Source organism: Oratosquilla oratoria, chromosome 1 (genome assembly GCF_046742065.1).
Source record: "Oratosquilla oratoria isolate Oo_2021 chromosome 1, ASM4674206v1, whole genome shotgun sequence".
NCBI classification, from domain to species: Eukaryota; Metazoa; Arthropoda; class Malacostraca; order Stomatopoda; family Squillidae; genus Oratosquilla; species Oratosquilla oratoria.
The window spans coordinates 77,892,938-78,037,116 of NC_134777.1; the positions used below are offsets into that span (position 1 = coordinate 77,892,938).

Here is a 144,179-nt window from a genome sequence, read left to right on the forward strand (position 1 = left end):
TTGGGGGTCTGCACAGATAATGCCTCTAATATGAAAAAGGCTTGGGAACTACTTCAGTTGGAGTATCCCCACATAAAACCATATGGTTGCATGGCTCACACTCTGCAGTTAATATTCACAGACCTAAAAGAGATCAAGTATGCAGAAAATATCCAGTCTGACTACATAAAAGTTAGCAAAGCAGTCAAACAGTCCCAAAAGCTCACTGCTCTACTTAAACAACATCAACAGCCGTCAGCACAGGGGCAACAGCAGACACTAAAACTTCCTGTTAAAACAAGGTGAGAATTATTAGTATATTACTCATTGCTAAAGATCACAACTTGCAAAATAAAATTTGAAATCTCATTCTTATGCCAGTAAACTTGCTCTGAATTCTTTATTAATAGTACATTTTAGTGTTTCTCATGGCTATGCTGTTTTGAATTGAGAATTCATACTGGTACTAATATTGTCGTCCTCATTTGTTTCAGATGGATCCATTATCCAGTGTCTGAAGAGTGCATGCATTAACAAACATGCACTTCTGGCTCTTGCAATCAATGATGGTGCCAAGCCATCTTTGGATTTGTCCATTAGGAAGCTCCTACTTTCAGAAGTATTTTGTGATCAGACTGAGGGTATTCTCAAGCTCCTGAAGCCAGTGCCAGATGCCATCACTGCCATAGATGGAGACAATAAAAACCTCTCTCTGGTAATGAAAGTGTTCAGTGATTTAAAGCTGCCCTTTGAAGAGAATCTCTCCTCATCCCAAATCCTCAAAAATGAAGAAGATGCCTCCAGGGGAATAATTTATGAAAGGAAGAAATTCCTGGTGAAAAGTAATCACCTTGCAGCCAACTTGGTGAATCCTTGCTACTGTGGATGTTACCTTTCGGGTGAAGAAGCGGTAAGTAGTTTTTATTTTTATTTTGTAATAATATATTCTTATTACCCCCAAAATCCAGTCTTGCCCATATGCCACTGCATATGCCTCCAAGTCTTACTTGACCTGAATTCACCTGACCTAGATTACTAGTAGTATCTCTTAAAAATTATACAAGTTGCGGTATCATATACTTATACTAAAAATATTGTTGATTTTCGGGTGGATGCAATGCAGGCCATTTATGAAATTGATGCACAACTGCCAAATGTCGATGAGACCCAAGTAATTGCCGAGTTGGTAGATTACAGGTCCAAATAATTCCCCCCCCCCAAAGCCATTTGTTTGGAGTGCTGTTGATAAGACATCAGCATCTAGTTGGTGGAACAGGATCTGTTGCTCAACTCAGCTGTCTTGTGTTGCCTCAAATATCCTGTAACTGGCCCCATCCAGTGCATCTTTCGAGCGATCCTTTAGCAGACATGCATTGATACATTCTGCGAGAAGGAATTGTTTGACCACCGACAGAGCTGCCAATTTGATGTTTATTGGGCAAAACTTGGCACTAGGCAATATGGACGATGCCCATGAATATCCTCGCCATGCAGCTCATGCCAGTAATCCACCACAGCCATCAACCAGCAGGGATTCTACAGCTTCAAGCGGCATCCCAATTTTCCAGCATGGGTCGGACGACTCGGACCATTCTGAAGCAGATTCTGAGGATTCAATTGATGATCTGCCCAGCCCCGACCCAAGAGTCATGATTTCATCTGATATAGAGGAGCCTGAGGAGGAGCGGCAGGAGCCCCATGACATGGAATGATGTAGTAAGGAAAATATGTATTGTTCAATCCCTGAAGATTGTGCGAAGACTAGAGTGGATTTTAGAGGATTATGATGGATATACATGGAGGAAACCATTTATAGCAGTCCATCAAACACATGTACAGCACATAGCTATATTGTATAAAGGCACATAGACTGATCAATGCTTGTTTGTTTTCAGGTTGATGATATTGCTGGTGTATGTAGACACAATATGTTGGCAAATAGCTTCATGCTTATTTAGATTTTGTAAGGTTGCCATATTGGTCCATATACAGCATCTACATTTGTTGCAGCATCTGACAAAAAAGTCAATTACTTATGCTTATTTCAATAGTGTCTGAAGATATGTGGAAGGATGAATCAAGTACTTACACCTGTTATTATATACTCAATATATCTGAGCAACTTTGGCAGTGTAAAAAATGTAATATATATATCAGGTCAACCGGACGCAGGTCCTGATCCCGTATATATACCCTTACATAGATAACTTTCCTCACTATTCTCCTAACCTCCAGTGAATTAACAACCCGCAGTCTACACCCTGAAGAAGCCTCAGATCGAGGCAAAAAACTCTGAGTTTCGGTGAAAGATAGTCAACAGTTACCTCTGTTACTAGAAGATAAATAATCAAGTCCGCATACAACAGCACTATAAGTGAGCTATGGTACTCATAAAAGAGAAATGAATAATTTCATCCAGTCCCTCTCTACAAGTACCGTAATAAGATCTTTCAAAAGATCAAGAATTCCTACCTTAAGATCATCAAAGCATCCAGTGCAGTTGATTTTAATCAGAATTGTCTGAGAGAAAACCTGTGCCTCAGCTCAGTCTGCTCATGACCTCAGCTTGAGAGCTCGTTTTTCTGCACAGACACCAGCTAGCGAATACCTGTGAAATTTATATCTCCGAAAGTGTTAAGTGATTGTGTTGTGTTTTTTGTAATTGTATACGTATAGTGCTATTCAGTTTAAGATATAAGATAAAGTGTAGTGTTCTATTTAAATTCAAAACAGTTTTCTGTTACTGTACTCCAAAGGTAGGAGAAATAGTATAAGGTAAGCAGAGTAAGCTTCGTGTATTTAGTTTATTAGAGACCGCTTTGTTGTTTTTGTTGTCGTTGATTTGTATTTTCTCTTTGCCATTTTTATTGCTAAAGGAGGAGCGAAATGGCTTGTGAAGGTTGCGTGAACCTAGAGGTCCGTCTCAGGATGTGTGAGGAGGAAATTCATCTTCTCAGGAGTGCGCTCCATGAGAAGAGTGAACCCTCCCCAAAACCCAAAGAGCGTTCCACTTCTTCACCTACTGTCACTGCCGTGAGCGAGTGGCGCTCCGTGGGGTCCCGTTTGTCGAGCCCGCGTTCGGTGGACGTGTGCCCTGGGGAGCAACCGCTGGCTCTAGCTAATCGTTTTGCTCTACTGGAGGATGAAGTGGCTGAAAACCAGTTCTTGGTGGTGGGGGACTCCATGGTGCGAGGCTATGACGACATCCTGCAGCGGAAGACGAAGCGACGTTGCAAGCTTGTATGTCAACCGGGCCGTGGGATTGCCGACTGCACCCAGTCCATCAGGGAGCAAGAACGGAAGAAAACGGTTACGATTGTTCATACGGGTAGTAACGATGTAGGTAGGGTGAGATCAGAGGAACTTGTTCGGAATTACAAGGTCCTCCTTCAGGAGATGAAGGAACGTGGGAGCCGTCACGTAGTCTGTGGGATCCTCCCGAGGATCTACGCAGGCTCGTGCTGGAACAGTATAGCCATAGGGATCAATGATAGGATATCGCAGTTGTGCACACAATTGGGATACCACTTTCTTGATCCTTGGTATCTCTTTTCTAGGTGCCATGACCTTTACGCTTCTGATGGGATCCACCTTACCCGCAGAGGCAAAGATGTTCTTACAAACCTCATTGTGGGAGTTTGTAATGAGCTAGCTCCTTTTTTAGGGTAGAGGCCCAAAGGGAAGGGGAAATAGAATGGGCATGGGAAAACAGTGTAGAGTATAGCATTAATGTAGAACAATGTGCCAGTATAGGACAAAATATAATTTTAGGACATAATGTCGGTAGAGGACGAAATGTTACATTAGGATGTAATGTCATAGGACAAAATGTTGCAATGGGATGTAATGACAGTGGAGGACAAAAGATCACGATGGGATGTAATGATAGTGGAGGACAAAATATCATGATAGGATGTAATGATAATGGAGGAGAAAATGTCACAGTAGGATATAATGTCAGTGGAGGACAAAATATAATTTCAGGAAGGGATACCGGACAGAATGTCAATAAAGGCCAAAATATCAGTGTAGAGTATAGCATTAATGTAGAACAATGTGCCAGTATAGGACAAAATATAGTCTTAGGATATAATGTCGGTAAAGGACGAAATGTTACATTAGGATGTAATGTCATGGGACAAAATGTCGCAATGGGATGTAATGACAGTGGAGGACAAAAGATCATGATGGGAAGCAATGATAGTGGACAAAATATCACGATAGGATGTAATGATAATGGAGGAGAAAATGTCACGGTAGGATATAATGTCACTGGAGGACAAAATATAATTTTAGGAAGAGATTCCGGACATGTCATTGAACAACGGGAGGCCAGCGTGAATCACGGTGACGTAGGGGGACAAAATGTACAAAAGAGATCGGATGACCATGATCGACCAGATGACCGTGATGGGGGAAATGTTAATTTTGATGGGAGAAACGTTAATGAGGCATTGAATGTCAATGAAGGACCAAATAATAATATAGAGCAAGGAATAAATAAAACACAAAATGATAATGTAAGACATGATATTGAAACTCAAAATGTGTCAAAAAGAAATAATCACGAGTTTCTTAAAGCCGTGTACTTTAATGCTCGTAGTATTAGGAACAAATTTCAAGAAATACAGGCGTATGTCAAAAGCGAAAATCTCGATATGATAGGAATAACTGAGACATGGTTAAATGGTACAGAGTTCGATGCTGAATTTAATATTGCGGGATTTAAGCACTTTCATCAGGATAGAAACCACAAGAAAGGTGGGGGTGTTCTGTTGTACGTTAAAAACAATGTTCACGCTTGTATTTTAGAGAAAGTGAAACAGGATGCATATGATAGTTTGTGGGTTGAGTTAACCCAAACAAAAAAAATGAATATAGGTGTAATATATAGGCCAAAGACATTATCATCAGCAGACGACAAACTGTTATTTCAAGAACTGTCTAGTTTCTGCAACCGGGATTTATTGATAATGGGTGATTTCAATTTTACTGACATTGATTGCATGACCCTTGAACATGCCCATATAGGTAGTCGCTTGATTGATTTTCTTGGTGACAATTACTTAATTCAGCATGTAAAAGAGCCCACAAGATATGGAAACTTACTTGATCTATTGATCACTAGCCGCGAAAGCATGGTAACTGATGTAGAAGTCGGTGAATCTGTTGCAAATAGCGATCACAACTTAGTTAGATTCAAACTCCTAAATAATTTTAGAATAGATACTTGTGTTTCTAAAATACCCGATTTCAGTAAAGCTCAGTTCATAGGACTAAGTCAGGAGCTTCAGCTTACAGATTGGGAGGCAAAATTAAACGAAAGACCTGTAGATCAGATGTGGGAAATATTTCAAAATACGCTCACTAAGATGATTCAAACTTACATTCCTTTTAAGGACAGACGTCCCCCAAATCAGTCTCACCCAAAGTGGCTCGACAAAGAAACTGAAAAAAGTATTGCTAAAAAGAGACAGGCTTATAAGAAATATAAGTGCTCGGGTGCATCTAATGACTATGAAAGTTATGTATCAATACAGAGAGATTTAAAAAAGACAATAAGAAAAAGAAAACGACAATACAAAATGAACATCGCTGAAAAATCCAAAGAGAATCCCAAAGAATTCTATAGTTACATTAGAGATAAAAAGGTTGTTAGGAATCATATTGGTCCACTATTATCTGCTGACGGTCAACTTGAATATTCAAATGTAGGAATGTGTAATATCTTAAACAATTATTTTAGCTCAGTATTCATAGACGAAACACCTCAAAGTGAACTCCAAACTGAAACCTGTGAAAAGTCTAGGGTAAACTTACTCACTACGGTAAATATAACAAAAGAAAAAATTAAACGGTGTATAGATAAACTCAAAGTTAATAAAACACCAGGGCCTGACGGTTGACATCCAAGAATCTTAAAGGAAATTAAAAATGAGATTGTTGTTCCATTAGAAATTATTTTCAAGAAATCCATAATATCCGGAGATGTCCCAAGAGAATGGAAGCTAGCTAACGTTACTCCCATATTCAAAAAAGGTGACAAAAAGAAACCAAATAACTATAGGCCTATAAGTTTGACTTCAATCGTAGGAAAATTAATGGAAACTATCATCAGAGATGCTATTGAACATCATTTAGAAAGTAACCATTTGATAAATGATAGCCAGCATGGTTTCAGACGGAAACGTTCTTGGGTGACTAACTTACTCGAATTCTACAACACAGTTATATCGAATTATGACAAAAGAAACAATATAGATTTAATATATCTAGACTTTCCAAAAGCTTTTGATACTGTCCCACACGAAAGACTACTTACTTTACACGGAATAAGTGGTAGCCTATTAAGTTGGACTAGTAATTGGTTGAATGGTCGAAAACAAAGAGTTGTTTTAAATGGAAAAACTTCTAGATGGAAAAATGTTACAAGTGGAGTTCCTCAGGGTTCCGTTCTTGGGCCACTTCTATTCATAGTATATATAAATGATATAGACCATGGACTAAGATCTACTATTTCCAAATTTGCTGATGATACAAAACTGTGCAGAATGGCAAATGATCACTTAAACCAATTAGATATTCAAGAAGATTTAGATAAATTACAGCAATGGTCTGAAAAGTGGCTAATGAAATTTAACACGAGTAAATGCAAGGTAATGCACATAGGTAAAAACAACAGTAAGTACGATTACAAGTTATTTGGAAATTCGTTAATAAAAAGTGGATAGTGAAAAAGATCTCAGCGTAATTATCAGTAACGACCTCAAATCATCCAAGCAGTGTATTTCAGCCTCTGAGAAAGCAAATAAGATTCTAGGACTGATTGCGCGAACTTTTGATTTCAAAAGTCCATCGCTCATTAACAAGCTATATAAATCGTTAGTTCGTCCACATTTGGAATATGCTGTTTCTGTATGGTCACCGAATCTCATTAAAGACATTGACAGACTGGAAAAAGTACAACGGCGAGCCACAAAACTGATTCCAAATATAAAAAATAAATCATATGAAAATCGACTAAACCATATGAATCTCTTTTCCCTAATTAAAGCGTAGACTCAGAGGTGACTTGATACAGGTCTTTAAGATTCTAAAGGGAATTGACAACATCAAAAGTGACCAAATTTTCACATTGAATGAGAATCAGACAAGAAACAATGGTCTCAAACTATCCGGAAATAGATTCAATTTGGAAGTACCGTATTTTCCGGCGTATAGTGCGCGACTTTTTTCCGTTGGAAGGGCCTAAAAATGGGGGGTGCGCGTTATCCGGTGGTGCGCATTATCTACGGCCTACGATAAAAATTCTGCGGCTGTGTGTGTAATTTTTTTCACAACAACGTGACGATGTTGGCCGTCACAAAGTCGGGACAGCACACTTCTCCGTGACGTTCTGTGAGAACAAGAAGAACAGCCATGGTGACATGAAAGAATACGCCAGCATGGGCTATATAAATATTTGGTATAGGTAGGTATCTATCGAATCTTATTTTTCATGTTTAAATAGGCCTAAACACCATGAAACATGATCAATATTCATGATATTTGCCCATGTTCACAGCATCCTAGTTTGAATTTTTATGTTGGCTTTGTTGCTTCACTTTAGGTACGGTACAAATTCCGTTGCGGCCGTTCATAAACTCGTGTCAAACACCTGACTACTACACCATCTTTCGGGAGTTACATTAACTAAACGTCACCTCGATGAGAGACTGTCCTATTTCACCACTGTCATTGTAGGTTCAAAGCTAAAACGAAACAGTCTGTAGTTTGTTTCAGTATTAAATAAAAAAAAAAAAAAATGGTAAAGACGAATTATTTCCTCAAGATATAACATAAAAAAATTCTGTAAAAATCCCGAAATTTTTCTGTATATTTTACTTCCAATAAACTTTTTTAGATCGCATTTCCTACAAACTATTTAAGCTACAAAGTAATAAGGGACCAACGCACAACATGAGTCATATACCGGTACATGTAGTTCCGACTTTTTCTTAGTTGTGTGCTGATTGATGCCTAAACTGACACTTAATTTAGTGACAAATCAACGGATTTCCCAGCGGTGGCTCTAGCCAATGAAAAATACTTCTCCATGTAACCTCGTTCACGTGATACTAAATAATTAATCGCCGTTATTTCATTGGTTTATTTTTACTACCATTAATTATCGTAGTCTATGCAAATATTTGGGATCCGTAAAACAGCACTGGTACCAACATCATGAACGTTGGCCATTTTAGCTCACCCGGAATATGCGAGATCAGGGCCGAGATTGACAGTTATATTGCCAATCTAGCCTACACTAAACACCCTCTTGCGAGAGTTTGTTAAACTAAACGTCACTTCAGTAAAGACACTTATGAACCGAAACATAGTTGCTGCATGGCGATAAAAACTTGTACACGGTGATAAAAACTTGAACACGGTGATAAAAACTTGTAAGAAGAATTATTCCCTCAGGATAGTAAATTACAATTTTTCTGTAAATATCCGAAATTTTTCATGTACATTTTGTATTCAATAAACTTTTCATGGCTCAAATTTCCCACAAAACAATGGACCAACGCAAGCAGGAGTCGCATACATGCAGTTCACGAGCTTTAGCCACCAGTGACTTTTCCTGACATGCGCGTTATACGTCGGTGCGCGCTGTGTACTGAGATAACGAAGTGCATGGGTGCGCATTATAACCCGATGCGCATTTTAAGCCGGAAAATACGGTAGGTAGAAACAACTTTGCCGACCGTGTAGTTAATGAATGGAATAAACTTCCTGCACAGGTAGTGCAATGTAGTTCAGTTCGAAGCTTTAAGACTCATTTAGATAAACACCTAAGCAAGATGCTGTAATGATTATAATATATTTTATATTATTTGTTTTTGCTTTGTTATCTTGTCTGTTTGATTTTCATTTATTATTACTTATCTGTCAATTCATTATTATTTACTGTTTACCTGTTTGTTTGTTATTCAGCTATACCTATGCATTTATTTATGTATTTTGTTTGTTGCATACATTATTATATATATTTTTTTTATAATTGTTATTTTATTATCATTATGATTTTTTTTTTTGCATCCGACCTAGATATGGACCAAAAGGTCTCCTGCCAGCATGCTCCGCCTTTGTAATCCTTTGTATGTATATATATATATGTATATATATATATGTATATATATATATATATACAGGTAGTCGTCGACTTACAACCTATGCGACTTACGACTGATCGACTTTACGACCACGAAATGGTGCAATAATATCTAACATTTAATAGAGTAATAGAATTGCAATGTTATGCCTGGCAGTGCAGTACATTACTCCGCACGCTGCGAGACGTGAGTACAATTGTTTTGGCAGGCTGCCGGCAGCGTCAGCATCCCAGCCAGCTAGATATTCTTTCATTTTGTTTGTTTGAAGTAAAATGTTTCCTAATTTTGCATTGCATTTTGTATATTTGTATGTTTTGCACATAATAAAATATAACAAACTTTTTATGCCTAGGCTAGTTTGTTGTCGATTACAATATGTTCGGTACAGTACTTAAACGATAAGAATGTGTTTTGTTGAAATAAAAAGAATCCTAATTTTGCCTTACATTTTGTATTTTTATGTTTTGCAATTAATAAAATGTAACAGTAATTTTTTATGCCTAGTCTGTTGTCGATGACAAAATGTTCGTTACAGCATTTTGTATTTTGATGTTTTGCGATTAAATAAAATGTAACAGTAAACTTTGTTTATGTCTAGTCTGTTGTCGATAACAATATTTTCGGTACAGTACGTAAACGAAAAGAATGTGTTTCAAAATTTTTTTTTTTCCTAATTTTGCTTTACAATTATTTTAATGTAACCAACAAAAAAGGATTTGTAGGTCAAAGATGACAGGACTTTATTAAGTATGCGTAGGCCTAGGCTATGTTTCCTAACGAAAATGATAAAAAGTTAATGAATACTAAACAACGTAGCTCAAAGATCAGATTTTATTCAGTATGCATACGTTTCCTAAAGAAAGTCTGATGGTAAAATAATACAAAGGTTAACAAATACAGTATTAAATATCATAGGTCAATGATGATAGGATTTTATTCAATATGCTTAGGCCTAGGCTACGTTTCCCAAAGAAAATCAGATGAAATTATAAAAAGGTTAAAAATACTATACAAGATTATTTCAATATGCAAAACATACAATATATATATATATATATATATATATATATATATATATATATATATATATATATATATATAGAGTAATTCGCTAGTGGCAGCGACATCAAACCGATAATTTTTTTTTTGTGACAGTTGCATGCGGGATTCGAACCCGCTGTACTCGGCCATCCGTAAATTACCTTCCCAGTGCCCTAACCACTAGACCACAGAGGCTAAAAACCTTGAAACCTGGAACCGAACTGATTCCCGAGGGAAGGAAGATCACTTAATACGGCGATCCGAAATTCCTGTTTTACTCAAGGACCAGCCCACCAGTGGTATGAGGTAAGGACCGGGTCGAACCCCTTTCACGCTTATCGCCATTGTAACTATGAGAGTAATTCGCTAATAGCAGCGACATCAAACCGATAATTTTTATTTTGTGACAGTTGCATGCAGGATTCGAACCCGCTGTACTCGGCCATCCGTAAATTACCTTCCCAGTGCCCTAACCACTAGACCCGATCCTTACCCCATACCACTGGTGGGCTGGTCCTTGAGTAAAACAGGAATTTCGGATCGCCGTATTAAGTGATCTTCCTTCCCTCGGGAATCAGTTCGGTTCCAGGTTTCAAGGATTTTATAGCCTCTGTGGTCTAGTGGTTAGGGCACTGGGAAGGTAATTTACGGATGGCCGAGTACAGCGGGTTCGAATCCTGCATGCAACTGTCACAAAAAAAAAATTATCGGTTTGATGTCGCTGCTATTAGCGAATTACTCTCATAGTTACAATGGCGATAAGCGTGAAAGGGGTTCGACCCGGCCCTTACCCCATACCACTGGTGGGCTGGTCCTTGAGTAAAACAGGAATTTCGGATCGCCGTATTAAGTGATCTTCCTTCCCTCGGGAATCAGTTCGGTTCCAGGTTTCAAGGATTTTATAGCCTCTGTGGTCTAGTGGTTAGGGCACTGGGAAGGTAATTTACGGATGGCCGAGTACAGCGGGTTCGAATCCTGCATGCAACTGTCACAAAAAAAATTATCGGTTTGATGTCGCTGCTATTAGCGAATTACTCTCATAGTTACAATGGCGATAAGCGTGAAAGGGGTTCGACCCGGCCCTTACCCCATACCACTGGTGGGCTGGTCCTTGAGTAAAACAGGAATTTCGGATCGCCGTATTAAGTGATCTTCCTTCCCTCGGGAATCAGTTCGGTTCCAGGTTTCAAGGATTTTATAGCCTCTGTGGTCTAGTGGTTAGGGCACTGGGAAGGTAATTTACGGATGGCCGAGTACAGCGGGTTCGAATCCTGCATGCAACTGTCACAAAAAAAATTATCGGTTTGATGTCGCTGCTATTAGCGAATTACTCTCATAGTTACAATGGCGATAAGCGTGAAAGGGGTTCGACCCGGCCCTTACCCCATACCACTGGTGGGCTGGTCCTTGAGTAAAACAGGAATTTCGGATCGCCGTATTAAGTGATCTTCCTTCCCTCGGGAATCAGTTCGGTTCCAGGTTTCAAGGATTTTATAGCCTCTGTGGTCTAGTGGTTAGGGCACTGGGAAGGTAATTTACGGATGGCCGAGTACAGCGGGTTCGAATCCTGCATGCAACTGTCACAAAAAAAATTATCGGTTTGATGTCGCTGCTATTAGCGAATTACTCTCATAGTTACAATGGCGATAAGCGTGAAAGGGGTTCGACCCGGCCCTTACCCCATACCACTGGTGGGCTGGTCCTTGAGTAAAACAGGAATTTCGGATCGCCGTATTAAGTGATCTTCCTTCCCTCGGGAATCAGTTCGGTTCCAGGTTTCAAGGATTTTATAGCCTCTGTGGTCTAGTGGTTAGGGCACTGGGAAGGTAATTTACGGATGGCCGAGTACAGCGGGTTCGAATCCTGCATGCAACTGTCACAAAAAAAATTATCGGTTTGATGTCGCTGCTATTAGCGAATTACTCTCATAGTTACAATGGCGATAAGCGTGAAAGGGGTTCGACCCGGCCCTTACCCCATACCACTGGTGGGCTGGTCCTTGAGTAAAACAGGAATTTCGGATCGCCGTATTAAGTGATCTTCCTTCCCTCGGGAATCAGTTCGGTTCCAGGTTTCAAGGATTTTATAGCCTCTGTGGTCTAGTGGTTAGGGCACTGGGAAGGTAATTTACGGATGGCCGAGTACAGCGGGTTCGAATCCTGCATGCAACTGTCACAAAAAAAATTATCGGTTTGATGTCGCTGCTATTAGCGAATTACTCTCATAGTTACAATGGCGATAAGCGTGAAAGGGGTTCGACCCGGCCCTTACCCCATACCACTGGTGGGCTGGTCCTTGAGTAAAACAGGAATTTCGGATCGCCGTATTAAGTGATCTTCCTTCCCTCGGGAATCAGTTCGGTTCCAGGTTTCAAGGATTTTATAGCCTCTGTGGTCTAGTGGTTAGGGCACTGGGAAGGTAATTTACGGATGGCCGAGTACAGCGGGTTCGAATCCTGCATGCAACTGTCACAAAAAAAATTATATATATATATATATATATATATATGTTTTATATAAAGGGTAATATATACTGTATATATATATAGACTGACTTGCGTCCAGATCGACTTACGACCTGTCTGTCGGAACCGAACTCGGTCGTAAGTCGACGACTACCTGTATATACATATATATATATATGTGTGTGTTTATTTACCTAGTTGTATTTTACGGGAAGGGGAGCTATGCTCGTGGGGTCCCGTCTTCATATCTCATTTTATCTAAACTATATTTAAATTCATGTATTGTTTTTGCACTCACCACTTTCTCATCTAACTTGTTCCAACTGTCTATTACTCTGTGAGGAAAGCTGTTCTTTTTCACATCTCTTCTATAGCTGTCTTTTTTATTTTCTTTCCGTGTCCTCTAGTATTTCTATCATCCCATTTTATCAGATTCTCTCTATCAATAATTTCTATGCCTTTCATGATTCTGTAAATAGCTATCAAATCTCCTCTCTCTCTTCTTTGCTCTAGTGTCTGTAGTTCAAGTTTTGCTAGTCTCTCTTCATATGATAGTTTTGAGAGCGTTGGTGCCAATTTTGTAATTGCTCTTTGTATTCTTTCAAGTTTTTTTATACATTTTTTTGTACTTGGTGACCATATCGTTGCTGCAATTCCAATCTTGGTCTTATCAGTGATTAGAATTTTCTTCACCATTTCTTTATCCAGGTATGTAAATGCCATTTTGATTGTTCTTATTAAATTATAAGTTTCTCCAAAAATCTTATTTATATGTTTCTCAGGTGACATATTATTCATAACAATGACTCCCAGGTCCTTCTCATTTTCTACTTATTTTATTCCTTCTTCTCCCAATTTATATGATCCTGTTATTCTGTTTTTGCTTTTTCCTGTGTGTGTGTGTATTTACCTAGTTGTATTTTACGGGAAGGGGAGCTATACTCGTGGTGTCCCGTCTTCATATCTCATTTTATCTAAACTATTTTTAAATTCATGTATTGTTTTTGCACACACCACTTTCTCATCTAACTTGTTCCAATTGTCTATTACTCTGTGAGGAAAGCTGTTCTTTTTCACATCTCTTCTATAGCTGTCTTTTTTTATTTTCTTTCCATGTCCTCTTGTATTTCTATCATCCCATTTTATCAGATTCTATCAGTAATTTCTATGCCTTTCATGATTCTGTAAATAGCTATCAAATCTCCTCTCTCTCTTCTTTGCTCTAGTGTCTGTAGTTCAAGTTTTGCTAGTCTCTCTTCATATGATAGTTTTGAGTGTTGGTGCCAATTTTGTAATTGCTCTTTGTATGTATTTACCTAGTTGTATTTTACGGGAAGGGGAGCTATGCTCGTGGTGTCCTGTCTTCATATCTCATTTTATCCAAACTATTTTTAAATACGAAGAAAATGAGAGTGATGAGTGAGGAGAATGGAGGAGAAATAAGGAAGGATGAGGTGAAGGCAGTTGTAAAGATGATGAAAGCAGGTAAGGCACCTGGTCTGGATGGATGTCATGCAGAATGTCTGAAAAAGGGAGGTTCAGTGATGGTGGACTGGTTGGCAAGATTATTTAATGTTTGCTGGAGAGAGGGTAGAGTACCGGAGGACTGGAGTAGTGCCTGTATAGTTCCTCTTTACAAGGGAAAAGGGGACAAGTGTGAATGTAGTAATTTCAGAGGGATTAGCTTGTTGAGTGTAGTAGGGAAGGCTTATGGGAGAATCTTAATTGAGAGGATTAGGAGAGGAACAGAAGGAGTAATTGGTGAGGAACAGTGTGGTTTTAGGACGGGTAGAGGTTGTGTAGATCAGATCTTTGTGGTAAGACAGATATGTGAGAAAGCTATAGGAAAGGGGAAGGATGTTTTTTGGGCTTTTATGGATCTGGAAAAGGCTTATGATAGGGTAGACAGAAAGGCACTGTGGGAGGTTATGCAGATTTATGGGATAGGAGGAAAGCTTTTGGGAGCTGTCAAGAGTTTTTATGTGAGTAGTAGAGCATGTGTTAGGATTGGAAATGGAGAGAGTGAGTGGTTTGAAGTGAAGGTGGGACTTCGTCAAGGATGCGTTATGTCGCCCTGGCTGTTCAACTTATACATGGATGGGGTGGTGCGAGAGGTGAATGCTAGGGTAGTGAGTCAGGGATTGGAGATGGTTAAAGAAAATGGAGAAAAGTGGGAGGTGAGCCAGCTGTTGTTTGCGGACGACACTGCGCTTGTGGCAGGGTCAGAGGAGGGATTGAGGAAGCTGGTGACAGAGTTTGGGAGAGTATGTGATAGAAGAAAGCTAAAGATAAATGTGGGTAAAAAGTAAGGTGATGAGATGTACAAGGGGTGAAAGTGGCAGTAGACTGGAAGTGAACATTAAGGGAGAGCGACTGGAGGAAGTGGATAGTTTTAGATACTTGGGTGCAAGTGTAGCAGGAAAAGGTGGAGTGAAGGTGGAGGTAGAATGTAGATTGAGAGAAACGAGTAAATGCCTTGGTGGTTTAAAGAGTGTAATGAGAAATAGACATTTGGGAATGGATGCGAAGAGGAGACTGTATGAAGGAGTGATTGTGCCAACAGCACTGTATGGGGCAGAAACGTGGAACATAAGAGAAGAAGAGAGAAGGAGTTTGAATGTGTTTGAGATGAGGTGTCTGAGAAGTATGGCGGGGGTTACTAGGCTAGATAGAGTGAGAAATGAGGAGGTGAGGAGGAGAACAGGGGTGAAAAAGGATTTGGGAGAGAGGGTTGATGAAAGAATATTAGGATGGTTTGGACACATGGAAAGAATGAGTGAAGAAAGACTAGTAAAAGAGGTATGAAAGGCAGATGTGGAGGGAGTGAACATGAGGGGACGTCCTAGGATGAGGTGGATGGATGGGGTGAAGGGGGCTTTGGGGAAGAGGGGAATGTCTGTTGAGGAAGGAAGGGAGAGGACGGAAGACAGAGGTGAGTGGAGAATGGTTGTATATGGATGATGTTGTGACTGCATGAGGAGGAATGGGCGGGGGGTGGGGGGTGGGGTAGTATGTGTGAGTAAATTTTGACGCAGCCCGAAGGGATTTCTCCCCGTCCTCTCCTTATATGCAAAGGGGGACGGAGAGGGGGGGTCGCCGATTAAATGAAGCGGCCTTGCTGTGGATGTACTGTGTCTTGCGACACTGCTTCTGACCCAGGGTGGTGGGCGGGGTGCAGGGATGACCCGTCATCCAGGAGGTGCTCAGATGAGAGGAAGGGTGGGAGGGGTGTGGAGTGTATTTGGGGATGAAATGGGTGGGAGTGTTTTTATGCCTTTCCCTTTTTGGCTACCTCCCTTGGAAGGGGGAAAAAGCCTTGGTATATGTATGTATGTATGTTTTAAATTCATGTATTGTTTTTGCACACACTACTTTCTCATCAAATCTCCTCTCTCTCTTCTTTGCTTTAGTGTCTGCAGTTCAAGTTTTGCTAGTCTCTCTTCATATGATAGATTTGAGAGTGTTAGTGCCAATTTTGTAATTGCTCTTTGTATGTGTATTTACCTAGTTGTATTTTACGGGAAGGGGAGCTATGCTCGTGGGGTCCCGTCTTCATATCTCATTTTATCTAAACTATTTTTAAATTCATGTATTGTTTTTGCACACACCACTTTCTCATCTAACTTGTTCCAACTGTTTATTACTCTGTGAGGAAAGCTGTTCTTTTTCAAGTCTCTTCTATAGCTGTCTTTTTTTATTTTCTTTCCTTGTCCTCTTGTATTTCTGTTATCCCATTTTATCAGATTCTCTCTATCAGTAATTTCTATGCCTTTCATGATTCTGTAAATAGCTATCAAATCTCCTCTCTCTCTTCTTTGCTCTAGTGTCTGTAGTTCTCTTCATATGATAGTTTTGAGAGCGTTGGTGCCAATTTTGTAATTGCTCTTTGTATTCTTTCAAGTTTTTTTATACATTTTTTTTGTACTTGGTGACCATATCATTGCTGCAATTCCAATCTTGGTCTTATCAGTGATTAGAATTTTCTTCACCATTTCTTTATCCAGGTATGTAAATGCCACTTTGATTGTTCTTATTAAATTATAAGTTTCTCCAAAAATCTTATTTATATGTTTCTCAGGTGACATATTATTCATAACAATGACTCCCAGGTCCTTCTCATTTTCTACTTATTTTATTCCTTCTTCTCCCAATTTATATGATCCTGTTATTCTGTTTTTGCTTTTTCCTGTGTGTGTGTATTTACCTAGTTGTATTTACCTAGTTGTATTTTACGGGAAGGGGAGCTATGCTCGTGGGGTCCCGTCTTCATATCTCATTTTATCTAAACTATTTTTAAATTCATGTATTGTTTTTGCACACACCACTTTCTCATCTAACTTGTTCCAACTGTCTATTACTCTGTGAGGAAAGCTGTTCTTTTTCAAATCTCTTCTATAGCTGTCTTTTTTTATTTTCTTTCCGTGTCCTCTTGTATTTCTGTCATCCCATTTTATCAGATTCTCTCTATCAGTAATTTCTATGCCTTTCATGATTCTGTAAATAGCTATCAAATCTCCTCTCTCTCTTCTTTGCTCTAGTGTCTGTAGTTCAAGTTTTGCTAGTCTCTCTTCATATGATAGTTTTGAGTGTTGGTGCCAATTTTGAAATTGCTCTTTGTATGTATTTACCTAGTTGTATTTTACGGAAAGGGGAGCTATGCTCGTGGTGTCCTGTCTTCATATCTCATTTTATCCAAACTATTTTTAAATTCATGTATTGTTTTTGCACACACTACTTTCTCATCTAACTTGTTCCAACTGTCTATTACTCTGTGAGGAAAGCTGTTCTTTTTCACATCTCTTCTATAGCTGTCTTTTTTTATTTTCTTTCCGTGTCCTCTTGTATTTCTATCATCCCATTTTATCAGATTCTATCAGTAATTTCTATGCCTTTCATGATTCTGTAAATAGCTATCAAATCTCCTCTCTCTCTTCTTTGCTTTAGTGTCTGCAGTTCAAGTTTTGCTAGTCTCTCTTCATATGATAGTTTTGAGAGTGTTGGTGCCAATTTTGTAATTGCTCTTTGTATGTGTATTTACCTAGTTGTATTTTACGGGAAGGGGAGCTATGCTCGTGGGGTCCCGTCTTCATATCTCATTTTATCTAAACTATTTTTAAATTCATGTATTGTTTTTGCACACACTACTTTCTCATCTAACTTGTTCCAACTGTTTATTACTCTGTGAGGAAAGCTGTTCTTTTTCAAGTCTCTTCTATAGCTGTCTTTTTTTATTTTCTTTCCGTGTCCTCTAGTATTTCTGTCATCCCATTTTATCAGATTCTCTCCGTCAGTAATTTCTATGCCTTTCATGATTCTGTATATAGCTATCAAATCTCCTCTCTTCTTTGCTCTAGTGTCTGTAGTTCAAGTTTTTCTAGTCTCTCTTCATATGATAGTTTTGAGAGCGTTGGTGCCAATTTTGTAATTGCTCTTTGTATTCTTTCAAGTTTTTTTATACATTTTTTTGTACTTGGTGACCATATCATTGCTGCAATTCCAATCTTGGTCTTATCAGTGATTAGAATTTTCTTCACCATTTCTTTATCCAGGTATGTAAATGCCACTTTGATTGTTCTTATTAAATTATAAGTTTCTCCAAAAATCTTATTTATATGTTTCTCAGGTGACATATTATTCATAACAATGACTCCCAGGTCCTTCTCATTTTCTACTTATTTTATTCCTCTTATTTTATTGCTCTTTGTATGTATTTACCTAGTTGTATTTTACGGGAAGGGGAGCTATGCTCGTGTCCCGTCTTCATATCTCATTTTATCTAAACTATTTTTAAATTCATGTATTGTTTTTGCACACACCACTTTCTCATCTAACTTGTTCCAATTGTCTATTACTCTGTGAGGAAAGCTGTTCTTTTTCACATCTCTTCTATAGCTGTCTTTTTTTATTTTCTTTCCATGTCCTCTTGTATTTCTATCATCCCATTTTATCAGATTCTATCAGTAATTTCTATGCCTTTCATGATTCTGTAAATAGCTATCAAATCTCCTCTCTCTCTTCTTTGCTCTAGTGTCTGTAGTTCAAGTTTTGCTAGTCTCTCTTCATATGATAGTTTTGAGTGTTGGTGCCAATTTTGAAATTGCTCTTTGTATGTATTTACCTAGTTGTATTTTACGGAAAGGGGAGCTATGCTCGTGGTGTCCTGTCTTCATATCTCATTTTATCCAAACTATTTTTAAATTCATGTATTGTTTTTGCACACACTACTTTCTCATCTAACTTGTTCCAACTGTCTATTACTCTGTGAGGAAAGCTGTTCTTTTTCACATCTCTTCTATAGCTGTCTTTTTTTATTTTCTTTCCGTGTCCTCTTGTATTTCTATCATCCCATTTTATCAGATTCTATCAGTAATTTCTATGCCTTTCATGATTCTGTAAATAGCTATCAAATCTCCTCTCTCTCTTCTTTGCTTTAGTGTCTGCAGTTCAAGTTTTGCTAGTCTCTCTTCATATGATAGTTTTGAGAGTGTTGGTGCCAATTTTGTAATTGCTCTTTGTATGTGTATTTACCTAGTTGTATTTTACGGGAAGGGGAGCTATGCTCGTGGGGTCCCGTCTTCATATCTCATTTTATCTAAACTATTTTTAAATTCATGTATTGTTTTTGCACACACTACTTTCTCATCTAACTTGTTCCAACTGTTTATTACTCTGTGAGGAAAGCTGTTCTTTTTCAAGTCTCTTCTATAGCTGTCTTTTTTTATTTTCTTTCCTTGTCCTCTTGTATTTCTGTTATCCCATTTTATCAGATTCTCTCTATCAGTAATTTCTATGCCTTTCATGATTCTGTAAATAGCTATCAAATCTCCTCTCTCTCTTCTTTGCTCTAGTGTCTGTAGTTCAAGTTTTTCTAGTCTCTCTTCATATGATAGTTTTGAGAGCATTGGTGCCAGTTTTGTAATTGCTCTTTGTATTCTTTCAAGTTTTTTTATACATTTTTTTGTACTTGGTGACCATATCATTGCTGCAATTCCAATCTTGGTCTTATCAGTGATTAGAATTTTCTTCACCATTTCTTTATCCAGGTATGTAAATGCCACTTTGATTGTTCTTATTAAATTATAAGTTTCTCCAAAAATCTTATTTATATGTTTCTCAGGTGACATATTATTCATAACAATGACTCCCAGGTCCTTCTCATTTTCTACTTATTTTATTCCTTCTTCTCCCAATTTATATGATCCTGTTATTCTGTTTTTGCTTTTTCCTGTGTGTGTGTGTATTTACCTAGTTGTATTTACCTAGTTGTATTTTACGGGAAGGGGAGCTATGCTCGTGGGGTCCCGTCTTCATATCTCATTTTATCTAAACTATTTTTAAATTCATGTATTGTTTTTGCACACACCACTTTCTCATCTAACTTGTTCCAACTGTCTATTACTCTGTGAGGAAAGCTGTTCTTTTTCAAATCTCTTCTATAGCTGTCTTTTTTTATTTTCTTTCCGTGTCCTCTTGTATTTTTGTCATCCCATTTTATCAGATTCTCTCTATCAGTAATTTCTATGCCTTTCATGATTCTGTAAATAGCTATCAAATCTCCTCTCTCTCTTCTTTGCTCTAGTGTCTGTAGTTCAAGTTTTGCTAGTCTCTCTTCATATGATAGTTTTGAGTGTTGGTGCCAATTTTGAAATTGCTCTTTGTATGTATTTACCTAGTTGTATTTTACGGAAAGGGGAGCTATGCTCGTGGTGTCCTGTCTTCATATCTCATTTTATCCAAACTATTTTTAAATTCATGTATTGTTTTTGCACACACTACTTTCTCATCTAACTTGTTCCAACTGTCTATTACTCTGTGAGGAAAGCTGTTCTTTTTCACATCTCTTCTATAGCTGTCTTTTTTTATTTTCTTTCCGTGTCCTCTTGTATTTCTATCATCCCATTTTATCAGATTCTATCAGTAATTTCTATGCCTTTCATGATTCTGTAAATAGCTATCAAATCTCCTCTCTCTCTTCTTTGCTTTAGTGTCTGCAGTTCAAGTTTTGCTAGTCTCTCTTCATATGATAGTTTTGAGAGTGTTGGTGCCAATTTTGTAATTGCTCTTTGTATGTGTATTTACCTAGTTGTATTTTACGGGAAGGGGAGCTATGCTCGTGGGGTCCCGTCTTCATATCTCATTTTATCTAAACTATTTTTAAATTCATGTATTGTTTTTGCACACACCACTTTCTCATCTAACTTGTTCCAACTGTTTATTACTCTGTGAGGAAAGCTGTTCTTTTTCAAGTCTCTTCTATAGCTGTCTTTTTTTATTTTCTTTCCTTGTCCTCTTGTATTTCTGTTATCCCATTTTATCAGATTCTCTCTATCAGTAATTTCTATGCCTTTCATGATTCTGTAAATAGCTATCAAATCTCCTCTCTCTCTTCTTTGCTCTAGTGTCTGTAGTTCAAGTTTTGCTAGTCTCTCTTCATATGATAGTTTTGAGAGCGTTGGTGCCAATTTTGTAATTGCTCTTTGTATTCTTTCAAGTTTTTTTATACATTTTTTTGTACTTGGTGACCATATCATTGCTGCAATTCCAATCTTGGTCTTATCAGTGATTAGAATTTTCTTCACCATTTCTTTATCCAGGTATGTAAATGCCACTTTGATTGTTCTTATTAAATTATAAGTTTCTCCAAAAATCTTATTTATATGTTTCTCAGGTGACATATTATTCATAACAATGACTCCCAGGTCCTTCTCATTTTCTACTTATTTTATTCCTTCTTCTCCCAATTTATATGATCCTGTTATTCTGTTTTTGCTTTTTCCTGTGTGTGTGTGTATTTACCTAGTTGTATTTTACGGGAAGGTATGTAAATGCCACTTTGATTGTTCTTATTAAATTATAAGTTTCTCCAAAAATCTTATTTATATGTTTCTCAGGTGACATATTATTCATAACAATGACTCCCAGGTCCTTCTCATTTTCTACTTATTTTATTCCTTCTTCTCCCAATTTATATAATCCTGTTATTCTGTTTTTGCGTTTTCCAAATTCCATTATACTACACTTTTTTGTATTGAACTCCATCTCCCACTTCCCACTCCATTTCTGTACTATATTTAGATCTCTCTGTAGTGATTCACAATCTTCTTCAGTTTTCACTCTTTTCAGTAGTTTTGCATCATCTGCAAAGAAACTTATATAGCTTTCAATTCCTTCATCCATATCATTAATATATATAGCAAACATTATTGGGGCCAGAACTGTTCCTTGCGGAACACCGCTTATTACTTCATCCCATTTTGAGTGCTGGTTTCTTATCACTACTCTCATTTTTCTTTCTTGCAAAAAGTCCTCCATCCAATTTAGTAGTTTTCCCTGTAGTCCTCCTTCAGTTTCTAATTTCTTAAGCAACTTCCTATGTGGTACTTTGTCAAAAGCTTTCTTTAGGTCTAGAAATGCACAGTCCGCCCATCCATCTCTTTCTTGTATTATATCTATTAGCCTTGAATAGAAACATATTGAATTGGTGATGCATGATCGTCCTTGTCTGAATCCAAATTGCCTTGGATTTAACACTTTGTTTTTTTCTAAATATTTTACCCATCTACTTTTGTTAATTCTTTCACAAATTTTTGCTATTGTACTTGTTAGAGAGACTGGTCTATAGTTTGTAGGTTCTTCTTTATTTCCTCCTTTATATATAGGTACTATATTTGCTTTTTTCCAATCTTCTGGAACTTTTCCTTCTTTCAAGGAACTGTTTAGTATGCTATGTATTTTGTCTGTCAGTTCATTCCTGCATTCTTTCAGAATCCAGTTTGCTATATCATCTGGTCCATGCGATTTTCTGACATCAAGATTACTCAAGTGTGTCAATATTTCATTCTTTGTTACTTCTATTTCTTCCATAGGGGGGACTTTCTCTTTCCATTCAATCTCTTCAGGTTGTATGTTCTCCCTTGTAAACACTGATTTAAAATGTTTGTTAATAATTTCCGCCATTTCTACTTCCTCAGTGTATTCAACTCCCTCTTGTCTTAATTTCTCCAAGTCTTGTTTGTTTTTCAGTTTATTGTTTACAAATCTGTAGAATAGTTTTGGTTGATCTTTACACTTTTCTATGACATCTTTTTCATATTTTCTCTTTTCCTCTCTGCACGTTTGTACATATTCATTTCTATAACCGGTATATATTTTCCATTTTTCAGGTCTTCTGTCTTTTTTCCATCTGGTCCAGGCTTTGTCTCTTTTGTCTTTTAACTCCCTACAACTTTTGTTGTACCAGCATTTTACATATTCTTTTTCTTGTTTTTGTCTTGGGACATACTTTTCCACTCCTTTTTTGTAAATTTTTGTCAAAATATTCCATTTCTCTTCTACTGTTGTTTCTTCTTTGTATATTTCTTCCCAGTTTTCTTGTTGAAAGAATTCTCTTATTTTATCAAAGTTTGTTTTTTCATACATCATTCTTCCTTTTCTATATTGCTCATTTCTTTTCATATATTTTTCTTCATTAAGTTCCAGTTCAATCAATATGTGGTCACTTTTACTTATTGGTGTTTTATATTCAATCTTGTCCACTATTCTAGGTTCAGATGTAATTATTAAGTCTAGTCTCGATGGTTCTTCTTCATTTCTATACCTGGTGTTCTCCTGTATCCATTGTGTCATTGTATGGTCAGTAATCATCTCAAGTAGAGCGTTTCCCCATGAGCCGTCTCCACCCTTTACTGTCATTTCTTCCCAGCAGATTTCTTTGCAATTAAAGTCGCCCATTATAACTATTCTTCCTCCATCTTCCATTATTTTATTTAATGTTATCTTTGTGTCCTCTAACATACTTTTATGTTCACTCTCCTCCCATGAGGCTGTTTTCGGAGGCACATAATTTATCACAAATTTTCTTCTCTTCTTATCTCTGTCTTCCACTTCTATCATAATCATCTCTACTGTATTCTTTCCATATATGACACCCTTCACGTTTATATCCTTCTTAGTCAGGAACATAACTCCACCCCCTTGTTTTTTCTCTCTGTTTTTAATCCAATAATTATATGCTTTATGTCCTATACTGTTGGGTGGTAGTGGACCTTTTAATTTTGTTTCTACAATTCCCATTATGTCCGGTTCTTTTTCTTTCAAATAATCATTCAGCTCATTCAATCCTGTTATTAATCCATCTATATTTGTGTAAGACACTCTTAGTTTTCTGTCACTTCCATTGTGTTCTCTGTTTCCCTTTTGTTTTTCTCTTGTATGTCGAACTGCCTTAGTTTCATATTCACTACTCTCCAATAGAATCTCTCTTTCTCTGACTCCGTTCTGTTCTCGTTTTTTTTCTTAGCTTCAAGTCTTTTCTGCTTTTCTTCCTCTCTTTCCTCTTTATTCATTTCCCTTTTTATCCATACCTTTTTATATTGTTCACTTGTTGCTAGTTTCCCTGTTTTGGATAAGATATTCTCTGCCGTCGTTTGTGACCTGAATTTAATCTTAATTGGTCTGGTCTTATCTGTACTATACTTTACGAGCCTGAATTTGTCCTCAATTTCCTTCATAATTTCTGGTTCATCTTCCTGAACTAATTTTAGTAAACTGCTTACTTTTTCATTTTCTTTATTGGTTCTTGAGGTTCTAATATAATTATACATTTCTTTTTTTCAGCTAAGTCTCTTACTATATTCTCCTTCTGTCTCATCACTTTAATAACTGAGTCTTCAGTTTGTTCTCTCATTTGCTGTTTAATTATATCAGTAAATGCAACTTAACTGTTTTCTTTTATCGACTTCCATCCCTCTCTGTTTTCTTTACTATTCCTCTTCAATTCCTCATTCTCCACCTTTACTTCTTTTAACTGTCTTTTCAGGTTTTCTATTTCATCAGTTAAGTTTTTGTTCGCCTTCTCTAGTTCTTCCAATTTTTCAACTCTTTGTAGAATGTTGTTAACATGACCGAACCTACGCTCCAAGTCCTCGATCATCTTATCGACCTTCTCTTCTAGTCTTGTCAGTCGGGGGGGGGGGGGGTTGTGTCCCCCCCCACCCTCTTTAAATCCCTGGAAAATATTCTCATCACTTTCTACTGTATTGCTCTTATCTATGCTTCTAATCTTTACATTTTTATTAGACATTTCATCGTCGTCGGGGGGCCGTTTGTTTACCTTTCGCCTGTCTGCCTGGGCCAAGTCTACTCCTTCCTCATTTCCTTCCATTTCCCTCAGTAATCCCTCCCCTTCTCCTCTTTCCCTACTACCCCACGAGCAATTTCCCCCACCCTGTAAATACAATAGGCACTTCTCTTTGCGTTGGGATCCACAATACTTCAATTTTCTTCAGAACGTCTTCTAAGCCGTCCGTTCGTTGAAGTGTGTGTGTGTGTGTGTGCATTTACCTAATATTTACCTAGTTGTATTTTACGGGAAAGGGAGCTATGCTCGTGGAGTCTCGTCTTCATAGACTTTTTAAATTCTGTTTGTGTGTATTTACCTAGTTGTATTTTACGGGAAGGGGAGCTATGCTCGTGGTGTTCCGTCTTCATATCTCGTTTTATCTAGACCAGGGTTTCTCAACCTATTTAAGTCATATCGGCCCCTTTTTCAATTGAAAAAAGGATCACCCCCCTTAATTGGAAAATACTAATAAAAATTATTGCAACAATGATAAACAACTAATTTAAAATGTTTTACTCACGTGTTTTAATGAGATCCTTGGGCCTGGTGCTTCGCTGTTAGATCTTTTATATTAGGCATAAAATTTGTCAGTTTCAGTCTGATGTCTCCTCGAATGCATATATCCATTTTGTTTCTTTCTTTAGTCAAAATTTTATTGACGGCACTGAATCCACATTCAACCAAATAATATGTTGGAAAGTATAACAGTATTTTAACCATTTGAGCCCACATTTTTGGATATAGCTGTTTTGTTGTATTTGATAGCCATAACTCGTTTATTCCATTTTTTTTCTTCAAATTTGTATTTGCATTCATCACTACATTTCAGTTCAATGAGTTCTTCTTGCTGATTTTCATCGGCACTTTCCACATCACAACCAAAAGGATCTATCATCCACGATTGAATTCGAAACGAAAACACGTCCGAGAATCGGCTGTTCAAGTTTTCTCTCAATTTTACTAAATATTTTTCGTACATTTTTTTGCTTGTTCTGTGAGTTGTTCCCTTACTTCTGTTAACTCAGGCATGTCTTAGAAATTCTTCTTCTGTATATTTATTCGGAACCAATGCAACTTTTCAGGAAAGGCTTTCAGAATACTGTTACGAAAGCGGCCCCTATTGCATCCTGTCGACATCGTGACATCGGAGATGACGCTTTCGTCGTGATCCTTGGCGCCAAAGATGGACGCCACCTGGAAGCACGTGACGTCGAGCAGCGACTGTGATTGGTCGAGGCGTGCTTGGCGGGACTGCGTGGGCACGCTATCCCGGGGAGGAGAGAGACGAGCAGGACAGGTGACGGGAGAAGGCGTCGTGGTTCTCGCTCGGATTATTATTGCGTTTGTAAGCTGTAGCGAGGCTTCAAGTAGCCTTTCGAGGGTTGGCAAGTGACCCGAGGTGCCTCCTACAGCCCAGTATTCTTTTGTAGTGGCTCTGTGTAAATAGAGGATATAAGTCTACTTTGCGTTTTCGTCGCCTTGAGAACTCACCACGGGACGAGGTGGCGAGTGTGAGCGGGCGAAGCTCGCTCGAAACATTACCGTCACGTCTCTTGAATGCAACGGACCTATGAATTGAAATCGGGTGACAAACCTCCAGTCTCCTGGGGGGGGGGTTCGTTACAGTGGTGTCAGAAGTGGGATCTGTAAGTGTAAGTGCATTTTAAGTGCGTCGCGGTGATCTATCGAGTGTGAGCGGGAAAAGCCGCGATCATTTTGTCGTGACAGGTGACAGGTCCAAAGTGTTGTGCCCAGGTAAGTGGTATTGTGGTCGTTTTCAGTGCCGTAGAGTTATTACACTAGCATGGCTAATATGGAAACCACACTAGCAGACGTTATAAGGGCTATGGCGGAGCAAGGAAGGACACAGCACGCTGAACTGCAAGCAATGGTGAACCATGCTTTATCGGAGCAAGGAAAAGCACAGCAAGCCGAAATTCAAGCTGTGGCGAACCGTGTTGACAGTGTGTTCAAACAGGTGTTTGGACTCGTTAAGGAGGAGTGCTCGCGGGTGAAAGGAGAAGTTTTAGAGGCAGTTTTCACCAAGGACGAGGTGAAGGGAGAGGTGGAAAAAGTGGCCAGTGACCTTAGGAGGTATGTGGATGAAGTTGTGGCAGCACAAGTGCCCCCTGCCCTCTTCCGGCATGAGGATACGCTGCCCCGGGAGAGTGAGCAAGCTAGCGAGGCGGAAGATAGTGACGAGGACGAAGCTAAGAGTCGGCACGAAGGACTCAAGAGCCGTTCTCCATTGGCAAAGGCGTTTCCGTCTCCCCCAGGTGCCCCGGCGAATGTTTTGTCGCCTCCGCCATCCCCGCCAGCCTCGGTAAAGTCGGGCCTCTCTGCTGCCAGCTCCACGTCACGGAGGCTAGGGAGTGGGACGAGGCGCCGCCCGCAGGAGTTCGACGGGACAGTGTCTTGGGAAGCGTACAAGACACAGTTCGAGCTCCTGGCTAGCGCCCAGCAGTGGAGTCGACCTGAGATGGCCATGCAGCTTGTGTGGGCGCTCAAAGGCCCAGCGTTGGAAGTCCTGAACCAACTACCAGCCACCCAGCGGAGCTCCTATAGTAAGGTGACGGCGGCGTTGGAGAGGAGGTACGGGCATCAGCATCAAACTGAGGTGTTCAGGACAAGGTTCCGGGCCCGGGTAAGAGGCCCGGGAGAGACCCTGACACGCTTAGCGCAGGATTTGGAGGTATTGGTGCGCCCGTGCGTACCCGGAGGCCAGTGAGGAGATGATCACCATTCTCTTGCGGGATCAGTTTGTTGACGCTATCGATAACCAGCAGCTGAGGATATACGTCCAGCAGGCGCACCCCAAGGACCTACAGGAGGCCCTGGCGAGGGGCCTGGAGATGGAGTCGTTTCTCCGGATTACGCGGGAGCGACCCAGCTGGAACAGTGACTCATACAAGGTGAGAGCAAAGAAGGGGAAAGTGGACAAATCCCCCACTAGACCAGCATCACCCACAGGTGAGTTCTGGGGTAAATGCTACTCGTGTGGGCAACAAGGGCATTCCAAAAAGTACTGCCCGCAGGGAACGCATGGCGGAAAGGCTGTCGGTGCTGGAGCAGGGCCGCATCGGTACAAACCCTGTTGCTGGAGTTGTGGTGAGGGGTATAAGACGGCAGGGTGTGCCATCGTCTCCGACAAGGATAGCAAGAAGGTAGCGGGAAACTGGGAGGGGCTGGCGGAAGGGGTCGAATACCAGCCGGAAGACGGGAGACCCCAGTCCGTTTAAGTTGCCGCGCCGAGGGCGCCCGGACCGTTCAGGTAGGCGGGCAAGTGGACGATAAGTCTTGCTGCTTCACGGTGGACTCGGGCGCAGAACGCACCTTCGTGCAGGACGGCATGGTGGCAACTGGACGACCCCCGGTGGCCCAGCAACAGCTGTGTGGGATTACGGGGCACTGCACGCAGCTGAGGGGACCAGTGCATGCCAAGGTAACGGTTGGCAACACTGAGGAGCATCTTCCTGTTTTTGTAGCTGACGTCGGGGAGAACTTGCTCGGTCTAGACTACCTCCAGCAAAGCAGGGCGGTGCTGGATTTCGGGGAGATGACCATGTCGGTCGGAGGTGACGTGGTGCCGCTTAGGGAGGGCGCCGTTGACGCAGAGGAAGCCCACACTGTACCACCACCGAAACCAGCCACCGTTGCCGTCTAAGTGAGGAGCAGGAAGGGGAAAGCCTGGGCCCGGAACGAGGGTGGTGGACAGGCGACTATGATCACGGAAGGTCACTTCGAGGACACCGCAGGGGGGTAACACTGAAGTCCCACCTCATCTGCAGGATCTATTGCAGAGGAGCACGGTATGTCTGTCTGGGGAACAGGTTGACGAGGTGAGGAAAGTGTTGACACGGTATGCAGACGTCTTCTCGAAGGGGGATACCGACCTGGGCCGGACCAGCCTGGTGAAACACCGCATACACACAGGGGATAGTCAGCCGGTCAAGCTGCCGCCCCGAAGGATCGCACCCGCCCGTCGGCTGGAAGTGGAGAAAGCCGTGGAGGAACTGCGCGCGCAAGGGGGTAATTGAAAAGTCGGCTAGTCCCTGGAGTGCGGCCGTCGTACTCGTTAAGAAGAAGGATGGGTCCACCAGGTGTTGTGTTGGACTATCGGGGCCTTAACGCGGTGACAACCAAGGACTCGTACCCTCTACCGAGGGTGGATGACACTCTTGACGCGCTCGCGGGAGCCCAGTGGTTCTCGACCTTGGACTTGAAGTCTGGTTACCATCAAGTGGAGGTAGCGGAGGAGGACAGAGAGAAGACAGCCTTCTCGTATGGGCAGGGGCTATATCAATTCAAAGTGATGAGTTTTGGCCTAGTGAATGCCCCGGCAACCTTTGAGCGCCTGATGGAGCGTGTGTTGGATGGGCTGCTCTGGAAAAGCGCCCTGGTATATTTAGACGATGTGCTAGTGTATGGGAATTCATTTGAGTGTGCTCTGGAAAGGCTTAAGGTAGTATTGGATAGGTTTAGGGCAGCAAATGTGAAACTCAGCCCGAAGAAGTGCTGCCTTTTTCAGAGGGAGGTGCCTTTTCTGGGGCACATAGTGAGTAGTGAGGGGGTGAAAACAGACCCCTGGTAAGGTAGAGTCGGGTAAGGATTGGCCGGTTAACCGCAGTGTGACGGAAGTTCGCGGGTTTAATTGTTTGTTTACGTACTACAGGCGGTTCGTCAAGGGGTTCGCACAAATCGCAGTACCACTCCACCACTTGACTCGGAAAGGGGCCTCCTTTCACTGGAGTGAAGAATGTCAACGGGCCTTTGATACATTGAAGGAGGCTCTCGCTAACTCCCCTGTGTTGCCGTACCCGGACCCCACGAGACCGTACGTGTTGGATTGTGACGCAAGTGCTGAGGGAGTAGGGGCTGTCTTGTCTCAGGAGAAAGATGGACAGGAGTGGGTCGTATCCTACTTTAGCAGGAAGTTCTCAGCACCAGAGAGGAATTATTGCGTCACCCGTAAGGAGTTGTTGGCGGTGATTCTGGCGATTGATCACTTTCCATCCTTACCTGTACGGGGCCAAGTTCAAGATTAGGACCGACCACGCCGCTCTGAGGTGGCTCAAAAACCTCAGAAATCCGGAGGGGCAGTTGGCTAGGTGGATTGGGAAGCTGGAGCAGCACGACTACCACATCGAGTATCGGCCAGGGAACATGCATAACAATGCTGACAGCCTGAGCCGCCGTCCCTTGCGATAGCGACTGTAAGCATTGTAGCCGCCGTGAAAGGAAACCTGTGAGCGTGAAGGCTGCTGCTCTTGCGGTTGACACGAAGTGGGGAGAGGACCTCAGGCAGGCCAGCGAGATGACGCTGATATTGGGCCCATAGTGACACTGAGGGAGGAGGGTGAAGAAAAACCGCCTTGGGAAAGTGTGGCACGCTAAGCCGGCAGCGAAGGCGTTTGTGGCAACAATGGTCAGTGTTGCGAGTGAGTGAGGGGTGTGCTGCAGCGGCAGTGGCACTCGTGTGACGGCAGTATCCCTTCTGGCAAACCATTGTTCCCATTAGTATGAGGGGAAGCCGTTAGTGCGCGAGGCTCACAGTGGCAGTGCGAGTGGCCACTTCGGTGTGAGAAAACCCTGGGTCGTTTAATGCAGCGGAGTGTACTGGGTGGGCATGCGGAAGGACGTGAGCGGAGTGGTGCAAATCTTGCGACGTGTGCTGTGGAAAGATGGGCCCCGGGAGGAGGTCAGTGCTCTCCTTACAAGTGTATCAGGTTGGGGCGCTATGGAGAGGGTGGCGGTGGATATCCTAGGGCCATTTCCTCAGACGGTCCGAGGTAACCGCTTCGTGTGTGTGGCCATGGATTATTTTACGAAATGGCCGGAGGCATACCCGCTGCCGAACCATGAGGCCGCCACCGTGGCAGGCGTGTTAGTGGACGAGGTTTTTCGCCGTTTGGAGCTCCGCACGAGCTACACTCCGACCAAGGAAGGGAGTTTGAGTCGGCAGTATTCCGGGAGTGCTGTCAGTTGCTGGGCATCAAGAAGACTCGCACCACGCCCCTGCGGCCGCAGTCGGACGGCATGGTGGAACGCTTCAACCGCACGCTGGGGCAGGAGTTGGCGAAGTGTTGCCAGGAGAGAGTCAGGAAGAGTGGGACTTAAAAATCCCCCTGCTTCTATGGGCCTACCGTTCAGCTGAACATGAGGCAACCGGGTACACGCCAGCCCGGTTGATGTGCGGGCGGGAGCTGCGGATGCCAGTGGACCTTGTGACTGGCAGGCCGCCGGACGAGGACATGCCCACTTCGGTCACCCAGTACGCAGCGGCCCTCCAGGACCGCCTCCGTGAGGTGCACCATCAGGTGAGATCTAACCTGAAGGTGTCGGGCGAGGCGATGAAGGATCGGTACGACCGTCGAGCTACGTCACCGCCCTTTAACGAGGGGGATCAAGTGTGGTTGCACAACCCTCGGCGTAAGAAGGGGTTGTCTCCCAAGCTCCAGAGCCCGTGGGTGGGGCCATATGTGGTGGAGAAGGTCATCTCGGACGTCACCTTCAGGATCCGCCAGGGGGCAAGGAGGAGAGCATTGGTGGTGCATGCTGATAGGCTGTGGAGGTACCACGGTCCTGGCAACTTCTCCTGGGGGGAGCGAGCTTCTCAATCGAGCAGCGACGAGGAGGACGGGGACCGAAACCTGGGGGACGACGAGCCATGGATGGTGGGAGACGACGCGTCACTGACGGTGGGGGTGGACGGAGACCCGGACCCGAGGAGGACCGCGTCACTGGTGCTGGAGGTCCAGCAGAGGAGCTGTGTCCCTTAGAGGGGGCACTCACAGACGTCGACGCTGGGTTCGTGGTAAGGAGACCCAGGCGGGAACGTCGTCTACCGGTATGGAGTGAAGATTACGTCCTTAGTTAGTTCTGTGATACCAAAAAGTAAATTTTTAGTTTCTCTTTTTTTTGTGATGTATGTATGTATGGATGAGGGAGTTGGAGGGAGCGAGGTTGCTCCATCTCTTTACAGGGGGGGGTTAGTGTTACGAAAGCGGCCCCTATTGCATCCTGTCGACATCGTGACATCGGAGATGACGCTTTCGTCGTGATCCTTGGCGCCAAAGATGGACGCCACCTGGAAGCACGTGACGTCGAGCAGCGACTGTGATTGGTCGAGGCGTGCTTGGCGGGACTGCGTGGGCACGCTATCCCGGGGAGGAGAGAGACGAGCAGGACAGGTGACGGGAGAAGGCGTCGTGGTTCTCGCTCGGATTATTATTGCGTTTGTAAGCTGTAGCGAGGCTTCAAGTAGCCTTTCGAGGGTTGGCAAGTGACCCGAGGTGCCTCCTACAGCCCAGTATTCTTTTGTAGTGGCTCTGTGTAAATAGAGGATATAAGTCTACTTTGCGTTTTCGTCGCCTTGAGAACTCACCACGGGACGAGGTGGCGAGTGTGAGCGGGCGAAGCTCGCTCGAAACATTACCGTCACGTCTCTTGAATGCAACGGACCTATGAATTGAAATCGGGTGACAAACCTCCAGTCTCCTGGGGGGGGGGGGTTCGTTACAATACGTTTACAATCCAGTAGCGTGCATAATTTGCCTCGAAGCTGCAGTGACACTTCATTGAGCTTACGAAAAATCCATGCTAGAGTCACACTTGTGGCGTCTGACTTCTTCAGCTAAATTGTTTTCTCCTAATTTTTCTAAGAAAGTAACAATTGTGTCGAATAACTCTACAAATCGTGCTAGGCAGTTTCCTTTTGAAAGCCAACGAACTTCTGCATAGAGAATGAGGCTCACGTCAGTCACGTGCTCTTGTTCAGTATCAATGCAAAACTTTTCAGCTAAGGCTTTCAGAATACGTTTACAATCCAGTAGCGTGCAATAATTTGCCTTGAAGCTGCAGTGACTTCATTGAGCTTACGAAAAATCCACGCTAGAAAGAAAATGTCACACTTGTGGCGTCTGACTTCTTCTGCAAAATTGTTTTCTCCTAAATTTTCTAAAAAATTAACAATTGTGTCGAATAACTCTACAAATCGTGCTAGGCAGTTTCCTTTTGAAACTTCTGTATGGAGAATGCGGCTTACGTGCTCTTCAGTATCAATGCAAAACTTTCGAAAAAGTCGATCGTATTTGCTGTGTGACTTTGTTTTATTGACAGTTTTAATAACTACTCTTAATGATTCATGAATATCAGGACTAAGTGTTTTGGCAACTAAATGATGATGATATACCACACAATGAACGGCAAGGATTGAAGAACATAATTCCTTCATGCGAGCTATAAAACCTTTCTGCTTACCAACCATAGATGGTGCACCATCCGTTGCGCAGGATACCAAGTTTCCTAATGGGATTTCATTATCGTCAAACCAAGATTTTGTAGCGTCAAAAATGGATAATCCAGTTGTATCAGTTTCTAATAGTTTTGCAAACAACATCCCTTCACAAAGTTTACAGCTATCATCTATAAAACGAACATACGCCATAAGAATAGCTCAGTTGTCACTTACCGTTGACTCATCAAGCTGAATCGAGAATTTGCTAGTTTTTAACTTTTCAACTAGTTGACTTTGCACATCCAATGACATTTCATCGATTCTTCGGCGGATTGAGTCATTACTCAACGGAATTGTTTTTAATGTGTTCGCTGAATCTTGCTGTAACACAGTTTTCATTACAATTTCAAATGCAGGCTTAATGACATTTTCAGCAACTGTATGTGCGTTCCCAGTTTTTGCAACTAATTGCGCTATTTCATACGATGCAGTCAAACCACCTTCATTTGTCTGTGAACTTTTTTCAAAAAAGATGACAGAGTATTTTGTTGGTTGAAGTTTTTCAAATTTTCAATATAAACTATGGGTTTACTGGCTTTCTCTGAATGTTTTCTTATCAAATGTTCTGCCTTGATGGTTTCATTGATTCATTTGAAAATGTGTTGTTGCAAATTAGACACATTGGTAATTTTTTATCATGAGTGCTTTCTACAAAGCTATAAGCCAAATAGTCCTCCATATATCGTCTACACTTCTTTTTTGTTGCTATGAGGGGAAAATAACTTCAAAATATCCCAATGACACTTAGCACCGTTGAATGAATTCATAATTAGTTATGCAATTTTCTAATTCACATCAAGCATTCAGTAGTGAATTTAATGTAAATGTTAATGTACAAACTTGATCGAGCGTATGAAATAAAGCAGTTAATAACTGATAAATTGCATGCAATCGTTATAAAATGCACTAAATTACCACTGACAACATTTGATAGCTAACACACGAAACTGAACGATGTGCTACAAGTGGTAGTAATAAATCCCTATATACGCGAGGAACACGTAATCTACGTCCCACACCCAAGCAACTGCAAAAGCAAACTAGGCAAAGGAGCATAAGCGTACCCAGCACATGTTGCGTCATGTACTAGGGTTGCCAGGTTGTACGATTTTTCGCGAATTGTGACCAACACACACATAGAAATATATATTAATATATATATGTATATATATACATATATATACATATATACATACATATATATATATATATATACATATATATATATATACATATATATGTATATATATATATATATATATATATATATATATATATATTCTGAAAGTTGTTGAGCTTAAAGCAATGTCACGAATTAATATTCCATATCAATCGTGACACATTTTGTTTAACAATTAAACAAAATGTGTCACGATTAATATGGCACTTTAACACATCCTTCGTATTGCTAGTTTTGTCACACATTCCTTGTATTCGTAGAATTGGTAGATTGCCTCCTCGAGGTGACTTTTCCCCAGGAAGGAAGTAGTATTCCGCCTGTTTCTCATAAATTGTATTTAGAAAGTATGTAACCAATAATGTAGAAATTACAAACCCCATTTCAGTACGCACTTGTTGAGAGGTTACGAATAAGCTCAAACTGCCAGTTCAAAGACGCATTTCAGTGACGCATTCTCAACGTTTATCTCCTACTGAATTTTCCATGACTCTTCAATGTAACCTTTGACTTCTTCAGTCGCTATCTATATATTTTGTTAGGATTAGGGTGAAGCCACTGCCCAAAAAAATTAATTGACAATTGAAAGATGTCTAGACCGTTAGGTAGCGACACAGAAAGGTCCATGTAATAAAGAAATAGAAGTGGTTTTTCTTTGTAATCCCTAATATCTTTATGTGATTCTATACATCAATTTTTGAGCCAGTTTGGACAACTACATTCTATCTGATGAAAGTTACTTTGTGCCAGAGGCATACCTTTTCCCACCTGTGTGGTAGATTACCCTATGGAAGTCTACTGGTCCTTCGAACAACACAAAGGTAAGAAAAAAATCTTCACAAGCAATATTGAATCGTACAATTAACTTGATATTTTTGTTATTACTTTCGCGAAAGTTAGAAGCAATACCTGTGACGTTTTTCGCCCCCCTGATATATATATTCCACAAGCAATATTGAATCGTACAATTAACTTGATATTTTTGTTATTACTTTCGCGAAAGTTAGAAGCAATACCTGTGACGTTTTTCGCCCCCCTGATATATATATATATATATATATATATATATATATATATATATATATATATATATATATATATATATGTGTGTGTGTGTGTGTGTGTGTGTGTGTGTGTGTGTGTGTGTGTTACAGCAAATCTGTAAAATCAGGGAATATATATATTCCCTGATATTTTCAGGGAATATTTATAATGTCTGATTCACTCGGGAAATATGTATATTCCCTAAAATTTTCTGGGTATATACATATTCCCTGAAATTTGGACCTTACTATTATACAGATTCCCTGAATCACATTTAGAATGATAGAAAAAAAAACGAATAAACACATGGATACAATTATCTAATTTGTTTATCACATAAAAAAATCTCCACAAGCAATATTGAATCGTAAAATTAACTTGATATTTTTGTTATTACTTTCGCGAAAGTTAGAAGCAATACCTGTGACGTTTTTCGCCCCCCTGATACATATAGATATATATATATCTATATATATATATCTATGTGTGTGTGTGTGTGTGTGTGTGTGTGTGTGTGTGTTACATTAAATCTGTAAAATCAGGTAATATATATATTCCCTGATATTTTCAGGGAATATGTATAATGTCTGATTCACTCGGGAAATATGTATATTCCCTAAAATTTTCAGGGTATATACATATTCCCTGAAATTTGGACCTTATCATTATACAGATTCCCTGAATCATATTTAGAATGATAGAAAAAAAAACGAATAAACACATGGATACAATTATCTAATTTGTTTATCACATAAATAAAACTAGTCACAAAACAGTCAATATTTAAAACATCCAAAATCAAGCTAATAAAATCAATTATGAATGGTAATACAATTATCAACTCAATAAAAAGTCAAACTTGTCAGTCACAAAATAGTTAATATTTAGAACATCGCCTTGTTTCCACAATGCAGGCTTCAATGGCATCGTGAGTTGCATTTAACCTTGAGCTTGAAAAATTTACATCGATTTGTTTGGAAACTTTTTGAACCAGCACAGTTACATTTGGCGAAACCTTGGCCACCTGACTCCGACTCTTGCTGTACAACAGATCGAAGAGAAACAATCCTACCGGTTGTCACATCGTCTTCGGAGCACAGTTCATACGTACATAAATCAAATTGATTCCTGGTATACTTCCCATTCAGTATGCCACTTTTCACTGCAATCGTGTAATTATAATTTTCCTCAATGTCCACAATCATTCCCATGATATTCCTTGGATCACCACGACCCCTATCCACCACTGGTATCGGAATCGTAACATTTTTCCCGACGTTTCCACGGTCCATAATACGACGACTTCGTTTAACCCAAGGTCTAAATATACAGGTCAGACCGTTTGAATTCTTCTGCGCAGCTTCTGACGTCATTAGGCTGGGTCCATTTTCTCTTTGTGAAACACTGAAGAAAACTGTGAAACGCCAAGGAAGACAGGAACTATAATATTTTATATATTATATATATATATATATTATATATATATATATATATATTATATATCATATATATTATATATTCATATATATAGACAGGAACTATAATATTTTATATATATTTATATAATATTTGTCAGAATATAACTAATTGCGTGGAGCGGTGCGAGCGAAGGCAACGTCTTTCCCAAACGACGCACCAGCTTCAACTGACAGCTATAGGACCCGCCAACCCCACTTTGAACAGCCAGGTGACGTTCACGGGCCCGCTGCGCCAACTCCCTCGAAATTCGGTCGGAAGTGGTTAGACCTTATATTCTTAGATCTTGGTTTAACCAGCTAGTGAAAGTTGAGCTTCGCACGGATGTTTTCGCTGAGAAATAATATTGTTTTGACGAACGGAGAGTGATGTTGGTTCGACAGAAGGTTGTTCAACAGCAGGTGGTTCTACAGCAGGTGCTTCGACAGAAGTTGGTTTGACAGAAGATGGTTCAACAGATATTGGTTCGACAGGTGGTTCTACAGCAGGTGGTTCGACAGAAGGTGGTTCTACAGCAGGTGGTTTGACAGAATGTGGTTCTACAGCAGGTGGTTCCTCCGAAGACCGGGGTATTTTTTTTTTTCAAGAACGAACACAACTTTGCGCCCTCCCCCCCCAAAAAAAAAAAAATGGAAAAACGTCGACATGTGCCAAAAAGTCCTCGAAGGTTCCTGACCACTGAAGGTGCCACTGAAGGACCCGAGGCCAAGGAACCGATGTCGACATCAGTTGAACGATAACACTGAAAAGAAGTTCTCGGGGCCTTTGGTTCCAGCTCTGGAATGCTACGACAAGACGTCCCTTATATGTTCCCTCTCCCCTCCCTACACACAGGCATCGATCGATGGGGTCGTCTGAAGATTTTATTCAGCTAGGGGGAGCCCCGTCAATGGTCCAGGAAATGTGTACAGTCTCGAAGTGCTCGAGGTATGACACGGATTTCCCCCAATCATTTGTGGGGCTCCTCCTCAGAGGAATAAAATCGCTTGTCTTCCACCAAAATAAGACCTTCATAAAGACAACCAATGGCCTTTTTTTCTTTCTTTTTTTACCTCATGGTTATGGAGACCGTCGGACGTTCTCCAAAATTAAATTTCAAAGAAGGCTCCCGTGCCTTACTCAGTGGCTCTCGCTGTGATTCTCAGTTTGTCTCTGCTGCTGCTTGTAAAAGGGAAAGGATTCAGGGTTGTACTACGTGTGCATCAATTTGTTCAGAGGGCACGATGATGACTATTCAGAGAATCGTTGACAGTCCACTGGTGTAGTGAAATCCGTGTCATACCTCAAGCACTTCGAGACTGTGCACAGACGCTTCCTGGACCATTGACGGGGCTCCCCTCAGCTGAATAAAATCTTCGGCCGATCCCCTCGATCGATGTATGGGGTATCATAGAGAGGGGGACTCTCGCTGTCAATTTTTGCTGCAGGAATTTGGTGCCAGGAAGATCCTCTTCAGCGTCGTTGCTCAACTACGGTCAAAAAGAGGATCCCTGACATGAAATCTGTGCGGACTCCCTCGGCGTCATGGAACCCTCGAGGTTCTTGGTGGGTTTGCCGAGGTCCTGCTCGTTCTTGAGGAGGAGCTTTCTTTCTGGACCTGGCGAAGTCCTTTTCTCGCCAAGTGATCCTCCAGTTCGGCGTCACGTCGTCCTGATCGCTCCTGAAGAAAGGAGACGGTTGCTGGAAGACACTACAGCGATGGGAGTCCCCAAAAACCTCGAAAAATTGTCAACTCGGATAAGTGAGCAAATCGTGATTAAGATTGAGCGAGTATTTTTTGTTTTAATAGACATGCATATTTCTTTAATGCATATCTTTTCAATAACTCTTCCCGAAAATATGCTTCTAAATCACACTCAGTTGGATTTGCCATGATGTTGACACTAGCACAGATGGTGTGTGACTGGCGATTGAAACTTTGTCTGGCCTTGGGGGTCACCGGGGGAGGGGGAGGTAATTAGCGGGAGTCCTGTGATGTTGACACAAGTAAAGATGGCGTGTGACTGGCGACTGAAATTTTGTCTGGACATGGGGATTAGGTGGGGGGAGGGGGTAATTAGCGGGAGCCCTGCGATGATTCGGTCGGGTCATGATGCCATTCAAGCCTGCATTGTGAAAACAAGGCGATGTTCTAAATATTAACTATTTTGTGACTGACAATTTTGACTTTTTATTGAGTTAATAACTATATTACCATTCATAATAAATTTTATCAGCTTGATTTTCAATGTTTAAAATGTTGACTGTTTTGTGACTAGTTTTATTTATGTGATAGATAAATTAGATAATTGTATCTATGTATTTATTCGTTTTTTCCTTTGTTCTATCATTCTAAATATGATTCAGGGAATCTGTATAATAATAAGGTCCAAATTTCAGGGAATATGTATATACCCTGAAAATTTTAGGGAATATATATATTCCCCGAGTGAATCAGACATTATACACATTCCCTGAAAAAATCAGGGAATATATATATTCCCTGATTTTACAGATTCACTGTAACATATACATATACATATATTTATATATATATAAAGTTGTATATAAGTTCACAAGAGCACGCCGGAATTAACTCGGTGGGGCGGTCACCTAGATTAAACTTATACCGTCAGCATTATGTATTAAAAGAGATGGGAAATATGTCGGAAGTCATAATATTCTCCACAAATGTAGTTTAGATTACATCTTTCCTCATGGCTCTGAAGAAAATTCCCAATGCAGGTGGTAGTGCTAAGCGTAAGGCTATATCGCTGGAAGATAAGGTCGAAATCATTATTAGGCATGAGAAACGTGAAAAGGCGGCCGCCATTCCAAGATCTTTGGGATTGAGCCGTACAAATGTATCAACAATTGTGCATGGTAAGGACAGGATTTTATCACATGTTAAAAACAAGCTCCAGGGATGAGCAACACCGTCATAAACAAGAAAAGATATAAGATTTAGGAAGAAATGAAAAAGCTTCTGCCTCTTTGGATTGACAGGTAGAATTATCAGCTTGGTTCAGTAAGTCAGAAACTGGCTCAGGAGAAAGCACTGTCTTTGAAGATCTCAAGAAAAATTATGTAGATGAGAAGGACGTAGTGTTCAAAGCAAGTCACAGTTGGTTTATAAGATTTAAACAGTGCCATAATTATAATTTCCTGAATATATATATATATATATATATATATATATATATATATATATATATATATATATATATATATATATATATATATATATATATATATATATATATATATATGTGTGTGTGTGTGTGTGTGTGTTCACTTGGTCTTTGGATCACGTGTTGGACTCGTGATCGACAGCTATTTCCCTCCTGGAAGAGAGCTCAGAGCTCGTAGGTCCGATCTATGGGTAATGCTATGACCTTGCACACACACACACACCCAACTCCCCGCCCACGAGAGTTGGAGTAACACCTCTCAGCGCTGCGATACTGATATTACTTCAGCCCCGGGCGAGGGTTGAACCCGGACCTCCGTAGTGGCAAGCCAGAGCTCTAACCACAGCGCCAGGTGTGTGTGTTTACCTAGTTGTATTTTACGGGAAGGGGATCTATGCTCGTGGTGTCCCGTCTTCATATCTCATTTTATCTAAACTATTTTTAAATTCATGTATTGTTTTTGCACACACTACTTTCTCATCTAACTTGTTCCAACTGTCTATAACTCTGTGAGGAAAGCTGTTCTTTTTCAGATCTCTTCTATAGCTGTCTTTCTTGATTTTCTTTCCGTGTCCTCTTGTATTTCTATCATCCCATTTTATTATATCCTCTCTCTATGTGTGTGTGTGTGTGTGTGTGTGTGTGTGTGTGTGTGTGTGTGTGTGTGTGTGTGTGTGTGTGTGTGTGTGTGTGTGTGTGTGTGTGTGTGTGTGTGTGTGTGTGCGTGTGAAAGGGTGTAGTGTTCTTGTATGAAGGAGAACATAGGAAGGAAAGCAACGCAGTGATCTTTATCTTTTTAGTCACCGAATCAGGCGAGAATATGGCGAGCCTGAATTCTGGAGCTGGAAGTCCTCGATCGATGCTAGGAGGGAGAAGGTCTTGGAGGTGGAGGCGATTTGTTGCTGCGGTGATTGGTGAGGCTGTTCTGCCTTCGGTTGGCAGGCCGTGCTCTTAAACCCCGTTGTGGGATCACAGACGGGTCCCGTTGGAACGTCTAGCCTTCTGATTGGCCGCCTTCCCTTTGTCTGTGATCCTCGTGAGTGAGCTGCGAGTCTTGACGAATGGAAGCCCCTCACTCGCGTTAGTGACGTCATCAGTCTGGGTTGGACTGGGCAGGGAAGCAGACATCTCCGGTGTGTCCGGCGTCAGTGGTTGAGACAACGTCCCCCCCCCCCTTCTTTGGAAGCAAGCAGCGCGGAGGGTAAGGAGTCGCACGAGCGGAGTGGGAATTGCGGGCAGGCCTTCTAACCGGACGGCCGGAGCGGGTGATTGTCCTGTCGAGCGAGATCTCTGGAGAGGATGGGCTGGATAATGAAGAAGAGGGCGGCGGCCGGCTGTAAGCGTGGTCGTGATTTTGACGAAAGGGTCCTGGTTGGGAATGGAGCTGTGGAGATAGACGGGTAGGTGAGTGGGGTAAAGGTAAAGTCGAAATTGAGACCAGGAGGAAGGTACTGTGTTGAGGCTTGGGGGAACAATTTTGGTGGAGGGAAAAGGTGGGGTGGCTTGATGTGGATTAGTGGTATGGATGTGTTGTAAGAGGGAGAGGAGGTGGTAGGAAGGGTTGGAATGGAAAGAAGGGTTGGAATGGAGAGAAGGAGGGAGGTGAGCTGGTTTGAGCCTGTCGATGGAAATGCTGTCTGGCTTAGAACCTCGGTCAATGAGGAAGTGCTTCGCTGATCTATTGATAACTTTGTAGGGTCCATCATACGATCGTTGGAGAGGGATTCGTCTGGAGTCCCGCCTGACGAAGACACGGTCCGTTGAATCAAGGGATGTAGTGGGTTTGTGTGTGTCGTCCGTGGTGGCGGGGGACGGGTGTTGGCAAAGGTCTCCCTGAGTAGTTGAAGGAGGGTGTGTCGGTTAGGGTCGCCGACAGCAGGGGTGGCTATCTCCCCGGGAAGGCGAAATCCCTCTGCATACACTAACTGGGATGGGGATACGTCGCTGTCGACCTTGGGAGTGTTGAGAATTGAAAGGTGCACCAGAGGGAGGGCATCGGCCCAACCATATGAGGGTTGCTGTGCTTTTAGTGACTCTTTCAGCTGGCGGTGGAACCTTTCCACGAGTCCATTGGCTTGTGGGTGGTACGCAGTGGTCCGGTTGCGGTTGGTGCCAAGGAACTTGAAGAGTCTGGACCTAAGGTCAGATTCAAACTGGGCGCTTCTGTCGGTGATGATAGTGTGAGGGGCACCGAATCTGGATACCCAACCTTAGAGGAAGGTACGGACGGTTGTCTCAACAGAAATATCAGGAATAAGGATCGCTTCTAGCCACCTGGTGTATCTGTCGATGCAAGTGAGCAGGTAACGCATTCCACGAAAAGGAGGTGGGGGCCCACAATGTCCACATGGACCGATTGGAAGCGTTTTGTGGGTGCGGGGAAGCGATGGAGTGGGATATGGATGTGGCGCGTTACCTTCGATGACTGGCAGGTAAGGCAGGTACAGAGCCATTCTCTGAAGTCTTTATTGATTCCAGGCTAGACGACGCGATCTGTGAGGAGACGTTGTGTTGCCCGAATTCCAGGATGACTGTGGTTGTGGAACGCCGAAAACACATCCTTGAGATGACAGGCCGGGATGTATGGTCGGGGTTTGCCTGTAGAGATGTCACACCACATTGGAGTGGGAGTATTGGGGAGCTGTCGGAGCTGCAGGGAGGATGTGTTATCCAGGCGGAGGTGATGGAGTTCTTCGTCGTTATTCTGGGAGGCTGCGATGAATGCATAGTCGATGGGTAGGTGCTCAGGGATGACGCTACAGGTAATCCTGGACAAGGCATCAGCATCATGGTTATCTTCTCCTTTGATGTATTTGATGCGAGTGTCAAATTGGGATAAGAATGACAGCTGCTGAAAGATTCTCGATGAGTGATGGTCAGATACTCTGTCCAGTGCGTTGGTGAGAAGCTTGTGTTCGGGAAGGATAGTGAAAGGACGTCCATCTAGAAGGTAGAGTAAGTGCTGAAACGGCCAAAACAATGGCCAGAAGCTCTATATCAATGCCATTGTAGCGCATTTGGGGAGTTTCCAACAGTTTGGAGAAAATGAGTTCGGCTGGAGCTGTCCGTTAACCCTCTGTTGGAGTACTGCACCTACGGCTGTAGAGGAGGCGTCAGTGGTGAGGATGGTAGGACCATTAGCCACCGGGTAGGACAGGCAGGTGAAGTTTGCCATTGCAGCCTTAATCTGCCTGAATGCTTGGGTTGATTCAGGAGACCACCTAACGGGAACGACCGATCGCTTGGAACGGTTCTTGGTGAGGTTCAGAGGTGCAAATTTGGCGGCCGCATCGGGGATAAATTGATAATAACAATTGATGATCCCTAGGAACTGGCGCAACATTTTGACTGAGGATGGCTGCGGGAAGTCGGTGATGGTGTCCACTTTTTGAAGAAGAAGAGAGAGGCCCTCTATTGGTATACAGTGTCCGAGGAAGTCGAGTGATGGCACTCCTAGAAGGCACTTTGATGGGTGTATCCTGAGGCCATAATCCTGCATTCGGCGGAAAAAGAGGAAGAGATGGTGCCAGTGCTGGTCGTGATTATCAGAGGCCATCAGTATATCATCGATGTAGACGGTGACGAAGTTGAAGTCTCTGAGAGCGTGATCCATAAACCGCTGGAATGTTTGGACAGCACTCTGGAGGTCAAATGACATCATTCTCCACTCAAAGAGGCCGAAGGGAGTGATAATGGCTGTTTTCTGAAGATCCTCTTGTGCTACAGGAATCTGGTGGAATTGCCCTGACAAGGTCGATCTTAGAGAACACTTGCTTCCCGTGGAGATTGAAGTGGAAGTCTTGGGAATGTGGAATGGGGTAGCGGTTGAGTTGACGATAATTGCCACAGACCCGCCATTGGTTGGTTGGGTGGTGGAGGTGTCTTGGGAACCATATGGGGTGGCGATGCTCAATCACTTTCAGAGGGGCGGATGATACTTTGGTCGAGTAGTTCTTGGAACTCTTGCTTGGCGGCTGCCAACCTCTCTGACATCAAGGCTTACTGTAGACCGGCGGCCCAGTCGTTTGAATATGGTCCACTATGTTGTGGGGCCGGGTAGTGGTGGCCTTGTATAGAGACGTCAGCTGAGGGAAGTCTCGCAGGGTTTGTGTGTATTCACCAACTGGCTGAAGGGAGGACTCTTTGGAAGAAGTGTCATTAGTGATGGTTCCTAGTATGCGACTTGTTGCATGGTACAGGCAGTTATCCCTGGTGCTGACTGACATTTTGTAATGCTCTAGAATGTCATAGCCTAGGATGAGTTGATGGACGTCTGCAATAACAAAGGTCCAGGGGAACTTGACATTCTGGAGATCCAGGACAACGTAGTGGCTGCCATATGTGGCGATGAGTGTAACGTTGGCTGCGAGCAGATCGTATGACAGAAGGTCTTTACCTTGACTCGGGGCTGCTGCAGGAGGCATGATGCTGACGACTGAGCCCGTGTCCACCAGGAAGGAGAGTCCAGAATGCTCATCACGCATAGAGAGGAGGGTGGAGGCATGGTTGGCGGGGGTGGCGGTGCCTATCGACCCCGGCGTCTGGCGTTTCCCGACCAGCTGCAAGGCTTGGTACATCTGAGTGTTTTCTCACCAAAGCGGGCATGGTATCAGCAGGCACTACTATCCCTCGGTGGCACAACACTTCGTGGTTGATTTTTGCAAGTTAATTAACTCAGCAATTTTCTTATTTCGGCCATTTCCTCTCGTAGCTGCTGCACACTTTGGTTCCCGATACTGTTCGACGGATGAACGATTCTGCTCACTGCACTATTGACTGCGGGAAAGCTGGTCGAGGGGTGGTAACTGGGAGGTCCGCGATCACTAGCACCTGTAGTATCACTGCACACTATGTTCACTGCACTGTTGCTCTTTTCTGAGAGCATGGTGTTTATCGGAGGCCCGCAAACCACTAGCACTTGTAATATTGTTCACTGCAGTGTTGCTTCTTTCGGAGAGCGTGGTGTTTATCGACGCTTGTAGAGACCTATGGCGTTGGTACATCCTGTCGACGGTGGAGCAGTAAGCGTGGTCGTCCTTGTCAGCAGTTAGGGCGTCCAGATTTAACTGTAGGTCAACCGACATCTTGGAGAAGTGTATTGACCGAAAAAGTTCCTTGGGAAGGTGCAACTTTGTACGAGCGTGGAGTGTTGCCATTCTCCTGAAAAGCGCTGATGGCCAGTCGTCTCCGAGTTGGGTTTGTTGTATTTCCTTGTAAAGTTTCTCGTCAAATCTGGTGTAGTAGTTCCTCAAGGGCGCTTTGAGGGCGTCACACTTGCGTTCCGCTGGTGGTGTAATGATGACGTTTTGGACGAGAGGGATAACTTCCGTCGGTGGGCGGCAATATACGCTCCAAAGGCTTGCTGATCGGTCACCCCCAGTCTAAGTGGCCAAATATCCTTGAGCGTTTACTAGCCAGTTTTCCACGTCATGGAAAAAACTGGGGAGTTTGAATTTTTATTCTGCCATCTTCCTGGTTGTCACTCCGGGGTCACCAGTTTGTAGTATTCTGGTATGAAGGACAACCAAGGAAGGAAATCAACGCAGTGATCTTTATCTTTGGCGAGAATATGGCGAGCCTGAATTCTGGAGCTGGAGGTCCTCGATCGATGCTAGGAGGGAGGAGGTCTTGGAGGTGGAGGCGAGTTGTTACTGTGGTGATTAGTGAGGCTATTCTGCCTTCGGTTGGCAAGAGGCCGTCCTTTTAAACCCCGTTGTGGGATCACAGACGGATCCCGTTGGAACGTCTAGCCTTCCGATTGGCCGCCTTCCCTTTGTCTGTGATCCTCGTGAGCAAACTGTGAGTCTTGACGAGTGGATGCGCCTCCACTCGCGTTAGTGACGTCATCAGTCTGGGTTGGACTGGGCAGGGAAGCAGACATCTCCGGCGTGTCCGGCGTCGGCGGTTGAGACAACGTCACCACATGGGCACCAGCTCATAAAGTTGTTGTAGCGGAATGTTATGGTACTGTAGCAAAGATCGTTGAAAATTGGTTTCTACCGGAACAGATATAATATGTCGATGAGACAGGATTGCAACTGAAAAAAATTACCAAATCGTTCATTCATTTCCAAGGAGGAGAAAACTATCCCAGGCTACAAGACATCTAAAGAACGTTTGACCTTATTGTTGGGCGGTAATTGTGCAGGTGACTATAAACTAAAACCGCTGTCTCATCATGTACAAAAAACCCGCTCGCGAAAGAACGTAGTCATGGCATCTCTCCCAGTTATTTGGGCTGCTGTTTCAAAGCGTGGGTAACAGTAGTTATTTTTGAAGATGGGTTTTTACATCAATTTGTACCTGAAGCAGAAAAATATTGTAAGGAGGAAAAGATTCCTCTTAAGATTTTGCTTCGCTTAGATAACGCTCCAGGCCACCTAGATACATTTGACATCTTCACCCCGAGTTACCGTCATCTACCTCCCCCTAACACTGCATCTGTTTCAACCGATGGACCAAGGGATAATTGCAATCTTCAAGCGCTACTACATGAAGCGTACCCTACGTCAAACTATTGCAGCAACTAACCTGAATGAGTCTACCAAAGTCCGTGACTTTTGAAAAGGATATAACATCTACAAAGTAGTAATGAACATATCAGCTACATGGAATAAGATTCAGAGCACGGCTATGAATGGAGTGTGGAAACAGCTATGCCTATTATTTGTGGAGGATTTCAAGGGCTTTGATGAAGCTACAAACAATAGATCCTTGGTGACGTTGAGCAGTAAGCTGCAGATGGGTTTAAACGAGGAAGATTTCGTAGAACTATTTGAGAAAGATAAGGAGCCCCTGACGAACGAAGAGGTGATGGAGCTTCATGAGCAACAAAATAAAGAATAAGAATCAGACCCCGAGCCTCGTCACTTTACCACAGTGGTTCAGATATGTTCAATTACTGAACAAAGGTACTTTTTCAAGTTAGAAATGTCAATTGGTAGGATACAATGAATGTACATTATGCTTTCTCATGGTAAATATACAGTACCATTGCACTGGCTATCATCATCTCGCACCCCCAGGATTAAGGTTTCGTACCCCTTTGGAATACAGGTACTCCAGGTTGAGAACCTCTGTTTTACCATGAAAAAAATGCAAGAGGCATTTACACTCATGGATAAGTGTCTCGCTTTTTTTGAAGAGATGGATCCGAATACTCAACGCTTTTCAAAGGTTATGGGGTTGTCTCGAAGTTTTTGCTCCTTATAGCCTTATCCTTGAGGAGAAGATGTGCAAAAGAATTCAAGGCACTCTTGATGAGATCCTGAAATGAATCCCTATACAACATAATTTGTCTGCCAACAATCTTCAGCCATCAACTTCTGTGATGTAACATCCTCCTACACCAGCACCGCCAAGGAACATCGTCATACATCAGGTAAATTTAAAAATTGGTTGTTACTTTTTTATTATTTTATTTAGAATACTGTTACAAATGTGTGTGTATCTACGTAATTCTTTTGTTAAGTTTAAGCGTTCTCGTGAGTGCTGTGTCAGCTGACACGTGTGTATGAGAGAGAGTGAGAGCCGAGCTTGGGAGAGTGTATTTGTGCGAGCGTCAAGATACGGACGTGCGCACCGGTTGTGGTCGAGTCTGCTTGTGCCCTATATTCTGTGCCATTGGTAATTATTCTGCGCCATTGCTAACTGTGCAATGTAAAGTGCCTTAGTAAAGTAAGAGAAAACTATACCGGTGCCTTTGCATGAGGCTTGCTCTTCTGACACGTGAGTCACGGTGTGTGTGTAAAGTGGCTCCCACCAGCTCCGCCCGCATTAGGGAGTGTTTGTGGTTTAAATTGTGGTTATTTTTTTTTATTAAGTCGCTTTTCGACTTAAGTCGCGACATATGGAACCAATTAACGACGTAGGGTGATGTATACCTGTATACTGTTATTAAAACAGTGTCAATGAATTACCTCAGTATTGTAAACAGATGACCTTACTGAAGCCTTTAGAGCAGCGTTTTTCTAACTTATTCTACTGTGACCCACAGCAAGAACCATTTACATCGCGACCCATAATACTTAGGTATAAGATATATATATATACAGTATATATATATATATATATATATATATATATATATATATATATATATATATACATATATATACATATATATATGTATATATATATATAAATACACACACACACACACACACACACACACATATATATATATATATATGTATATATATATATATATGTATATGTATATGAATATACATATATATATTTATATATATATATATATATATATATCAAGGACCACTATTAAACAGGACGTGCACACCCAGATTCCTGGCTCCGCTAGCGGAGGCCATTGCTTTCTTGTAACCCAACATTTTATATTGGACAAATATATCAAAACTAGAAACCTAACATTGTATATAGGACAAATATATCAACTATTGACTTATTCAATGCAGTATAAATTAATATAAACTTTATAGTGAAATAAGAAATTATTTTTAAGGCACTGTTATGCTTTGAAATACCAATTTTAGCCGGACTCAACATGTATTGTTGTATGAGGTTAGTGGACACTTTAAAGGAACCCAAGTTGCTGTTGTTTTACATTTTACAAAATGGATTAGAGTTAAACCTTTGTGATTGCAAACAAAAAAACATTCACACAAATAAACAGACATAGAAGCAAAAGCTTACCAGACTGCAGCGATTAATCAGCGAGCCGGGCCTTCTTTACAGAGGTCTGGAGAAGAACTGCATTCTTCTGCTAGTCTTTCTCTAGGTTGTGGAGTCCATTCACAAGAACATTTGCCAGACGACGGAACATCTTGGGACAGTCAATGTCAATCCCACTGAAGCTGGCCAGTGTCGACATGATCTCCATCAGTCTTTTCTGGCAGCAGGAACGGTGACGGGCTTCCTCGATGAAACACAGTCCACATCTGACAAAATCAAAAGTACACACATGTGAAGTTGTCAGGGAACCTCTGGACACTGTCTCGATAAAGTCCTTAACGTCACTGGTCACAAGAGGTTCCTCGGCGCTGAAGACCACATCGTCCGCGCACTTCGTTTCAAGTCACCCCGCCACATAGACCGCACTGCACTCTTCATTCACAGTCAGTGTCACATCTGTGGTGCACCTCTCAATAGAGGCTGCATCCTCTAGGTCAATTGCAGTCCCCAAGCAGGTATGTTCCTTCGACACAGGGTGGACATCGATGGACTGGAGGTTTACGGCAGTATATCTCGTGAGCCGCTGCTTGCATGCGGAGAACGCATCCCCAGTGGTCATGAAAGAGTTTGCACCAGTTGATTGACGGTAGACTGAGAACTCCCCCTCAAGCCGGTCACTCTGGATCTCACGCAGCAGGACATAATGGAAGTCAGCGTTTCTGAACAAGTAGCGGCAAACGGCAGTCAGTCCCTGCATAGTCTGCATTAGTTCATTCTTGGTGTCATGGGTGAAACATTTGATTCGATTTGCTCCATGTCCTGAAGAAGCCTCTTGGAAAATCAACAGGAAAGTCTGCAGGCTGGTTGACTGGGGATCCTGAACAGCTCGATATGAATCGTTCATGCGCTGATCTTGCCCCTTCCCAGATACATTCACTAAATTCCACCAGTTGAGGATGATTTGGATGAACTTAGCAGTGTCATGACATCCTCTGAGCTTCAATGAAGCCACAACCTTTTCATTGAAGACCTTCAAGACATGCTGCACATTTTGTAGTTGAAGTCGTGAGGGGTTGACAGCAAATTTAGTGAGGGGAGTAGTCTTCAGAATACTGCCTTTCTCTGACTCGTACAGTTCCTTGACGTCAGCAAATGATGCTGTTGTTTTATTGTTAAGACTGATCTTCTAGCACTTCTCACTGATCCAGTTGTTGTGGATGCACTTCAGAAGATGCACTGTGTCAAAAAGGAGAAACCAGACACGATATTTTCAAGAGGATGCTTGGCTGTGGCACGACAATCACCCGGAAAATCAAACAGCTTACAGTACTGCTGGTTTATCTTGTGGTTGTCTGTGATAGACCCGATGACACGCCCACCTGCCCTCTCAACAGCAGCTGCCGCCTCCTTCACACGCTCAAGCTGGTATGCTGCTGTGAGCTTGTGGACAGGTGTCACAGAAATCATAATACTAGGTCCTCTGTGCAGGGACTTAATCATAATACATAGCATAGATGTGGCCTTGCAGTCTAGCTTGTTCACTGCCATGTCACTCAGAACTCCACCAGAAAAATGCAACAGTTGGCTGAATCTGTACTTCATCTATCAAGAGAAATACATTCTTCTGCTGCAGTGTCTTCACTTTAGCAAATGTTTCCCTCATCACCTGATCCTTGTCAATAGTGATGTATTGCAGCTTGCGTTTGCTTGGCAGCACCAAAAGTCTCTGAGCTGTTCATAACTACACTTGGGGTATGATTCAAGAGCAAAACAATAATAATTCATGGAAAACTCACAAATGAAAAATCTGTCAGAATCAACAACAAAGTTATTACGTGGTGGTAGCACATCAAGCCACTTCTGTCTTTCATAACGGTCATTTGGAAGTCGAAACACTCGGCACTTGTTGTCCTTGTTATAATTAACCTTGCAGTTCACAACACCACACTTATTCGGCATTTTGAATACACAAAATCAGCAAGAAAGAATCTATGAAGAACCAAACAAACAAAATAAATAAGCAAGAACCTATGTAAACAAACTCTATCCACTTCTAAATGCAGCTACGCGCAAAAGACGCACCGACACAACCTTACACCTCCACTGCTTGTAGCAAACTGGACTGGCCTCCGCTAGCGACGCCAGGAATCTGGGTGTGTACGTCCTTGATATATATATATATATATATATATATATATATATATATATATATATATATATATATATATATATATATATATATATATATATAGTATGGTTTCTAAAAGTGCGGAGAGTAAGTCTGAGTTCACAAAAAAAAAAAAAATAGTTAAGACTGACAGGAATATAAAAGGTAAGCATATGAAATTAGTAAAGACGGAAAAAGAGTTTGGTAAACTGTTACTCATCAAATCAAATAAGGTTGTTCCAATATTGGAACAACCTTTATATATATATATATATATATATATATATATATATATATATATATATATATATATGTATATGTATATATATATATATATATATATATATATATATATATATGTGTGTGTGTGTGTGTGTGTGTGTGTGTGTGTGTATATATATATATATATATATATATATATATATATATATATATATATATATATATATATAGAGAGAGAGAGAGAGAGAGAGAGAGAGAGAAGGAAAAGGGAAAAGAAGGGGAAAGGGAGAGGGAAAGAGAGAAAGAAATAAGAGAGATAATTCAGTAACGTTTATTTTTCATCATCATCTCTTTCTCCTCCTATGTCTTGCTCTCACTTGTGTATTTTTTATTCCCTTTCTTTTTTGTCGCGACCCATTTTATTTTTCGCGCGATCGACTGCAGGGTCGGGACCCACAGTTTAAAAAACGTTGCTTTAGAGCAATCAGTAAGCAGCACAATAGTAATGTAGTGAATAAGTCGCCTCTGACAACTTTGTCTCCATCACCCATCTAGAGAAGTCCAGCATCTAGTCAAGTCCTGCCAGAATCACAAACTCGAGGTTCTTAGAGTGCCATGGAGAGGCGAAGAGCAAAGGCATATAATACAACACAGGACGGTGCATTACAAATAACTACACATTCGCCTCCAACCCCTTCAATCTCCAAGAACATTTCGGCAATGGTAGAGAGTGCAATAAATGTAGTTCCTCCACAGCTGCAGTTACAAGTTGAGGACTTCAAAGAAAAACGCAATTTCTAATAATGCCAAAACACCTACCAAGTAGTGCTGGTACTTTGTATTCAAACTTTCGAGATTTCAAATTCTTGGAGCATTTTCAAATATCTAAAATATTTCATAGTAATACATCTACTGTATGTATTTAGGGTAAGATTAGTTAATAAAGTTGTATATTTATATCCCCCATCTCTTGGAATGATTGTTGAAATTTGGGTTCACAGACTCTGTTACTCCCCCCTCCCACATGTTAGAGATGTAAATAGAGTTTTCCAAATAGATGCTTTTAAATACCTGAAACATCCTGTCAAGTCTTACGTTTTTTGCGGAAGTCTTACGTAATTTCTATGATTTTCAAGTCTTAACAGCGTAAGTTGAAAATCTTATGCTTTTTCTCCGCATGCGATGATTTTTTAATGTATTTTTTTTAAACAATTTGAAATAAATTCCCCTTTTCAACTGACACAATATGAACCCCACATAATGAAAAACGCCAAAGCACGTTCGAAAGGCTCGAGAGTCGCAAATTTTGAAATTTGAAGGTCTGAACGGCTTGTGTTCTATGGCGTTTTTTGGAGAGAGAAAAAAATTGGGAAGACAAGGTGGATGAGGGCACACTCACGATGATACGTGACGTCGTACGACGGGTGAGACGCGAGGATCCAGTGAGAGAATAGTGGAGAGCACCACAACAGAGCATGGGAGTAATATGGTGTGACGCTAGCAGCATAGCAACCGGAATAGTCTTGGAGGTAGGTATGGTAGTCGAAGATGGGGCTTAGCAGCGAAGAAAAAAATGTGACTACCATCACATTAACGTAATGGAGTTGGATGCGGTTGTAAAAGGAGTCAATTTGGCACTGAAGTGGAGGCTACGTGAGATTTAAATCAAGACAGACTCAGTCACAGTGGAGGGATAGATGAACTCAATGCTGACGGGTGAGAAGAGAATACGCACTAAAGGGGCAGCAGAGCTCATTGTGAAACGGCGCCTTGGGATCCTAAGGGAGTTAATAGACAAATTCAGCGTAAAGGTGAGCGTTACCCAAGTGCCGTCAGGAGTGAACAAAAGCGGACGCTCTAACCAGAGTAAAGAAAAGTTGGCTAAGAGTGCCGGAAGAGGAAGAGAAGGTTGAAGTGTGCGCCGCAGGGTCCCTATACACGAAAGAGTTGCACGGAGCACCACCTGGCTGTTGATAGGTCATTGTTCTTAGCAAGAAAAGTTGACCCGAATATAACTAGAGAAGAAATCCGGCGGGCGGTGAGAGCATGTGACCGATGTCAATCGAGAGATCCCGCTCTTACACCACATGTAACAGGGGAACTCAACATAGAAGAGAAATGCAGGAAGTTGGTGGTCGACGTAACCCACTATCGACGGGGCATGTACTTATCAATGATTGACTGTGGCCTAGGACGCTTCGCCGTCTGGCGGGAGCTGAAGATGGAGACGGGAGAGGAAATTGCACGGGTGATGAATGAGATATTTCTGGAACGGGGTGCAGTGGATGAAGTCCTGATGGATAACAACACCCCATTTCGGTCAAGAGCACTGAAAGAAATGCTGTACAAGTGGAGCATAAGACGCTTCTTCGGGCTGCGTAACGGCCGAGCGGAAACGGAATAGTAGAACGACACCATCGCTAATACCGCCCATGGAGGCAGTCTTTTGGTATGATATGTCCTCTAGGCCAGCTCAAGACGAATACTCGGTGCCACAAAAAGCTTAATTTCAATATGAATGGGGGCATCCCAGGGTAGCGGCGGTGCTACCGGCCAATGCTGAAGAAGGTGCTGTCTTAGTACAGGTGGGGGGGGGGGAGTGGGCAAAGCCGAAAGTTAGTAAATACACATCACAGTGGACGAGGAGGATCGTGACGAAGTAAATTCACGGAACAACATCTCTGTCGAGAGAGTGCAGCGACATATACTGGATCTTCGTCATGTGGGAGGAAGCGAGGAAGAGAGTCACGACGCGGTAGTGAATAGGGGAGCAACACCTCGACGAACGCAGCGTGAGAGACGTCCTCCGATATAGCTGCAGGAGTACGCAGTAGGAGACGAAGACGACGAAAAATAGGTTGAACTCGAGATCAAGGGACGGTGTGGTTTGAATGTGGTGAATGTGATACGGGTACGGGTCGGCACCCTGGCACGAATGGGGCCGTTGGCTGGTGTGCTGGGCTAGTGTGTATGTGAGTGTGATGAGGGAGGTGAGAGTGATAGAGGCGCAGTAGATGAAAAATGTAAATAGAACTTTGCTAACGTAGGATTAGGTGGCGATTCGAGTGAAAAAGAAACTAGAGACGAGTGTCGTATTAAACGAAGAAGAACCAGGAACTAAAGCGGACAAGGTAAGTGATACGTCGCTCCGTTATAACAGTAAATAATAGTAATGTAGATTGTGATAGAGGCTTAAACTGATGCCCACAACAAATAATGCAAATGCAATTGCTGAATATGCCAAATGACTTGGACCATGAGACTAGAGAGATACAAATATTACAGAACCTACCAAAAAATTACTGATGTAACAACACCTTTAGTGAGTCAAGTGCCCAACAAACGTACAATTAAATTTAGATTTGTGTGATTCACCACGGTATTGGATCACGAGTGTTGGAGTAACAACTCGAAGCGCAGCGATACTGAAATAATTACAGCTCTGGGCGGGATTCGAACCCGGAACGCCGTAGTGGCAGGCGGGAACTCGAACCACTACGTCACGAGGTTGTGTGTGTGTGAAATGTATCCTTGGAGACAAAAATGCTTCTTTCTGGTGTATTCTAAGTTGAACCAGATCAAATCTGATTAAGCTTGTGTTATGGCATTCTTTTACTCTCACCAGTCCCAACATGGCTTTTCTTTTGTTCATCAGATACAGCTTCTCATTCTAAGTAATTTAAACCCCATATACACCCACCGCAATTTACCTATAAAGCTTACAGTGATTTTTTTTAATGTGTATTTTGGGGGGAAGCAAGGTTTGATAGATTAGTTTGGTAGATTTAAATTAGGTTTTGTTAGGTTAAGTTAGGATTGGAGATTGTTAAAGAAAATTGAGAAAAATGGGAGATAAGCCAGTTGTTGTTTACTGACGACACTGCGCTTGTAGCGGGATCAGAGGAGGGATTAAGGAAGTTAGTGACGGAGTTTGGAAAGGTGTGCGGAAGAAGGAAATTGAAGATAAATGTGGGTAAAAGTAAGGTGATGAGATTTACAAAGGGAGAATAAGGTGACAATTTGGAAGTATAAAGGGAGAGAGACTGGAGAAAGTGGATAGCTTTAGATACTTGGGTGCGAATGTGGCGGGAAAGGGGGGGGACTGGAGGTGGAGGTAGAATATAGATTGAGAGAAGCAGGTAAATGTCTTGGGGGCTAAAAAATGTAATGAGAAATAAATATTTGGGAATGGATGCTGAGAAGATATTGTATGGAGTGATTATGCCGACAACACTGCATGGGGCAGGTACATGGAACATAAGAGAGGAAGATTTTAACTGTGTTTGAGATTAAATGCCTGAGAAGTATGGTAAAGTGAGAAACGAGGTGAGGAGAGCAGGGGTGGAAAGAGAATTGGGAGATAGGGTTGATGAAAGAGTATTGGGATAGTTTGGACACATGGAAAGAATGAAGAAAGATTAGTAAAAGAGGTGTGGAAGGCAGAGGTGGAAGGAATGGACATGAAGGAGCGACCAGGAATGAGATGAATGGGTGGAGTAAAAGGGGCATTGGGTAAAGAGGGGAATGTCTGTTGAGGAAGGAAGACAGAAGATAGGGGTGAGAGGATAATGGTTGTGTATGGATGATGTTGTAATCCATGGAAGGGAGTGGGTGAAGGATGAGGGAGTATGCATTAATGATATTTTGACGCAGTCTGAAGGGATTTCTCCCCGTCCTCTCTTTTTCTGCATGAGGACGCGGAGCAGGTGGGTCACCGATTAAACGAAGCGGCCTTGCTGTGAGTGAGCTGTGTCTTGCTACATTGCTTCTGACCCAGGGCAGTGGGCCAGGTGCAGGGATGACCCGTCATCCAGGAAGAGTCAAGAAAAGAGAGAGGGGTGGTGAATGGGAGTGGAGTATGTGGGGATGAAATGGGGGAGTGGGTTTATGCCTTGGACTTGGCTAACTTTCTTGTAAGGGGGGGGGGCGTTGGTATATGTATGTTAGTTTCGTTAGGTTGGGCTAGGTGATGGTACGTGGCTCGCCATGACCCTTTGGGGGAAGCAAGGTTAGTTTGGTTAGGTTAAGTAGATTAGTTTCATTAGGTTGGGTTAGTTGTGATGCGTGGGTCGCCATGTTGATTACTGTTGGTGTTTGTAAACACTAGCTAGTACGAGACCGGCCGCAAAGTGTGCTAGCGCGCGCAGGGATAAACTCCAGTATCCTGTGATCAACGAGCAGCAGGAAAAAGGTGTTAAAAAGAAAACTGAACTTGGTGCTGCAACATTGCTTGTGTGAACCCTATTTAAACAACTGGTTGCGGTGTCCATATACAATAGTGTGTCACATGCAATTGATAAAGTGTGTCAGTTCACCGATGAAAAGGCAGTTACGTAGGATTGACTGATCTTTTATTCTTTGTATTATAATAATAATTATAGGTAAACAGTGAAAAGGGTATAGTTCCTACAATTACTTGAATTGTTTACTGGCCAGTTCGGGCCATCGTCGACTCTGCCTATCGGCTGCTTGAGAATCCATCTTTTGTTTTGATAAATGCGGAGGTCATAGAAATTAAAATATGATAAATTCGTCTACTGTAACTCTATCCTAACTGTGGTAGGCGACTTGGTCGAGTAGATGGGCCAAGTTGGCGATGGGATGAATTGACCCTTGAATTGTATTTGCAATTATTATTTCGAACTGTGTGTTCTTGTCATTATGATTACCTGCACTTCATGTAATATTATTTGCCAAACAAACTTATTACTATTATTATTAATTTAAAGAGTTACTGTACTGTAAACCAACCAATACGTTGCCCCAGCCTCAGGTTTTGCAAACCGTAATTTGAGCACTAAGTAACAGGCTAGAAATATGAACAAATACAGAATGTTGGTGTAATTTTTCTAATGAAAACTCAAAGAAAATTAGCAATTTACCATAGAGAGATGGGACTTATTCTGCACTGGGGGCCAATTAAGTTAATCAAGATTTAGCAAATGTGAAAATCAGAGATGCTGCTAATTTTCTTCCCATAGAAGCGATGAACTTGATTGTTTGGGTAACTGCATTACTCCACACATCCCACTGTATCAATAAACAGGATCTTGTCATTTTCAGGCTAAGGTGTCTTGATTTTTATATTGAGAAAGCATCGCAGTAGAAGTGATCTTGCTGATCTATTCTTTGAATCTCAAAGCATTGGTTCCTCTGTATTTTGATGAAAACCACCCCTGCCATTGCCCTATTAACAGTAAAGTTTCCAAATCTTGTCCCTGATAATGACTTAAACATAATTGAATGAATGGCATTTTCTACAGAACAGAAATTAATATTCAGAGTGACACTAGTGTTTGAAAACCTTCCTAACCTACATACCCAACCTAACCATACCATAGAAAAAAATAGATCTTTTAAATGCAAAAGAGGAAATGAAAAATATGTCTATATCATAGTGGAATGGAACCAGTAGTTAAATGTGGTTGTAGTGCAATACTATATTCTTTGCTTCATGAGCCTATGATTTTATATTGGCTGCTGACATAGATATTTTTACACAAAATTTTGGTATGATTTAAACATACCTAGTTAATTTTCCTTTTTCTATGCAATGATATAGAAAATGTTGCTGGTCAGGGTTAGGCTTGTGATGGTAGTTTGGGTTTCTCTCTTTCTCATTTATGCTTCAAATAAATCTTCTAATTTTACAAGGAAACTTTATATTAACAATTCACAAGACGTGAGTAGTAATGGCACGGTTTAATTTTTAGATTAGTAAAATTGGTCTGTCATAACTGAGAATGCATGTCATTTTTGTCAGCCTTTGAGGGGTGAAAGGCAATAATTAACCTACCCACCCTAACCTAGGACATAGTGTATTGTGGAAAATGGAGAACCATATGAAAACAGTGTATTCCAACTGTGGACAGATGATGATGATGATATGGTTTAACATCACCCTCCCCCCCCCCTCACATCAGGAGGCTAGGATGGTGCCCCTCACAGAGGGCTTTGTTACTTTGTAGCGTGAAATTTAATGAACCATACCCTTGGTTCAACTTCGCCGGAGGGAGGATTTGAACCGCCCTCACCTCGACCTTCGCCACAAGTAGCGACGCCCTAACCTGCTGAGCCAGCAAGCTTCCAGACCAGTGATTTATATAATTGGTTGGCTTTCTCAGAGGATATTGCAGAATACTATAGGGCTGTATAATTCAGTGAAACTGAATACAAGAATTAATAGATCACTATGTACAATTTATGAGTTTTGTTTTAGGTGTTGTCAGACATTTATGTTTGTCTGAGGGAACACTCCCATTGTCACAGATTCAAGGTTGCTTATTCTGCTACTCATTATGGACTACAAATAGGAAAATCCATTAAGTTATGTGTATGCTGTCTTCTTTTTGAATACAATTATGCCTATATGTGTATCATGAGCCATGAATGGGGTATATAAGGATGCTGGTGTCAACTTCCTGATAATATTTATTTTGTGGCTGAATGACCCCCCGTATTGTATGCAAGTGGCAGTTGCCAACAAGTCTATTGAAATAAACACCATGTGAGGACAGAGACCTTATTAATATGACGTTTCACTTGTTACACCTTTTTCAAGTATATAGTCATAATACACATGACTGAGATTAAATAAAAACTGGGGGTATGGGGGGAGGGAGAGAGAGAAAGGGAGGTCGTGGGAGGGAGATCACTGAATATTAGGAAATGTTAAGGAGAAGGTGGACCAAATGTGGGAACAGGAAAGGTTAAAGATGAGATGGAACAATTGACTGGGTAAAGGACATCAGCTGACAACCAAGGAACAAAAGGAAGAAGAAAACAAGAAGGGTGAGGAATTGTCTATTGAGGGTGGACAATGACTTTGAGAGGAAAAAAGGGGATTTTAGAGGGCAACTAGGGATAGCTTAAGATTTTGTTGGCAATGGTTATTAAGGGAATTAGGTTAGGTGAACAAAACAGGTCATGTTCAATATCTCACCCCACCTAATTCCTTTAATACACATTGCCAACAAAATTTTAAGATAACCCTAGTTGCCCTCCAAAATCCCCTTTTTTCCTCTTAAAGTTGTTGTCCATCCTCAGTAGATAATTGCTCACCCTTCTTATTTCCTTCCTTTTGTTCCTTGGTTGTGAGCTAATGTCATCAGCCAATTGTTCCATCCTGTCCTTAACTGGATCACATGAAGAATTGTCACCCCAAAATGCCCACATGAAGAATCATCACCCCATGATATCCCATCTGAAGAATTGTCACCCCAGTATGCTGAATATCAGCAGTGGAATAAAGATTAGGTTAGGTTAGGTTGAATGAGGGTTATGCTTATTGCTATCAACTTATACAACCGAAGAATCATAAACCCAAGATGGCCCACATGAAAAATTATCATCCTGTTGAAGTCTGGGGTGACGATTCTTCATGTGATCCCCTTAACCTTTCCTGTTCCCAGATATTTAGTCTACCTTCTTAACCTTTCCTAATATTTCAACCTCCCTCCCTCATTCCCCCTGTTCTTTTTATTTAATCTCAGTCATGTGTATTATGACTAAGTACTTGAAAAAGCTGTAACAAGTGAAACATATTAATAAAGCCTCTGTCAAGACATAGTGTTTATTTTGATAGACCCTGTATTCAGTGAACAGGCTTGCTAATTTTTTCTGTGTGAAAGAGAATGAGTACAGTATAACAGTAGTAACTTTATATTTTGTAATGCACATACTGTGATTCATCATCAAACATCAGGCAACTTGATGTGTGTGTGAATATTTGACTTGTATTGAAGAGGTTAATAAGTAACCATTCAGAGGGGGACTATGTCATGACACATAGATAAGATGAAACAATCCCACTGTTGGAGAAAGTAAACGGATGAAGAATAGAATTCACTGTATATTTCAACCACTCTGTGGTCCTCTTCAGCAGATAGTTACATGGTGTACGAGTAAGAGTTATATAGTCGATACAAAGGGAACATGAGAAGGTGGCTCAAGTAACTTTGCCTTGTTAATGACTGCTGTCTTCCAGGCAATCTACATTGGGTAAATTTTTTTTTATTGTTAATATTGTTAAACAGTCTGATAACCATTGTCCTTTTGATGTATTATAATTTGGGTAATTTTTTGTTAATGATGACTCAATGATCTTCCTCTGGAAATTGCACTTAGAATTATAGATGATTTCTGCTTTCTCCCAATTTATGCGATGGTTTTTCATTGTATGTAGAAATACGGTAGAATTTTCTTGTGTATATTTCACAGAGTTCTTATGTTCTTTAATTCTTGTTTTGAGATCTTCCCGTTTGACCCTAATAAACTAGTTCACAATCTCTACAAGGTATTTTGTAGACTTCTTGGCTGTCATCTATCTTAGCTCTATACTGAAAGGCTGTTGGGATAGTTGAACACGACATTTATTTTATCATTACATACTTTTGAAATGTCTTGTATTGTGTTATTAAAAGGTAGAGTGATACATTTCTTATCCCAAACAAATTTACTATTAGTGTTAGGAGTAATTTTGTAAAAACTCATTTTAGCTTTGCTAAGCACTTTTGATAGGAAACAATTTGGATAACCTATTTTTGTAAATTGTGAATGTATTGTGGCTAATTCAGTTTCTAAAAAAGGTTGCCTGCAGATCCTGAGTGCTCTAAGAAATAGGCCAGAATCTACACTGTATTTAACCCTTTAGCGGGCACACCTAGAAATACTTGAGGTATCAAAAATTACTCTTAGGGTCATAAACTAGATGCATTTCTAAGACACTTTTACTCATGAACATTTTTTGATTTGAGGCATTGATTGCATGCAATGTTCTGTCAATAAAGTATCCCGTGCGGGCTAACCGCCCGGCTCACGGGAAACCATGTTAGTCCCGTCCGGGATATTGTGCCCGGTCTACGGAGAACCATATATATCCCGTCCGGGCTACTTCGCCCGGTATGGGGTATAAATAATTTACCATATAATTCTGTTTATAGTTTGTTAATATAATATATTATTTACAATCAATAAATTCTTCTATATTTCTTAAAAAATAATGCTTGTTTGAAATAAAACACAAGGGGAAATTCAATGTTTTTTCTTATAAAAAGTGCAAAAATATATGATTTTACATTCCAACACATGGAAAATCAAACAGAGGACATCAGTGGATGGGAGACGGGCTCAGGGAGAGGCGGCAGAAGTTGAGGGCTGCTGCTCACCTCTGGCGGGAGGGTTGTGGAACAAGATGAAGCAGTTGCGGTCTTCCGAGAGGCAGAGCGCGATCTGGCAGACATTGCACATCCACCTGGAGCGGTGGATTGTGACCTTGGTGGAGCAGTGCTTGCAAGTCTGCCGGTTACTGACGAAGATGGGCATGTGTTGCTTTGTGTTGTCATAGCGCTGCTGGTCACTGGGGAGTTGGGCCCTTTGCCCCCGACGTGGAATGGACATTGGCTGGTCAGGTGATGCCCTCGTAATCCTGGACACCGTGGTCTTCTGGCAGCGGGCAATGCGGCTGATATCAAGCCTGAACTGCTTTAGGGTCATTGGATCCTCTCCGATGGCCTGACAGTCCCGCTTGTAGAAGATCCAGGCATTGCAGACACAGAGGTCTAGGGCATACCCGAAGAGCCTCATGTACCACCTCCTGGCTCGCATGGGGGTCTTGTAGAGGTGGGTGAGCATGTCGGACTTGTCAATGCCTCCCATCTTCCCGTTGTACTGCTTGATGACGTTGGGGCAGGGCACCTCCACCTTCTTCTTGGTGTTACGGTCGTACCTCCTCACTTTGCCAACGGGCTCGACACCGACGTCAGACGACAGGACCGTGACGTTCTTGTTGTCCTTCCATCGCAGGGCAAGGATCCCGTTAATGGAGCAATAGTCATATTGGCCTCGAGGAGTCGTCTTCTTGTCCAGCTCCTTGGTAGACATCAGAGGAGCACGCCCAACACGGTTGACCCTCGCCGTCCCCACGAATCGGCAGCCCACCTTGTCCTTCAGATACTCCACGAGCTCGATGCTGGTGAAGTAGTTGTCAGCATATATAGCTGACTGAGAAGGTTTCTTCAGGGTCTTGGCCAACACAAGAACGGTCTTGGTGGAAACAAGCAGTTGTGACTCCTCCTGGGAGAGCTGAGTGTGGTGGCTGCTGAAGGTAGTCTCTCCCTGGTACATGAGGATATCATGGATGAAGCCATCATTGCTTGCCCGGCAGAACAGCTTAAATCCCCACTTGTCCGGCTTTGTCTGGATATACTGTCTCAGGGTCCCAGCTCTGGTGCCCTTGTAGGACACCATGACTTCATCGATGGACTGTGTTGGGGTTGCTTTCACCTGCAGGAACTGCCTGTTCAGGAAAGCAAAGAGGGGACGAACTTTGAAGAAGCGGTCAGTGGTGCCAGGAAGGTTCTCATTGTTGTTGAAGTGTAGAAGGGATCTGATCAGCCGGAACCGTTTAGAGGACATTCCGTCAGCCACCTGCACCACCCTTGTGTATGTTCCCCAGTAGTCCTCAATTGAAGGCAAGATGCAGACCCCCATGTACAGCAAGATGCCGATGAACACCATGAGTTCATGCATGTCTGTCTGGAAGGTGGTGTTGACGTTCTTCTGCCGGGCATAGAGGTTTGTTTGGTATACAATATCCTCCAGGAGGGCTGTGGGGAACATGTCCTGGAAATACTCAAAGGGCGACCTAAGAGCATCAGGGGCAGGGTGGGTAAAGTCAGGCAGTGGAGGGTAGCTGATGTCCGCTTTCTTCCATGTCCTTTGTGGCACATCTTTCTTGCCTCTCTTAGCCTTCTTGGGAGCCGGTCCAGTTGCTTCCTCTTCATCCTCACTGTCAGTGGTGTCCTCCTCTGGCATTGGCTGTGGCCTGACCCTGGTGACAGCGCCTGTGGACAACAAAGATGCTAAGTATCGACAATTAAGGTAGTACAAAGTTAATTAAATAGTCTGAGTGAATGCAGAGCATTGAGGAGACAAGTATGGACAACTAAGGTAAGTACAATGGTAAGTAAATAGTCTGAGTGAATGTGCAGCCTTGAGAAGATAAATATGAACAACTAAGGTAAGTACAATGGTACGTAAATAGTCTGAGTGAATGTGCAGCCTTGAGGAGGTAAGTATAAACAATTAAGGTAATTACAATGTGGTAAGTAAATAATCATAGATAAGTTATGTAAGCAGAATAAACATGGTAATAATGGAAAGAGAAAATACATGCCTATCACATTACAACACTTGTCCCTTTAAAAATGACGCAAAAAAAAAAAAAAAAAAAAACATAACAAAAACACTGGGGCCTTTTAAATCACATGGCTTGTCCCTTTAAAAATGACACCAAAATAAACACTGGGGCCCTTTAAATCACATGACTTGTCCCTTTAAAGCTTACACCAAAACAAACACTGAGGCCCTTTAAATCACATGACTTGACCCTTTAAAAATAAGAACAAAACAAACACTGAGGCCCTATAAATCAAATGACTAGACTTGTACCTTTGAAAATGGCAGCAAAACGGTCACTGCAGCCATTTAAAGGCCACCCATATGAATGACTCACAGCAAAACATGAGTCTGTTTCGTCTTTCTCTTCAAGTCTGTGGCTCACAAATTAAATGCCAATGACATCACAACACTTGGCCCTTTAAACATGGCACCAAAACAAACACTCCTGCTCTTTAAAACATTAGCTTCGTTGCTTACCTGAGGTTGAGGGAGTTAGATCATCAGGGAGGTTGAGGAGGAAGTCAGGGTCAGGGTCGCAGTCAAAGACATCATCCAGGGCATCATCCTCCACCTCCATGTCACTGTCGGAACAGTTGGGAGGAATCAGGTATTTGGAGAGGGTCTCCTTTTCCCTCTGAGCCTGCTGCCTACGAGTAAACCTCCTAGCATCAGAGTAGAATGTCGAAGGCTGAAATGAGGAAGCATGATAGGGCCATATTTAACTAAAAACACAAAATAATGCACCATAATCTTCACTATAAGTAAATATATTGCAGGTAATCACAGAAAACATCCGTATTTTCAGGCAATATGCCACATGGGTCTCACACACAAACCAGATAAATGTTCCACATCACCATAAGTTTGTTTCATCATGAATAAATCACCAAACATTTCGTTAAATAAGATACCCATAGCGGGCCGAAAGTCCCGCATGGGACTAATATGGTTCCCCGTAGACCGGGCATAGTATCCCATACGGGACTAACATGGTTTCCCGTGAACCGGTCATAAGTCCCGCGCGGGACACCCTCTTATTTCACCATCATTTTTCACCAATTTCTTTTCACATTTTACACTTGACACCCATATCACATTGGAACATATTTATCTGGCTATGTGCTATTAGATTTCTATACACCTACCTTCATTATTGCGGGTGTGGGAGGCGTGTGTGTTGAAGTAACTCGAAGTAGATTTGCCTGGTACAGCGTCTAGACAGAGACTGCATGCTTCTGTCCACGCATCTCAAGCTCCCGCATGGGTTAGCGTGATCTGATTGGTGCAGAACAATAGCCAAGGAGTTCCCTCATTAGCTGAAACCAACCCAAGCCGTCTACGTTATCAACGTATTGCAATACGTTTCGTAAAAAACGTAGTATTAAGTATCCCGGAATGGCTACTTGCCCGCTAAAGGGTTAATTTTGTCTTGGTGATGGCTGAAAAAATATAGATAGCTTCCTGTATGTGTAGGTTTTCTGTGTGTAGATGGCCTGGAAGACAGCAATCATTACCAAGGCAGTTACTTGAGCCACCTTCTCATGTTCCCTTTGTATTGACTATATAACTCTTACTTGTACACCATGTAACTATCTGCTAAAGAGGATCACAGAGAGTGGTTGAAATATACAGTTAATTCTATTCTTCGTCTGTTTACTTTCTCTGACAGTGGGATTTTTTCATCAGGTAACCATTCATAGATGCTGACCTAGTTAAACCATATTAGGAAGGAATTGTATAAGAATTTATTTCATCAGCTGTTATTGTGAGATCAATAAGTATTTGCATTTGATGATCATGCCAAATGGACAGTGAAGCTGCCCATTTTCAAAACCTACTAGCCTCCTCTTCTCCATCAGGAGGTGTAGCCCTTAGACGCTGACATTCAATCTCAGGACTGGGCTCAAGATCTCTCTGCTAGCTTCAGCTCTATTTTGTATACACTAGAGAACTGACAGTTGGTGACTGCTCCCCTTACCCAGCCCCTTTTAGGTGGTGATATGGAAACAATTCCACACTAATACAACACAGACAACAGTCTGAAGTTTCTTCTCAGAGAAATCTATGGGAGGGCCCAAGGACTGTTGCCAGCCACCATGGGGCTGTAGGTTTTCCACTCTGAAACTTAAGGCAACAATTGGTTATTTTCAGTTATCATGTATGTTTCCATTGATATAAGTTTATATTACAGGAAAGCCTGCATGCTGTACATAAAGCTGGCTGTGTTCCATGAAAAGTAGCTGTTGAGCTAATGGTTAATATGAGAACCTTTAGGAATATTTTGGCATTACTTCTGGTTTTAACAACTGGATTGTGTGTGAGTATAGAATATGCACAAAGACAATGTCTATATTAATATTACTGTCACTGGGGCAGAGATTTGGAGTTTAAGAAAGGCAGAGAGGAAAAGTTTGAATGTGTTTGAGATGAAGTGTCTGAGAACTATAGTGGGGTCACAAGGTTGGATAGAGTGAGAAACAAAGAGGAGAACTGGGGTGGAAAAAGAGATGACAGATAGGGGAGATGAAAAAGTATTGGGATGGCTTGGACACATGGAAAGAATGAGTGAAGAAATATTAGTAAAAGAGGTGTGGAAGGAGTGAACTTGAGGAGACAACTGAAGATGAGGTGGATGGATGGGGTGAAAGGGATGTTGAACAAGAAGAGAGAAGGTAGAATATAGGGTTGAGTGGAGAATGGCTGTGTATAGATGATACTGTGATGCAAGAAAGGGACAGAGTGGGGGATGGGGGGTTAGGAACTGGTTATATTCAAATTATATTTTGATACAGTCTGAAGGGATTTCTCCCCACCTATTTTTCTGATTGAGGGGATGGAGATGGGGGGTCGCTAATAAAGTGAAGCAGCCTTGCTGTGGATGTGCTGTGTCTTGCTGCATTGCTTCTGACACAGAGCAGTGGGCAGGATACAGGGATGACCCGTCGTCTATGAGGAGCTAAGATGAGAGGAGGAAAGGGATGGGAGTGGAAGGGATGGGAATGGGTAATATGCCTTTTGACTTGGCTACCTCCCTGGTTAGGGGCAGAAAGCCTTTGGTATATAGATAGACTGTCATTATCATTAGATTTGAAGTTTTTCCCTTTTTATGCGTCATTTATTATTGTACCTATATCCAATATTTTACAGTATTGATAAAGATGATTTTTCATGGTAAATATAGGTATATACATTATCTACACACCTGTATGAACTCAAATGAATAAGATCTTTACTCCTTTACAGCATAATACAGTTCATGAAGCCTTTATAAAGAGTAAAAGTCACACTAACAACTGGGCAGTGTTAGTGGATACTTCACGTTTTTGGTTCAATTATCGCCATGTTGCCAATGTGCTTTCCATGTACCGTTCTGTTAAGCGTCTCGGAATTCCAGACAGGTTAGTCTTTACTTTTGTTCAATTAAGTTTAACCCTGTTGTTTAAGTCCCTAGTGAATGTATTAATGCCTTCCATAATGAGAAGTACCATTCTTTTTCTTGTGGTTGCTGCCAGTTTAGTTTTCCCTCTTTGTGGTACCTTTTGGTAGTGAAGGGTTAATAGTTATCTAAAAAAAAAAAAAAAATCTATACCTGATGGAACATATCCTTTCATTCAGGCTGCGGCCAATCTATTTGATTAATTTTTGTGCTATTCACAATTTCTTTAGACTCGCTGCTACCTCTTACCATCTCCTCTCCTTGCCTGACAGACATTCACTTTGTGCTTAAGCCCCCCTTCATCCCCTCAATCCATCCTATTACTGGTCTTCTCCTGAAATTCACTTCATCCACCTCTGCCTTCCACATTTTTGATGATGTAAGCAAGTTTTGTTTTTCTAAATTTCATATGTCTAGGGACCATTTTCTTTTCAAGGATGAATCTGTATAAATTTATTTCACCTCCTTTGTTCTTTTGAATGTGATAATCAATGCAACATATTTTGGATTAAGGCAAAACAATTGTACATCAAAGCCTATACAGTAAAACTTTGCTGTGCTCATCATGTTGGATAATGGGGACAGTTTTGAATTACTGCTTTTTTTCAATTTTGTTGTCCCGAATTGTAAATTTGTTGTAGGATTTCTTTCAAGTTTTACAACAAAAGTCCCTTACCATCCAGTTTTAATTGGCATAAGTTGGCTTTTATGTGCAATATTATTCCTAGATATCCCAGTTTTGCTGTGGTGGGATACAGTAATTATTCATCAGTAAACTCAGAATACAGTTTCTTTTGATTAAGTAAACAAATAAACATTTTATCCATTTTTAAGTGGCAGAAATAGAATACAATTTTTTTATATTGTTTTTCAGTCAGATCATCTTGATGGTTGCAGATGATATGGCTTGCAACCCCCGCAACCCCCGCCCTGCAACTGTCTTTAACAATGCATACCAGCACATCAATGTGTATGGTGAAGATGTTGAAGTTGATTACAGAGGGTATGAGGTAAGAAAAACTGGTGGTTCTAGAATAGTTGTAGGGGAAATTATAGGAATAGCCTAAGTAAACAGACATGAGGACAATGTATATATATTATTTTTTCCTATATGTAATGTAGTAATTGTAGATTTGTATGAATTTAATGAGGTATGAAGCATTGTGGATTTAGGAGTGTTTAGAAATTGACAAAAGTAATTGATAAGATATAAACTTGTAGTAAGATATGTGAGAAGCTTTTGGCAAAGAGTAAGGATGTCTTAGGTTTTCATGGATTTGGGGAATATGACAGGATTATAAGAGGCACAATTACATATGTTGCAGATGTTTGGGATAAGAGAAAGTCTTTTGAGGGCAGTCAGAAGTAGAGCTTATTTGAGGGTTGGGAATGGAGAGAGTGAGAGGCTTGTGGTGAGGGTGAGGCAGTGCCCGAGTTGTGTAATGTCACGAGGGTTGTTCAATGCACATATAGATAGTGTGGTGAGGGATGCAAGGGTGCTAGGCAGGGTATCAATTTGGTGAATGAAAGTGGGATGTGAGCCAGTTGCTTGTGGATATGCTGTGCTAGTTGAGCAGGCATGTGTTTTGAAATCACTTCACTGGCCTAAACCATGCTAAGATAAAAAATGTGAATCTCATATTAAAGTAATCAAGCATTAAGTAAAAAATGTGTTAGTAGATTTTCTGTATGGTACAGAGACTTGGAGTTTCAAAGAGGTAGAGAGAAAGAGCCTAAAGATAAACTATTTACATAGTATGGTATTCATTACAAGAATGTAAAGTCAAAAATGTGGAGGTAGATAGACAGCTGGCAAATAAGGTTGATCAAAGAGTGATAAGATGGTTTGGACATTGAAAAAAATGAGTGAAGAAAGACGAGTAAAAAAGTGTTGAAAGGAGAAGCAGATGGAAGGAACTTAAGAGGAAGACCAAGAATGAGATGAAGGGATGGGGTGAAGGAGACATTGGATGTAAGAGGATTGTTGAACAAGGAAGAGAGAATGCAAAAGATAGGAATGGATGGAGAATGGTTTAAATGGGTGAGGAAATGATGCAGCCCATAAGGATGGCTTTCTTGTTTGCTCCATAAATTTCTTGAATGGTTGGTGAGGTGAATTGCCATATTACAAAACAGTGGCATTAAATCAGGGACAACAAATAGGTTTTGGATGGGTGTAGAATGGTTGTGTACTTTGACTTAGCCACCATCCTTATAATGGAAAAAAAGGCCTTTTAGTATACAGGTATATACTACTTGTCCTAACCATACACAGACAACAGCACAATTTTTCTTGACGAGATAAACACCATATGAGGACGGAGCCTTTATTTGTACGACGTTTCGCTTATTACAGCTTTTTCAAGTACAAGTTGAGATACAAATGCTTGAGATTAAATAAGGGGAAAGGAGGGAACGGGGAGAGAAAAGGTGGGAGAAGGAAGAGGAGGAGGAGGAGGAGGAGAAGGGGGGGGGATTGGGCACTGGGAAAGGATGAGAATGCAGGCCCAAACGTCCGTGGGCGAAATGTCCACAAAGGGTGGTTTAAATATTTAATATTTTGCTGGCCATGGGTATTAGGGGAATAATGTGAGGAGATATGTTAAACATGCCCCTGTTTTGTTCAATAGTGTTCGTTCCTTGAATGATTGCTGCTTCTAAACACTTCCTGCGGATTTTGTCTGGTTCCCGTATCAGCAGCTCTGCATTCTTCCAGTCCATAAGATGGTTTTCCTTGTTTCTATGTGTCACACATGCATTGGTGGTGACATCATGCCTGACGTCGTAACGGTGTTCACGTATTCGTGTATTCAGGTCGCGTGACGTTTCTCCGATGTAAACTTTATCACATCCTGAACACGGAATACGATAAACACCGGCTTTGGTGCACCAAAGCCGGTGTTTATCGTATTCCGTGTTCAGGATGTGATAAAGTTTACATCGGAGAAACGTCACGCGACCTGAATACACGAATACGTGAACACCGTTACGACGTCAGGCATGATGTCACCACCAATGCATGTGTGACACATAGAAACAAGGAAAACCATCTTATGGACTGGAAGAATGCAGAGCTGCTGATACGGGAACCAGACAAAATCCGCAGGAAGTGTTTAGAAGCAGCAATCATTCAAGGAACGAACACTATTGAACAAAACAGGGGCATGTTTAACATATCTCCTCACATTATTCCCCTAATACCCATGGCCAGCAAAATATTAAATATTTAAACCACCCTTTGTGGACATTTCGCCCACGGACGTTTGGGCCTGCATTCTCATCCTTTCCCAGTGCCCAATCCCCCCCCCCCTTCTCCTCCTCCTCCTCCTCCTCTTCCTTCTCCCACCTTTTCTCTCCCCGTTCCCTCCTTTCCCCTTATTTAATCTCAAGCATTTGTATCTCAACTTGTACTTGAAAAAGCTGTAATAAGCGAAACGTCATACAAATAAAGGCTCCGTCCTCATATAGTGTTTATCTCGTCAATCTTGTTGGCAAACTGCCACTTTTAAGCACAATTTTTCTTCCATGGGAGATTTAGAAATTTGTATTTTTAGCTGTCAGATGTGTCATTGTTTTTCTTTCTTTTCTCCCATTTAGAATAAAAATGGAAGTAGGCCTTGAAATTATAAATGGTAGTTGTTGTTGTTGTTGTCGTTCCCTAGACTGTCTGTCCGAGCAGTCCCATCTCCCCAAGGAATGCCACAGCCGAAACTGGGTTTTCCCACAAATCCTTTATAGAGTGTATGTTGTGTTGTTTGCATGCATGATTGTGTATAATGCTGTCTTCCATTATGTGTTGTATGGTATGGGGTGAAGTGTTACATCCTGGGCAGCTGTTCACAATGTGGTCATCCAGCCTCTTCTGGTAGCTTAGAAGTGCTGGGTGGTGGCCGCACCACAGTCTGGCCAGGTGGACCCTGTCCTTTCGTGGGAGAGAGGATTCAGAAGGGTGGATATCAGGGGGTCTGGCATGCAGCAGTGTGTTGTCTTTCAGTGTGTTAATGGAGCGGTGAGTGATATGATTATGAATATGTTTCCGGAGGCTGGTATTTGGTGGTTGTGGAGGAAGAGAAGAGAGTATCTGTGTGTGATACAGGTCTTTGGGTGTTGTTTTAATGTTTCTTGGTGTGTGTGGGTGTTCTGCTATGTAGTGTAGCGGGTGTGATGTGTTTGTGGTGGCTGCAGCAAGTGTTTGTGTGCCTCTCATTATAAATGGTAGAATTTGTTCCCTTGTTTAATCAATAACTCCATCTATTGTACTGGTACACTACATCCTTTCTGTAGCAGCGAAGGTTGCCGAACAGATGAATATATTTTTAAGAAGTTGCCACCAGTCGGTATCACTTTCCTTTCTTCTTGTATTAATTTTTATTTCTGTCCAAATTATCCTTCAATGCTTTCAAATTCATTATCACAAAAGTAGTTAGTGGAAGACAAGAATAGATAAATAATTCTTGTACTGCAGGTTACAGTGGAGAATTTTGTACGATTGCTGACTGGTCGTTTGGCACCAAGTACCCCACGGTCCAAAAGGCTCCTCACTGATGATGGCTCAAACATCCTCATTTATATGACTGGTCATGGTGGGGATGGATTTCTCAAGTTCCAGGATTCAGAGGAAATCACCAATGTGGAACTTGCTGATGCTTTTGAACAGATGTGGCAGAAGAGGAGGTAAGTTATTGTACCACTTCTTCAATAAGATATTAATTATGTAATTGCTGGAAGTTGTGTAACTGCTCTCTAGAAGATATAGATGTCCACTGCCCAAAGACAAAACTCCCACCTTTCTTTCTACTGAGTTCAGCTTTGCAGACTGGCACTCAATCCCCAGTCTGTGCTCAGGATCATGACTAAGAGATAAAGGGTCCTGCATGTAGTTGTTGCTGGCTCACTAGATGTTGTAAAGGTTTAACATAGGGGACTCTGAGGCTGCCATTTAGTTCAAGCAGGAATCTCATACAGTGACTGCTGGCTTTGATGGCCCTATCCTAGATATGCAGATTTAACAATTTATGAACCTCTATTGCCTTTGATCAGGTTCTTGCCTGCCATGACGGCAATCTCTTTGTAAGAGGTTCCTCCTGTAGTGTTTCCATTTGTGTATCATAGGTACTGGACTAATATTGGTAAATGATGAACTTGCAAGATGGTTATGGGGGAGAAATATCATACAGCTTGTCTTAAAATCCCCTAACATCCTCTTGGGGCACTTGGACAATGTCCCTGTGTCTGGGTAATGGGGGGTGGGGGTTTATGTGGCTGATTAAAAGCATACACCCATCTTACTGGAGAATCACTGCAAAATGACATGCAGTCACTACTTTAGGAACTGTTTGGGGTACCCCTGCAGACCAGAGCCACACATTCATCTATGTTAGAGTAAAATCAGAGATGCTTTTTTACACTGCAGTCCCTCCTTTATGCTGTCCCATTGAACTCATTCAACAAAGGATTAGAAAGGCAGAGCATGCCGACAGAAGACCTTTTGGTCCATATCTAGGTCGGATGCGAAAAAAAATTATAATAATAATAAAATAATAAATAAAAACTATAATAATGTAAATAACAAATAAAATACATAAATAAATGCATAGGTATAGTTGAATAATAAACAAACAGGTAAATAGTAAATAATAATAAATTGACATATAACTAATAATAAATGAAAATCAAACAGACAAATGATAACAAAACAAAATAAATTATAATCATTACAGCCTCTTGCTTAGGTGTTTATCTAAATGATTCTTAAAGCTTCGAACTGAACTGCATTGCACTACCTGTGCAGGAAGTTTATTCCATTCATTAACTACACGGTTGGCAAAGTTGTTTCTGCCTACTTCCAAATTGAATCTATTTCCGGACAGTTTGAGACCATTGTTTCTTGTCTGATTCTCATTCAATGTGAGAATTTTGTCACTTTTGATGTTGTCAATTCCCTTTAAAATCTTAAAGACCTGTATCAAGTCACCTCTGACTCTACGCTTTTTTAGGGAAAGCAGATTCGTATGTTTTAGTTGATTTTTGTATGATTTATTTTTGATATTTGGAATCAGTTTTGTGGCTCGCCGTTGCACTTTTTCTAGTCTGTCAATGTCTTTAATGAGATTCGATGACCATACGGAAACAGCATATTCCAAATGTGGACGAACTAACGATTTTTATAGCTTGTTAATGAGTGATGGACTTTTGAAATCAAAAGATCACGCAATCAGTCCTAGAATCTTATTTGCTTTCTCAGAGGCTGAAATACACTGCTTGGATGATTTGAGGTCATTACTGATAATTACGCCAAGATCTTTTTCACTATCCACTTTTGTTAACGAATTTCCAAATAACTTGTAATCGTACTTACTGTTATTTTTACCTATGTGCATTACCTTGGATTTACTTGTGTTAAATTTCATTAGCCACTTTTCAGACCATTGCTGTAATTTATCTAAATCTTCTTGAATATTTAATTGGTTTAAGTGATCATTTGCCATTCCACACAGTTTTGTATCATCAGCAAATTTGGAAATAGTAGATTTTAGTCCATGGTCTATATCATTTATGTATACTATGAATAGAAGTGGCCCGAGAATGGAACCCTGAGGAACTCCAATTGTAACATTTTTTCCATCTAGAAGTTTTTCCATTCTTGACCACTTCTCTGATTCTACCTCTTCCTTCCCTGAGCTCACCTGTGGTGCATGGTGAGAGGGGACGAGGGATTCCCCAGTCTGTATTTTTCTCTTGAAAAACATCAAGGCAATGCTAAAACATAAATTACATGAATTTTAAGCAAAGTCAGGATTTTCTTATTGTGGTGATGTAGAAACTGTATGAGGAGAAATGGTAGGTTGAAGTCATGATATATTTTCTAAATGGATACTGAGTCAGCCATTGCCATTCATGAGAGTTACATCCCCTCTACTTGCAAGTGGGTTAAGGACATCAGGATACATATGTTAAAATAGTTAAGCTAGACTGATCTTTTTTTTTTCTGTAAATGTTAGACATTGTAAAAATTATCTGTGCCAACTTTTATGGAAATCAATTGAAAAATGAAAAAAAAAGTAGTTTTATGTCATATTTTTTTTATATCTTTAGTAATATTTTTTATAAAGATTATCTTGTGAATTTATTACTCTGTGTCTAAAAGTTACATCATACTGGATTTTTCTTTGTGAATACCCAAATTTCATAGGAAAAATATGGCTAAAAGCTATATTTTTACCTTGAGAGACATAATTCGACTAGACAGTTTAGATAAAAGGATAAGTATTGTATTAAAAAATATATAGAGAAAAAAATTCGGAGTTATAAACATTAATGTGGCAAAAATACTATTACCAAGATATTGAGCCACAAAGAACAAAATTTTTCACCCTCTGTATGAAAAAACTATTAGCAATATAGATAAAAAATGCATAAATACTGATTCATGTTGGGGTTTTGTTTCACCAGGGATGACCCACATCCCAACATTCAACACAGTCCCAAGTTACATAATGATCCACAAAAAAAGAGTCAACAACAACACCTGAGCAATATACCATGAATTGTTACTTCGTGTTTCTTGCTTTCAGATCTCACTGTCAGTATGTGTTGACAGAAGTATGATATACCCTTCAAATTTTTTTATATGAATAAGAAAAACATCAAATGTAAATGTCAAATAGAAAGCTTGTCTTATGTGTCCCTTTAAATATGGACATCACCCACTTGAGATACATTTTTAGAAAATTGATTAGAAATATTAAATGATGCTGTATGACACTCTTACTTCACCAGTATGTTGTGCATACTTCAAATTATTTTTCCACAAATTTTCACAAAATTGTCAAAATTGTAATTTTTGGCATACCAACATCCTTGAGTCATTCAGTGATTCACCCAGATGTTGCCTGATGGATAAAAACAACTACACTATATAATAGAACAGGGTTTTCAGTGGAAAATATAGTTTGGTTCTGGTGAAGTTAGTACAGGACAGTGTTCACAACTCGTAATATGAACACATGTAGGGCTTGAATGTGCACAGGACCTAATCTTGTACATTTGTTGCCACCCAAGCACTTCTTTTTATGCCAGCTGAAACAGTATCACAAATGGCCTCTTAATGCCAAGCACTGTGATTTCATTCATACCACATTGTTTCCCCACAGATGTGAACTATCATTTGTGCACCATGTTCAACTGTTCCCTTTTATTTCCAGCAATATAACTTTGTTCTTAAGCTTAAGCTCTAGGATGCTGCTGCTTGGGACCATGCTATGGTTTTGTTTTTTGAAACTCTGCCTGTGAATTACTCATTTCATTTTGAGGCCTGAATAGTGTAGTGGTTGCATTTGAATAATTTCTGAAATTGTTAACTGTTGCAGGTACAATGAGATCCTCTTCATCATAGATACTTGTCAAGCAGCATCGATGTATGAGCATTTCTACTCCCCCAACATTCTTGCTGTGGCATCCAGTTTAGTAGGAGAGGATTCACTCTCGGTAAGTTTTCTTCCTTATGTATATGTAGGCATAGAGAAAGTCCACAATTCAACTTACCTGAGGGTTGTTCTTCCTTCTCGTTGTTGCAGGACAAAGCAACATCACTTTTAACTACTCTCTCATTCACTAATGATACCTGTCTAATCCTATTACTTAGGCCTATCTATCAATTATCTTACCTCTACATCAGTGCTTCTCAAACTATCTGATGTGGCAGACTGGCATTTTTTTCAATGTGCCACATACCAGTAATATTTTGTAGTACATATATACATACATACACACACATACCAAGGTTTTTTCCCCCTTACAAGGGAAGTAGCCAAAAAACAAAGGCATAAAAAACCATTCCCACCCATTCCATCCCTATCTCATTCCACTCCTATCCACCCTCTACCCTCCCTCTTATCTTGGCACCTCCTGGATGACGGGTCATCCCTGCATCTTGTCCACTGCCATGGGTCAGGAGTAGTGTCACAAGACACAGAACATCCATAGCAAGGCCACTTCGTTAAATTGAGTAACCCCCCCTCTCTGTCCCCCCATGCAGAAAAAGAGAAGACAGGGAGAAATCCCTTTGGGCTACGTCAATTTTTTTCACACGTACTACCTCACCCCCCATCCCCCATCCATTCCACCTCATGCATCCTAACATCATCCATATACAACCATTCTCCATTCACCCCTGTCTTCTGTCCTCTCCTGTCCTTCCTCAACAGACATTCCCCTCTTCCCCAAAGCCCCTTTCACCCCATCCATCCATCTCATCCTAGGTCACCCCCTCATGTTCACTCCTTCCACATCTGCCTTCCATACCTCTTTTACTAATCTTTCTTCACTCATTCTTTCCATGTGTCCAAACCATCCCAATGCGTTTTCATCCACCCTATCTCCCAACTCCCTTAACCACCCCCATTCTCCTCCTCACCTCCTCATTTCTCACTTTATCCAGCCTAATAACCCCTATCATACTTCTCAAACACATTCAGACTCCTCTCCTCCTCTCTTATGTTCCATGTTTCTGCCCCATACAGTACTGTCAGCACAATCATTCCTTCATACAACCTCCTCTTAGCATCCATTCCCAAATGTCTAATTATCATTACACTTTTTAATCCACCAAGGCATTTACTTGCTTCTCTCAATCTACATTCTACCTCCACCTCCACTCCACCCTTTCCTGCCACATTTGCACCCAAGTATCTAAAACTACCCACTTCTTCCAGTCTCTCTCCCTAAATGCTCACTTCCAGTCTGCTGCCACTTTCACCCCTTGTACATCTCATCACCTTATTTTACTCACATTTATCCTCAACTTCCTTCTTTCACATACTCTCCCAAACTCTGTCACTAACTTCCTCAATCCCTCCTCTGATCCTGCCACAAGTACAGTGTCATCCACAAACAACAGCTGGCTTACCTCCCACTTTTCTCCATTTTCTTTAACCATCTCCAATCCCTGACCCACTGGAAATGATATATATAATGAATATGATAAAATTGACCTTTTTTTGTCTTTTATTTATTTTCTAAAGAAATAATACAATACACATAAAAAGTAATAAAAATAACCAGCAGTTTATTAACACATAAACATTTATAACTTTAATTTTTACTAGTGTGAAAGGTGAGCCTGCTTCTTCTTTGTCAGTTTATCCAGTCGTGGTTCAATTGAGGAAAGTGCCATACACAATGGAGAATGAATATCCATATTATTCCTGTACTTTGTCTTGATAACACTCGTGGTTAAGAAGCCAATCTCGCAGAGCTATGTTGAAGAAAATGGGAGAAGAGTTTTCAGAGCAATTTCACTAAACTCAGGATATTCTGCTTTCACTTTTATCCAAAATGAACCAAGTGATGTTGTATTTTAAAAATTCCTCTTTAGCAGCCAGCTCCAACAATTTATCGCAGCCTAGAATTTCCCCTGTGGTGGGGGGAAAAGAATACTGCCACCAAGTCTTTCCACTTGAGTTGTAAGAGGAAACAAAAATGGGATGGGGATTAGGACTAGGCATCCTTCTCCCTGTAGCCCCAAAGGGTACATTCCTAAAAAAGTAAAGGCATAAGAGGGTCTAGGAGTTTTCCAACCAGTACCCTAATGTTTGGGGTCTTTTAATGTGCATGGATGTGGTACAGATGGGAGTAAAAGGGAAGAAATAGGCAGTATGTTTGTGAGAAGAAAGGTGGATGTATTGGCATTGAGTGAAACTTAAGTTCAGAGGGAGGGGTGAGTGTGAGTTTGAGAGTGTAGTTGGGAGTTGGTTCGCCACTTCACATGCCAGTCCCAAGCCTGGATAAAGGAGGAGGGTTGGGAGGACAGGCTTAGCAAGCTGCTCCTGTAAAAATAGCCACTGCTCGAGAATCTCAGAACTAGCATCGGAATTCAGACTATCTCAATTGGAATCGACCTAGGACTGGAAAAGGGATAAGGATAGCTACAATTAACGTGGGTACCCTTAGAGCAGGGGTTCTCAAACTTTTTCTCGTTAAGTACCCCCTGAGTTATAAGATCATCTTCCCAAACCCCCAATAATCTGACAATGAAGAGAATGGTAATTTATTGAATAACTCATTTAAGTACAATAATTCTGCAAAGGATATTATAAAATTATTCAAATTTTAATGACTTTATTCAGAAGATTGAAGGAACACACACTGCTAGCATGGAATTTCATAATCCACAACTATCACTATTTAAAATACATTTTTTGTCAGCCATCTAAGTACTCCTAGAAATCTTCTTGTGAACCCCAGTTTGAGTACCCCTGCCTTAGAGGGAAAATGGAAGAAGTTGTGGGTCTTATGAAAGAATGACGATGGGATTTGATTAGCCTCAGTGAGACAAGACTGAGAGGCAAGGATGTGAAGACCATCCATGAGGACTCCTTGCTTGTCCACAAAGGAGTTGAAGACAGACTACATGGCGTAGGGTTTATTATTTCTGCCCAGCTGGCTAGCTGAGTGAAGAATGTAAAACAGATCAGCAACTGCCTGATTGGACTGACTATGCAGATGAATCAGGGAGACCTGGATATTATTCAGGTTTATGCCCTGCAACAGGGGAGACCAAATGAGGAGAAAGAAGAGTTCTATGAAGCCCTGCAAGACCTAGTTGACAGTGTGCCAATTCAGGGCAACCAGGTGATCCTGGGAGATTTTGATGGACATGTCGGACCAAGAATGCTGCTCTTAAGAGATGTAATCAGACCTTTCTCAATTGGAGGCACGAACAGTGATGGAGAAAGAAAAATGGACCTTTGTGTCAGAAATGGATGGTCCATCATGAGCACTTTCTTCTAACACCAGCCATCACATAAATGGACTTGGTATAGATGGAATTGGGGAGACCAAGAGTATTTGCAGAAATTCATGATAGACCTGGTATTAGCAAATAGGAAAAGCCTGATATATGACGTAAAGGCCATCTCCTCCCTCTCCATGATAGACCTGGTATTAGCAAGTAGAAAAAGCCTGATATATGACGTAAAGGCCATCTCCTCCCTCTTCCTTGACTCTGATCACCATGTGGTTGTTGCTCTGATAAACCTCTGCGTCATTCTAGTGAGACCACCAGTGAATAGGAGAAGAGTAGCCGTGGAAAAGTTGAAAGAACCCAGAGTGAAAGAAAGGATGGCTGAGAACCTATGTGCAAAGATAGAGATCAATGAGGAGGAAGAGGACATTGAGAGGGCCTGGGAGTCAAGTAAAAAGGCGATACCGGAGTCCATAGAAGCAACAGTTGGGTTTAAGTACATTGGAGGCAAGAAGAAATGAACACCTTTTTGGAATGAAGAAATGCAGAAGGCAGTCAAGGATAAGAATGATGCTTTTAGGAAATGGCTTAAAGAGAGGACGGAAAACAGTAGAAGAAACTATGTGAGATGTAGGAATGCAGCAAAAAGGACGAAGAGAAAAGTCGTAGGGGAGACATGGGAAAGAATTGGCAGAGATCTGGAAGAGGACTTCCATGGAACGAAAAAGCTGCTGTACTCAATGACTAAGGGATATAGAAAGGTTAACAAAGAGAAGAGCTATTCACTGAAAGATGACCAGGGCAACCTACTAACGGAACCAGAAGACGTTGATAGACGATGGAATGGGTATTTTGAGAGCCTGTTGAACACACCCGACGAGGAGGACTCCGATATGAACACAAGTGATGATGATGACGAGGAAAATCAGGTTGGAGATGAAGATATTACAGAGGAGGAAGTTATGATAGCACTCAAGCACATGAGAAACAACAAGGCAGCTGGGACTGACAACATACCATCTACTGCCTGACATGGATTTGCAACATGATGTGGAAAACAAAGAAGATACCCATGGAATGGGGATCTGCAGTGATATATCCAGTTCATACAAGGGGTGAAAGTGGCAGCAGACTGGAAGTGAGCATTAAGGGAGAGACTGGAGGAAGTGGATAGTTTTAGATACTTGGGTGTGAATGTGGCAGGAAAGGGAGGAGTGGAGGTAGAATGTAGATTGAGAGAAGCGAGTAAATACCTTGGTGGAAATAAAAGTGTAATGAGAAATAGACATTTGGGAATGGATGCTAAGAGGAGATTGTATGAAGGAGTAATTGTGTCAGCAGCACTGTCTGGGGCAGAAACATGGAACATAAGAGAGGAAGAGAGAAGGAGTCTGAATGTGTTTGAGATGAGGTGTCTGAGAAGTATGATGGGAGTTACTAGGCTGGATAGTGAGAAATGAGGAGGTGAGGAGGAAAACGGGGGTGGTAAGGGAGTTGGGAGATAGGGTGGATGAAAGAGTATTGGGATGGTTTGGACACATGGAAAGAATGAGTGAAGAAAGACTAGTAAAAGAGGTGTGGAAGGCAGATGTGGAAGGAGTGAACTTGAGGGGTTGACCTAGGATGAGATGGATGGATGGGGTGAATGGGGCTTTGTGGAAGAGGGGAATGTCTGTTGAGGAAGGATGGGAGAGGACAGAAGACAGGGGTGATTGGAAAATGGTTATATATGGATGATGTTGTGATGCATGAGGTGGAATGTATGGGGGGATGGGGGTGAGGTAGTATGTGTGAGCAAAATTTGACACAGCCCGAAGGGATTTCTCCCCATCTCCTTTTCTGCATGAGGGGACGGAGAGGGGGGGGTTGCCGATTTAATGAAGCAGCTTTGCTGTGGATGTTCTGTGTCTTGCGACACTGCTTCTGACCCGGGGCAGTGGACAAGATGCAGGGATGACCCGTCATCCAGGAGGTGCCAAGATAAGAGGGAAGGTAGAGGGTGGAGTGGAGTGGAGTGTATTAGGGATGGAAAGGGTGGGAATGGTTTTTATGCCTTTGTTTTTTGGCTACCTCCATTGTAAGGGGGAAAAAGCCTTTGGTATATGTATGTATGTATAAAAAAGGAGATCGTACAAATTGCAACAACTACCAAGCAGAAACATGGAACATAAGAGAAGAAGAGAGAAGGAGTTTGAATGTGTTTGAGATGAGGTGTCTGAGAAGTATGATGGGGGTTACTAGGCTAGATAGAGTGAGAAATGAGGAGGTGAGGAGGAGAACAGGGGTGGAAAAGGAGCTGGGAGATAGGGTTGATGAAAGAATATTAGGATGGTTTGGACACATGGAAAGAATGAGTGAAGAAAGACTAGTAAAAGAGGTATGGAAGGCAGATGTGGAGGGAGTGAACATGAGGGGATGTCCTAGGATGAGGTGGATGGATGGGGTGAAGAGGGCTTTGGGGAAGAGGGGAATGTCTGTTGAGGAAGGACGGGAGAGGACAGAAGACATGGGTGAATGGAGAATGGTTGTATGTGGATGATGTTGTGATTGCATGAGGTGGAATGAGCGGGGGGATGGGGGGTGTGGTAGTATGTGTGAGCAAAAGTTGACGCAGCCCGAAGGGATTTCTCCCCGTCCTCTCCTTTTACGCAATGGGGGGACGGAGAGGGGGGGTCGCCGATTTAATTAAGCGGCCTTGCTGTGGATGTGCTGTGTCTTGCGACACTGCTTCTGACCCAGGGCAGTGGACAAGGTGCAGGGATGACCCGTCATCCAGGAGGTGCTCAGATAAGAGGGAGAGTGGAGGGGTGTGGAGTATATTCAGGGATGGAATGGGTGGAAATGATTTTATGCCTTTCCCTTTTTGGCTACCTCCCTTGTAAGGGGGAAAAAGCCTTGGCATATGTATGTATGTACCAAGCAATTTCTCTGCTGCCACATGCCGGCAAGATTATACGAGAGGATCCTTGAGAGGAGACTGAGAACATATGTAGAGGAAACACTTCATGAAGCACAACATGGTTTCCACCCCAATAGAGGAACAACAGACGTCAGTTTTGCCTTGAAGGTCCTACTGAAAAAGTCATGGGAATTCAACTATCCAAGATATCTAGTCTTTCTAGACCTGGAGAAGGCCTTCAACCAGGTGCCAAGGAAAGAGCTGTGGAAGGCACTTCGACATGTCGATCATAGGATTCTGCGAACACTGAGAAGAGCAATTTGCAGCCTATATGAATTGAACAAGACAACTGTATGACCCATCAGAGACAAAACTATCTGGTTCAACGCTGGATCAGGAGTGAGACAAGGATCAGTCATTGCTCCCCTTCTCTTTATACTCATGATGGACCATGTCATCAAGAGTGTGGAGAATATGGAACCCGCCAAGGGACCGGGGGAGGCGGATAAGTTTGCCTATGTGGCTGATGTTGGAATCATAGAGGCTGCTTCAGAGTCACTTACAGTAATGGTTGAACTATGGAACAAAGTTCTGCAAGACCATGGGCTTAAACTCAATCTACAGAAGACGGAAGTAATGGTAGTCTCCTGACAAAATGAATCCCTTCAGGTGGAAGTTGACGGAATCACCTTGAAGCAGACCATGGCATACAAATACTTGGGAGTTATGTACGATCACAAAGGAACCCACGAAGGAGCAATACTAGACAGAATTTAGAAGTACATGACAAATGTTAACTTCTTGTACCCCGTGTTGAAGGATAAGTACATACCAGTAAAAGTCAAGACGACAATTTATAAGACCATCCTCTGGCCCATACTGACCTATGGTTGTGAGGCATGGACATTGACGATGAAAACAACATCCCGAGTGCAGGCAGTGGAGATGCGAGTCTTGCGTATGATCCGTAGAGTCACAAGAAGGGACAGACTAAGAAATGATACCATCAGGAGAGAGCTGGATGTGGAAAGCATAATCAACTAGCTGCTAGTTATTGTGGCAAAGTAGCATGCAGTTGATACTTTAGGGTCTATATGGGGCACCCCTACGGACCAGAGCCACACATCATTTTGTCTATGATAGAGGAAAACTCTGTTCATAGAGAAATGATGACACTTTTATACTACGACTGTCCCTCCGTTATGCTGTCCCCCAACCCCTTGCTGCTGTCCTGTACCATTTCTCTGAGTATTCATTTTCTGTGGTGGGGGAAAAGAATACTGCCACCAAGTATTTCCACTTGGATCGTAAGAGGCGAGAAGAAAGGGACGGGGATTGGGACTAGGCATCCTTCTCCTTGTAGCCCCACAGGGGACATTCCTAAACGAAAAAGTAAAGGCATAAGAGGGTCTGGGAGTTTTCCGACCAGCACCCTAAGGTTTGGGTCTTTTAATGTGCGTGGATGTGGTACAGATGAGAGTAAAAGGGAAGAGATAGGTAGTATGTTTGTGAGAAGAAAGATGGATGTGTTGGCTTTGAGTGAAACTAAGTTGAAAGGGAAGGGTGAGTGTAAGTTTGGGAGTGTAAGTGGGAGGTTATCAGGAGTGAAGAGAGGGCGAGGGAGGGAAGGGGTGGCTATTCTAGTAAGTGAAGAGATAGGTAAACATGTAGTGGAGTGGAAGGAGGTTTCCTCAAGGATAATGTGAATGAAAGTGAAACTGGGAAAGGAGATGTGGGTCTTTGTAAGTGCATATGGGCCTGGCAGTGAGAAGAGTGTAGAAGAAAGGGAGGCCTTTTGGATAGATTTAAATGAATGCATAGAGGATTTAGGGAGAAATGTCAATGTAATAGTACTGGGAGACCTTAATGCTAGGGTAGGAAATGGTCCAATTGATGGAGTGGTTGGGAAATGTGGAGTTCCAGGAAAGAATCGTAGTGGAGAGTTGATGATGGTGGAAATGTGTCTAGAAAGAGAGTTGATGATAGCAAATACAGTGTTTCGGAAGAAAGTCAAGCATAAGTACACATGGGAGAGGGTGGTGGATGGAAGGGTGGTAGATAGAGCGTTAATGGATTATGTAGTGGTAAATAGGATTATGATAGGAAGAGTTAAGGATGTACATGTGCTAAGGGGAGAGGGTGGGCTAATATCAGATCATTTTTTGGTGGAAGTTAAGTTGAGAGTGGAGGATAGATGGAGAAAGAGGAAAGGGACAAAAGGTAGGGAGGTGCTTAGAGTGAACTCTTTAAATGAAAAGGAAAAGGAGAAGGAGTACAAGAAGAAGCTGAAGGAGGAGTGGGAGGGAGTGAAGGATAGAGTAGAGCTAGGTGAGGAGGAGGAATGGGGATGGTTCAAGGAGGGAGTCACAAAGTGTGCAAGGATGGTGTGTGGACCAAGAAGGACAGGAGGAAATAGAAGGAAGGGTAGTGAGTAGTGGGATGAGGAAGCAAAGAATGTTGTAGAAGAGAAGAAGTGAGCTTTCACAGATTGGTAACAAAATAGGATGAGGGAATCATATGAGAAATACAATGAAAAGAGAAGAGAAGTAAATCATAAGATAAAGGAGGCAAAGAGGAGAACAAATGTGAATTGGGCTGAGAGTATGACAGAAAATTTTGAAAGTAATAAAAAGATGTTTTGGAAGGAAATGAAGAGAGGAAGAGGAGGGAAATCAAGTAAAGAACAAAAGGTAAAAGGTGCAGATGGAGAGATGATAATGGAAGATAAGGCTGTAAGAGGAAGATGGGCAGAGTATTTTAGGGAGTTGCTAAATGTGAAGGAGGATAGGGAGGGAAAGGTAGTTGCAGCGGGAAGCACTAAGAAAATGAGAGTGATGAGTGAGGAAAATGGAGGAGAAATAAGGAAAGATGAAGTGAAGGCAGTTGTTAAGATGATGAGAGCAGGTAAGGCACCTGGGTTGGATGGATGTCATACAGAATGTCTGAAAAAAGGAGGTACAGTGATGGTGGACTGGCTGGTGAGGTTATTTAATGTTTGTTTAAGAGAGGGTAGAGTGCCGGAGGACTGGAGGAGTGCCTGTATAGTTCCACTTTACAAGGGAAAAGGGAACAAGTGTGAGTGTAGTAGTTTCAGTGGGATCAGCTTGTTAAGTGTAGTTGGGAAGACTTATGGTTCTTGATTGAGAGGATTAGGAGAGGAACAGAGGGAGTAATTGGTGAGGAACAGTGTAGGTTTAGGACACATAGAGGTTGTATAGATCAGATTTTTGTGGTAAGACAGATATGTGAGAAAGCTGTGGGAAAAGGTAAGGATGTTTTTTTTGGCTTTTATGGATCTGGAAAAGGCTTATGACTGGGTAGACAGGAAGGCACTGTGGGAGATATTGCAGATATATGAGATAGGGGGAAAGCTGTTAAGAGCAGTCAAGAGTTTTTAAGAGAGTATTGAAGCGGCCTTGCTGTGGATGTGCTGTGTCTTGCGACACTGCTTCTGACCCAGGGCAGTGGACAAGGTGCAGGGATGACCCGTCATCCAGGAGGTGCTAAGATGAGAGGGAGGGTGGAGGGGTGTGGAGTGTATTCAGGGATGGAATGGGTGGGAATGATTTTATGCCTTTTCCTTTTTGGCTACCTCCCTTGTAAGGGGGAAAAAGCCTTGGTATATGTATGTATGTATGTATGTAGTAGAGCTTGTGTTAGGATTAGAAATGGAGAGAGTGAGTGGTTTGAGGTAAAGGTGGGTCTTCATCAGGGATGTGTTATGTCACCCTGGCCGTTCAATTTATACATGGATAGGGTGGTGCAAGAGGTGAATGCAAGGGTAGTGGGTCAGGGATTGGAGATAGTTAAAGAAAATGGAGAAAAGTGGGAGATAAGCCAGTTGTTGTTTGTGGGTGACACTGCACTTGTAGCAGGATCAGAGGAGTGATTGAGGAAGTGATAGGGTTTGGGAAGGTGTGTGAAAGAAGGAAGTTGAAGATAAATGTGGGTAAAACCGTAAAAGTAAGGTGATGAGATGTACAAGGGGAGAAAGTGGCAGCAGACTGGAAGTGAGAATTAAGGGAGAGAGACTGGAGAAAGTGGATAGTTTTAGATACTTGGGTATGAATGTGGTGGGAAAGGGAGTGGTGATGGAGGTAGAATGTAGCTTGAGAGAAACAAGTAAATGCCTTGATGGATTAAAAAGTGTAATGAGAAATAGATATTTGGGAATGGATGCTAATAGGAGATTGTATTAACCTAGTATTTAACTAGTTGTATTATACGGGAAGGGAGCTATGCTCGTAGTGACCTGTCTTTGTATCTCTCAGCATCAAATTTGTTCTTAAATTCTTGAATAGTGTTTGCACTATTCCAGGTATCCACCACTCTATGTGGGAAGCTATTCTTTTTCAGATCTTCTATAATTATCCTTTTTGAGTTTCTTTTCATGTCCTCTTGTTTTTCTGTTGTCCCACTTTAATAAATCATCTCTATCTAGGATTTCCTTTCTTTTCATGATTCTATAAATAGTAGATCTCCTCCTTCTCTTCTTTGTTCCAGATTTGGTAGTTCTAATTTGGACAGTCTTTGTTCATATGTCAATTTGAAGAGTGTTGGTGCCATCTTTGTCATTGCTCTTTGTATTCTTTCTAATTTCTTTATATTCTTTTTAGTACTGGGTGTCCATAGTGTTGGAAGGAGTGATTGTGCTGGCAGCACTGTATGGGGCAGAAACATGGAACATAAGAGAGGAGGAGTTTGAATGTGTTTGAGATGAGGTGCCTGAGAAGTGTGATGGGGGTTACTAGGCTGGATAGAGTGAGAAATGAAGAGGTGAGGAGGAGAACAGTGGAAAGGGAGTTGGGAGATAGGGTTGATGAAAGAGTATTGGGATGTTTTGGACATATGGAAAGAATGAGTGAAGAAAGACTAGTAAAAGAGGTGTGGAAGGTAGAGGTGGAAGGAGTGAACATGAGGGGTCGACGTAGGATGAGATGGATGTATGGGGTAAAAGAGGCATTGAGAAAGAGGGGAATGTCTGTTAACCCCTTCCATACGGTGCCGCACAAGTAGGCGTCATGGGGAGCGAGTGTATTCGCGAGGCTGCCATATCGGCGTCTTGATTATATTTATTGTAGTCGCCCCTCCATAATGACATTCTTTCTAATTCTTTTGTAATCGCATTTTCTATGGTTATCAAAATTCACGGGTGAAGAGAGAATGATCGATATAAGCGGTGACTATATTTTATGATGCGAGTATTATTACGACACGTCGTACGGCTGGCATTGGCTGCTGCCACCGAGATCTAAGTCCATGACGCCTACGTGTGCGGCACCGTATGGAAGGGGTTAAAGAAGGATGGGAGAGGACAGAAGATATGGGTGAGTGGAGAATGGTTGTGTATGAATGATGCTGTGATGCTTGAGGTGGAGTGGGCAGGGGAAGGGGGGATGGGGGGTGAGGGAGTATGTGTGAGAAATAAATTAATATAACCTGAAGGGATTTCTCCCCATCTTCTCATTTTCTGCATGAGGGGACGGAGAGGGGGAAGCTGATTTAATGAAGCAGCCTTGCTGTGGATGTGCTGTGTCTTGTGACACTGCTTCTGACCCAGGGCAGTGGGTGAGATGCAGGGATGATCTGTAATCCAAGTGCCAAGATGAGAGGGTGGAAAGAGGGTGGATGGGAGTGGAGTATATTAGGGATGGAATGGGTGGGATTGATTTTTATGCCTTTGTTTTTTTGGCTACCTCCCTTGTAAGGGGGGAAAAGCCTTTGGTATATGTATGTAGAATTTCCTTGAAATTCCTTAGATTCTACCAATTCCTCAAATGATTCCTTAGCATGGCCTGTACATTGGCTGCATACTGGTAGCTGATGGCTCATGTACTGGCATCGGTTTGCAGACCACCACTTTAAGTAGCACTGCTCTACATCGCTTCTTTCACTCATACCTTGTCTCTTCCCTCACTTGAACCACACTCCCACATCCCCTTGGCCAATGCCACAACCACACATTGCGCTGGGGGGGGGGGTGCCAACTGCACACCCATACTCACTACATATGCCCATTCACACCATACTCGCCCATGATCACAAGATCAACCTATTCTTTGTCTTCCCTGTCTCCAACTTCATAGTTCTTTGACCATCCTGGGGGACATCTGTAATGCTGCAGTTGCTGAAGTGTTGCTTTTCCATCTACTGCCTTTGATTTTTTTAATCAAATCTGGCCATGATTTGATCAGTTCTAACAACCTAATTGCCAGCATGCTTTTATAGCTTTAATTGGGAGATTTTCTACCTTACACTGGATGTGAAATAAAGGCAAAATGCAAAATATAACTATTTTACTTACATGATATAAAGTATATACAAAAATAAACTTACAAACATATAAAGGGGTTTGAACGAGGACAAGAATGTGAATTGTGTTGGCACAACCCATGACCCTCCATTCTATATGTGGAGCACATACAAGTGGCAATGGCAGATGCCGTTTAGCTACATCTATAGGCCTAGTCTATATTTCTCTTTACTTGGCTTCACACAATCCTTCCACTTTATTTTTGTGTGAAGAAGGTTTATGATATATTAATTGCTATCTGTCTTAATCCAGGGCGACATAGCACATCCCTGACGAAGTCCCACCTTTACCTCGAACCACTCACTCTCTCCATTTCTAATCTTGACACATGCTCTACTATTCTTGTAAAAACTCTTGACAGCTTCTAGAAGCTTTCCTCCTATCCTGTATATCTGCAATACCTCCCACAGTGCCTTCCTGTCAACCCTGTCATAAGCCTTTTCCAGATCCATAAAAGCCCAAAAAACATCCTTACCTTTTCCTATAGCTTTCTCACATATCTGTCTTACCACAATAATCTGATCTATGCAACCTCTACCTGTCCTAAATCCACACTGCTCCTTGCCAGTCACTCCCTCTGTTCCTCTCCTAATCCTCTCAATCAAGATCCTCCCATAGGCCTTCCCTACTACACTTAACAAGTTAACCCCTCTGAAACTACTTCACTCACACTTGTCCCCTTTTCCCTTGTAAAGTGGAACTATACAGGCACTCCTCCAGCACTCTACCCTCTCTCCAGCAAACATTAAATAACCTCACCAGCCAGCCCACCATCACTGTACCTCCTCTTTTTTTTTTAGACATTCTGCATGGCATCCATCCAGACCAGGTGCCTTACCTGCCCTCATCATCTTAACAACTGCCTTCACTTCATCCTTCCTTATTTCTCCTCCATTATCCTCACTCACCACGGTCATTTTCTTAGCACTTCCAACTGCAACCATCTTTCCCTCCCTATCCTCCTTCACATTTAGCAACTCCCTAAAATACTCTGCCCACTTTCCCCTTACTGCCTTCTCTTCCATTATCATCTCTCCATCTGCACCTTTTACCTTTTCTTCTCTACTTGATTCACCTCCTCTTCCTCTCTTAATTTCTTTTCAAAACATCTTTTTATTACTTTCAAAATTTTCTGTTATAGTCTTACCCCATTTCACAGCTGCTCTCCTCTTTGCCTCCTTTACCTTTTGCTTTACTTCCCTTCTCTTTTCTTTGTACCTCTCATATGACTCCCTTGTTCTATTTTGTAACCAATCTGTGAAAGCTCACTTTTTCTCTTCTACAACCTTGTTTGTTTCCTTATCCCACTATTCACTACTCTTCTATTTCCTCCTGTCCTTCTTGTTCCACACACCATCTTTGCACACTTTGTGATTCCCTCCTCTAGGTAACACAGGATATTTCTATTGATTTGAGGGGTTATAGCCAAACTACATGTATTAGAATTGTGGCACATTAGGCTGCCTGATATATGATGATTTGATGAAGCATTACAATACTCGCGTAATGAAATATAAAGTTACTGCTGTAATATTTGTTCTCTTTCACCCTGAATGTTGATAACCACAGAGAATGCAATCAAGCCTGTTCACAGAATATGGGGGTCACTCAGCAACAACTATGATTTGGTTTAACATCACAAACTCCCCCCTATTGGGAAGCTAGGACGGTACCTCTTACAAAGGACTTTGTAGCGGCGTGGAATTTAATGAACCATGCCCTTGGTTCAACTTGCCCCGAGTAGAGTTTGAACTGTCATCATCTCAACCTTTGCCACAAGTAATGGTGCCCTAACCCACTCAGCAGGGAGCATCTCAGTAACAACAACAAAATAAACATAATCAGGACACTGACGCTGGCATCCTTGTATACCTACTTGTGCCTCATGATGCTGACATCGTCATCATTGTATGCTAAGGGTTAATAGGGTTAATTTTGTAATAGATGCTTATCAAATAGTTTATAAGTTGGTCAAAAACATAAAATAATCATAATTTTATTGCAATTACAGCATCATGTTGATCCAGCCATTGGTGTCTACATCATCGACCGTTTTACCTATTATGCTCTGGAATTTCTGGAAAAAGTCACACCAGACAGCTCGAAAACTCTTGCACAGTTTGTAAGTTGGATTATTATTTATCTACTTTAGAAAAAAAAGAATATATATATTCTATCTACATACAGGCACACCTCAGCTTACGTTGTTTCATCTTACATTGTTTTCAAAGATACGTTGGTTTTCAAAAATAATATGTAAAAATAAAATTCAAGTTGTCGTTTTACTTGACATTACGTTGGTCAGCCAATGATAATGGAATCGCATAAACACAAAAAAACTTTTCTAGCACATAAATTCATGTTACAATGAATAAGAATAAAAGCATGTAAAATGATATTAAGATTCAGTAACTGCTAAAATACATACCATAAAGTAGTATGGCCTAGGTCACTAGAACATGAAATCAGCTGATCTTCTTATCTATTGGGGCAACAGTAGTTCCAATACTGTATCTACTGTTAGGTGGCATCTTGAATCCCGCAATTGTTTTGGATTATGATCTGTTTACTGAAGTTTTGTAGATTTTCTCATTAACATTCACTTGTAACTTCAACATTTGCAACCCCCATGCCTCCTAAGAAAAGTCCTAGTGAAATTGCTAAGCGTCATGGTATTTCGCTGGAGGATTAAATGGCGATGATAAAACGTCTACAATGTAAACATCAATATATTGTATGTACTGCATTGATAAATTAAAGATACTTTATTTTATTTTTCACTTATTACAAAATGATTGTAACCTTAAAATAGTTTTTATTTATTTCTTTTTTATTTTGTTTTACCATATGTTATTGACAATGCATTCATAAAGTACAGCACCGCAGAATAGCTTCTAGCAATGTAAACATCACCAAATTGTATGCATTGGTAAAGTTAAAGTACAGGTACTTTTTTTTTTTTTTTTTTTTTTTACTTAATTACAAAATAATAAATACATGTTTTGTTTGGAAACTTAAAATAGGTTTTTGTTAACTTTATCTTATCGAAAATGCTTTTATAAGTAAAGTACAGTACTGGGGAATGGCTATGAGCAGTTTAGCCTAGGCTATACCAGGCATACCTAGCCTACCTATAAGCAAATTCAACTTGCATCGTTTTCAACTTACATTGTGTCTCCTGGAACCAATTAACGACTTAAGGTGAGGTGTACCTGTACTAAGGGCTTTGTCCCCCTTACAAGGGAGGTAGCCAAGTCAAAAGGCATATTACCACTCCCACCCATTTAAGAAAAAAATAGTATAATAAAAACTAGAGTTATATTTATTACTATTGAAATACACTATTTTTTTTCTATCTACATACCAAAGGCTTCTTCCCCCTTATAAGGGAGATAGCCAAGTCAAGACATGCACCCACTTCCACTCCCATATTTCTCTCTTATCTTAGCTCCTAATTTGACACAGCCCAAAGGGATTTCTCCCCGTCTTTCCTTTTTTGTATGAGAGGACAGAGAGGGGGGTCACTGATTTAATGAAGCAGCCTTGCTGTGGATGTGCTGTGTCTTGTGACACTGCTGACCCAGGGCAGTGGGCGAGATGCAGGGATGACCCGTCATCCAGGAGGTGCCAAGATAAGAGGGAGGGAAGAGGGTGGATGGGAGTGGAGTGTGATAGGGATGGAATGGGTGGGAGTGGTTTTTATGCCTTTGTTTTTTGGCTACCTCCCTTATAAGGGGAAAAAAGCCTTTGGTATATGTATGTATGTATATATCTTAGCTCCTTGTGGATGAAGGGTCATCCCTGTCTGCTGCCCACTGCCTAGGTCAGAAGTAATGCAGCAAGACACAGCACATCCACAGCAGGGCAGTTTCACTTACAAGGGACCCCCCCCCCCTCATCCCCATCCCTTCATGCAGAAAATAGAGAAGATGGAGAGAAATCCCTTTGGGCTGTGTCAAAATATCCATACACAACTATCCTCCACTCACCCCTATCTCCTGCCCTCTCCCTTCTTTGCTCAACACTCTTGCTCAAAGTCTCACTCATCTCTCTCATCCTCAGTTGTCCCCTCAAGGGCACTCCATCCACCTCTGATTTCCATACCTCTTTTGCTAAGTTTTCTTTGCTCATTCTTTCTTTATGCCCAAACCATCCAATAATCATGAATGCTAAAGAAAAAGTTAGAAAAAAGTCAATGGTGTCAACAATTTGACCCTAATTTTTTTTTTATTTTTTTTTTAACTTTTTATTTAACAATCATGACAATTTTGAAGATCTTTATTTGTGAAGTTTATTATTTCATTAAACTCTGTCTGAACTGGATATTGAAGTGGTGGGGTTCAATCATCTTTGTCAATTTGGCTCTGATGTGGTGCTGTGTTTTGCTGCATTGGTTTTGACCCAAGCAATGGATGGGGGACAGGGATGGCCTTTCATTTACAAAGAAGGGACAACAAATGGATGAAGGGTGGGTGTATGACTTGAAAAGTCTATGCCCATGAGTGGGAAAGGGCTTTTGGTTAAACTATGTATATTACTGATGGGTGTTGAAGGGAAATAATCTGTTTTTATTCATACATTGTTTAACACAGCTGCAAGTTTGCCCCAAAAGAGTGTGCATATCCACTGTGGGTGTTCGGCGTGACCTCTATCATCGTGACCCCAGCAATGTACTAGTGACAGAATTCTTTGGTTCTGTACGTGCAGTAGAGCTAACAGACAAAGTCATCAAGCTACCAAAATTTGATATGAAGGAACACATCCAACTTAATGATTCAGGGTGAGTTGTAAGGTGGTGTTCTGTCATTTATGTGTTACCATTGTCGTTGTAATTTTGGCCCTGATCTTAGGCATAGAATATTATCAGGGTCAGTGGATAATGCTGAACTACATTGATATGTATGCTCTATATGTCTGCACTCTCTCAGGCTCATGTGATGCACACAAATAGAGCCAGTCCAAGACCTTAAATGTAAACTGAGAAGGTTTTGGATTTCCTTATTTTTTGTTATGTCATGTATGAAAATATAAATTAGAAGTTTAAACACTAAAATGCCCATTTCTAGCATTTTATAGTCTTGATTTTATACAAATAGCATGATCTTAAAAGTGCCTGATAGCAGACAAATTTTTCAATGTCGTAGTTACATTTTCCACCGCTAGGGCAACTGATGATGCAAAGACTGCTATTTACATTCTTCAAAATGGCCAGCACGCAATACGAAAGTGACTTCACATTGAGTGAAGAAGATTTATTGGATTTGGATGCCCTTTTGTGTTCCAGTGTGAGTCAAGTCAAACCTAACCATGTTTGTTAACAATTGTCAGTGACAGCGTAGATAACATAGGCCTACCTATACACATGATCAGGGCCCTCACATGGGGGAGGGGGGTTGCATATGCTCTGGGGTGGCACACTTAGGGGGGCGGCAATCCTGGTTTGGACATGGCACCCACAAGACTGACACAATAATTACAATAAAAAAAAGTTAAAGGAGCCCTGAATATTTTACCATAATAAACAAATTTTGTGTTAGAATTAACAGAATATGAAATATTTTCCCTTATCCTATCAACAAAAGGGACATTAAATAGAATTTGTAAAATCTGTTTAATTATTTTGCAAGCCAATAACTAAAACAGGCTGTAAGGGATAATGGAAATGGGAAGGGGTGGGTGATGTGGAAGGGGGGGGGTGTCACTGAGAACTTTGCCCCAGAGTGGCACTTAACCACTTAAGGGCTCTGCACATGATACAGACTGATAAACCTACCTCCAGGCATTGTCTTTTTTCAGTAGCAGTGCTCCTTCGATAGCATTTGTTTGCCAAATCTGGGGTCCCAAGTGTTTTTTTAACAGAGTTTCACTTTCAATCCAGGCTTCCATGACTCATGCTGTCTACACTGAATAATCCAGTCCTTTTTTTGCAAACAGGATCTTTAGGAAAGGAATAAAAATGAATTCCATCCGCAGCAGAAAGTTTTGTCGAAACACTGTTGCAATTTGCAGCAACACAATAAACCATTTTTGAACTAAATAAATGATAAAACCTTGCTAACACACAAAATATGACAGACAGATCACTGATCAAGTTGACAGCGCAGCATGGCATTTTATAGTGCACACACATGGCATGCATCAGAATGTAAACAGAAGTATTATAACTGCCAATAGATCCTTACAAGAACAGCTGAAGATCAGCAAAGGAAAAGTTTGTCTGCTACCAATATTTTGATATCCCTAATCATTGCCTAATGATTAGGATTTGTTTTTGCATTAACTTATCAAAAAGTGACTAAGCCATACATCTATCAAATATTCCCCACCTATTTGCAAACCTTATCAGTTGACCTTTATCTATTACAAGCACACTACCTTTACACTAAAGTCCTTTGTGTTGTGTCAGCCCATATATACCTTAGTTGTTTGATGTGTATATGAAAGTTGTGGTGAGGAATGCATGGGGGAAATAGTACAGGTGAGAATATTGCTCCTTTGGGGGACTTTATCATATAATATTTTGGTCCCAGATAGCTGGTGACATCCAGTGATTTATCCCCTAGTCAAGATGTTCATAGAGTACATTTTGCCATAATTTTTCCCCTTAATTATGATAAGATATTCATATTGTCTTGAATGGAATGGGTGGGAATTGATTTTATGTCTTTGTTTTTTGGCTACCTCCCTTGTAAGGGGGAAATAGCCATTGGTATATGTATGTATGTATATTGCCTTGTACGAATTTGGGAAAGAAATCTTTCTTTCAATCAGTCTTTCTGTATATGCATGTATTTTCTGATAGTCAATAACTTTTATGTTTCTCTCTCCTTGACTGTTTTTTGCTCTCTCTGTTGCTCAGCATTTATTACTGCTATAGTTGATATTTTTGGGTTCTCACCATGATGTGAAAAATACACAGACCTTATTACAAGGCTTTATTCAACATAAAATCTATACCATTCTCTGAAAACAGAGAGAGAAGAAATGGTATAGGAATATCAAGCACAAAACATAAATATAAACACCCAAACCTGACATACACATAAACAAACACAACAGCATATTATACACATATACATATATAACCCATATACATATAACAACTCATAATAATATAATACTGATGCTACTGATGCTGTGGATGTGCTGTGTCTTGCGACACTGCTTCTGACCCAGGGCAGTGGACAAGGTGCAGGGATGACCCGTCATTCAGGAGGTGCTAAGATAAGAGGGAGAGTGGAGGGGTGTGGAGTGTATTCAGGGATGGAATGGGTGGGAATGATTTTATGCCTTTTTCTTTTTGGCTACCCCCCTTGTAAGGGGGAAAAAGCCTTGGTATATGTATGTATGTATGTATGTATGTATGTACAAACATACAGAATTGTTAATACACACCTTTACAGGGAGAACACTGGCTGAATACTGACAACTGAAAAAAAAAACATGGCTGTCATTTAAATGCCTCCCACACAGTGTTGCCAGATCAGTGACTACAATACATGGTGTTGCTAGATCAATGATTACAATACAGTACTACCATAACATTCTCCCTCTACCTAAAAAGAAAAAAAGAAAGAAAAAAAAAAAAATCTAGTACAGTCATTACAGATCCAAGCAGTTAGGTGGGTGACATATACAACTAGACCTTCATAGCACAGGAGCCTCCTTACCAGGTTGGGCAGGGCCTGGAGGTGTTGAAGTAGCATGTGTAGCCATGTCACTTGCTTCGGTAGGAGTAGCGTCAATTGGCTCCCTTGGAGAAGCAGAGACATTTTCTGCAGCATCCACAGGGGTATCTTGGGATCCCTCATTACCAGGGGTCTCAACTGGGGCTAAGTGCTGAGTGGATACTGTAGTCTTTTCACCTCTTTGGTTGCAAATGTGGGCATAATGCAGATTTGCCTGAAGGAGCTCCACTTCTTCAACAAGAGGGTGTGTCTTGCTCATCCGAACATGACACTTTAGGAGAACTGGTCCATGATGACATAACCAAGAGGGCACTGAAGCTCCAGTAGAGGAGCAACGTGAATAGTGTAGCAGCCTCTTGTGTGGGGTAGTATTCGTAGTCATGCATAATAATGAACGAATGGAATGAAGAGCATCAGGTAGAACAGATTGCCAACATTGAATAGGTAGACCACGGGACTTGAGAGCCATTGTAATTACTTTCCATATTGTACCATTAAACCGCTCCATTTGGCCATTTCCTTGGGGGTTGTAGCTTGTGGTTCTGCTGCAGGAAATTCCTTTACTAATCAAAAACTCTCGCAGTTCTTTGCTCAGGAAAGATGATCCCCTGTGTGAGTGAATGTAGGCAGGCATGCCAAAAATAGAAAACAAGTGAGAAAGATAGCTAATTATGGTCAAAGTAATCATATTTGCACAGGGTAACACAAAAGGAAATCTAGAGTATTCATCTACAATGTTAAGGAAATATCGATTTCTGTCAGTACTGGGCAAAAGGTCCTTTGAAATCTATATTCAATTGCTGAAAAGGTTGAGTAACTTTTATGAGATGAGTCCCTTCTGGCTGATGAAAGTTTGGTTTGACTTCTGCATGTACTTTACATGATCTGGTCACCCATCACATCTTCCACTGAGTAGGGCATATTCTTAGACTTAACAAAATGGTACAAACAGGTGACCCCAAGATGACACAAAGCCTTGTGGAGTGTTACTAGTGATTCCTGTCCATCACATGCTGCTCCACAGTGGGACCTAGAGAATATATCAGGGGAAATATTTTCTGGACCAGGTCAATACATAATCTCAAAGTTGTAGCAAGATAGTTCCATTTGCCAACGCAATATCTTATCATTCTTTATCTTACTCTTATGCTGCTTGTCAAACATAAACCTCGTTGGTCAGTCCTTATAGTGAAACACCTGCCTGTACTGGGTGGCTACAAGAAATGAAAGTCAAATAGTGGGAAGTACACTGTAATCTCTGATACCACTGACAACTAATGCGTGTGAATACAAAGAGAGCTGGCTCCGAACTGACGCCAAGCTGCCAATTCGCGCCAAAAGACGTGCATCGCATTTGCGATATCCAATATAATTACAATTATACACAATGATTACACATGATTACAATAAATTATAAAACAACCAACAACAAAACATATGACAATTTTATAAAGAGGGGGAAACATATAATTCCCCAAATAAGCAACACACAAGTACAATGTACAATAATAATGGTATGATATACAACATACCATGCTAACACATGCCCATCAGATAATACCTCCAATGGCGAACTGCTTCAATGATGGCCTGGGCTTCTTTTTCTATAGAAGCATAGCATTTCTCAGGTCTTTGCAGTGTTCTTGAAAAGAAGGCTACTGGATGTCCATCCTGGGAGAGAACTGCTGCAACGGCAACTTCTGAAGCATCAGTTTCTACTTCAAATGGCCGCAACTCATCAATTGCTTGAACTACTGAATTTTCAATGTCCTGCTTGAGAGTGTTAAAGGCCGCTTCTGCTTCCTTGGTCACAGGGAATATAGTGGTGGTGCTCAAGGGGTGGATTTTGCTTGAATAGTCATATATCCAGTGTGAGTAGTATGCAAAAAGGCCCAGGGTTCAGTGGAGTGACTTATTGTCTTGAGGCACTGCCAATTCCCGTAGGGGTCGAAGTTGTTCAGGGTCTGGACATTTTTCACCTCCTTCTACCACATAACCAATAATGCTAAGCTGTTTTGTTGAAAATGTACACTTTTCCTTATTGTAACTTATGTTTTTCTTCTTAGCAGCCTCCAGGAACTTAATGAAGTTAGCATCATGCTCCTCCTGTGTCATGCCACAAATGGTCACATCATCCAAGTATGCATAAGTTCCAATGAGTTGTTCCTCTTGAACAAATGAATCCATGATCTGCTAGAAGCAGGCTACCCCATTGGTGACCCCAAAAGGAATACGAGTAAACTGGTACAGGCCACCACCAGCCTCAAATGCTATGTAAGGTTTATCTTCTTCCCTTATGGGAACTTGATGATAGGCACTTTGTAAATCAATAGTGCTGAAAACACGGTATTGAGCAATTTGATTCACTGTATCATTGATATGAGGTGTAGGGTAGCTATCAAACAATGTGAATTTATTGATAGTCTTAGAGTAGTCAATGGCCAGTTGCCACCTTTTGAGAGCATCTTTGACAACAATGACTTGTGCATGCTAGGGAGAATTACTAGTTCTATTATACCCTCCTTCAGCAGTCTCTGAATTTCTTTCTTGACGAACATCCGGTCCTTATATGAATAGTGGCATGACCTTGCTGATATAGGAAAGCAATCAGCTGTAAAGTTAGCAAACAGCTTTGGTGGGTCCACCTTTATGGTACTAAGTCCTTAAATGACAAGAGGAGGCAGGTCTCGCCCATACCTCAGAGTAACACTATCATGCATCTTATGGAAGTCTTGACCAAGAATCACATCTGAGCACAGTTATGGCAAAACCGTTAAACACATACCTTTATAAGCCTGGCCATTAACTCTGAGGTCTACTTGGCAAAACCCTGATGTCTGAGTAGAGAGGGATGTTGATGCCATAGACACTGCACCCAATGTGTGATGGACAATCAAGGAGTGCCGCTTAACTAGGTCTGGGTGAATAAAACTTTCAGAGCTGCCACTACAAGTCCATCCACCTCTGCTCCATTGATAAAGACTTTTACAACTGCCTTTGAGAGTGAACTTGGGGTAGTGGCAGAAGTAATTGTTGCTAGTGTTGCATAGTTACTGGAGTCGGTATGTGCACTAGCTGTTGTTGATGGTTTGGCTCTGCACACTTTGGCAAAGTGACCTTTCTTCTGACATTTATGGCACACTACTTCACGTGCGGGACACCTTGAGCAGGGTTCTGTGAAAGACCACAGAAGAAACACTTAGCACCTACAGCAGCAGCCACAGGGGCAGGCTCAATAGTAACTTCTCGGCTGGTACTTGGGTCAGGAGCTGCAGCACTTACCACTTGAGATGGCTGAGTACCATACATTTCATAATTCCTTTGAGCTGAATCCAAAGCTCTTGCTTGATCAAACATAGTGGATAGGTCCAGAGTTTTATTCTCCAGGAGGCATTGCCTTATTGCTGATGACTGCAGCCCACTTATAAAGGTGTCCCGGATGGACTCTTCTCAATATTGAATAGCTGTTACAGCCTGGAAATTACACTCCTTACTCAGAATTTTCAAAGCTTGAAGGTACCAATAGACGGAGTGATTGGCAAGTATGGAGTTCCAGGTAAAAATCGTAGTGGAGAAATGATGGTAGAGATGTGTCTTGAAAAAGAGTTGATGATAGCAAATACAGTATTTAAGAAGAAAGTCAAGCATAAGTACACATGGGAGAGGGTGGTGGATGGAAGGGTGGCAGACAGAGCGTTAATGGACTATATAGTGGTGACCAGGAGTATGGTAGGAAGAATTAAGGATGTACATGTTCTAAGGGGAGAGAGTGGGGGAATATCAGATTATTTTCTGGTGGAAGGTAAAATGAGAGTGGAGAATAGGTGGAGAAAGAGGAAAAGGTCAGAAGGTAGGGAGGTACTTAGAGTGAACTGCTTAAATGAGAAAGTAAAGGAGAGTGAGTTTAAGAAGAAACTGAAAGAGGAGTGGGAGGGAGTAAAGGATAGAGTAGAACTAGGAGTGGAGGAGGAATGGGGATGGTTCAAGGAGGGAGTCATAAGGTGTGCAAAGATGGTGTGTGGAACAAGGAGGGCTGGAGGAAAAAGAAGGAAGGGTAGTGAGTGGTGGGATGAGGAAGTAAAGAAATGTGTAGAAGAGAAGAAGCAGGCATACATAGATTGGCTGCAAATTAGGACGAGGGAATCGTATGAGAGGTACAAAGTAAAGAGAAGGGAAGCTAAGCATAAGATAAAGGAAGTAAAGAGGAGAGCAGATGTGAAATGGGGTAAGAGTATGACAGAAAAATTTGAAAGCAATAAAAAGATGTTTTGGAAGGAAATTAAAAGAGAAAAAGGAGGTGAATCAAGTAGAGAAGAAAAGGTAAAAGGTGCAGATGGAGAGATGATAATGGAAGAGAAGGCAGTGAGAGGAAGGTGGGCAGAGTATTTTAGGGAGTTGCTAAATGTGAAGGAGGATAGGGAGGGAAAGGTAGTTGCAGTGGGAAGCGCTAAAAAAATGAGAGTGATGAGTGAGGAAAATGGAGGAGAAATAGGGAAGGATGAAGTGAAAGCAGCTGTTAAGATGATGAGAGCAGGTAAGGCACCTGGTCTGGATGGATGCCATGCAGAATGTCTAAAGAAAGGAGGTGCAGTGATGGTGGACTGGCTGGTGAGGTTATTTAATGTTTGTTTAAGAGAGGGTAGAGTGTGTGAGGACTGGAGGAGTGCCTGTATAGTTTCGCTTTACAAGGGAAAGGGGGACAACTGTGAGTGTAGTAGTTTCAGATGGATCAGCTTGTTGAGTGTAGTTGGGAAGGCTTATGGGAGGATCTTGATTGAGAGGATTAGGAGAGGAACATAGGGAGTAATTGGTGAGGAACAGTGGGTTTAGGACAGGTAGGGGTTGTGTAGATCAGATCTTTGTGGTAAGACAGATATGTGAGAAAGCTATAGGAAAAGGTAAGGATGTTTTTTTGGCTTTTATGGATCTGGAAAAGGCTTATGACAGGGTAGGCAGGAAGACACTGTGGGAGGTACTGCAGATATATGGGATAGGAGGAAAGCTTCTAGGAGCAGTCAAGAGTTTTTATGAGAATAGTAGAGCTTGTGTTAGGATTAGAAATGGAGAGAGTGAATGGTTTGAGGTAAAGATGGGACTTTGTCAGGGATGTGTTATGTCGCCTTGGCTGTCCAATCTTTACATGGATGGGGTGGTGCGAGAGGTGAATGCAAGGGTAGTGGGTCAGGGGTTGGAGATAATTAAAGAAAATGGAGAAAAGTGGGAGGTGAGCCAGTTGTTGTTTGCTGATGACACTGCACTTGCAGCAGGAACAGAGGAGGGATTGAGGAAGTTAGTGACAGAGTTTGAGAAGGTGTGTGAAAGAAGGAAGCTGAAGATATATGTGGGCAAAAGTAAGGTGATGAGATGTACAAGGGAAGAGAGTGACAGCAGGCTGGAGGTGAGCATTAAGGGTGAAAGACTGGAGGAAGTGGATAGTTTTAGATACTTGGGTGCGAATGTGGCAGGAAAGGGAGGATTGGTGGTGGAGGTAGAATGTAGATTGAGAGAAGTGAGTAAATGCCTTGGTGGATTGAAAAGTGTAATGAGAAATAGACATCTGGGAATGGATGCTAAGAGGAGGTTGTATGAAGGAGTGATTGTGCCAACAGCATTGTACGGGGCAGAAACATGGAATATGAGAGAGGAAGAGAGAAGGAGTTTGAATGTGTTTGAGATGAAATGTCTGAGAAGTATGATAGGGGTTACTAGGCTAGATAGAGTGAGAAATGAGGAGGTGAGGAGGAGAACAGGGGTGGAAAGGGAACTGGGAGATAGGGTTGATGAAAGGGTATTAGGATGGTTTGGACACATGGAAAGAATGAGTGAAGAAAGATTAGTAAAAGAAGTGTGGAAGGCAGAGGTGGAAGGAGTGAATATGAGGGGGCGTCCTAGGATGAGATGGATGGATGGGGTGAAAGGGGCATTACAAAAGAGAGGGGGAGTGGGTGGGGGATGGGGGGTGAGGAAGTATATATGAGAAAGAAATTTGACGCAGCCCGAAGGGATTTCTCCCCGTTTTCTCCTTTTTGCATGAGGGGACGGAGAGGGGGGTCGCCGAATTTATGAAGCGGCCTTGCTGTGGATGTGCTGTGTCTTGCGACACTGCTTCTGACCCAGGGCAGTGGACAGGATGCAGGGATGACCCATCATCCAGGAGGTGCCAAGATAGGAGGGAGGGAGGAGGGTGGAGGGGAGTGGAAAATATAGGAAATTGAATGGGTGGGAGTGGTTTCTATGCCTTTTTCTTTTTGGCTACCCCCCATGTAGGGGGAAAAAGCCTTTGGTATATATATGTATGAAGGTACTCATCTAAGGATTCACCAGCCTGGTGGCGGTGAGTTCCATGGCGGTGGCGTGCAAAAACTTCATTTGTGGTCTTGACATACTGTGACTTTAAGATTTTGATAGCACTATCATAGGTGATATATTCAGAAATTGTCTCATAGATTTTTGGTGACACAAAGTTGGTAAGTAAACCCAGTTTGTCAATGTTTTCATGAGGAGGGGCACTCAAGAAGTTTTCAAAAGCCTTGAACCAATGTTTCCATTCCTGGGCAGATGTTGACAAGGATGGGTCACAATCTAGCCTCTCTGGTTTAAGTAGTTGTTCCATATTGTAGCCTCTGTTTACCAGTGGTGTGGTAGTCCTTGCGTCAACTCCAGTGCCACACAATAAGAATTTTATATTGAATAAATTATTGTGAAAAATACATAGACCTTATTACAAGGCTTTATTCAACATAAAGTCTATACCATTCTCTGGAAACAGAGAGAAGAAACATAAACAAACACAACAGCATATTATATACATATATAACTTATATACATATAACAACTCATAACAATATAATACTGATGCTACAAACATACAGAATTGTTAATACACACCTTTACATGGAGAACACTTGCTGAATACTGACAGCTGGAAAAAAACATGGCTGTCATTTAAATGCTTCCCACACAGTGTACCAGATCAATGATTACAATACACAGTGTTGCCAGATCAATGATTACAATACAGTACTACCATAACACACCAACAGTTTGATAATATCAAGCTTGTAATAATATTGTGCTTTTCTCAACAGACCATCAGAGAGTGAGAATCTACCAACCAGGAATTTCACCTTTGCTGAGCAACTTCCCATCATTTCTGGTTGAGATATCAGAGAATGTTTTTTTTCTAGCTTGAATGTACTAGAAATATGGATATCATCTCCCCATCAACAGCATAATGGTGTGTAATACCATGTTACTTGTATTCCATACTGAATAAATGCCAAAGGAACATGGGGAAATTGTGATGTGGTATTAGAATGAAACACTTTGGTCTTAAAGGTCAGAGTGTATGAAATTTACACTTTTTTCAAAGCTCCAAGCAGAATAAAAAAAAAAAAAAAACAACATTGCCGACCATTCCCATAAAATATAATTGCTGTTGAACTTAAAAATACTGAGGAGGGGATTTAACTGTGAAACAGATTTTTGCACTTAAAAAATAAATTCAGGAATTGTCAGAAGTGTGATGCTTGAGCATTTTTTTGTATTCATGCACCATTGTTAACATTGAATCTATTAAATAGTTGTGAGAAAATTTGATAAATTATGGTTTATTGTATTTACCTAATTGTAATATTCAGGAAAGGAGCAATGCTCATTCAGTTCTGTCTCCTATTCTCTAATTTTCTAATATACATCATACATACCTATCTATACCAAGGGCTTTTTCCACCTTACAAGGGAGGTAGCCAAAGTCAAAAAGCATAGATCCACTCCCGCCCATTTCATCCCCACCCACTCCACTCTCATTCATCACTCCTCCCTCCCTCCCTCTTTTCTTGGCTCCTTCTGGATGACAGGTCATCCCTGCATCTCTCCCATTGTCCTGGGTCAGAAACAATGCAGCAAGACACAGCACATCCACAACAAGGCTGCTTCATTTAATCTGTGACCCCTCCTCTTTGTCTCCTCATACAGAAAAAGAGAAGATGGGGAGAAATCCCTTCAGGATGCTTCAAAATATTCACACATATCTACTTCCCCACCCACTCCCTTCCATGCATTACAGCATCATCCATATACAACCATTCTCTACTCACTCTTATCTTTTGTCTTCTCCCTTCTTTCCTCAACAGATATCCCCCTCTTTCTCAGTGCCACTTTTACCCCATCCATCCATCTCATCCTCAGTTGCTCCCTCATGTTCACTCCATTTATCTTTTCTTTCCATGTGTCCAAACCATCCCAATACTCTTTCATCAACCTTATCTCCAAGCCCAGGTCCCTCCCTAGCGCAACAATGTCCGAGCATTGAAGCAGCATTCAAACAGAGCATGCATGTACAGCTTCTTGAAATTAGAAATGACCTGCTGGTCCATCAGTTGCAGAATGGAAGTGGTGTTCGGAGGCAGGAATTTAATTGTGGTGAAATCCAGGTCTTGGGGGAGATGCGCCTGCATGTTGAGGGGATGTGCTGGGGCGTTATCCAGCAGCAGGAGGCACTTCAGTGGGAGTCCATTCCCCTGCAGAAACTTCTTGATCTCAGGGCAGCATGCCCCTTTGAGCCACTCCTGGCACAGCTGTCGGGTTGGAATGCCACATCACTGGAAGTCTGCTCTTCAGGACATTGCCCCTCTTGAATACTCATGGCATCTCCAAATGATACACTATGAGCAGCGTGGTCTTGCAGTTGCTGCTCACGTTAGCACACAACATCACTGTAAGCCTGTCTTTCATAGGCTTATGCCCTGGCAAAGCTTTCTCCTCAGCAGTAATGTAAGCTGTTAGGCATTCTCTTCCAAAACAGCCCTGTAAAGGGCACTGAAGGTGGTGTAAGCTGGCCACTGGTACTAGCCTGTTGCCATTGCAGGTCGGCATACACTTGGTGAGCCCTTGAACAGACCATTTCCTCACTCAAGCTGTCATTCTTACACTGCTTCTCCTGTATCCACACAAGCAATAACCTTTCCACCTCATCCAACAATGCTGGCCTCTTATGTGTGCTCACATACCTTATACCCTTAGACACATTAGCTGACAGAATTTTATCTTTATTTAAAAGAATGGTTCTTATTGTTGACTCAGTATTGTTGACTCAGGCATACCAAACTCTCTCACCAGCTTACACATGCATAAACCTTGAGCAGCTTTGGCAATCACTTCCCTCTTTTTCTCAATGGTGATGCTGGTTTTCTTACGAGCACCAGCTTCAGTAGAACTTCTCACCTGTTTTGGAGGCATTTTAAGGGCACAAACAGTACAGTACCAAAGGGTAGGCACCGAAAGAAGGACCAGTTGTGCACACAACGAACAAAGATGGTGAGAGGAGACACAACACAACGCATGAATGGTGATGTCAGCAATATGGCGGTGTAGGATTTGTTTTTCCATGCAGTAATGGACACTGATGTGCCCACATAAATAGAAATTTTCCGTGTAAATAGCAACAAGATTTTCCCCATAATTTGATCGCGTAAATAGAATTTCATGTACATAAGGGCACCCGTAAATAGAGGTACCACTGTATAGATGAACTAACAGAAAATATACAAGATAATAGATTGCTCACTCAAAGAAGGAAAGGTATTGCAAGATTGGAAAAATGCCAATATTGTGCCAATATATAAAGTGGGAGATGAGGAACTATAGACTGGTCTCCCTTACAAGCACAATAGCTAAAATATGTGAAAAAGTTATCAAAAGAAGATGGACCAAATATCTGGAAGAAAACACTATACTGAATCCAAAATAATTTGTCTCTAGACAAGAAAGGTCATATGCATGTTAGCTTCGTCGACACTAACACTTAGTAATGTTTGTCTTCTGTAGGCCCCATGCCTTGTCCTTCTCTTTATGTTCCACTATATCTTCTGTCATAAGTTAATAATGTTTCTGGATGGGGTAAGCAAACTGGTCTTAAATATTCTTGATTTTCTTCTTCAATAATTCTCTATATCGCTTTTAGATAAGGTACACCAAGGACTCCCACCTGGGATCCTCTTACACCCACCAAGCCACCCACGTCACAATTTAATTCATCCAATAACTTTGAACATTACAAATAAGTGCCAACCTTTTAGGGCGTGACTTTACCTCCATGCACCAATACTTTTTCTACTCCTCCACCCTTTTCTCCAATCAGAAAGACTGTTATACTGTCTCAAGCAATACTGTTTACGCAAGCAATTTGTCGCAAGCAGAACAAGCTCTGTGTTTACATTTTGTCACATCAGCACCAACCCTAACCAATGTTTACAAATATAAGATGGTAAGCGAAATATGTAACTCTCTGCAACTTGCAGTCGGCCAGTGTTTCATAACAACAAAATATAAAATTAATATAAAATTTACATATCGTTTCACCTACCCCTCTATCTACTTAAATGTCTACCTCTATCTACTGGTCTCTTACACACAAACTTGATTTGTTTTTATTCAAGTTTAATAGATATATTGCAAGAAAGGAATGGATGGGCAGATTGTGTATTCCTGGATTTACAAAAGGCATTTGATAAAGTACCACACAAAAAGCTATTTAGAAAAATCGAAACAACAGGAGGTGTACAAGGAAAATTATTGAAATAGATGGAAGATTTCTTGCATGGGAGAAAAATGAGGGTGGTATTTTAAAGATAAAACCTTGACCTGGGAAGAAATTATAAGTGGAGACCCACAAGGTTCAATATTAGCTATGATAATGTTTGCTATATATATATAAATTACATGAATGAAGGTGTAGAATGTTACATGAACTTCTTTGCAGATGACACAAAACTACTGAAGAAAGTATGGAAAAAGACTGTGAATCACTACAGAGAGACTTAGACAAAGTCTGGGAATGGAGCCAAAAGTGGGAAGTAAACTTCGACATTAAGAAATAAAGTATAATAAGAGTTTGGAGAAATCCCTTCAGGCTGAGTCAAATTTTTCTCACACATACTATCTCACCCCCCATCCTCCAACCCATTCCACCTCATGCATCACATGCATCCATATACAACCATTCTCTAATCACCCGTCTTCTGTCCTCTCTCGTCCTTCCTCAACAGACATTCCCCACTTCCCCAAAGACCCCTTTCACCCCATCCATCCATCTCATCCTAGATTGCCCCCTCATGTTCACTTCCTCCACATCTGCCTTCCATACCTCTTTTACTAGTCTTTCTTCACTCATTCTTTCCAGGTGTCTAAACCATCCCAACACTTTTTCATCCACCCTACCTCCAAACTCCCTTACCACCCCTGTCCTCCTCCTCACCTCCTCATTTCTCACTCTATCTAGCCTAGTAACCCCTATCATACTTCTCAGACACCTCATCTCAAACACATTCAAACTCCTTCTCTCCTTCTCTCTTATGTTCCATATTTCTGCCCCATACAGTGCTGTTGGCACAATCACTCCTTCATACAATCTCCTCTTAGAATCCATGCCCAAATGTCTATTCCTCATTACACTTTTTAATCCTCCAAGGCATTTACCCACTTCTCTCAATCTACATTCTACCTCCACCTCCACTCCACCCTTTCCTGCCACATTCACACCCAAATATCTAAAACTATCCACTTCCTCCAGTTGCTCACCCCTTAATGCTCACTTCCAGTCTGCTGCCACTTTCACCCCTTGTACATCTCATCCCCTTACTTTTACCCACATTTATCTTCAACTTTCTTCTATCACACACTCTCCCAAACTCTGTCACCAACTTCCTCAATCCCTCCTCTGATCCTGCTACAAGTGCAGTGTCATCCGCAAACAACAACTGGCTCACCTCCCACTTTTCTCCATTTTCTTTAACCATCTCCAATCCCTGACCCACCACCCTTGCTACCTCTCACACCACCCCATCCATGTATAAGTTGAACAGCCAAGGCGACATAACACATCCCTGACAAAGTCCCACCTTTACCTCGAACCACTCACTCCATTTCTAATCCTGACACATGCTCTACTACTCTCGTAAAAACTCTTAACAGCTCCTACAAGCTTTCCTCCTATCCTGTACATCTGCAGTACCTCCCACAGTGCCTTCCTGTCAACCCTGTCATAAGCCTTTTCCAGATCCATAAAAGCCAAAAAAAAAACATCCTTACCTTTTCCTATAGCTTTCTCACATATCTGTCTTACCACAATAATCTGATCTATGCAACCTCTACCTGTCCTAAATCCACACTCCTCCTTGCCAATGACTCCCCCTCTTCCTCTCCTAATCCTCTCAATCAAGATCCTCCCATAAGCCTTCCCTACTACACTTAACAAGTTAATCCCGCTGAAACTACTACACTCACAGTTGTCCTCCTTTCCCTTGTAAAGTGGAACTATACAGGCACTCCTCCAGTCCTCCGGCACTTTACCCTCTCTCCAGCAAACATTAAATAACCTCACCAGCTAGTCCACCATCACTGTACCTCCTTTTTTTTTAGACATTCTGCATGGCATCCATCCAGACCAGGTGCCTTACCTGCCCTCATCATCTTAACTACTGCCTTCACTTCATCATTCCTTATTTCTCCTCCAATTTCCTCACTCATCATGGTCATTTTCTTAGCACTTCCCACTGCAACTATCTTTCCCTCCCTATCCTCCTTCACATTTAGCAACTCCCTAAAATATTCTGCCCAACTTCCCCTTACTGCCTTCTCTTCCATTATCATCTCTCCATCTACACCTTTTACCTTTTCTTCTCTACTTGATTCGCCTGGTCTTCCTCTCTTAATTTCTTTCCAAAACATCTTTTTATTACTATCAAAATTTTCTGTCATACTCTTACCCCATTTCACATCTGCTCTCCTCTTTGCCTCCTTTACCTTGTGCTTTACTTCTCTTTTCTTTGTACCTCTCATATGACTCCCTCGTCCTATTTTGTAACCAATCTGTGAAAGCTCGCTTCTTATCTTCTACAACCTTCTTTGTTTCCTCATCCCACCATTCACTACCCTTCTTTCTATTTCCTCCTGTCCTTGTTCCATACACCATCTTTGCACACTTTGTGACTCCCTCCTTGAACCATCCCCATTCCTCCTCCACTCCTAGCTCTACTCTATCCTTCACTCCCTCCCACTCCTCTTTCAGCTTCTTCTTGTACTCCTCCTTTTCCTTTACATGAAAAGGAAATGTAAATAATAAAATAAATATTTTGTTGCTATTTCACGGATTTCACCTTTCACGGGTGGTCCTGGAACACATTAACCATGAGTAACGAGGGAGTACTGCATTTTTCCATTTAAGATAATACTCATTTCTTGACACATTTAGAGGCCAATAAAGCCTATGGAAGAGTGGAATACTGAAAAGTGGAAGAATTTTTCACACAAAAATATTAAGAACAGAACTGCTAAGGTCTGCCATGGCCTCAACTTCACCACACTGGCCTTCCAACTCTGCCAGTAATATTCACTAATAAACATACAACACATACAAGTGAGCCATTAGGTCACCATTTAAACAGTGTCACCACTACTGTGATCAATAAACAGCACAAACTTACCAAAAGTTTTTCAAAATTAGCATCTGCTTCCAGTTGTCCATTGAGCTGGTTGAAGTCCTCAAGTGTTTTGACTGGTAAAAATGCATTAAGTCTTCCCAAATCTTCATGCCCAACAAGCCCTTTCATTTCATTATTTTCTTTGCTGTTGAGTATATGGAATATTTCCTGAAGCGTCTTGCTTTGGTTTTCTAATACAATTTCAAAACGAGCAAATAAACTCAACAGTGTCTTAAGTTCAACTAAGATAATTCTTTAAATCTGAAAGAAAATAAAATAAAATGAGAATGGAATATAAAGTAACAACTAACATGAAGCCCATTGAGGGATGTAATTACACCATTACACCAATGTGTGCATGCCTGCACTGCAAATCGATCCTGGGACCTCAGAGTAGGGCCTATCTATGGTTACCAGACTACCAGGCTCTTATGAGGTCTAAGGTTCTATACCCATGCACACATAATTGTTTATGGTGGTTTGAAAGTAAAAACCACCATCACAATGTCTATTTATATACACTGGCAACAGTTCTGCCAAAAGGGGTGACAAGACAAATCCTCTTATTCCCCTTTCCACTGCAACCACTATTAATGTGGACTAAGTGGCTATTCCCAATCCTACTTCGCATATCAGTCTCATCTCATGTATGAAATGAGGGACATTCTTTGTCTCAGTTGCCAGGGATTGCCTTTGTCATCACCAATCAAAATCGATGGTCCACATTATGATTGTGCAATAATGACATGATAGAAATTAACTGATCAGGTAGACAGATAACAATGATGGCTCTAAGCTATTTTCACAGCTTGATGGAGTCATAAAAAGAAAATAAAAAACAGTACAAAGGAAACTTTCATCAGTGAAGTTATAGTGGTTACACTGCCACTTATTCTCATTCTGATATTGTTATTAAAGTGACTGCTAGAGGGCAGTAATTAGCATTTCATTTGTATGGACAAAAACTTAATATCATCTTCCCATCAGATGTCTGGGATGATTCACTGATGAACACATTGTTCATTGGTTTCTTGATGATAGCATTTTGCCTCTTGAGTGGTGGGATGTCTTCAAGTTCAGGTGGGGAAGGAGCTTTTTTCTTTCTAATTATAACAGTATGGCCACTTGACCCACTCGAGTCTGTTGTCCCAGGCAACTTTTTTTTATTGTGCAAGCAAATTTTTAGATTCTTTTTAACTGACTCAAGACTGTGTTAACCTTAGCAAGATAGAAATATAGTTTATAAAGCACAGTCCTACAACAGGCAACCCTGCATTACATAAAAATCACTCTAAACCTCAAAAATTAATCCGTTTACTACTCAAGGTAAGATATACTCAGCTGAAAGACTCCCCCATATCAGTTAAGGGTATCCACTATACTGTTGTCAGACAAGGAGGTATAACAACAGCAGACTTTCATGTGTTCTATTATTGAAAAAAAAAAAAATCCCATAAAGACAAAAGACATTTTTCAATTATTAGGGTTCGTTAGACTACTAATGTTGACTTTGATGGATGGGTGTGGTGATTTCACCTTTAAAGATACTTGATCATGGTATTCAGAACTTAAGTTATACAATAAAATTAACAATGAAAAGTTAAGCTTAAAATTGGTTTCCAACCATTCCTTTTTTGCTCAGCAGTTAAGGTTCAAAAACTTTTTGTGTTGCAGTTACATAAAAATGGTGCAAGTAAATACTGGTAAGAAAGCCTGTTCCCTCTTCCAAGTTCTGCTTCACTTTGAATATCTGAGGAATATTCAGCCTTCTTTGCCATTGCTCAAGCTTGACCATACTCAGCTGAAATGGAAAGAGGAAAGTTTTAGTAACGAGATATTTTTGTGAAAAATAACACACTATGTGTAAGTTAAAATATCTGTTAACTACTAATAACATATGTCAGATATACTGTACTATGAACATACCACCTAATTTGTACATTAGTATCAGAACAGTTCTACAGCATACATTCATACACATTAAGATGGTAAATACAGTAGTACTCAGTTTTTGGCCATCAACTAAAATCCAACATATGTTCTGGTCTTATGAATTCTGATTTAAAATCAGTAATCACTTCTGCCACAGCTAGAAACTAGTGTGTAGTCTGTGTCACAGTACTCTTCTTGGGACTGGAATATGTTGAGGCCAGCCAGGTGACCATGTTTGTGTGTCGTATATAGGCAATTCCTTCTTGACAAAGGAAATTCATTGATCTTTAATCTAATCACTTTTTCATGACTATTATATAGTCTAGATGTATCTACACAAATTATACAGTAATGTACTGATGCAATATAGTTTAACCTAAATTTGATGCTAGCAGCAATACTACTAAAGTATGTGGGAAAATATCATTGACTGTTGCCATATTATTGTGTCGTCCAGAAGACCTCTGATGTCATTGTTTATGTGGCTACCGTATTTGCCTCTCCACATACTCCTATTTCTAGCTTACTGCTTCCAGCCTCACAATAAAAACAAATATAACAGTGCCTATAAGTCACACATTCAAAGCAACCGATTTAAAAAATAATTTATGAATTGTTCAATTTGCTATTTTGTCAATTGAACTATTCAAAATTATTCATATATAGGATATTTAGAAATTAAAGTTACTTACCACATTTACTGAGTACTCTTCCATCATACTGTGTCCAGCTTCCTTCTGGGTGACTTTTTCCTTGATAGCTTTGTTGAGCTTTGAAGTGTCAGGGTATTGTGGCCAATAACATTTCCCATCCAGCAGCCAGGTATTAGGAACCAAAGCAATTTCATTTCCTTCCTCAAAGACAATAACAGCAAATTCTGCCATACCTTTCTGCTTTTAAATACAATTGGCTTATAAAAGCTGCATGAAGGTTCAACATGTACTATACTGTACAGTAACTGTGCAACACAGTCCTCACCCATCCTCACTGCTCTGTGAACAGTATACTGTACTGGTAGCCCTCACTCTATATTGAACTATTACTTCTCTAAGAAGATTTGATCGCCCTCCTTGGCACCTGATGATTAATGAGGTACAGTCTAAGTTAGCAATGCAGGATAAATCTGGGCAGGAATCTTCCTTCAGTACATAAAGCCAGGGTTACTGTATCCATTGAGATAGGGTAAGATTGGGCTGGGTCAAAATTGTGGTACCAGTACATGGCTATAGTGCACTAGCCTATTTAATAACTTCAATATGTCTACTATCAAATTGAATAAAAAATATGATAACATTTTACATCAGACAAACATTTTTCAACAGAAGCCACAGCTCATTGTTGGTGGACTGTGTGAAGTAAGGGAAAAGATGCAAACTTTGACAAACGAGACTGAAGGGGGGAAAAGAATACATTTACATTCAGTATTTTATATGAGCATGTTCTTAGGCTCTTACTTTCATTACTAATAGCATATATACCCAGAGAACTTGACTGCACAGGATATGTGTACAAATCTTCACAAACTTTATAGATATGATATAACAAATAAATGTCTGGGTCTCCTTCATACTTCAATATATTCACTACTTTCCCAACCTTACTATTAATAATTATGCCATGGTTAGCTGGGTTCACTTTGATACAAAAGTTCTTTAGGTATAAAACTTTAAACTGTACACAAGGAAAATCACTTAGTACTGGCCCATTACTGTGGACCACTTTTGCAACTGGATATTTAAAATTCTTCTCTTCGGGTTCATATGCCTTCAATTCATAAATTCTATTAATTATTTGCATGAGAAGACAGTTAGGTTTTCTAAGCAATTTTTTTTAGGTATCCAAGATAATTCTCAAAAAGGAAAGGCACTGAATTTTTCAATTGATCCATGTCTATTTACATCATCTGTTAAATGACACAAATTATGAATGTTATACACAACATGCCTAAAATCATACACATCTTTAAAGTGGTTTACAAAAACAATCAAATATCTATGTGGTTTTTCCACAGTTTCTGGATCTCTGGGTACTGAAAGCAGAAATGTGCTCACACTCAAAAGAAGAAAATTTTTATAAACATTCTCATCAATGTGTTTCTGAAGACAAACTGGTCCAGTATACAAAAGAAAGGCTCTGAATTATCTAAACTTCTTGGTTTTCTGTTAAATTCACAAGGAATGTAATTTGCAAGTTCTTCCAGTTGTACTGATATTTGTTCTTTACACTGAGAGCCAATCCTCGTAAGCAGAGGTTCCTTTAGCCAAAGGTTGAGCAATTATCTCATGACACCCAAATAAAGAAGGTGCATTGGGTCCAGCACAAACTTTGAAGCAAGTCCAATATTAAGTGCTAGTTGTGGACTTCGACTATGATGGTGATTTTACTGATTATTATCTTCCATAGAAGCAAAATTTGAATAGGTTCTCTTTTTAGCATCAAGTTCAGGAAATGTAACTGTACCTGCATGATTACCATGTTGGCATTGCTGTCACCCCCACTTCCGTCGTCTCCTCTCAGAGCGTTTCTATTCTCTCTAGAGTTCCTATGTTGGCCCACGGTCATTACATATGGGTTTATCGTTCTGGTCTCACTGTATCCTTGAAGAAGATAATCTACTTCTCCTAAACTTATATTTGACTTAAGATCTTTATACAGCTTTTCTGCCGTTAAGTCATCAGAATTTTTGGCTAATAATCCAAAGGTGATCAATTTGATTACCTGAGAAATTTTCATTTTGTCACTAGATCTTTCTATCCAGTCTGAATCTTTCAAGATAGAATTCATGTCTTTTGACCATCTATCTAATCTAGCTAAGTATTCTGTGTCTGTTTCACTTGTTCTAACTTCTTTAATCATTTTTACCAAAGACCTGATAGGATCCTGGTCACACTTGGACATAAAATGTTTAATGAAGGCTTTCTTATATACTTCATATTGGTTGATCTCTTCCATTTGCTGGAAATTAATGATAAACCTAGCCCTCCCATTCTCAGGGTCTATATTCTCCTTTAGAATTTCTATTTTTCTTTTTTCATCAGTAATGTTTTTACTCACAATAAGAGTGTCTATCAAATTAAGGTATTTGTTGACCCCATAGGTATTTGCTTCCCCAGTAAATTTCGGAATATTGATATTTGAGGTATGAACCTCATGCCTCAACACGTTCAAGTTCGGGTTACTCATACCTTGCTTTAGCTTGGCTGCCTCCACGTATTGTTGCTTGTGATGTCAACTTCCCTCTCGACGTCCTTCTTCAGCCTTGTCATTCACCAGCGACGTCGTTCCTCAGCCTCGTCACTCACTGCCTTGAAGATCGTCTTGTAGATGATCACCTTGAAGATCGCTTTGTTCCACTCGTAGTAGTTGCTCGTAGTGTTGTAGACCCCTCGTTCCTCGTCCTGTCGTCCCTTGAAACCAACACACGCTTGATTGTGGTTGCTGTACTCCCGTAGACTATCTCGCACCACTTCACGCACCAGTCATGTCACTTCTCTTCGGAGGAAATTGAAGTTCCCCAAGCTGCCGCCACTGTCACCCCCTCTTCCGTCGTCTCCTCTCAGAGCGTTTCTATTCTCTCTAGAATTTGTTCTACGACCCCATGCCTTGGTCTTCTTGGGGGTGAATAAAATAGGGTGTAGTCGTTCTGATGCTTGTTGGTCTAAATCAGTACACCTCGAGAATCCCCACCGGAATTCTCTACGCCACGTCAAGCCACCTTCGTTCTGACATCACTCTTTCATTCATCCAATAGTCTTTTCTCAAACACGTGGCACACCTTAAGGGCGTGACTTTCCTTTCTGCACCAATGATTTTTCTCCTTTTTCTCCAATTGGAGAGGCTGTTATACTCTTCTAAACTATGTCACAATGTAAGCATTATGTCGTAACAAAAATGGCTTGTCCGCTCACAGTTCCAACAGACAAAACAATTTTACACCAGGCGACACTCTGCACTTTTAAATATATACAAGGCGCGATTCTGAATCAGCTATCCTTGGCGTCAGTTAGGCGTCGGCCGTTGTATCATAACATCCTAATAAAAAGACTATAGAATTTCCTTCCAGTCCTTCTACCTCCGATCTACCTTAAATGTCTACCTTTATCTACCGGCCTCTTACAATTGCTCGCAACTACTGTAACCTGAATGCGATCTAATACATTTTAAAAATTGGCGAGCGGGTGCATCACAGATAAAAGATTGGATAAATACAATGAATTTTGACCCCTTCAAATCAAATCCTCTAATTCAAGCATTTATTCTATAAAAGATTGTAAATATTCTTGTACATTTTTAGGTTTAGAAACCCCTAAAAACATGCCCACTGGTGCTGGTTCTGAAATGATCGTTTTGTTATCAGTGCAAAACTGAACTAAAATTGGCCAAATTTGTTTCCCACTGCTATTAAATAGTGGAATTCCATCACAATTTATTTTCAAGGAAACTGTCGTGACTTTACTCTCTGCATCAGGAATAGATTCAAGAAACTCATTGAGGGAGTTCCGTATTAGTTCAGTTTTGACCCTGGGCGCGATATAGCGTTAGCAAACTAAATATTGATTTTGTAAATTATAATAAATTAACGTGATATGCGATTTTCTGGGCGGAAATGAAAATAAAAAATACCTTGCTACAAGCAAATATGCTAATGAACGAGTTGAAAACCCCGCCAACGTCTCTCACGACGACGACAATGAGGACGATCCGGATGACATTTAATTTGCATGTAATGATTTATTAAACACAGGTTAGGTTGGGTTAGGTTAGTTTAGTTTAGGTTAGACGAATTTATCCTTTCATTTCTTCGACGTCGGCATCTATTATAATAAACATGACGTACCATTCGTCCGGCGCGACTTCGTTACTTACGAAATCTGTTTTAGCAACTTTTTTGTTTTTTATTTCCGCCCACAAAATTGCATATTACGTTGATACATTAAATTTTACAAAATTAATAACTAATTTTATATTGCTATATTACGCCCAGGGGCGAAACTGAACATTTACCGGAAGTTCTTTAATCCAAAATGAAAATACTCGCCCCCACAGATTTTCTTTATCAGGTCAGACCTGATGTAGTTTTCCAGTCACTCTCCCTTAATGTTCACTTCCAGTCTGCTACCACTTTCACCCCTTGTACATCTCATCACCTTACTTTTACCCACATTTATCTTCAATTATTTCAAAATACGCTTACCAAGGTGATTCATACTTACATCCTATTTAAGGACAGACGTCCCCCAAATCAGGCTCTCCCAAAAATGGCTTACAAAGAAACTGAAAAAAGTATGGCTAAAAAGAGACAGGCTTATAAGAAGTACAAGTGCTCAGGTGCATCTAATGACTATCAAAGTTATGTATTAATGCAGAGAGAGAGAGAGAGAGAGAAAAAAAACAAAACAAAACGACAATTCCAAATGGATATCGCTGATAAAACCAAAGAGAATCCCAAAGAATTCTATAGTTACATTAGAGATAAAAAGGGTTGTTAGGAATCACATTGGCCCACTGTTAATTGCTGACGGTTAACTTGAATATTCAAATGAAGTAAGGTGTGATATTTTAAACAATTATTTTAGCTCAGTATACGTAAACGAAACACCTCAAAGTGAACTCCAAACTGAAACCTGTGAAAAGTCTAGGGTAAAATTACTACGGTAAATATAACAAAAGAAAAAATTAAAGGGTGTGTAGTGACGCATCCTACGACCTGTCACACACTGATCCAAAAACCTCCAGAGCTAGCCCTATATAGTTCCCATAGTTGGCAAACGGTGAATATGCGTTAGCGGTACAGCAACCCATTCTTGGCTACGACTTCCTCCAGCACTACAATATGGTAGTTAGCGCCAAGGATAACTGCTTGTACCACGGCACAACAAGCATACCAGGAACCACAACTAACGCAACTTACCACCAGATATCGTCACTCCAGCCCGATGGCGATTATGCACGCATCCTGCAGGAGTTTCCCCAGCTAACATTGCCAGACAAGACCAACACCACCACCACCCCTCACAACATCATGCACCACATCCAGACATCTGGACCGCCAGTATACAGCAAGCCTCGACGACTTTCCCCAGAGAAGTTGGCCGCTGCCAAACAGGAGTTCCAAGAACTCCTAGACCAGGATATCATCCAACCATCGGGGAGTGATTGGGCATCACCACTCCATATGTTTCCCAAGCCACCCCCACCGACCAACCAATGGCGGGCCTGCGGTGACTACCGTCAACTTAACCGCATCACGAAGCCCGACCGCTACCACATCCCTTACGCTCAGGACTTCCACTTCAAGCTTCACGGGAAGCAGGTCTTCTCCAAGAACCCAACCACGGTACACGTTGGCCATCCTACGACCTGCTTGCAGCCAACGGTACGCCCATCGCAATGTACGGCAGCCACCACTGCGTCCTGGACCTCCACGATGTCAAGTTTCCTTGGACATTCGTCATAGCAGCGGTACAGCAACCCATTCTTGGCTACGACTTCCTCCAGCACTACAATATGGTAGTTAGCGCCAAGGATAACTGCTTGTACCACGGCACAACAAGCATACCAGGAACCACAACTAACGCAACTTACCACCAGATATCGTCACTCCAGCCCGATGGCGATTATGCACGCATCCTGCAGGAGTTTCCCCAGCTAACATTGCCAGACAAGACCAACACCACCACCACCCCTCACAACATCATGCACCACATCCAGACATCTGGACCGCCAGTATACAGCAAGCCTCGACGACTTTCCCCAGAGAAGTTGGCCGCTGCCAAACAGGAGTTCCAAGAACTCCTAGACCAGGATATCATCCAACCATCGGGGAGTGATTGGGCATCACCACTCCATATGTTTCCCAAGCCACCCCCACCGACCAACCAATGGCGGGCCTGCGGTGACTACCGTCAACTTAACCGCATCACGAAGCCCGACCGCTACCACATCCCTTACGCTCAGGACTTCCACTTCAAGCTTCACGGGAAGCAGGTCTTCTCCAAGAACCCAACCACGGTACACGTTGGCCATCCTACGACCTGCTTGCAGCCAACGGTACGCCCATCGCAATGTACGGCAGCCACCACTGCGTCCTGGACCTCCACGATGTCAAGTTTCCTTGGACATTCGTCATAGCAGCGGTACAGCAACCCATTCTTGGCTACGACTTCCTCCAGCACTACAATATGGTAGTTAGCGCCAAGGATAACTGCTTGTACCACGGCACAACAAGCATACCAGGAACCACAACTAACGCAACTTACCACCAGATATCGTCACTCCAGCCCGATGGCGATTATGCACGCATCCTGCAGGAGTTTCCCCAGCTAACATTGCCAGACAAGACCAACACCACCACCACCCCTCACAACATCATGCACCACATCCAGACATCTGGACCGCCAGTATACAGCAAGCCTCGACGACTTTCCCCAGAGAAGTTGGCCGCTGCCAAACAGGAGTTCCAAGAACTCCTAGACCAGGATATCATCCAACCATCGGGGAGTGATTGGGCATCACCACTCCATATGTTTCCCAAGCCACCCCCACCGACCAACCAATGGCGGGCCTGCGGTGACTACCGTCAACTTAACCGCATCACGAAGCCCGACCGCTACCACATCCCTTACGCTCAGGACTTCCACTTCAAGCTTCACGGGAAGCAGGTCTTCTCCAAGATCGACCTGATCAGGGCGTTTCATCAAATCCCTGTAGCGCCGGAAGACGTCCAGAAGACAGCCATAACCACTCCGTTCGGCCTCTTCGAATGGAAGATGATGGCCTTTGGCCTCCGGAATGGTTGGATATAATGTCACTGGGGGACAAAATATAATTTTAGGAAGGGATGCCGGACAGAATGTCAATGAACGAGGGGAGGCCGGTGTTAAACGCGGTGACGTAGGGGGACAAAGTGTACAAAAGAGATCGGGTGACCGTGAGCGACCAGATGTCCGCGTAATATATAGGCCAAAGACATTATCATTAGCAGACGACAAACTGTTATTTCAAGAACTGTCTAGTTTCTGCACCCGGGACTTATTGATAATGGGTGATTTCAATTTCACTGATATTGATTGGATGACCCTTGAACATTGCCATATTAGTCGCTTGATATATTTTTTCGGTGACAATTACTTAGTTCAGCAGGTAAAAGAGCCCACAAGACATGGAAACTTAATCGATCTATTGATCACTAGCCGCGAAAGCATGATGACCGATGTAGAAGTCGGTGAAACTGTTGCAAATAGCGATCACAATTAAGTTAGATTCAAACTACTCAAACATTTTAGAATAGATACTTATGCTTCTAAAATAACCGATTTCAGTAAAGCTCAGTTCATAGGACTACGTCAGGAGCTTCAGCTTACAGATTGGGAGGCAAAATTGAGCGAAAGACCTGTAGATCAGATGTGGGAAATGTTTCAAAATACGCTCACTAAAATGATTCATACTTACATTCCTTTTAAGGACAGACGTCCCCCAATCAGGCTCGCCCAAAATGGCTTGACAAAGAAACTGAAAAAGTATTGCTAAAAAAGAGACAGGCTTACAAGAAATATAAGTGCTCGGGTGCATCTAATGACTATCAAAGTTATGTATTAATACAGAGAGATTTAAAAAAGACAATAAAAAACAAAAAACGACAATACGAAATGAATATCGCTGATAAATCCAAAGAGAATCCCAAAGAATTCTATAGTTACATTAGAGATAAAAATATTGTTAGGAATCACATTGGTCCACTATTATCTGCAGACAGTCAACTTGAATATTCAAATGAAGGAATGTGTGATATTTTAAACAATTATTTTAGCTCAGTATTTGTAAACGAAACACCTCAAAGTGAACTCCAAACTGAAACCTGTGAAAAGTCTAGGGTAAACTTACTCAAAGTTAATAAAACACCAGGGCTTGACGGTTGGCATCCAATAATCTTAAAGGAAATGAAAAATGAGATTGTTGTTCCATTAGAAATTATTTTCAAGAAATCCATCTTATCCGGAGATGTCCCAAAGAGAATGGAAGTTAGCTAACGTTACTCCCATATTAAAAAAGGTGACAAAAAGAATCCAAATAGCTGCAGGCCTATAAGTTTGACCTCAATCGTAGGAAAAATGATGGCAACTATCATCAGAGATGCTATCGAACATCATTTAGAAAGTGACTGTTTGATAAGTGATAGTTAGCATGGTTTCTGACGGAAACGTTCTTGCATGACTAACTTATTCGAATTCTACAACACAGTTATCTCGAATTATGACAAAAGAAGCAATATAGATTTAATATATATCTAGATATTGCAAAAGCTTTTGATATCTTCCCCCACGAAAGACTACTTACTAAATTAGCTTTACACGGAATAAGTGATAGTCTAGTTGGACTAGTAATTGGTTGAATGATCGAAAACAGAGAGTTGTTTTAAATGGAAAAAATTCTGGATGGAAAAATGTTACAAGTGGAGTTCCTCAAGGTTCCGTTCTAGGGCCACTTCTATTCATAGTATAAATGATATAGACCGTGGACTAAAATCTACTGTTTCCAAATTTGCTGATGGTACAAAACTGTGCGGAATGGCAAATGATCACTTAAACCAATTAGATATTCAAGATGATTTAGGTAAATTACAGCAATGGTGGCTAATGAAATTTAATGAAAAGTGACTAATGAAATTCAACACAAGTAAATGCAAGGTAATGCACATAGGTAAAAATAACAGTAAGTACGATTACAAGTTTTTTGGAAATTCGTTAACAAAAGTGGATAGTGAAAATGATTTCGGCGTAATTATCAGTAACGATCTCAAATCATCCAAGCAATGTATTTCAGCCTCTGAGAAAGCAAATAAAATTCTAGGACTGATTGCGCGATCTTTTGACTTCAAAAGTCCATCACTCATCAACAAGCTATATAAATCGTTAGTTCGTCCACATTTGGAATATGCTGTTTCCGTATGGTCACCGAATCTCATTAAAGATATTGACATATTGGAAAAAGTACAACGGAGAGCTACAAAACTGATTCCATATATAAAAAATAAATCATACGAAAATCGACTAAAACATATGAATCTGTTTTCCTTAAAAAGCGTAGACTCAGAGGTGACTTGATACAGGTCTTTAAGATTCTAAAGGGAATTGATAACATCAAAAGTGACAAAATTTTCACACTGAATGAGAATCCAACAAGAAACAATGGTCTCAAACTGTCTGGAAATATATTTAATTTGGAAGTAGGTAAAAACAACTTCGCCAACTGTGTAGTTAATGAATGGAATAAACTTCCTGCACAGGTAGTGCAATGTAGTTCAGTTCGAAGCTTTAAGAATAATTTAAATAAACACCTAAGCAAGATGCTGTATTGACTATGATTTATCTTATATTATTTGTTTATTTGTTTTATCATTTGTCTATTTATTAATATTTGTTTGATTCTCATTTATTATTAGTTACGTCAATTTATTATTATTTACTATTTACCTGTTTATTATCTAACTATACCTATGCATATATTTATGTATTTTATTTATTATTTACATGATCATAGTTTTTATTTACTCATTTGTTTATCATTATTATGATTTTTTCGCATCCGACCTAGACATGGACCAAAAGATCTCCTGTCGGCATGCTCCGCCTTTGTAATCCTTTGTAATCATAGTTTTAGAAGGTACTACTAATGATGACATAATAAGGTAATAGTAAAATTAAAAAGTACTAATGAATATAACTTCACAAGGAATAGTGACACTCTTAGACGGTACTAATAAAGATATCTTTAGGAAGTATTAATAATGATAACTTTATAGGTTACTAATAACGATATCTTTAAAAGTGCTAGTAATGATAACTTTAGAAAATAAGAATAATGAATATTTTAGATTGTACTTACAATGATAAAGTTAGAATGAACTAATAACGATATTTTTGGAATATTCTAATAATGTTAATGATAATAATATGTTAACATTGTTAATGTTAATGATAATGTTAATGATAATTTTAGGAGATACGAATAAAAATAGTGTATCTACAACTTTTGTTAATTTGTAGGTATAATTTCATAAGGTACTAATGATAACTTTAGAAGGTATTAATAATGATAACTTTAGAAGTACTAATAATAATAACTTTAGAAGACATGAATAATGAGTACTTTAGAATGTACTTATAATGATAAAGTTAGAATGAATGAATAATGATATTTTCAGATTATACTTATAATGAAGACACTAATAACGATAATGTTAAGGATCATTTTAGAGGATACGAATTAAAATAGATTTAGATGGGAATTATGATTTTAAATTGTAACTTTTGAAGGTACTATTAATGATAACTTTAGTAGGTATTACAAATTATAATTTCAAAAAGTGCAAATAACGATAACGGTAGAAGGTATTAATAATGATAACTTTAGAAGGTACTATTACTTCAGAAGATACTTTTATGATAAAGTTAGAATGAGTTACTAATTATATTCTCGGGATATACAAATAATGTAGGTTCTCAAAAATAAAATTATAATTTTAGAAGATGCAAGAAAGATCAATGAGATGGTGCAAATAATAATAAATCTAAAATATACATTTAAAAGTTAGTATAGAAAGTACAATTAATAACAAATTTAGAAAATACTAATAAAACTGTCACAAAATCCCTGGACAGTGGAAGGAGGTGGAGGTTGTGGGGGCGTGGGAAATACCTACCTTAGGTGAGATGAAGGGGGATAGATAGCTGCAGTGGGAAGCCGAAGTCCAGGAGTTTTGAGTCACCGACCGGGACCACGCACGCTCCCTTCTCGGCGCGCGTGTACTACTCATTAAGTAGATCGTCCTAGGCTAATCAAACAGATCATCCTATTGTGCGGTTTAATGATCTAGATTAATTCTACAAGCAAACATTGTAACCATGCTACTCAATACTTAGTAGGATATTTTAACAGATAACCTAATGTCACTTATGTATCCTACCTAATCCCTGCGCGAGTCTATGACATCTAACTAATACTTAACCACTAGGTCGTCATTTTTCTCTACTTCTCTTAGCGTCTTCTGCTGGTTGCAGGGATGTCTTCAAATAGGCGCGGGTCCGCGTCTGGGGTGTGAAGGCCTTTGTGGTTGAGCTCGGTGGGAACTGACTGACCTCGTGAGGTAGCACTTCACGGCGGGAGATGGGATCGATACGCAGGCGTCTCTTCGTAATTATACCAGTTCCTTTCCGGGCAGGATGTCCCGAAAGGGGGCGTTTCTGCACCTTCCATAGTCAGCGCAACGAGAAATGACCGCTAAGGCGGGGCTACGAGATTTCCCGGTGTTGCCACACATGAGCATCCATGGCGAGAACGTGCGTGTGGATGCAATGTTTTCTGAATGCAGTGTGAGGGGGCGGGGCCAGAGATTAGATGTAGCGGCAACGTCGCTCTCTCTTGCTCATATGCAAAGTCTAGATTCGAGGAAACGAAACCTTTGTATAGAAAACATTGCTTTGATTTTTACCTCAGTGGTGGTGTGTGACAAAAAACTATAATATAATTATATGTGGCAACATTATAAAATTATAAAATAGAACTATAAAATGAAATGAAATTATAAAATAATCATATGTGGCACCACAGAGGGACTCCCAGTGCTCCGCCCTAACGGCCATTTCTCGATGCAACGAGTATAGTGGCGATACGGCAGAACGATTAGGTTGGGCAATTACTGAAGGCGACTCTTCACCGACATGTTCCTGGTCACGGTGGCGCTGAATGTCGTAGCACTGATATTCACGAGTTCTCAGGGCACTAGTCACTTATAATATAATTAATCAGCCGTGTATGATTGACGGTGATTAAACAGTTCGTATTAATAAGTGGAATTCGCAGTGACCACTCTACGAGAGAATGATGCACATTTGGACCTTCCGAGGACACGTGTGTCCCACCTCACTCTGTCTGAACCCAAGCCGCACTACTGGGTCAAGCAATGACCTCTCAACTGCCTCCCATACTGCATGGCATACACCGTTGCCGTTTTTCGCAATGTCAACTCAATAGTTCCGTAGGGGGCGCTGTGCAATGTTTATGTGGAAGTTGAAACAGTTCTAATTGTTCCTTGTGGGTAGTCACTACTCACGAGAGCGGAAGATATGATCCTAACTAGTCTAATTAAAACTAGCCTAAACAATAAATGGCAAGCGCGCAGGGGGGGAACCGTTAGAACTAATTCGAACGGTAACTCTTGAATGTAATACACTAATTCTATTCATAAAATAGCAACTTAGAACTGCAAGAAGGAATAGTAAACTTGAAAGGATGTGGAATCCCACACTTAATATTAAACATTCGTGTTTTTGCTCGCAGTCATATGTAGACACCTGGAACTAAAGGGAGGGGGGAGGGTTTCCCTGAGCAACTAGAGGTCTCTCTCAAATTCGTTAAGGCACTGTAATTGATAGCCAAATTGGCACAATAGTTAATGAGGATAAGGAGAAGGAAAAATATCAAGAAGTAGTTGCTAGAGGTCTTAAGAGTTCCGGAGATTCCAAGGAGTAGAGGGAATTGATAAACGAAAAGGGCTGAAAGAAGACGAAAAACTGTGGAGCTTGCGTCGGCTAGGCCCTTGAGCGAAAGTATTTGGTAACTGTGGTTTGAGAACAGACGTAAGAAAATGAGAAATAATAGTAGGCCGTGTGTCAACCCAAAGTTGTGACAAAAACTTTAAAAAATATCAATAATGATAACTTTAAAAGGTACTAATGAAGATAACTTTAGAGTGTACTTTCAAGATAAAAGTAAAATTTTTAAATATTCTTTAGAAGATAAAAAATTATTACTAATAACGATAACTTTAGTAAATACTATGATAAATTTAGAGGATAATAATAATGATTACTTTAGAAGATATTAATAACTAATAATGATAAGTTTAAGACATCTCAATTTATCATTGTTATTATTTGTATCAGCTAAAGTTAGTACATTTTAAAGATTTCATTAATCTTGCTTTATTATTATTACTACCTGCTAGAGATATAATTGTAAGATGAAAAAATCCCAGTGTCGGAGAAAGCAAACGGACGAAGTATAAAATTAACTGTATATTTCGATCACTCTCTGTGGTCCCCTTCAGTTAATTCTATACTTCGTCCGTTTGCTTTCTCCGACAGTGGGATTTTTTCATCTTATCTATGTGTCACGACATAGCCCCCTCTGATATAATTGTAATTTGAAAAGGAATCATTATTCGCACTTTGTAAAGTTATCATTATTTGTAACCTTGTAGAAATATCATTATTCATACCTTCTCAAAATATCATTATTAGAACCTAGTAGTGAAATTATTTGTAGTATAACTTTCTAAAGTGATAATCATTTCTAACTTCTAATTTTTCAAAACATCATTATTAATATATACTAAATATATTCTTAGTACCTTCAATTTATCAATATTTGTACCTACTAAACTTAATATCATTTGTATCTGCTAAGTTGGTATCTCTTAAAAATTTAATTAATCTTGCTTTATTATTATTACTACATGCTGGAGATGTAATTGTAACTTTTAAATGAATCATTATTTGCTTTTTGTAAATTCATCATTATTAGTAAGCTAGTAAAGGTATCATTATCAATACCTTCTCAAAATATTATTATTAGAACCTCCTAGTGTTATCAATAATAAATTTAAGATATACTAATAAAGATAAAGTTAGGAAATAATGGTAAATTTAGATTGCACTAATAATAATCTCATTAAAAATACTAATAATTATAACTTTAGAAGGTTCTAATAATAATATAATTAGAAATTAATATTGATAACTTTAGTAAGGAAGAAGAACTATAACTTGAAGAGGTAATAATAATGATAATTTTAGAAGGTATTAATAATAAAAGAAAAATTTATGAATCCAATAATCGTATATCTATATGTATATTGGAGTAACGCGGCAAAATATTTTCTTTAAGGCATATTGAATTGTATGCATCAGCAAATTGAGCTATTGCCTTCTTCTACAGGAGTATGTAGAAGAAGGCAATACCTTTACCTTGTTCTATAGGGCCTACATGTCGAGCGCTTATAAGGAGGATGAGAAAGCACTTCTTCGTATCATCAAGGACAATGTGACCCCCACCAACGAGATGGACCGCATTAAGCTTGCCATTTATTATAAGAACAAGAGGACTAAAGACCTTATCATGAAAAATAACAGCTCCCCACGCCCATCCGACATCGAGTGTGTCAGTCTGGTGTACCAGTTTAAGTGTCCTTTTGGGGACTGTACGCCCCAAGATTCTTACATCGGACTCACTACCACTCGCCTTTCCAGACGGTTGACATACCACCTTAACAATGGAGGCCCTAAGCGACACCTTCAGGAGATCCATGATATTCCAATCACCAGATCCATCCTAGTGGACAATACCACCATTTTAGACCAAGAAAGTGACAAGCGCCGCCTTGCCCTCCTTGAGGCCCTCCACATTAAATACAGCCAACCTACACTGAACACCCAACAGGAAGCCCCCACCATCCTTCCCAGCCTCAAACCATTCAGAATCCGCCAAACCAGACAACCCAGCTACGAGACAAATCAGCCCTCCCATGAGCAGTCACTCCGTCCGCGACGGACACCCAGACCACAGTAACGGTCATCTGAGTGTCCTTTCCCAGTGGTCACAGTTCCCCTTCCCGCGTGCCCTTCCCCGATATTCAACGTGTCCTTTCCCAGTTTTAGACCAAAATAACGGTCAACCTCTTCGTAATCTTTCCTAGTGTTTACTTTCTGTATTTATAATCATCCATTTCTTTGCTATTGTCACAATTGAAAATGCTAACTGTGATTAGCGAAACGTCTTGTATCCTGTTCTACCCATTAGATGGCTTCTATCGGCAACTTGGTTTTTTCTTTACCTCTCCATGCTAGAGAGATCTTTAGAAGACTTGAAACTCTTCATCGGAAACTCATCAGAGCTCAATTTGCTGTTGCATACAATTGTATATGTATATGCATATACATATGTATATGCATATGTATATATATATACATATATATGTGTGTGTGTGTATGTATGTATGTATGTGTATGTGTATATGTATACATATACATATACACTTCTCCTTTCCTGCATGAGGGGACGGAGAGGGGGGTCGCCGAATTTATGAAGCGGCCTTGCTGTGGATGTGCTGTGTCAATGCTTCTGACCCAGGGCAGTGGACAAGGTGCAGGGATGACCCGTCATTCAGGAGGTGCTAAGATAAGAGGGAGGGTGGAGGGGTGTGGAGTGTATTCAGGGATGGAATGGGTGGGAATGATTTTATGCCTTTTTCTTTTTGGCTACCCCCCTTGTAAGGGGGAAAAAGCCTTGGTATATGTATGTATGTAATTATGATTATTTTAGAAGGGGAGTGGACAGGATGCAGGAATGACCCGTCATCCAGGAGGTGCCAAGATAGGACGGAGGGAGGAGGGTGGAGGGGAGTGGAATATATGGGGAATTAAATGGATGGGAGTGATTTCTATGCCTATTTCTTTTTGGCTACCATCCGTGTAAGGGGGAAAAAACCTTTGGTATATGTATGTATTTATGTATGTATATGTATGTGTATGTATATGTATATGTAGATATGTATATGTATATGATAATAATGATAACTTTAGATAAAGTAAAAATGGTATTATCATGATTTTAGAATGTATTAGAAATGATAACTTTATAAAGCAGTAATTATGATTACTTTAGTAATTATGACAATGCTTCTGACCCAGGGCAGTGGACAAGGTGCAGGGATGACCCGTCATTCAGGAGGTGCTAAGATAAGAGGGAGGGTGGAGGGGTGTGGAGTGTATTCAGGGATGGAATGGGTGGGAATGATTTTATGCCTTTTTCTTTTTGGCTACCCCCCTTGTAAGGGGGAAAAAGCCTTGGTATATGTATGTATGTAATTATGATTATTTTAGAAGGTGTTAACAATGATAGGATTAATAGCTACTAATAATGACTTTGAAAAGTACTATATGAGAAATTTACAAAGTACTAATATATAATTATAATTTGAGAATGTATTAATAATGATCAATTAAGAATGTACGCTTTATAATAACTATAATGGTACTAATAATAACTTTAAAAGGTATTGATAATGATGCTTTTGAAGATACTAACGATGATTTTAAAAGGTACTAGTAATAATCAATTTAGAAGAGTTTAATGGTAATAAATATAGAAGATACTAATAACGATAACTTAAGAAGGTGCCAATAGATGGTATTGATAATGGTAACTTTAGAAAGTACTGAAAATGATAACTAAATATGGTTCTTATAATGGTAACTTTAGACGATATTAAAATGACCCTGATAATGACAACATTAAAATGTGCTAATAATGATAAGTCTAGAAAGTACTAATGATGATCACCTTAGAAGGTACAAATAATGACATTTTAAGAAAATAATAATATTGATAATTTAGAAGGCCATAATAAATATAGCTTTAAAAGTAATAATAATAATAACTTTAGATATTAGTAATGATAACTTTAGACGGTATTAATAATGATTTTGGAAGGTACTAATAATAACTTTAGATGGTACTAAAATTGATAACTTTTGTAGACATAACAAAAAAACTTTAGAAGTTACTTATAATGATAAATATATAAGGTACTAATAATAAAACAAAAATGACACTAATAATGATAGACATTGCTAATGATCAAAACTACAAAAGGTACAAGTCGAGATATATTGGAAGTCATAATAACATCATCTTTAGAAGGTACTAATTATGATAATTCTAAGAGGGGGTTTACACGGTCTAACGGCCTGTCGAACGCGGTTCGACAGACACGTGTTTAAAGTGATGTATGAACGTGTGAACGGGGTATTTGAGGTTTAACCAACGTGTTCGACAACCAAATACTCCGTTCACACATCACTTTAAACACGTGTCTGTCGAACCGCGTTCGACGAACCGTTAGACCATGTAAAACCCCTCTAAAATATACTAATAATGAGAAGTTTTGAAAGATACTTATAAAAATTAATTTAGATAATAGTAATAATGATAACTTTCGAAGTTCTGATAATGATAACTTAAAGAGATACTAATAATTATAATTTAAGAAGTTAATCATTAGAATAATTTTTGAAGGGTCTAATAAGGACAATTTTAGGAGATACCAATGACATCTTTAGAAGCCACTAATATTTATAATTTCAGAAGGTACTAATAACGATATGGAATGTACTTAAAAGGTACTAAAATTTATAATTTTAAAAGGTTTTGTTAATAATGAATTTAGAAACTAATATATATATATATATATATATACATATATATATATATATATATATATATATATATATATATACATATATATATATATATATATATATGTATATATATTTCTAAACAGAAATGTAGTAGCACATTTGTAAATGACACACAGGAAACCCACAGTCGGAGAAAATAAACTTCGGATAAAGAAGAATCCTATATTTCGGCTATCAACTGTAGCCCTCTTCAGGAAAGTACATAAGACAGAGTACAGAGGGGACTTATAAGCTATAGAGAAGAGAAGAGATGTGGACAGATGACCTCACTCAGGCGCGGGGCAAACTGGGGTGGCGGAGGAGGGAGGGGGTGAGGAGAGGGGGGGTTGTAAAGTCCGTACCAGTTTGCTAACAGCTGCGCGCGAAATGATGTCAGGAGTCCACTGCCCTATAGAAATATTAAGATTAGGGCATTCCTCAATTAATGCTGATTCAACTATTTTCCTCCTGAAACCGCAGTGGGACTTGAACACTAATCTGGCCTTACCCCAGTCAAAAGAATGATTCTTATTTTTGACATGAAATACAGCCGAATTTTCTTGCCCATACTAAATTGACCTATTATGTTCTGCCAATCTAGTGTTCAAGTCTCTCCCGGTTTGACCCAAGTAAACCAAATCACAATCTTTGCAGGGCAAACAATAAACACCAGGTAACTCAACTTCCTTCGGTTTTTGTTGAACGTTCACAATTTGCTTACGCACGGTGTTAGGATAGTGATAGGCAATAGTGAGACGTTCATGAAGAAACAACTTAGTAGAAGAACTGATGGTATTATTGAATGGAATTTTTAAAATGTCCTTAAAGGAGCGGTGAAAACTTGAGGGGACGGAAGTTTTATAATGGTTGGCCCTAGCCTTACTGAGGGCTTGGTCCAGAAACCAAGGTGGATAAGCCAACTTCTCAAGTTGACATTTGATCCCCTCAATCTCATGGTCCAGAAATTGAGGACTGCAAATCCTGAAAGCCCTCAAGAAAAGGCCAGAGGCAACACTTTTCTTAACATTGTCAGGGTGATTGCTAAAAAAGTGAAGGTAACTCCCTGAGTGGGTGGGCTTGCGGTACACTGTAAAGAATAAATTATCATCAGTTCTTCTTATCAAAATATCCAAGAAAGGGATTTGGTGTCCTTCTTCCCATTCAACTTTAGATTTAAGATTCGGGGTCACTTGGTTCAATTGATCATGGAACACTTCAAATGGGCCCCAACTGTCATCCCACGCCGAAAAGATATTCAATAATGCCATCAGTTCTTCTACTAAGTTGTTTCCTCATGAACGTCTCACTATTGCCTATCACTATCCTAACACCGTGCGTAATAACGATTACTTTCTAAAGTAATCGTTATTAGTACTTAATAACATATACATTACAGGCACTGATAATGATAAATTTAGAAGATAATAATAAAAATTGACTTAGAAATTATTAGTAATGATAACTTTAGAAGGTTTTAATTCTAAAAGATGCTAATGAATATAACTTTAGGAATTATAATGATAAATTGTGACGGTACTAGTAATAACAGCTTTAAAAGTAGTAATGATCAATTTAGAAGGTACTGATGATAATAACTAGTGTATTGATAATTATATATTAAGAAGGTACTAATAATGACATTCTCGTAGGTTAGTAATAACAATAACTATTGAAGATACTAACAATTACAACATTAGAAGTTAGGTGTAATGACAATTTTAGGATGCACTGATAACGTTAGAAAATAGTACTAATAATAACTTTAAAAGCTACTAAAAGTGATAAATAGGAAGTACTAATAATTTTATCTGAAGATAACTTCAAAAAGATACTAGTAATGGCAACTATAAAAGGTATTTCTAATTATTGTTTTTAGTAATAATAATAACTTTTGAAGGTACTAATATATATAAGGTACTATTAAAATTGTTGAAGGTACTAATAATGACAACTTTAAAATGTCCTAATAATTATAACTTAAGAAATTGCTCATAATGATGACGTTAGAACGTACTTTATAAAGCTCTAATAATTAAAACTTATGAAGGTACTAATGCCGATTACTTTAGAACTTAATGATAATGATAACTTTAGAATATAATAAAACATATCACCTTACAGGTACTGATAATGATTAGTTTAGAAGATAATAATAATAATCACTGACTATAATAAAAACTATAGAAGGTACCAATAATAATTTTAGAAGATACTAATGAATATAACTTTAGTAATTATAATGATAACTTGTGACGGTACTAGTAAAAACAGCTTAAAAAGTGGTAATTATGAGAAATTTGAAAATTACTGATAATAATAACTAGAGTATTAATTACGGCTTTAAAAGTAGTAATGATCAATTTAGAAGGTACTGATAATGATAACCAGAGTGTATTAATAATTATATATTTAGAAGGTACTAATAAATCCTTCTAAAGTTATTAGTGCATTCAAAGTTATCTTTATTGGTACCCTTCAAAGTTATCATTATTGGTACTCTCTAAAATTGCTTTTGTAGTTGTTCTTAAAGTTCTTTATTCTAAAGTTATAAAAAAAATTACATTTATTATTTTAGTGCCTCCTAAAGTTTTCATTATAAGTACATTCTAAAGTTATCCTTATCAGTAGCATTTTATATAGTTATTATTAGTTTTTTTTTCTAAAGATAGGAATATTAGTCATTCCTAAAATTATCATGATTGGCACCTTCTAAAATTATAATTAATAGTAGCATCCAAAAATATCATTATGAATACCTTTTTAGGTTATCATTCTTAGTACCTTCTAAAGTAATAATATAACCTTCAAAAGTTATTATTATTAGTAATAACTGTAATTATAAATACCTTTTAGAGTTCTCTTTATTAGTTATCTTTATAAAGTTATCAATATTAGTACATCAACTCTGGGATCGCAGTGCACCACATCGTCTAGCCAAAATTCTAGCCGCTCCACTTTCCGCGGCTTTGGGTAGACTTAGCCAGGCACATCTTCTGAATTCATCATATCTTAAAGAGAGGCTACAAGAAGTGAATTTTAGGGCAAAGAAATTGGTGAGTTTCGATGTGAAAAGTCTGTTTATTAACATTTCAATTGATGGAGCCCTAGAAGTAGTACAGGAAGTACCAGAAATGTTCAATGTCAATGGTAATGAATTACCCATGTGCAAACGCGGTTATAAGAAATTATCATCAATGTGCGTCAGGTTCGGTGCTTTTGAATTTAACGGAGAAAAGTATCGCCAACATGCAGGTTTGGCGATGGGTTCTCCCCTCAGTGTGGTTATGGCTTCACATCCAGGATAACATCAATAAGAGGACTGGGGATTTGATATGGGCTAAAACAGCAGTACGCTTCGTCATCTTGGACAAAATGCACAAAGCCCCTGATCCAGACGGACAGCTCAGCCACGCGACGACCAACAGGCGGATATTTAGAACATAAAAGCATAAGAATGAAAGAGACTGCAAGAGACCATAAGGCCTACACTAGGCAGCTCCGTATCCATCACCACCTGTCATCCCCATCCATAAAGTTGTCTAATCGTTTCTTAAAACAACTGATAGTTTCAGCGCTTACTACATGCTTACTAAGTTTATTCCATTCGTCGACCACCCTATTAGTAAACAAATTCTTGCCTATTTCCTTTTTAAATCTAAACTTGTCCAGTTTATAGCCATTACTGCGAGTCCTACCCTGTTGTTTTAATATGATGACCTTGTTTGCATCACCCTCGCTGCGATAACTCGTCACACCGGCATATGACGTCAAGTGGGGGACCAACCAGACACATTGCCACGTTCCCTTTTTCTGACATATATATATTGACCAGCCTGACTTCAAATACTATTCCCCTGAAGAAGCCCCTCAGGCAAAACTAGTCAGGAATAAAAGTATTTCCATCAACCCGTTTTCCCTTTAACTCGCATCCACATTCTCCACAATGTTCACACAAGTATCATTAATATTACCTTCTAAACTTGCCATTATTAGAACATTATAAACTTGTCATTATTAGTATATTCTAAACTTGTCATTGTTGGTACACATTAAAGATATAATTAATAGTACCATCTAAATTTTTTATTATTTGTATATTCTAAACATACCATTACTACTATATTCTAAGCTTTTCATCATTAGTACACATTAAAGTTATCATTAAGAGTACATTCTAAACGTGTCATTATTAGTATATTCTAAACTTTCATTTTAGTATATTCTAAACTTGTCACAATTAACATATTCTAAACTTGTCATTATTAGTACACATTAAAGTTATCATTAATAGTAACCTTCTAAACTTGTCATTACTAGTATATTCTAAACTTGTCATTATGAGAATATTCTAAACTTTTCAATATATTTTTAACTTGTCATTATTAGTATATTCTAAACTTGTCATTATTAGTATATTGTAAATTTGTCATTATTAGTATATTCTAAAATTGTCCTTATTAGTATAATCTAAACTTGTCATCATTTGTATATCCTAAACTTGTTATTATTAGTATATTCTAAACCTCTCATTATTAGTACACATTAAAGTTATCATTAATGGTACCTTCTAAAATTGGAATTATTTGTATATTCTAAACTTTCATTATTAGTACACATTAAAGTTATTATTAATAGTACCTTCTAAACTTATAATTATTAGTATATTCTAAACTTGTCAGTATTAGTATATTCTAAACTTCTCATTATTAATATATTCTAAATTTTACATTATTAGTATATTTTCAACTTGTCATTACAGTTTTCATTAATAGTACCTTCTTAACTTGCCATTATTAGTATATTTCAAACTTGTCATTATTAGTTTGTTCTAAACTTGTCAGTATTAGTATATTCTAAACTTCTCATTATTAATATATTCTAAACTTTTCATTATTAGTATATTTTCAACTTTTTATTAAATTTTTCATTAATAGTACCTTCTAAACTTGTCATTATTAGTATATTCTAAACTTGTCATTATTAGAACACAAGTTATCATTAACAAATTGTCATTACTAGTATGTTCTAAACTTGACATTATTAGTATATTCTAAACTTGTCCTTATTAGCATATTCTGAACTTGTCATTATTAGTATGTTGTAAACCTCTCATTATTAGTATATTCTAAACTTGTCTTTATTGGTATATTCTAAACTTGTCATTATTAGTATAGTTTTATAATTGTCATTAAAGTTTTCATTAATAGTACCTTCTAAACTCGTCATTACTAGTATATTATAATTTGTTATTATTAGTATATTCAAACTTGTTATTATTAGACCACAAAGTTATAATTAATAAACTTGTCATTACTTGTATATTATAAGCTTGATATTATTGGCATATTCTATACTTGTATTTATTAGTAAATTCTAAACTTGTCATTATTAGTACACATTAAAGTTATCATTAATAGCACCTTCTAAAATTGTCATTGTTAGTATATTCTAAGCTTGTCATTATTAGTACACATTAAAGATATAATTAATAACACATTATAAACATGTCATTATTAGTTTATTCTAAATTTGTTATTGATAGTCTATTCTAAACTTGTCATTATTAGTACACATTAAAGTTATCGTTAATAGTGTAACCATTACTAACCATCACCCACCACGCACGTGATCCACATGCTTGCAACATAGCGAGACTCCCCCTCTTGCTAACCTTGCATTTCCCAGAACATGCATCTAACGCAGCACATCTCAAGACAAACAAGATATAGATACCCAATGTCACCAGACTAACCTATTAAAAGTCCTTTTATTATAACTGCCCTAGTATATTACGCATAAACTAACATATATATATGATATACCTAACAATATCCACCAATTATAGGACTAACCCTCATACATAGAACTGACCCCATGCATAGAATAGCGAGACTAACGCCTTTACTTACAACCCTCCACTAACCACATATATACCCTATAACACCCATGTCACGCAGCCAGAGGCTGGGTAGGTCAAGAGCCTACCGGCCAGTAGTCAGAGCTGGGGGTAGGTGAAGAGCCTACCTGCCAGACGCCAGGTTAGGCAGACCGAGAGGCTGCCAGCTTATTGTGCCCTAGGTCAAGGCCTGGCACTTATTGTACGAGTATTTAGCCCATAGGGCCCATTTGTAGTTTAACCAGATCTTCATTGTTTAATAAATAGTAAACTCCCGTTTTGGAGTTTATCTCGCCCGCATTAAGTCCCCCTTATGTAACAACAACCCTTTACCACGGTTACAATAGTACTTTGTAAACTTTTCATTATTAGTATATTCTAAACTTGTAATTATTAGAATATTTTACACTTTTCATTATTAGTATATTCTAAACTTGCCGTTATCAGCATATTTCTAATATATCATTATTAGTATGATCTAAACTTGTCATTATTAGTATATAATAAACTTGTCATTATTAGTATATAATAAACTTGTCATTATTAGTACACATTAAAGTTGTCATTAATAGTAACTTCTATACTTGTCATTATTAGTATATTCTACACTTTTTAATATTAGTATGTTATAAACTTGTCATTATTAGTACACATTAAAGTTATAACAAATGGTACCTTCTTAAGTTGTCATTATTAGTATATTTTAATCTTGTCATCATTACTGTATTCTAAACTTACTAGTAGTATATTCTAATCTTGTCATTATTAGTACGTTCTAAACTTGTCATTATTAGCATTTTCTAAACTTTTTATTACTAGTTGTTGTTGTTGTTGTTGTTGTTGTTGTTCTTCTTCTTCTTCTTCTTCTTCTTCTTCTTCTTCTTCTTCTTCTTCTTCTTCTTCTTCTTCTTCTTCCTCTTCTTCTTCTTCTTCTTCTTATCATTATTATTATTACTATTATTATTATCATTATTATTATTATTATTATTTTTGTTCTGGTTCTTATTTTGGTTTTCATTTTTGTTCCCGTATATATTCATGAACTTATTCTTGTTCGTGTTCTTATTCTTGCTCTTGCTCTTGTTTTTGTTCTTGTTCTTGTTCTTCTTTCTCTTCTGAAGGAATCAATGGAAGGGTATCTACTAATAGAGGTCTTTTTTCTTCTTCGGTTTTTTCCTCTCTTTTTCTTCGCGTTCTTCGCGTTCTTCTTTTTGTATTTCCTCTACTTTTTTTCCTTTTACTTCTACTTTTTCATCCTCTTCTCCTTTTTCTTCTTTTTCTTCTTCTTTCTCTCACCCCTGCTCCTCTCTTTTCCTCTTTTGCTTCCCTTTGCTTTCTTATTCCTCTTTCTCTTCTTCCTTTCCTCCCTCTTCATTTTTCTTTTTTGCCTCACTTTCATCTTATCTTTCTCTTCCAATTTTCCTTCTCCTCCTCCTCCTCTTCCTCTTCCAAATATTTTCCTCCTCATCCTCCTCTTCCTTCTCCTCCTCTTCCTCCTCCTCCTCCTCTTCCTTCTCCTCCTCTTCCTCTCCCTCCTCCTCTTCCTCCTCCTGTTCATTCGTGGTGACATCGTCAAAGAATCCCAGATTGCAATACACTCAGTTCCACATTTTATCTTCATCCATCTTAAAAGAAAAATCTTGCTTCATTTTCTATTTCCTATAAGAACGGAATTCCTGTTGCAGTGTATTCAGTGTTAAACTTTACTTCGACAGAAGAAAAAAGAAAAAAGAAAATTATATTCTAACAAAAATGTCCCGAGGAAAAAAATTGAATTTCATCTTCATTTTGTCTTTTCAGAGAAGAAATGAAATTTCAGTGGCATTAGATTCGGTGCCAGATTATATTTGCCTTCTTTTTTAAATCACACCCACCCACACACACACACATACACACACACACACACACACACACACACACACACACACACACACACACACACACACACACACACACACACACACACACACACACACACACACACACACACACACACAAACATACACACACACACACACACACACACACACACACACACACACACACACACACACAAACATGCACACACACACACACACACACACACACACACACACACACACACACACACACACACACACACACACACACACACACACACACACACACACACACACACACACACACACACACACACACACACACACACACACACACACACACACACACACACACACACACACACACACATAATGGAGTTTGGAAAAAGCAAAAACAGAATATCAGGACAATATAAAATTGGAACCAAGGAGGTAAAGAAGGAAGGATCCGAAAAAAGATTTGGATGTTATTATTACTAACGACTTGTCCTATGACAAACAAATTAACAAAATTGTCGGGGAGTCTTACAACTTGCTAAGATCAATAAAAGTGGCATTTGCACACTTGGACGAGGATATGGTTACATTGATAAGGCCTAGACTAGAATATGCGGCGACATTGTGGTCACCCAGTACCAAAAATAATATAAAGAAAATAGAAAGAATCCAGAGAGCAGCAACAAAAATGGCACCTACACTTGCAAACTTATCATATGAAGAGAGATTGGCTAAACTGGAGTTACCGACGCTGGAGCAAAGAAGAGAGAGAGGTGACCTACTGACCATATACAGAATCATGAAAGACACAGAGAAACTCGATAGAGAGGACTTACTAAACTGGGACAAGAGAAGCATAAGAGGGCATGGAAAGAAAATCAAGAAACATAGCTACAGAAGAGAACTGAAGAAAAACAGTTTTCCACATAGAGTGGTGGACACTTGGAACAAACTGGACAGTGAAATAGTATGTGCAAAAATCATTCATGAGTTTAAAAGCAAACTAGACACTGCGAGATACAAAGGCGGGACACCATGAGCATAGCTCCCCTTCCCGCAAAATACAACTAGGTAAATACAACTAGGTAAATACACACACGGGCGCGACTTGATAGCGAGGTTGGTAGAGTTCCCGGCTGTCACTACGATGATCCGGGTTCGAATATCGCCCAAGGCTGAAATAATTTCAGTATCGCTACGCTGCGAGTCGTTGCTCCAACTCTCGTGGGCGGGGAGTTTGTGTGTGTGATCCAAGACCATGTTTGTGTGTGATCCAAGACCATGGTGAAACACACACACACACACACACACACACACACACACACACACACACACACACACACACACACACACACACACACACACACACACACACACACACACACACACACATATACACACACACACACACACACGCACACACACACACACGCACACACACGCACGCACGTACGCACACACAAACACACACACACACACACACACACACACACACACACACACACACACGGCTCGGTGGCGGATTGGTAAAGCACTGGCCTCACAAGCCAGAGAACCGGGGTTCGATTCCCCGGCCGGGCGGAGATAAGTTGGGTTTGTCTCCTTTCACGTGTAACCCCTGTTCACCTAGCAGTGAGTAGGTACGGGACGTTAGTCAAGGAGTTGTGACCTTGCTGTCCCGGTGTGTGGTGTGTGAGTGGTCTCAGACCTACGCAGAGATCGGCAAATAATGAGCTCTGAGCTCACTGCCGTAGGGTGGTGTCTGGCTGTCTCGATAGAGACTGCAGCAGATCCGAGGTGAATACACACGCACACACACACACACACGCGCGCGCGCGCATGTAGATGTGTAGTTCTATCTATATTATTTGTGAGAGACAAAGTCTGAGTGTTGGGGAAACAAAGGCTGATTTTACATATTTACGAGGGTTGCCATATTCACATTGGGAAAAATATAATAAAAATATTCGTTGTGTTGGTCAGGAGCGACGATCACAGGCGCCACTCCTATTGTAGTCTTGAAGGAGCGAGGTTCTTTTTGTCCGACGCAGGTGTCCTGGGTGTTTCCCCGAAACGCGGCGAGGACTAATGTTTGGTTCTGCCCGTTGGCTGGAAAGTTTGATCCTCGGGTCACTAGAAACAATAGACTGCCCCTGGGAGGATCCATGACAATGGAGAATATCTTGAGAGTTGGTCTGAAGACGTTTGGAGTTTTGCTTGCTCTATATGCGTGTGTGCGTGCGTGTGCATGCTGGACATCAAAGGAGGTGATGACAAATGCTCGGCCAGCTATCCTCACTGTCCCCAGTGAGGTTGGTACTCATGAAAGATAAGAAAGAAAGAAAGAAAAAAAAGGCCTTTTGCAGAACCTTGGCATGAAGATACATACACATAATGTTGGAGTAATTGTGGTATCGGGAAATACATAAGAATAAAATTAAATAGACTTGATTGTATAGCATGCGGAAGTAGATATTATTCCTGTTCACTTAAGCAAGAATATACATTTATGAAGTTGTCGCTCAATTGCGAAGATTATAGCGAGGAAGGGGAATTAGAAGGTTTGGCGGAGAGGATTGGTCCTCTATTTCGGGGGTAGTGTGAGTTTGTGAGGAGACAATCTCTATGTCGAGGCCACGAGGGACTCTTTTGATATGATCTTTGTGCAAGACGGTCTCCGTAAGATCATGCAAACTGGGTGCTTTAACTTTGTTCTTTGACTCATGATGTCCAATGATACGATAGGGCCCAGAGAATTTGGGGGAGAGCTTCGAGGTAGGAGTGTGGTTAAGGGTATGAACAATGTCTTCAATTTCAAAGGTACAAGCTCTGGCTGATTTGTTATGCAAACAGACAATTTTGTCCTTAGATGAAGAGTATCATGTATTCTTTTGAACAAATTATTGAAATTTGCTACTTTGACCTTAACATAATCATTGAAATTGTAAATGGGAGGTAATTCTGAAAGAAGAAGATCATCTGGGAGCCCTTTGTCCAAGCCAAAGAGGACAAAATGAGGAGATTCTGATATTGACCTGTGAAACTATTTACACAAACTTGAATCATGGGAACATGTTCATCCCAAGAAAGGTGAAGATCAGAAGCAAGATGTCTAAGAATACTGAGAATCTTTCTATTCTGGCGTTCAACTAAGCCATTTGAACTAGGGTGGTAAGCAGTAGTGTTGCAGTTCTTGATTTGAAAGTAATTACAAATGTGCGAAAGAATATCATTGTTGAATTAAGTCTCAATGTCAGAAATCGGATTTTTGGGTGTAGTAAAGGGGCATATAAGTTTTTCAATAAATGTCTTTACTACGTGTTGTGCTGTTTTGTCTGGTAGAAGGGAAAGAATACAGAATCGTGAAAAATGGTTGACACAGACTAGGAGATATTGGTTTCCGCTATGTGTAAGTGGTAACTTAAGAAGAATAAAAGCGATTGTATCGAATGGTTTAGAAGGTGTAGGGTAAGTTAGAATTGGAACATAACCGCTAATATGACTGTGGATTGCGCAAGGGTGACAAGCTTCAATGTAGGCGTGTCCTTCCTCATGGTTAACCAGAAGTAGTGCAATCTGGCTTGTGTAACGCATTTCTCCTTGCCAGGGTGTGCATCAATGGGTGAATCGTGTATAAGCTTTAAAACTTCTGGAATGAGATCCATATGGACTACAAGTTGAAACACTAATCTGTTTGGGTCATGTTTGTTCGTTAGTGCTGTTTTGTGGTACCGAACGTCATCAACTAACGTGTAATTGTCGATATCGGGATGAAAGTTTCCTGTGTCAGTTGTGTCTGCAGATTCGAGGAAGTATATGGCACAACGCGTGGTTGTGGTTGTGTAAGAATTACTGAAATAGGATTGTGATTGATGGTCGAAATATTGCGACTGAGAGCGTCTGCAATTAGATTCGCTTTTCCTTGAACAAAATGAAAGGTTTTCATGAACTTTTGTATGATAAGAAACTAGCGGACGAGTTTTCCTGAAAGATTCTTTCCTTTGAAGAAGTGTAAGATTGGTTGATGATCTGTATATATGTGTATCTCGTAACCAAGGATGATCGCTCTGAAATGTTTGAGTACGTATATAACTGCTAAAGCTTCTATGTCTGTGACTGAGTAATTTCGCTCGTGTTTTTTGAGTGTGCGAATCGCATAGGCAATTGGTTTGAGTTTTGTGCCGTGTTGTTGCATGAGGACCGCGCCAAGTCATATGTAGGACGCATCAGTGTAGATTGTGAAAGGAAGCTTGTGGTTTGGGAAAGCAAGGACAGGTGCTGTGGTTAAGGTTTTCTTTAAGTCTTTAAAGGCTTTCTCCTAGTCAGGTGTCCAAATGAAGGGTTTGTCCTTAAATAGTGAAGTTAGTGGTGCTGCTATACTAGCGTACCCTTGAATGTAAAATCCTGACAGACCAAAGAATAAACGTATGTGTTCTACAGAAGTAGTGACTGCGAGGTTAAAATTACTTTTAAATTAAGGACATGCCATAGGAAGAGTATTTCTTTCTAAATGAAAGAACACTTCTTAAGCTTCAGTTTGATACCTGATTTTGCTAGTCGTGAGAAGACTGTGTAGAGTGTGTAAATGTTCGCTAACGGATTTGGAAGCGATAATCACGTCATCGAAATACATGAACACTGAATGACCTATGAGACATGCAGGTACTGTGTGCATAAGTCATGTGAATACTGAAGGAGCTAAAACGAGACCCATGGCTAGTCGTTTGAAGTTATAATGATCTATGGGTGTGCTAAAGGCTGTCAGAGGCCTAGACTCTGGAGCAAGGGGAATCTGGAAATATCCCGACATAGGTCCAATGTCGTGAATACTATGTTGTTTTCACCGACGGAGTGGAAAATGTCTTGTAAGACAGGGATTTGGTGTCTATCTGGTATGATTAACTTATTTAATTCTCTGAAGTCCACTACAGGGCGGAAGGAACCATCTTATTTAGGGATAACAAAGAGGGAGAAGTTCCATTCACTGATGGATGGTTCAATAATAAATTGCGCAAACACGTTTAAGATAAGGTTATGTACAATCATGCGTTTGCTGTGTGGTAATCTGTATGTGGGAATATAACGTAAGGTATATGATGCTGAATAAGATTAGTGACTCCAAGGGGTTCACCTTGAGTGGCAATGGTATATCTGAACATATTGCAAAGTGCAAACAAGTCTGCTTGTGCACCAGGGAAGTCTATGGGATTGAAATGTGATACATCAATGGGTTCCTGTGCTGTGGGTACGTCGGAAATTGTGATACAAAATTAAGAAGTGGGGAATTTGTCATCCATGACTTTGATGCTTGAAGGATATACTTCGAAATCGCAAATGTTTGTACCAACTGTGAGATGGAGGGATACGTTGGTATAGTTGGCAATTAAAATGCAATTATGACCTTTTTTTATCTAGAGCATATGGCTGAAAGCAAGTTTCTGGCATACAGAGTATATTGGTGTCTTATGCTTGGAAAACTCGTATGTGTATCTTTGTATATTCACTAGGGAACAGCGTCTTTGGGCTGATAAGTATTACGTGAGTGTATCTGAGTGTAGATTACACTTCCGAGGCTGGAGTTGATTTGTTTTTTAATTCCTTTAAGATAGGCAATCAGGAGTCCTCAGGCGGTGAAGGATCAACTTATTTACTGGGTGTTTTATCCTGAGTTTTGCCGATTTGGACACGCGGGAGGAGTTAGTGCGTCTGTTACGTTTGGAATCCAAGTCCACAGCTCTCAGTAAAGTAGCAGAATTAGAGTCGTGGGAAGTTGTTTTCATGGCGGTGAAATTTGCGCTAGCAGCTGGTGTATCCTCGTGTGATGAAGCAGAGTGAATTTGAATGGGGGGCTAGAATTAAATGACGTTAAATCATGTTCTGCCTGCTCGGCCACATTAGTGTGGTTGACTTTGAGGAAATGATTTGCATAAATTATGCCATTTTGAGCAGGGTAAATGATTATGTTATGCTGTTTCATCAATGTTAAGCCTATGAGAATATCAGCAGGAAAGTAAACATCAGTTACGTAGGTGGTAACTGGAATGGGTAAACACTCATTTCTCAAGCTAATGTCTAGGGAGAATTTGCCAATGGTAGGGTAGGTATGTTGAATCAGAAAGGGATTTGGACATGTTCATGTACGAAAAAGATCAAAGAAATGGGTTGAGATCGTGTTGTTCCTAGGTGATAATGAGAATGGAAAAATAACTATTTACCCAAGATGATGTTGTGTTAGTAGATGAAGGTGCTGCAGTGGGTTGATGGGGTGGAGGATGTACTGCTGGAAACAGGGGAGTAATCAGTGCAGCGTATTTAGTTTGTGAGTTGAATATATATATATATATATATATATATATATATATATATTTATAAAAAAACAAGCCCCGGCTGCGCCGGCCCGGCTACGCCGGGGGGCTTGGCCTGCGGCGCTGCTCGCTCTTCTTCTTCTTCTTCTTCTTCTTTTTCTTCTTCTTCTTCTTCTTCTTCGAGTTCTTCTTCTTCTTCTTCGAGTTCTTCTTCTTCTTCTTCTTTTTCGAGTTCTTCTTCTTCTTCTTCTTCTTCTTCTTCTCCTTCTTCTTCTTCTTCTTCTTCTTCTTCTTCTTCTTCTTCTTCTTCTTCTTCTTCTTCTTCTTCTTCTTCTTCTTCTTCTTCTTCTTCTTCTTCTTCGAGTTCTTCTTCTTCTTCTTCTTCTTCTTCTTCTTCTTCTTCTTCTTTTTCTTCTTCTTCTTCTTCTTCTTCTTCTTCTTCTTCTTCTTCTTCGAGTTCTTCTTCTTCTTCGAGTTCTTCTTCGACTTCTTTGAATTCTTCTTCGAGTTTTTCGAGTTCTTTTTCTTCTTCGAGTTCTTCGAGTTCTTCCTCTTCTTCGAGTTCTTCGAGTTCTTCTTCTTCTTCTTCTTCGAGTTCTTCTTCTTTGAGTTTTTCTTCGACTTCTTCTTTTTCGAGTTCTTCTTCGAGTTCTTCTTCTTCTTCGATTTCTTCTTCTTCTTCGAGTTCTTCTTCGAGTTCTTCTTCTTCGAGTTCTTCTTCGAGTTCTTCTTCTTCCTCGAGTTCTTCTTCTTCGAGTTCTTCTTCGAGTTTTTCTTCTTCTTCGAGTTCTTCTTCGAGTTCATCTTCTTCTTCTTCGAGTTCTTCTTCGAGTTTTTCTTCTTCTTCGAGTTCTTCTTCGAGTTCATCTTCTTCTTCTTCTTCTTCTTCTTCGAGTTCTTCTTCTTCGAATTCTTCTTCGAGTTCTTCTTCTTATTCCAAATAATACCTTTGGTAATCCCCATGATCCGATTTCCCCCCATGTTTTGTAAAATTCTTATAACCCGCAAAGTAATGTTTTTCGAACTCACACGTACTCTCTCGCGAAATTTCTCCGTCAAACAACTCGAGTTTTTCAAAAGATTCGTCACTGTACTTGTACGATAACAATTAAAAAAAAAAAAAAAAACTCATAATATTAATAAATGAACAACGTGAATCAGATCAGTTCCAGTTGAAAACGTGAAACGAACTG

The 144,179-nt window shown here is 40.4% G+C and overlaps 2 protein-coding genes, 1 long non-coding RNA gene and 1 pseudogene across 11 annotated transcripts; 2 read left to right on the forward strand and 2 right to left on the reverse strand.

The window, feature by feature from the left end:
* The first annotated feature begins 25,866 nt into the window (after nucleotides 1-25,866).
* Nucleotides 25,867-28,081, forward strand: LOC143030855 (uncharacterized; annotated as a pseudogene).
* A 4,486-nt stretch (nucleotides 28,082-32,567) lies between these two features.
* On the reverse strand, nucleotides 32,568-32,993 carry LOC143028634 (protein FAM200C-like). Its single transcript, XM_076191049.1, has one exon. It carries the CDS (start codon nucleotides 32,991-32,993, stop codon nucleotides 32,568-32,570), a length of 426 nt encoding a protein of 141 aa, XP_076047164.1.
* A 20,965-nt stretch (nucleotides 32,994-53,958) lies between these two features.
* On the forward strand, nucleotides 53,959-102,624 carry LOC143041782 (putative GPI-anchor transamidase). 9 transcript variants are annotated; one of them, XM_076172437.1, is made up of 9 exons: nucleotides 53,959-54,092; nucleotides 65,333-65,458; nucleotides 66,385-66,539; nucleotides 67,452-67,587; nucleotides 71,043-71,251; nucleotides 74,947-75,064; nucleotides 89,544-89,654; nucleotides 92,125-92,312; nucleotides 102,309-102,624. In XM_076172437.1, exons 2-9 carry the CDS (start codon nucleotides 65,393-65,395, stop codon nucleotides 102,379-102,381), a joined length of 1,056 nt encoding a protein of 351 aa, XP_076028552.1. In that variant the 5' UTR covers nucleotides 53,959-54,092; nucleotides 65,333-65,392; the 3' UTR covers nucleotides 102,382-102,624. The 9 variants fall into 9 exon arrangements, with proteins under 9 accessions (XP_076028552.1, XP_076028702.1, XP_076028407.1 ...); XM_076172587.1 differs by lacking the exon at nucleotides 53,959-54,092 and adding an exon at nucleotides 55,949-55,969; XM_076172292.1 differs by lacking the exon at nucleotides 53,959-54,092 and adding an exon at nucleotides 56,016-56,152.
* On the reverse strand, nucleotides 102,568-114,648 carry LOC143017844 (uncharacterized). Its single transcript, XR_012965716.1, has 2 exons — nucleotides 113,819-114,648; nucleotides 102,568-108,962 (listed from the first exon to the last, which is right to left on the reverse strand). It is a non-coding gene; the product is annotated as an uncharacterized LOC143017844 (long non-coding RNA).
* Nucleotides 114,649-144,179: the final 29,531 nt, after the last annotated feature.

What these genes read in the sequence shown, in the direction of transcription:
- LOC143028634 (XM_076191049.1), bottom strand. Translation starts at nt 32,993, where the DNA reads ATGAAGGAATTATGTTCTTCAATCCTTGCCGTTCATTGTGTGGTATAT.
- LOC143041782 (XM_076172437.1), top strand. Translation starts at nt 65,393, where the DNA reads ATGGTTAATATGAGAACCTTTAGGAATATTTTGGCATTACTTCTGGTT. An exon ending in TTGATTACAGAGGGTATGAG is followed by an intron (nt 67,588 to 71,042) that starts GTAAGAAAAACT and finishes CTTGTACTGCAG; the next exon opens with GTTACAGTGGAGAATTTTGT. An exon ending in CAGATGTGGCAGAAGAGGAG is followed by an intron (nt 71,252 to 74,946) that starts GTAAGTTATTGT and finishes TAACTGTTGCAG; the next exon opens with GTACAATGAGATCCTCTTCA.